The sequence below is a fragment of the Lynx rufus genome, unplaced genomic scaffold (assembly GCF_022079265.1).
Source record: "Lynx rufus isolate CCGP_SWC_20201006 ecotype Redwood Valley unplaced genomic scaffold, mLynRuf1.p SCAF_6, whole genome shotgun sequence".
In the NCBI taxonomy this organism is placed as follows: Eukaryota; Metazoa; Chordata; class Mammalia; order Carnivora; family Felidae; genus Lynx; species Lynx rufus.
In genome coordinates, this window is record NW_025814878.1 from 126270406 (window position 1) to 126414584 (window position 144179).

General features: G+C 37.8%; 1 protein-coding gene and 1 pseudogene across 12 annotated transcripts; both read right to left on the reverse strand.

The window, feature by feature from the left end:
* Positions 1 to 39474: 39474 nt before the first annotated feature.
* On the reverse strand, positions 39475 to 79344 carry SLC35B3 (solute carrier family 35 member B3). 12 transcript variants are annotated; one of them, XM_047101678.1, is made up of 14 exons: positions 79283 to 79306; positions 74995 to 75139; positions 74336 to 74452; positions 73196 to 73489; positions 70813 to 70934; positions 67303 to 67457; positions 65917 to 66024; positions 61317 to 61414; positions 59258 to 59350; positions 58738 to 58849; positions 55489 to 55558; positions 51253 to 51349; positions 48815 to 48854; positions 39475 to 39713 (listed from the first exon to the last, which is right to left on the reverse strand). In XM_047101678.1, the coding sequence occupies exons 4-14, from the start codon at positions 73394 to 73396 to the stop codon at positions 39643 to 39645; spliced, it is 1167 nt and encodes a 388-aa protein (XP_046957634.1). In that variant the 5' UTR covers positions 73397 to 73489; positions 74336 to 74452; positions 74995 to 75139; positions 79283 to 79306; the 3' UTR covers positions 39475 to 39642. The 12 variants fall into 12 exon arrangements, with proteins under 12 accessions (XP_046957634.1, XP_046957635.1, XP_046957639.1 ...); XM_047101679.1 differs by having other exon boundaries at positions 79262 to 79283; XM_047101683.1 differs by lacking the exon at positions 79283 to 79306 and adding an exon at positions 77362 to 79238 and having other exon boundaries at positions 39475 to 39710.
* On the reverse strand, positions 62275 to 65306 carry LOC124528216 (protein arginine N-methyltransferase 1-like; annotated as a pseudogene).
* Positions 79345 to 144179: the final 64835 nt, after the last annotated feature.

A 144179-nucleotide genomic window follows, 5' to 3' on the forward strand; every position in this document is an offset into this window, starting at 1 on the left:
GAGTGCTGCCCAGCACAGACAGCAGCCACGTGCTATAGAAATGCAGGGCTAATACCACAGATGGCATTTTCATTTCTGGTAAAATTCAGTCCTCTTATTCATGGCTTGCTTTCTGTTAGGTTTGATGACCTCTGAGAATGACAGGTCACAAGGTTAAAACAATTGTTCAACTTTTCTTTCTTTCTTTCTTTCTTTTAGATTTTTTAATGTTTATTTATTTTTGGGAGAGAGAGAGAGAGAGCAGGGGAGGAGCAGAGAGAGAGGAAGACTCAGAATTTAAATCAGGCTCCAGGCTCTGAGCTGTCAGCAAAAAACCCCACGTGGGGCTCGAACTCACGAACTGTGAGATCATGACCTGAGACAAAGTCTAACGCTTAGCTGACTGAGCCAACCAGACACCCCAATCATTCAGCTTTTCTTGCCGAAGATAGTAAACTTGGTAAATTTGGGAATAATCATATGCAGAAAAAGTGATGCATGCCAACGGCTTTGTTATTTGCTTACTTCTTTTCTTGGGGGGAAAAGTGTTTCTCGTTTATGTTTTTAATTACAAAAATAATATGTGTTAATTACAAGGTCAAACAATGCAGAGGCTTGTGAAGAAAAAATGTAGTTACCCACGCTTGTCCTCCAGAGCGATCCCCTAGGGCAGCCAACATTGACAATGTGCTTGCATACTTCCAGCCTGTCTCTTGACCGAGGCTCATTCGGTTTGCATTTGCAGCCTTTAAAGCTGCTCACAAACAGTTGATGACCAATCTTCAATTGCAGAGGAGAGAATTCAGCCCCTATGGTGGGTGTCAGCTATGGCGACAAGTCAGAGTGCAGCCTGGAGCCGGCTGCCTGTGTTCAAATCTCAGCTCTGCCACTTAACTGCAAAACTGGGAAAAATGAACCAGTTTTTCCTTGCCTCCAATGACTCATGTATAAATATTAAGAAGATGATTGAGAAGTTAACACCTTATAGGATGCATAGCAGTTAGTAACTTCTCAGTAATATAGTTATTATTATCTCTCTGATGAGCACTGCAGAAGGCAAAAGAATGAATTTTTTTTGATAACCGGGTATATACTGTGTCAAGGATAAGCACAGTTACAGAAAGACTGCGTTTGTTTAGCTTTAGTGTTATCCAGTGACAAAACGCTTCCCAATCTACTAATTATCCTATATGAGTATAGTTCCATATGAATTCCTTTTTGTTTTTCAGGAATGATAAGGAACATCAATAAGATTTTAGGCACATTTTAAAAAACAACTTTATTGAAGAATGATTACTTATTATAAAAGTCATCCATTTTAGGGGCGCCTGGGTGGCTCAGTTGGTTAAGCATCTGACTCCGGCTCAGGTCATGATCTCGCGGTTCCGTGCGTTCCAGGCCCACATAGGGATCTCTGCTATCAGCATGGAACCTGCTTAGGATCCTGTCTTCCTCTCTCTGCCCTTCCCCCACTCACAGGTGAGCACTCGCTCTCTCTCAAAACTAAACACTCAAAAACATTTTTTTTTGAAAGTCATCCAATTTGTGCAATTAAATGATTCTCAGGAAATTTGCAGAGTGGTACAACCATCATCACAACACAGTTTTAGAACATTTCCATCACCCTAAGTGATGCTCTTTGTGCTCTGTTAGGCTTAATCGCAGCTCCTATTCCCAGCCTCAGGTACCACCAGTCTACTTTCTTTCTCCGTGATTTGGCATTTTCTGGACATTTCATACAAGCGGAGTCATATAATATGTGGTCTTCTGTGCCTGGCTTCTTACAGTTAACTTGTTTCTGATCATATTGGAACATTATCAGTATTTTTGTTTTGTATTGATGAACCATATTCCATTATATAGAAATACACATTTTGCTTATCTACTCATCAATTGATGACTCTTTGGGTTGTATCCACTTTTTGTTTATTATGAATAACCCACTTTTTATCACTATGAACATTTGCATACAAGGTTTTTGGTGGACGTATGTTTCGGTGGAAATAGGAAATTCCTAGGAATGAAATTGTTGGTCATATGGTAAATTTATATTTAACTTTTTAAGAATGCTAAGCTGTTCTCCAAAGTGACTGCACCATTTTGCATTCCCACTAGCAATACATGAGGGTTCTATAGATATATATCTATGTCTATAGACATAGTTTTAAAAGTTTTAAAAGAGAAAGATCTAGCCATAAAAAAATACAAGTTAAAATGTTGAATTTCCATTCTCTGAAGTTTGTTACCTTTTACATCTCTCCTTTAGTGGAAAGAGAGAGGGACAGTCCTGTCCCTCAGAATGCCTTCCTGGGATTCTGACCTCCCACATTTTGCTCGTTGGTTGCCAGAGGGTTGTCTTACCTTACCTAACCCTGCTAATTCAGGGAAAGAAACCATATGCTCCTCCACTCTTAGCAACTCTAAGAGGCCATCCAAAGAGAAAAACAACATTTAACACATGAAAATTCACTCCTTGGGTATGGCAAGAGTTAATGCAGTTTGTAACAATTATTGACTACAAGATCTGCAAATGATTGCATAAAATTTCTAAAATATGCCTGCAAGCTTCTATTATTGATGTGGTGCCCCCAGGGGTGCACATATGGGTTTAAGTGTCTAAACTGTTTTATTAATTAAATTGCTATGATTTACCTCTCCCATGTTAGCATTTATAGTTTATGAAACAGCCCTGTAATTAGAAAATGATGCACTAGTGTTGCTTGTTTACTTTGTGGGTGAAATATTACATACATATATACTTGTATATATGTACACACACACACACACACACACACACAAATTGTGTTTTCTCCTGCCAACACTCACAGGCTACTTTATTTCTAGTCCAATTAATAGGCAACCTCCAGTGGTGCATTAAATTGCTTTTTAGGGGGAGAGGGAGATAGCTGGGAAGTTCATTGTTCCTGCTGAGGTGTGTGATGGCATCCATGAATGTTTGTTTATTTGTTTTCTCTCCAAAGACAGAAAATTGAAATAATAAGATTGTATTATGAAAAATCTATCTAGGGTGGCCCTGATATACATAGCAAATTCCAAAATTGCAGAATTATTTTAATTGCACAGTGTGTTATACTCTTTGCTTCCATCTTGAAGGTAGATATAGAAATATATAGTATGTGTAATAGTATGCATAATATATTACCTGTGACATATAAAGTTGTTGAAACACTTTTTGTTAAGCTTTATTTTATACATATTTATCATGCCATTTACAAACATTGGTGCCAAATCCAATGTTGTATATATTTTTATCAATTTTATCAAGTGTGGGTAATATCTGACTTTTAAAAATGTCAGATTATGACAAGTCTGGTTCAAGCACATCAAAGAATTACTGAATCTTAAATTGGAAGAACTTTGGGAGTTATATATTCACACTTTTCATCTTTCTGTAACATCTCTGGGTTCTATATGAATCAATCATTTAAATTTCAGATCTCTTAGATTGAGGTAATGTATAATTTTAAAAGTCCCTATCTCACAGAGATATTAAGAGTAAATGAAATAATAATCTTTAAGATATTTTAACATATAGGGGAAAAGGTTTTCTATGGATTCCAAATACTAATTTGGTTAATAATCTAACATTGAAGCGATGCATGAATTATGGTTGATCTGCTCTCACAGCTGAGTGTTGTGGTCTGATTACAGAGGGTTAGAACAAATTTGGGGGGCTCGACAGAGCAAAAGAGGAGGAGATAATACAGAACTGAGCATAAGGCTACGTGGAAAAGGTGCTGTATACAGTTTCATTCATCCACTTAACAAATATTTATCAAGAGCCTATGCTGTATTTTTGTAAAACAGTAGGCACAAAAGTGGATACACAAATTTTTATAAGACAGTCTCTGGCCAGAAGGAGCTCACAGCTAACTGAAGTGAAAGCTCTGTTCATAGGTAATTATGCTGAATGTGTGACGTGTCAGAGAGCTGGCACTCACAGAAAACGATTTTAGATTTCAGAATATAGAGGAACACCTTCTGGTTGGGGTGGTCAGAAAAGGCTTCTCAAAGAAGATGGTATTAGAGTTGAATCTTGACATATGGGGAGAATTTCAATTTTCAAGGGTAGGTAGTTCCAGCAGGGGTAACAGCGTGGGTAAAAGTTCAGAGGTTGGAAAATCTAAGATGTAAATGATCATGTACACGGGATAAAATAAAAGACCTTCAACTTCCCTTCAGTGCAGATCTGAACTACAGAGAACAGTCATTTGATTATAATTATCTTTTTTAAAAAATTTTTAATGTCTATTTATTTTTGAGAGAGAGAGAGAGCAACCGAATGTGAGTGGGGGAGGGGCAGAGAGAGGGAGACACAGAATTCAAAGTAGGCTCCAGACTCCAAGCTGTCTGCACAGAGCCTGATCCAGGGCTTGAACTCATGAGCTATGAGATTATGACCTGAGCCAAACTCAAACGCTTTAACCAATTGACCCACTGGGGCACCCCTCATTGTAATTTTTCTTTAAAAGTCTTTTGAGGTGGAGTCAGGTTCTAGTGGGAATAGGCTCAGTTCCTATATTGGCTTTTCTGATTGCATATTAAGAGAAAGTCATGGGTGATGTCATCAGCTTAGCCCTCATCTTGCAATCATGTGACGTGGCTAATTAAGGTGAAAGAGCATGCATGCTTCGTAGCAACCAGCCAGTGATGCTGACAATTGTGTGCCCAGTGAAGAAAAGAAGGACTGGTGGAAAGTGAAAAAGTGCAGTGAAGAAAAGAAGGACTGGTAGAAAGTGAAAAAGTGCAGTGTTTATAGTACATCATTTTTAAATGTGAAAAGAGCATTTAGTCCTTTAAAACTTATTTTAGTCAGTTAAAAATGCGAGATTCGTAACGATGAGTAATAATTAGCTTTGGTGAGAAAAGGTAGGAAATATGTGTATCTTTGTATTTGCTTATATATGCAAGAAGAAAAGTTGGGAAGGGGGGAAAAAACTAGTAATAGTAGTTACCAGTGCATGTGTGTGTGTTTGTGTGTGTGCACATGCGTGGGAGCGGAAACTTGCAAAAAGGACAGGATTTGGAATAGGAATGGGGACATGCACTGTACATGAATCACCCAGGGATGCTGTGAAAATTTAGGTTCTGATTTAGTCAGTCTGGATTAGAGCATGGGATTCTGCATTTCTGATGAGCTTCCATGCGTGATGTCCATGCTGCTGATCTGTGACCCACACTTGATTAGAAAGTGTGTACACGATCTGGAAAATCTACATATGACTTCACTATTGGACGATACCAAGGGATTAACATTTCTTTTGTTGGTCTGATGATGACATTATGGTTCTCTATAATCCTTAAAGATGTACAGTGAAGGTAAAAGACATGAGTCTGGGCTTTGCTTGAAGAAAACTCCAGAAACAACAAGAGGAGAAAATAGCAACAAAAAGGTAGATAAAGCAACTGTGGCAAAATCCTGATGATTATTCTGGCTTCTAGGGATATTGGGGGTCATTCTTCTGTTCGGTCTACTTTTTTTTTTTTTTTAATTTCAAAGAATCTGCTCCTGGTTTCATTGATCTCTTCTGTTGTTGTTGTTGTTGTTGTTTTAAAAATCTCTAATTTCTTTCTGCTCTAATCTTTATTATTTCCTTCCTTCTTCAGGCATTGGGTTTTGTTTTTTCTTTATCCCGCTCCTTAAGATGTAAGATTAGGTTGTTTATTTGAGAGTTTTTATTTTGTTTCTTCATGTAGGCCTGTATTGTATAGACCTCCTCTTAAGACAGGTTTTTCTGCATCCTGAAGCTTTTGGACTGTTGTGTTTTCATATCCATTTGCCTCCATGTGTTTTTTTATTGCCTCTTTGATTTCTTCATTGACCCGTTCTTTTCTTCATAGCGTGTTATTTAGCTTCAGTGTGTTGTCTCTACTTTCGTAGGTTTGAAATTATTCATAATAAAAAATGTTTATGTTGTCTACAATTTCTGTTCCTACCTCACGAAATAGCTTTTCCTCAGGTTCTCCCTGATCCCCATTCAGAAAATCCAGATTAAAACTCTTGGCTTCATCTTATTTGACTTTCAGAAAGCTTTTGACACGTCTGACCACTTCCACTTTCTCCAAATAGTTCTCTCTTGGTTTGCTGACACCACATCTCTCCGTATTTCTCTGTTGCCCAATCCTTCTCTGTGATCAATACCTCCACTTGCAGACTCTTGAAATTCAACATGTCCAAAATGGAACCACTGATCTTTCTCTCAACTTGGCTTTCACTCACAATTTCTACTTTCATAAATGATACTGCCATCCACTCAGATATTCATTCCAGAACTCGGGGTGTCATCATTTACACTCTTCTTCATCCCCCCTCAGCCTCTCAGTCACCAAGTTCTGTCACTTCTACTTCCAAAATACTTTAGAGAGCTATTTCTGTCAATCTTCACTGCCACCACTATCTTGTGCCACCTTGTACTAACACTGCCACCTTGTACTAACGACTGAGACAGTCCCTAAATCATTTCTGTAAGTTGTGTGGATCCACACCCCAAAGTTCATTCTCTACTTTGCAATCAGAATATTCTTAGAGAAACATAAAGATTAAATACTCTTCTGATTAAACTCCTCCAATGGCTCCTCTTCAACTCCGATGTCCAAAGTCCTTGCCATGGCCCAGGAGACCCTGTGTGACCTGCCTGCATCATCCTAAACCTCATTTGATACCATTTTCTCTTTGTTTGTTACATTCTTGCAACAATGGGCATCCTTCTACTATCATTCCAAACCCATCCACAATCTACCAAACCCATCATTGCTTTGGGTTTCAGTCTAAACAACCCTATATCAGAGAACCCTTATCTGACCCCCAAAAAAGGTGAAGTCTCCCTGTGGTGCACTTCCATTATTTGCTGAGATTTTCCTTCATAGCATTTAACACTAATGCAAGTAAATGATTATTTAGATTATTATTAGTTTATTGTCGATCTCCTGAATCGGAATGAAAGCTCCACGTCTTAACATATTGTGTACTGACTGACATGTACTAGTTAATTTATCATCTATTCTATAAAGACAGACACCTAGCAGATGCTCAGTAAATTATTATAGTATTGAATGTTGTTGATTTTCAAATTGAACACTGGAAATAGAATATGAATGTTAACATTAAATTCTCTTGATAATGTCTCCTAGGGAAACCAAAACCAAACAGAGTGGTGATGAGCTTATAGGTATTTGTTTTGCTAGTTGGTTACCTTCACCCCCACCCTTGGACTTAGTCCCTTCCTTTTAGAATTCATAGCATTCTTGTTGCCTCCACCACTGATGCTTCGTCAGAAATGAGCTGGAGGGGCACCTGAGTGGCTCAGTCAGTTGAGCATCCGTTTTCGTTTCAGGTCATGATCTCAGGGCTCATGAGTTCCAGCCCCACACCAGGCTCACTGCTGTGAGTGCAAGCCTGCTTCGGATCCTCTGTCCCCTTCTCTCTCTGCCCCTCCCCTGCTTGTGTGCTCTCTCTCAAAAATAAATAAAACATTAAAAAAAAAAAAGAAGTGAGCTGGAGGGTTTAGAAGTTTTTGTTTTATTTTGCCATCTTGAGTACAGGCTACTTATTACAAGCTGGATGTCAGATCTTCTAGCATGGAAATTAAAGTATGTCACAGATGTTTGAGAGTCATTTCCAATGAAATATTTTTTTTCTTTCCTATCACTGAACCTAGCCCATTTCAGAGTATGTTAGTTGCTCCTGACAATTTTCCCAGTTAGAGCAACTCCATCTTAGAAAAATGGAATTGCGTCACTGAGTGTTTAAGTAACAGTGACCAGCGTGTAGGTTTATTTCCAGTTTCATAGCCCTCAGCCCCAAGATGTCAGGTTAGTTACATGTCAGTTTCCCAATACTGGTTTTGCCAACTCCAAGCAAGATGAGAATTTATTCACTCAACTACCAAAATGGCTAAAGTGTGGAAAACCATATTTTTAGTAAGGTGGGTGAAGATGGATTGCTGAACAATGAAAGGCGCAACTCTCTCTAAGCATGGCAGCCATCACCCTGGACCAGTGCTCTGAAAGCATAGCTCCATAGGTGTGCTGGATGCAGGTGGACCCGCCAAGCAGGTTTGCCAGTGTCTGCCTCTTCAAACATGGCAGAAGTCTCCAAGTAACAAAGCCCTAGACCCTATAGGGTTTTCTGTACACCTTGTGGAGGACTGGCCTATGGCAGGAAGTTCAATAAATGCGTCCTATATTAAACGGCAGTTAGGCACTTTTTACTTCTCTGTCCTATTAAGGAAGTCATGCACTTGAGGGAAATAAACCCACATGATGTCTTTGGTGGTGGAACATAAAAAAAATATTTTCTTCCCTCCCGGTTCTATTTGTAGATGGTATGCTAGCAGGTTAGTTAATAAAACACAATTGCTTTTTCATCTCTGGGGCTAGGATTAATGTATGCCTCTTATTTCTGCAAGAGACACTGCAAGCTGGGTTCTTGGCCCTCGGTCCTTTGCATGGACATTAATCATGTGGCTGTACTCAATTAAAATTAGTAGGTCAGGACAGCAAGCGGGAAACTCGGGCAGTTGCTCTTTTTGTGGCACCTGAAAGGGCCTGTGCAGGTGCTGTGAATTCCCCTGCTACCCATGCCATGTGCCCAGGACTGCATGCAAGCACCAGCTGAGCACACCAGCCACGGACAACGGCGCAGAAATGTGCTTCTCGTTCCCGTTACCTAGTCAGGTGTGACGCCTGGATTGGATACAGGCAACCATCTGGTTTTCTCAAAATTAGTTTAGTTTGTGCACTTTCTTTTAACTGTTAAATGCTGGTAACTTGACCCATCACTGTGTCTGCTGATTTCCTCCAGTGCCCTTCCTAACCCCCCACGACATGGCTCCTGCCTCTCTACTTTGAAATTGCTCTGAAATCTCCCTATTGACTTCCTTACTTTTAAATGTGATGTCTCTTCTCTGTCTTTATTTTCACTGACCTGTCTCTGATGTTTGATTCTGTTGTTGGTCAGATTTCTTTGTGCACTCTTCTCTCTTGGTTTCCAGACCATCCTGTGAAACTGGTCATGCCTCTGCTTCAGCCCCTTGGTCTCACTTTCCTTTGCTGTCAGCTCTTCCTCTACCAGGTCATCCGCAGGTTCCTCTAAGATCTGTTCTATGAAGGAAGGCATCCTCTGTCTACACGAAGATGTACCTCTACTTGTTTGTGTTCTTCAGCCTCTCAGCCTTTCCTGCCCGCTGTCTAATCAAATCCTGCCCACTTGTCACATTATTCTGGAAATAGCTAATGTGCATTGTATCCCTTTAATATGCCAGGCATTGTGCTAGGCCTTTAGAAACATTAACCTTAATCCTCAAAACCAATCGGAAAAGGAGGTGTTACCTCAATTTTAAGGGGGAATAAGAAAAAGTTATCTTTTGATGATTCAGAGAGCTTTAGCAACTTTCCCCAAATCCCACAGCAACGGTGAGGCTGAGATACAAACTCAGGTTCATCTGTCAGTAAAGCCCACACTCTGTATCCAGAAGGATTGCAGCCCAGTGGCCAAGCTATGTCCTTTGATGGTCAGGCGGTCCCGGGTCTGAGAACTTGCTCAAATATTGAGCTGTTTAACACTTCCAATATTCAAGTGTTTTAGCTACAGAGTCAAGACAATGATAATAAATACCTCATGGGCTGTGAGTACGAAAGAGTATTGTATAATTCTGGCACACAGTTCTCAATCAGTTTATTGTGCTATTGTTCATGTTGTTATTATTTTCCATGTCCTTACTTCTAAGCCCAGTGCCCTACCCAAAGCCTAGCAAGTCACATTTATTCCATGATTATTCTCACCCTGATATCTCTCTTCCAAGACTTTTGTTGCACTTACTGTATGTACCACACCACTTAAACTTGATTATTGTCCTCTTATTTTATTCTCAAGTTCTCCAAGTTCTCTGTATATTTGGACTCCCCAGTGAATTGTTATATCATATTTCCTCTAAGAGTTATAAAGGTAGAACGTTATATTTGCAAGTTTCATTAGTAGCTCTACATGATTTCAAAGACATCCCTGTTGTCTGTCCAAAAGCCAGTATCTGCTGGTTTGGTCTCATCCCTACCATTCTTCCAGATGCATTAGTACAGTCATTTCAAATTACTTGCAATTTACTAATGCAGCTGATTTTCTCATATCTCCCTCCCTCCCTTCCTCTCTCTCAGTGGTGTATCAATAGTATGTATTAAGAACCTGCTATATGCCAAATATTATGCTAAGCACTGGGAATTCAACAATAAACAAAGCTCATGTAGCTCAGTCTAGTGGGGAATTGAGAAAGCTGTGAATCTATTACAAAACCATGTGTTGAGTGTTATGATAGAGAATGTGTATACCAAGGAAGCCTTAGGACATCTTCTAATTAGAACTGGGGAATCAAGGGTAGCTTCACAATGGAAGTGAGCTCCATGCTGAGACCAGAGGTGCCATGTAAGGTGGAATGGGGAGAATATAAATGTTCCAGGCAGAGAAAAGAATTTATGCAATGGCTTGTAAGAAAGGGAGAGCACATGGAGTCAAGAAATTGAACAAAATTAGGTTGGCTCACCAGGTCACAGCTGGAGGGGGAGGCATGAGCCTGGTCACCCAAGCCTTCTGCACCATGTGAAAGGGTGAGAACTTTACATAATACCATATGTAAATAGCATTTTTCCCCCTCTTCAATCTGAAAAATTACTTGGAGATGGGACTAATCAAGAATAGATTCAGGGAGATTTGTTATGAGCAGTTTCAATCACCTGGGTGAAAATGAGTGATGGCTTTAAGCATTTGGAAAATGTCTAGGGAGTAGAACTTACAGACATCCATGATAGATTTGATAGAAGAGGTATTTTGGAGGAGACAGAGGAGATAAGAATGACTCCTGATTTCTGGGTTGGGCAGCTGGGTGGATACTGGTTCAATGAGGAAGGGACATAGGAGGAGGGGAAACTGGTTGGTGGAAAGAAATCTATGTGTTCCATCTTGCTTAGGTTAATCTTGAGGTGCCTATGGAACATCCAGGTGGAGATGTCCAATGGGAAGTTCAATATTTAGGTAAGTCTCAGGAGGTAGACAGGGCCTAGATTTACAGACATTACAACGCAGCATGTGTGTGTATGTGTGTGTGTGTGTGTGTGTGTGTGTGTGTGTGTGATTTATTTCCTCTGATTTGCCCTCTCTTTCCCTGCCCATTATTTGAACTCTAGTTGTTAAGACTGAGATTAGGTTTTACTTCCTTGATTGAGAAATTTCTTTTCTCAGATTCCCCTTATCCTCACTCCAAAGTCATCGTGTATAAACCTACAGCACAACACTTACGAGGTTGCTTTGTGACTATTCACTTGTCCCTCACTGTGGATTCTGATCTACATGGAGGCAAGAGCTTTGTTTTGCTCATCTTCATACCAAACATAATGCCCAACAGATGTGTGTTTAATGAATGTTTTTGCATACACTGTAATTAGAAGCTTGCTATGGTCAAAATGATGAAATGGCCTCGTTTGACTCGGGTTCCTCTTATTTCCCACCAAGGAACCCGGTACCTTACTCACAAACCCAACTAGATTTTTCCCAATAAAGTACCTACTCCAAACTTTTCCCCTTTCATACCTATCAAACATACCACTCAATACCAAACAATGCTAAGACACAGCACTCAGGTGCTGTGAAGAAAACAGAAATGAATGAACACATTCTCTGCCTACAAGGAGACACCCAGTAGCAGAATGAAAGATATCTCTAGGTTCTGCAGGTAAAAACCTGCAGGTCACATCTCTTGGGTGCTGCTTCCCAGGACTATATTTGAGGCCTGTCCCCAAGCTTCCAGGATTACTCTCCAGACCTCAGCTTTTCAGATGGTCCCTGTCCCAGGCTGCTATAGATTTCTAGGAGAAAGACCTTGCTAAAACCTGAAAAACAGGATATTGGAAGTCTGTTACAGGAACCTACTAGAACTTCATATTTTACAAATGGCATTTTATTTTATTTATTTATTTTTTTATTTGAGAGAGAGAGAGAGAGAGAGAGAGAGAGAGAGAATAGGAGCAGGGGAGAGGGGCAGAGGCTCAGTGTGGAGCCTGACATGACAGCTTGATTCTACAACCCTGGGGTCATGACCTGAAATCAAGAGTCAAAATCACGAGTTGGATGGTCAACTGATTGAGCCACCCAGGCACCCCACAAATGGCATTTTAGAGATCTTTCCTGAGGTTGTCAAATGAACAATATCAATAGCCTCTACATAGATCTTAGCTGGTATAAAATGGATCAGTAGTTACAATTATGGCAAAAATATGTAATAAAGTAAAATGCATTGTACGATTTACTCTTTTTAAGATTTCATTTTTGGGTTACCTGGGTGGCTCAGTCACGTAAGCATCCAACTCTTGATCTTGTGGTTTCTGGGATCAAGCCCTGCGTCAGACTTTGTGCTGACGCAGCATTGCCTGGGATTCTTTCTGTCCTCTCTCTCTCTCTCCCCCTCCCCCACTCATGGCTCATGCTCTCCCTCTCTCTCTCTCTCAAAATAAGCTTTAAAAAAAGATTTTATTTTTAAGTAATCTCTACACCCAATGTGGGGCTCAAACTCACAACCCTGAGATCAAGAGTCTCACGCTCCACCAACTGAGACAGCCAGGGACCCCTCATTGTACTATTTCCTTTACAACAAGGTAGACCAACTTTGACAATGGCTTTCATTAAAAGGTCTTGCTGTTTGAAGGATCTTAAAGCATTTTTCTTGGTTTCCAGCTAAGACATGAATATTTCAGGTACACCTTATGAATGTGTGTGTGAGTCATAAGTAAACATGTGACCATCATGGGTTATTGTAATAGACTGTGTCTCTTTAGAATCTTTGTTCCTTAGTCTTATAGGAAGGGTGTCTCAGCAGGAAACCATCAAAACCCTAGAGGAGAAAACAGGAAAAGACCTCTCTGACCTCAGCCGTAGCAATTTCTTACTTGACACATCCCGAAAGGCAAGGGAATTAAAAGCAAAAATGAACTATTGGGACCTCATGAAGATAAAAAGCTTCTGCACAGCAAAGGAAACAATCAACAAAACTAAAAGGCAACCAACAGAATGGGAAAAGATATTTGCAAATGACATATCGGACAAAGGGCTAGTATCTAAAATCTATAAAGAGCTCACCAAACTCCACACCCGAAAAACAAATAACCCAGTGAAGAAATGGGCAGAAAACATGAATAGACACTTCTCTAAAGAAGACATCCAGATGGCCAACAGGCACATGAAAAGATGCTCAACGTCGCTCCTCATCAGGGAAATACAAATCAAAACCACACTCAGATATCACCTCACACCAGTCAGAGTGGCCAAAATGAACAAATCAGGAGACTATAGATGCTGGAGAGGATGTGGAGAAACGGGAACCCTCTTGCACTGTTGGTAGGAATGCAAACTGGTGCAGCCGCTCTGGAAAACAGTGTGGAGGTTCCTCAAAAAATTAAAAATAGACCTACCCTATGACCCAGCAATAGCACTGCTAGGAATTTACCCAAGGGATACAGGAGTCCTGATGCATAGGGGCACTTGTACCCCAATGTTTATAGCAGCACTCTCAACAATAGCCAAATTATGGAAAGAGCCTAAATGTCCATCAACTGATGAATGGATAAAGAAATTGTGGTTTATATACACAATGGAGTACTACGTGGCAATGAGAAAGAATGGAATCTGGCCCTTTGTAGCAACATGGATGGAAGTGGAGAGTGTGATGCTAAGTGAAATAAGCCATACAGAGAAAGGCAGATATCATATGTGTTCACTCTTATGTGGATCCTGAGAAACTTAACAGGAACCCATGGGGGAGGGGAAGGAAAAAAAAGAAAAAAAAAGAGGTTAGAGTGGGAGAGAACCAAAGCATAAGAGACTCTTGAAAACTGAGAACAAAGTGAAGGTTGATGGGGAGTGGGAGGGAGGCGAGGGTGGGTGATGGGTATTGAGGAGGGCACCTGTTGGGATGAGCACTGGATGTTGTATGGAAACCAATTTGACAGTAAATTTCATATTTTAAAAATATTATTCATAATTTAATAAATTGCCTAAGGTAAAAAAAAAAAAGGAAGGGTGTCTCAGGTTTCCTGTATGTGCTACAGACCCTAGGTCAGTAGGAGTAGAAACCCAGATACTGTGTCCCCAACCCTCCCAGGGAGAGTTAACAGGAGCCTGATACAGTGTGCCAAAGGGCTTCTTAGAGGTGACAGGATGGTTTGGAAAAGGAGGCAAGTTGCCTAAACAGACTGACGTCTCTGAAAAATGGACGTCAGGTCACCAGTCTTCAGCTGCTGATGTAAAAAGCCTCTAACAAGAATGCTTTCACTTTTGAAATTCAGAAAGGTAAATTTCCCAAGGACTGTAAAATGACTCTTGTCTCCTATATTTTTCTCTGAAAAATAAATGCCTTTTTGCATTATTTAAATAGCACATAATTAAGTACTAAGGGCTCTCTGTTATTTGTACCCTGAGCACAGCCAGTGAGCTATGTAGGCCTTGAGGGCCCAGGAGAGGCACTTCCAGGACAGGAGAGAGGAAGAGCACTCCGGAGAAAGAGACAGACAGAGACCGGGGGTGGGAGGAAGAGAAAGGAAGTGTTTAACATTCAGAATTTGTCCACAGCCGATAATTTATTGGAACTCATCTGTAACAAGGCCTGGCACTGATTTATAAGTTGATTTGAAAAATAAATAAAAGTGATAGAAACCTGCATTTGGTTTTAATGATAGACTGTTGCAGCGTGAAAAGTAAGGATATGAAACATTGCAAGGAAATTAGATAGTATGCCCTGAAGACAATTGCAGCTACCAGCCCATTAATTGTTAGATATTTATTATTAAAAATTTCTTTTCATGAGTGACTGCAGAATATTTGTGCTACTCAAGCTGTTGAGTTCTGACATGAATGGAGTGTGGAGAGCTCATTTGATTCTGTGTGTGTGTGTGTGTGTGTGTGCATGTGTGTAACTGGCAAGGCAACTGACCAAACTAGGTGATAGAGCTTTCCTAAAAAAACACAAACATAGAGGGGCTTCCTCGTAGGCCAACTCAGAACAGAGCAAGGAATGCTAGAACACTTGTCATTTCTGGAGCCACCATCATTGCCGTCTTCTTCATCATCATCGTCGTCGTCGTCGTCCTCATGGTCATCATTTCTACTACTATTATTTTTTACCCTCGTGTAAACACAAGCTAGACGTTTGACCTCTGAAAATACTACTCTAACATTACTGGCAATAGCACTCCAGAGGGACGCAAGCTATGAATGCCAAGAGCGATATTCTTATGTCACCAGTATTTAATTTATAATGTTTTATTTTGGTCTAGGAAGATGCAGAAAGATTGCTATTTGACCATACCACAGTTTAGATTAGTATACAAAATGGGGGCACCCAAAACAAGGTATCCCCCTTCCAAGGTTTAAAGGGCTTAAAACTGCTTTCTTAAAAAATAGAGAATATATTTGTTTTCTCAGAGAGGAAAAAAAAATAAAAGAGAGTGGGTCTTTAATTAACTGGAAATTACTCATCTTTACAGACTGACATTGTTAGTTCTCAAATGTTCATCATTCTCTTTTTAATTCATATTTAAAATTTTATATTTGTAATTCTCTTATTTGTCAGATATTAAAAAAATTTTTTTAATGCTCATTTATTTTTGAGAGAGAGAGAAAGAGAGAGGGAGAGAGAAAGCACAAGAGGCGGAGGGGCAGAGAGAGAGAGACAGAATACAAAGCAGACTCCAGGCTTTGAGCTGTCCGCACAGAGCTGACACAGGGCTTGAACCCATGAACTGTGAGATCATGACTTGAGCCAAAGTCAGAAGCTTAACCGACTGAGCCACCCAGATGTCCTGTTTGTCAGATCTTTTTAGGAAAAGGATATATGTGGATAGAGTTTCATTTATTTAAAATACGTAATCAACTGGTGATTCACTGGTTCAGATACATATTTTTTTTATATCAAAAGGCACGGTCTTATAGCCAGTCTTAATTCCTGATTCACTCTTAGGGCTATTTTCAGTTTTACTTTTTCTACTGTGCAGCAAGGAGGCACACAGAGAAATAATTTACAGTGGAGAAGGCTGGCATAGCAAAGATACAATTGTTTATGCAAATACTGTATTTAAAAAATAACTGTGATGGGTTGCAATGCAAGTCCATAAATTTAACTTGTCATCATTTAATGTCTAATAAAAATACAGTCTAAAATATACAGTAGAAGTGGTCCAAGTGCCATGATGGCCAGCTTTGCCATCCAGTGGTTTACAAACACTATTTCCTACTACTATTTCCTACTACTATTTCCTACTACTATTTCCTACTATTTCCTACTCCGTTTTGCTGATGGCTCTGATCATTAGTGCACTGAACTTGAGGATAAAGCACTGAAGGTCTGAGCAAACGCTTGGGCTTAGATTCTGGCTAGATGGTAATCTTCCTGAGGGTAGAGACTGGGAGTATTTCTATCTTTGTAGCTTCAGAGTCCAGCCTGGTGCCTCTCACTTTGAGAATAACTGGCCGATTAGCTGACTCAGCACAAAGGCTTCGCGTTGAAGAGTTGGTGAAAACCTGTCAACCAGTGTTTATTGCTTCCTGTCTTTCTTCCTTCCCCCAGTGAGGAGAACATTTCAGCTATCGATACACAGATGCTGCCTCTTTGGGTAAGAGCCAGGCTTGCAACCTGGAATAAAGGATTTATACTGTAAAGTGGCACACAAGGTCCCTTCCAGCTCTGGCATCTGGTCTACCTTTTCCAGTTCCCGGAGCTCCCAGGTGTCCACCCATCCCCGCCCTCTCTACAAGTCACCTTACCTGTCATTTCTTTGAGATTGTACGGATATCCTTAACTCCAGCCCTTTCCACTTCCGGCTTTGCTTACATTCTGTTTCCTTTCCTTTTGTCTCTCCTTCCTATCTCAAATCTGTTCTCCAAAATTAACTCTGTTTCTTCTTTGGTCTCTCTACTCCCCACACATAGTCATAATGGTCCTTTTCAACCATAAATCAGAGCACATCACTCCCTTTCCGTGACATACCATCACAGTCAGAAGGTCACAGTAAGGATATTTTATTTGGACACGAATGAAATGAAAACATTAGCCATGTGGATATATGAAGAAAACAAGTGCAAACACCCTAAGGAGAGCTTGTTTGCTGTGTCTAGGGGTGGTGGCGAGGGTGGAGACTAAGGTGTATAAGACATGGTCCAGAGGTAGCTGGGAGCTAGACCATCTGCCCAATGTCCTGGCCTGGTGAAACCCTTCCCTGTTCTCTGCTTTCCTCCGAGGTCTCTGCAAATGGAGGGTCTGACTAATTTTTCCCTCCAAAATTAGACTGATAGCTTATGCCTATTTTCCTAGAGCAAATACCAGTGGTACCCCCTTTCATTTTCAAAAGTGTCCAGGTTTGGACGATGCTACGGTAATCCCCTCTTATCTGTGGGGAACACCTACCAAGCCCCCAGTGGCTGCTGGAAACTTAATCTCCATTAAGAGACTAACAACGATAACTAATAAAGTAGAATGATTATCACAATATGCTGTACTAAAAGCCAGGTGAATGTGGTCTCTCTCCTCAAATATTTTATTGTACTGTCTGTTTCTTGTGAGGATGTGAGATAATAAAATTCCTCTCTCAGGAGATGAAGCAAGACCTTGACATATGCCTTGTAACAATAGTTTTAGCCTACTATTGACCTTGTGATGACACCTCAGAAGGAGGATCCTTTGCTTTCAGACTGCAGTTGCAGGGGCAGTGTGTGGGGTGAGGGTGGGGTAACTGAAACCACAGAAGTGAAACCCCATGAATAAGAGGGTACCGCTGTATGGGATTATCTGTCAAACCTTCCTATTCAAATGTCACCGGTTTACGGTGTCTTTTCTGATCCTCTTGAATGGCTGTGACCTCTTCAAAATCACATCATCTACCTTCTTTTCTCTTGTGCTTTCCTGGCTATAGTCACGGACAGTCTTCACTTCTTCCCTCTAAAGATTTTGAACATGAAAACTGCTTTACTAGATGCTACAAGAGTATGCAGGACGGTTCCTTGCACAGAAGTGAATACCCAACCCTATGTGCCGAATGGTAAATGATGGACTGGCCAACTTGAAGTTCAATAGAAGGATCCGCGACTGGCTTCAGGAGTTCGAGACCCATGAGTTTGGTTTCTTCATACAAGCTTTACAAAAATAGCAAATTTTTCTCCCAAATCATGTAGTGGAGAAATTATGTAAGAGTTTACAAACTACAAAGAACAAAAGTGTTCGTTTAGCTAGTTCATTTAGAACAGGGGTTTCTAAGATATGTTCTTGGAACACGAGTTGGGCCTGATGTTAGTGGAGCGTTTATCATAAAAAGAATTATGTGGTCAGTAAAGGAAATGCTGTGTTAGAGCTTAATGAAGCTTTTAGTATATTTTTTGGTTAATAGTGGGATTCTCAGAACTTTTAATAAACAAATGTGCATTGCAAATCTATAAAGAAGGACTATAGTATCTCACATTTTCCAAATTTAATTGATCATGAATGCGTCTCCTCAATTCTCCCACCCCCTTTTCTTATGGAGCCTAAAGAAAATAGTAATTTAGAAAGCAGTTTTACGGCTACTTATGAGGATATCTCGACTATATTCATTTCTCAGGTTAATTCTAACCTCAAATTGTGAATACACCTCAAAATCTTATGAGGCAATTTTCCCTGGAGTCAGTTTCTTTTTCTTTTTTTCTTTTTTAATTTTTTTAACATTTATTTATTTTTGAGAGGCAGAGAGTGAGCAGAGAGAGAGGGAGACACAGAATCTGAAGCAGGCTCCAGGCTCTGAGCTGTCAGCACAGAGCAGGACATGGGGTTTAAACTCACAAACTCCTAGGTCATGACCTGAGCTGAAGCCAGACACTTCATCGACTGAGCCACCCGAGTGCCCCATCCTGGAGTCAGTTTCTTAATTGAGATCTGATGAGCACATTTGGCAGTCCATTCATGCCTTCAGAGTACAAAGACTATAACACTGTTGGACTGAGCTCAGGCCCCCAATCTGGACAATTCAGGTTCCATCCTTTGCTTTTTATTACCATTTTTGCTCAGAACTTCATCAATTCATGCTGAGTCCTTTTGCCTTCAACCTCTCTTCCTCCTCTCTGTACGCACCCACCCTGCATAAGCTCCTTTATTCAGCCTCCCCAAAGCCTGTTCCATCAAACTCCACCCTGGGCAGTAGTCCTAAGTGGTTCTGTTTTTCCGGTGGAGTTATTTCCAGCGTGTTCACCTGGAAGTCCGCGTACTGTCTGAAGAGCACCATCGAGTAATGATAGATTTAATTCCAATAAACAGATTAAGAATAATATTTGCAGCAGGAAAACTTTCTACTGCATATAAAAATTACAGACTGAAGCACATCTCCCTTAAGAACATGCTGTCAGATTGAGCATGCTTGGCTATTTTCTGGAAATTTCTTGTTACTCGTATCTTCACTTCAGTGAAGCGTTAAACTTTTAAAGGAACATTTTTTTCTGATACCGATATAATTGGAAAACAGCACTTTGTAAGTTTAAGGCGTACAGACAGCACAAAGATTTGATTAACATATATTGTGAAATGATCACCACAATCAATTTATTAACATCCGCCATCTCATACAGATACGTCAATCAATCAATCGAGCCAGCAAGCATTTTTTTTTTCATGTGATAAGAACTCAGGATTTACCCTCTTTGCAACTTTGCTATACAACATACAACAACGTGTACCACTTTTGTCATATTGTACGTTATGTGTTCAGCACTTACTTATCTTATAACTGGAAATTTATACCTTTTGAACATCTTCCTCCAATACCCCCTCCCTCCAACCCCTGCCTCTGATATTCCGGTAACCACACGGCTGATCTCTTTTTCTGTGAGTCTGGTTTTCTCTTCTCTTTCTCTCCTTTTGGTTCCACCTGTAGGTGAAATCAGACACACAATATTTGTATTTCTCTGATTATTTCACTTAGCATAAATGCCTTCTGGGTCCATCCACATTGTCACAGATGGCAGGATTTCCTTCTTTTTTTGTGGTCGAGTAATATTCTGTTGCATATATACATACCACGTTTTCTTTACCCATTTATCCATCAATGGACAATTAGGTTATTTTCATGCCTTGGCTCTTCTAAATAATGCTGCTATGAATATGAGGCTCTTTACCATAGTGTTTTGTTTCCTTTGGATATATTCCTGGGTGAGGAATTGATGGATCACACGGTAGGTCTGTTTTTAACTTTTTTTTCTTTACAGCACCAATTTACAATCCCACTAACAGTGCACAAGTGTTTCCTTTCTCCACATTCTCATCAGAATTTGTTCTCTCTTGTGTTTTTGATGATGGGCATTCTAACAGGTGTGAGGGAGTATTTCACTGCGGTTTTGATTTGCATTGCCCTGAGGGTTAGTGATGTTGAACATCTTTTCATATAGATATTGGCCATTTGTATGTCTAAAGAAAATGGGAGAAAACTTTTAATTGAGAAAACCCCATCTAAGTCACTCATTTGTTTTTCTATGAGTTAGCAAATCATTGCTACTCCTTGGCTTTTGCTAGATGATACCAATTCTAACCCATGATCTGAGACAGCAGTTTTAATACCAAAGACTCAACACCACACTTGCAATCTGTTCCTGTCATATTCTTTTATTTTTAAAAAATATTTTTAAGGTTTATATTTGAATTCCAGTTAACATACAGTTATAATGTTAATTTCAGGTATACAATATAGTGATTCAACATTTTCATACAGCACCTCGTGCTCCCCACAAGTGCCCTCCTTAATCCCCATCACCTGTTTTACCCATCCCCTTACACACCTCCCCTCTGGTAATCATCAGTTTGTTCTCTAGAGTTAAGAGTCTGTTTCTTGGTTTGCCTCTCTCTCTCCCTTTTTCCCTTTGTTCGTTTGTTTTGTTTCTTAAATTCCACATATGAATGAAATCATACAGTTGTCTTTCTCTTACTGACTTATTTCCCTTGGCATAATACTCTCTAGCTCCATTCATGCCATTGCAAATGGCAAGATTTCATTCTTTTTTTATGCTTGAGTAATATTCCATTGTGTATATACACCATGTCTTCTTTATCCTTTCATCACTCAGTGGACACTTGGGCTCTTTCCACAATTTGGCTATTGTAGATAATGCTACTATAAACATCAGGGTGTATGCATCCCTATGAATTAGTATTTTTGTATTCTTTAGGTAAATACCTAGTAGTGAAATTGCTGGATCATAGGGTAGCTCTATTTTTAACTTTTTGAGGAATCTCCATACTACTGTTTTCCACAGTGGCTTCACCAGTTTGTACTGCCACCAATAATGCAGAGAATATTTTCTCCACATCCTTGCCAACACCTGTTGTCTCTTGTGTTGTTAATTTTAGCCATTCTGACAGGTGTGAGGTGATATCTCATTGTAGTTTTGATTTACATTTCCCTGATGATGAGTGATGTTGAGCATCTTTTCAAGTGTTTGTTAACCATTTGTATGTCTTCTTTGGAAAAATGTCCATGTCTTCTCATTTTTAAGTTGGATTATTTGTTTTTTTGGGTGTTGAGTTTTATAAGCTTTTTGTAGATTTGAGAAACTAACCCTTTATCCCATATGTCATTTGCAAATATCTTCTCCCATTCTCTATGTTGCCTTTTAGTCTTGTTGGTTGTTTCCTTTGCTGTGCAGAGTTTTTCATTTTGATTAAATCCCAATAGTTTATTTTTTATTTTTGCTTTTGTTTCCCTTGCCTCAGGAGACGTATCTAGAAAGAAGCTGCTATGGCCAATGTCAAAGACGATACTGTGTTCTCTTCTAGTATTTTGATGGTACCCTGTCTCACACTTAAATCTTTAATCCATTTTGAATTTGTTTTTGTGTATGTTGTAAGAAAGTGGTCCAGTTTCACTCTTTTGCATGTCACCGTTCAATTTTCCCAACACCATTTGTAAAAGAGACCGTCTTTGTCTTTTTTTTCAACTTTTTTTTTATTTTATTTTTGGGACAGAGAGAGACAGAGCATGAACGGGGGAGGGGCAGAGAGAGAGGGAGACACAGAATCAGAAACAGGCTCCAGGCCCTGAGCCATCAGCCCAGAGCCTGATGCGGGGCTCGAACTCACGGACCGCGAGATCGTGACCTGGCCGAAGTCGGACGCTTAACCGACTGCGCCACCCAGGCGCCCCGAGACCGTCTTTTTCTTACTGGATATTCTTTCCTGCCTTGTTGAAGATCAATTGACCATATAGTTGTGGATTCATTTCTTGGTTTTCTATTCTGTTCCATTGATCTATGTATCTGTTTCCATGCCAGTACCATACTGTTTTGATTACTACAGCTTTGAAATATAACTTGAAATCTGAAATTGTGATGTTTCCAGCTTTGCTTTTCTTTTTCAAAGTTGTTTTTGGCTATTTGGGGTCTTTTGTGGTTCCATACAAATTTTAGGATTGTCTGTTCTAGCTCTGAAAAATGCTGGTGGTCTTTTGATAGGGATTGCATTAAATGTGTAGATTGCTTTGGTACACACATTTAGTATAGACATTTTAACAATATTTATTCTTCCAGTCCATGAGCATGGAGTATCTTCCCATTTCATTGTGTCATCTTCAATTTCTTTTATCAGTGTTTTATAGTTTTCAGAATACAAGTCTTCTACCTCTTTGGTTAAGTTTATTCCTAGGTATCTTATTGTTTTTAGTGCAATTGTAAATGGGATTGATTCCCTAATTTCTCTTTCTGCTGCTTCATTATTGGTGTATAGAACTGCAACAGAATTCTGTATGTTGATTTTGTATCCTGCCAGCAGAAGGAAGGAAATGATAAAGATTAGATTAGAAATAAATGATATAGAAACTCCAAAATTTCAAACAAATAACAGAAAAGATCAATGAAAACAGGAGCTTATTCTTTGAAAAAATTAAGAAAATTGACAAACCTCTAGCCAGACTTATCACAAAGAAAAGAGAAAGGACCTAAATAAGTAAAATCACAAAAGAGAGAGGAAAAATAACAACCAACACCACAGAAATCAATTATAAGAGAATATTATAAAAAACTATATGCCAACAAGTTGGACAACCTGGAAGAAATGGATAAATTCCTAGAAACATATGAACTGCCATAGGTGAAGCAGGAAGAAACAGAAAACTTGAACAGACCAATAACCAGGAAAGAAATCAAATCAGTAACAAAAAAACTCCTAACAAACAAAAGCCCAGGGCCAGATGGCTTCATATAGGAATTCTACCAAACAGTTAAGGAAGAGTTAATACCTATTATTGTGAAACTATCGAAAAAATAGAAAAGGGAGGAAAACTTCTATATTCATTCTCCGAGGCCAGCATTATCCTGATACCAAAACCCAGTAAAGACGGCACTAAAACTACACGGCCAACATCCTTGATAAACATGGATGCAAAAATTCTCAATAAAATGCTAGCAAACGGAATGCAACCATACATTAAGAAAATCATTCAGGAGTGCCAAGGTGGCTCAGTTAGTTGAGTGTCTGACTTCGGCTCAGGTCATGATCTCGCTGATGTCACCCTGTCAATGCAGACACCACTTCAGATCCTCTGTCCCCCTTTCTCTGCCCCTCCCCTGCTGTGATCTCCAAAAAAATAAATAAATATTAAAAAAAATCATTCACCCCAGTCAGGTGGAGGTTATTCCTGAGTTGCAAGGGTGATTTAATATTCACAAGTCAATCAGTGTGATATGTCACATTAATAAAGGATAAGAATCAGGTGATCATTTCAGCAGAGGCAGAAAAATAGTTGACAAAGTACAACATCTATTCATGATAAAAACTCTCAACAAAGTAGGTTTAGAAGGAACATACCTCAACATAATAAAGGCCATCTGTGAAAAACCCACAGCTAACATCATCCTTAATGGGAAAAAACTGAGAGCTTTTCCCCTAAGGTCAAGAACACGACAGGGATGTCCACTCTCACCACTGTTATTCAACATAGTACTGGAAGTCTTAGCCTCAGCAATTAGAAAACAAAAAGAAATAAAAGGCACCCAAATCGGCAAGGAGGAAGTAAAACTTTCATGATTTGCAGACGATGTGATATTCTATATAGAAAATCCAAAAGATTCCACCAAACAACTGCTAGAGTTGATAAACAAATTCTGTCATGTTCTTTTGAGACATGACTTTCTGCCACTGTTTTCCTGTCCCCTGCACCCTAGCCCCTCAGAGTGTGGTAGTAGACCAGCAGCTCCAACACCGCATAAGAGTTTGTTAGAAATACTGATTCTCTTTGAAGATGATTCTCATCCCTCTTCAAACCTAATGATTAAGAATCTTCTCTTGAATGAGGTCACCCAACCACACAAAGTTTAAGGAGGGAGGTGAGGGGCCAGCCACTTAAATCTCAGTTTTCACATTTTTTTGTAAAGAATAATCTCTCTCTTAGGACTGCTGCAAAGAGGAAATAAAACAGTGTATTCTGCTGACTGTGAAGCATGTTGCTGATTTGAATTATATGATGGTGGTTTACTCACTGTCCCCATTCACCCAGGCCCTTTTCTGCCTCTCACCTGTCCCTGTCTCTGAAAAACCTTTCCTCACTTCCTTCCAAGTATCTATCTGAATTATGGGCTAAGTTGAATGCCCCCAAAATTCATGTGTTGAAGTCCTGACCTTCAGTATCTCAGAATATGACTATTTGGAGGCAGGGCCTTTAAAGAAGTGATTAGTTAAAATGAAGTCACTGGGATGGGCCCGAATCCAAGAGAGCTGGTGTTCTTATAGGAAGAAGGGCGCCTGGGTGGCTCAGTCGGTGAAGCATTGACTTTGGCTCAGGTCATGATCTCAGGGTTAGTGGGTCTGAGCCCTCGTCGGGCTCTGTGCTGACAGCTCGGAGCCTGGAGCCTGCTTTGAATTCTGTGTCTCCCTCTCTCTCAGCCACTCCCCTGCTTGTACTCTGTCTCTCTCAAAAATAAAAATAAAACATTAAAAATTAAAAAAAAAAAAAAGGAAAGAAGGAAGAGATCAGGACACAGACACACACAGAGGAAGAACCATGTGAGGTCACAGGGTGAAGACGGCCACCTACAGGCTAAAGAGAGTGGCCTCAGAAGAAACCAACCCCATCTGCCATCATTTTAACCTTAGACTTTCCAGACTCCAGAATTGGGAGGAAATAAATGTGTGTTATTTAAGCCACACAATCTGTGGTCTTTGTTAGAGCAGCCCAGAGGACTAATACTCTGTCTTTCTGGTTTCAGGAAGTTTCAGGTGCTCTCTCCTCCAGCCCCTATTCCCCACCCCAAGCCCCAATCTACACAACTACATTGGGTGGAGTTTTAATTAACTTGGCACACATACATGTCTGATATCTTCAATTATGTATTATGGTTCTGGAGACTGGGCAAACTCTATACACTGTCCATTGTCCAGACAAGTGCTCGTGAATAAGTTAATCAATATAAACTTGTTGATTGGTTGGTTGAAAGAAGAATCCCAGTCAAGTGTGCTAGCCAGCCAAAGAACAATTCTACCTCTAGAAAAGCAAAACAGATTTTGCCCCCGTTAAGCCTATATCAGTGCTAATCTCATGATTTAACATAAGTGTTTGTAAATTCAGTTTGGGAGGCAACCAAACTGTGGGAATAAGTGAATCTTAATGCCTTCTCTTTGAATAAAAAATTCTAATTCCTGGGGCACCTGGGTGGCTCAGTTGGTTGAGTGCCTGACTTTGGCTTAGGTCACGATCTCAAAGTCTGTGAGTTCAAGCCCCACATCGGGCTTGCTGCTGTCTGCGCAAAGCCGTCTTCAGATCCTCTGTCCCCCTCTCTCTGCCCCTCTCTGCTTGCAGTCTCTCAAAAATAAATAAACAGCTAAAAAAAAAAAGATTCTCTCTCCCTCTTTCTCTGCCTCTGTCCCTCTCACTTTTTTTCTCCCTCTAAAATAAAAGTAAAAACAAATAAATTAAAAAAAAAAAACTAACTCCTTATGTTACTTGACCTCCCAGCCCTACTCCACTCCCACAACAATGTGGGGTAAGCAAAGATGCTACTGCTCCTATCTGAAACGTAAAAAAAGCGGAGGTTCAGAAAGGTCAGGAGGTTTAGCCCGGAACTAGTTAATAGCCAGAATGGCACGTGGGAAGTTCCTGGCGCTTTGACAACAAACAGGTCCTATGATGAAGTCCTCAATGAAGGGTCTTCATAGAAGAAAAAAGAAAAGGATCTCATGCGCCCCCCCCCCCGCCCTGCGCCCCCCTACCCTTCCCCCATCAAAAACAAAAAAAGCACAAAAACCCAGAGCTTGCATGTGAATAAGCCAGAAACCGTATTTTTCGATTCTCTGCCACAACTTCTTAAATTTAAAACCAAAATTGAAAGCAATCTCCATAGAATTTCTCTGGAGAGAAATGACCTACTTCAGCTTATATTCCTCCCTGTATTTGCTCTGAGCCTTGGGAATTACCTTGTCCATGTATTTTCATTCAGAATGAATGCTCTAATATATTTCTTTAATCATCTGTTGCATCAGAGAATATTGTTTCATGCATATTAAAGACTTGAGCATGTAATAGACCAGTGTTCTGACTAATAAAAGCACTCAAAGCATGTCACTAGTCTTATTGCTTTTCTTGGCTTCAGGATAGATTGTTTTATTTGGCAAGTAATAATAATAATACAAATAATAATGATAATAGCACTTACACTAAACAAAAGGAATTATTTTATTTTAAAAGGGTGCCATGGCCTTGTACAGATCATTATTCTTTTGAAGGGGTTGGCCCTCTACCCTACTTCCAGAGTGTTTTATTTCCCATTCAGGCAAATCAGTCAATGAGTATGAGGAGACTTCTCTGGACCCAGTATCAAGCTGATCAGAAGTAATACAGACACAACCTTTGCCTAGAATGTCTTCTAGTAGGATTTGGGTCTGTAAGACTTTCACAAAACAATGAAAAGCGCAAACCACAAACAGAGAAGGGAAGATCTTCATAGAGGGATGAGGTTTAAGTAGGATTTTGGTAGAAGAGAAAGAAATATTGGGATGGGTGAACAAAAGGAAGGAGGGGATTCTGGCCAAGGAGAAGGATATGAACAAAGGCACAACGTTGGGTATTTATTTAATAAACACTCTCGGGGCGCCTGGGTGGCTCAGTCGGTTGAGTGTCCGACTTCAGCTCAGGTCATGATCTCACGGTTCGTGAGTTCAAGCCCCGCGTCGGGCTCTGTGCCTGGAGCCTGCTTTGTATTCTGTGTCTCCCTCTCTCTCTGCCCCTCCCCTGCTCATGCTCTGTCTCTCTCTGTCTCAAAAATAAATAAAAACATTAAAAAAATAAAAAGTAAATAAATTGAATAAACATTTACTCTCGAACTCACTTTTCTAGATGGGAGGGCCACAGAGATAAAAGCCATGGTTTTTGTTCTAGAGTGAAAAGTCCAACAGACCCTAGCAGGCTATTGTCTACAGAGTGATGGGTGCCACGGAAGAGCCAAGGGTGGTATGCTCATTGACCTCAGAGAAGGGCCACGTGACATGACTGGGGGAGAAACAGGAGTACAAAGAAACTTTTCCCAGAGTTGTTCATGCCTAATAGGAATCTCGAGCCAGGAAGGAATTAGCCAGCGGAAGGAGAGGAAGAACATCCTAGGCAGAGGGAATCATTTGGTGAGGGCAAGTGGGAAAGAGAGAAGAGGAAAGTTCGTCCTGTGTCAGTCTGGCTGGAGTGAGATGTGTGTGTGAGGGGTGAGGCTAGAGACACGGGCTGGGGCCAGGCTGAGAAGAACCCGAGAAATCCTACCAAAGAATTCTGATGTTACTCTGGAAGCAGCCGGCAGCAAATACCATATTCGTAAAAGAGCAAGAAGGAAGGAGGCCTGGTTGGAGCACAGGCTTCTGTGAAGTTGAAAGAGAGAGAGAGAGAGAGAGAGAGAGAGAGATTGAGAAAAGGGAGAGTGTGAAAAGGGAAGATAATAGAGAATTTTGCGTGTCTTTCACAGAAGTTTGGATTTGAGCTGGAACATAATCTGGTCACTGGAGGTTCATGTTCTCATTCTGGCATTTCTTTTTGTGAGACTCATTTGACATGAGCTTCATGCACATGAAAATATGCAGTCCAAATAAACCAGATTGTGTGAACCCGGGCAATCACAGTCATACTCTCTGAATTTGCTACCATCATTTAACAATGACAAGTAGAAAATTAATGTTATATCCTCAATATCTCAACTAATGCTGATCTCTCTCAAATAATATTTTGTCCCAATTCCTCATGCATTCAAATTCCTTACATAAAATAACAGTTGCTAAAGTGAATCTGAGCATCATAACTGGTACTCTTTTTGTTTTAGTATCTTAATCGTGATATATAGACTGAAAAATCTTTAGAAGTTGATTGACTAGCACCAAATCAGAACTGTAAAAAGTCAGTGGACATTGTCTTCTTTTCTTGACCTCAATCAAGCACATTTGAATGATTTTTAACTATAAGGTAATGGAAAATGGAAATGTACAGCAGGGACTAAGAGTGGGGGATTTCATTGTAATCCCTTAGCCTGGCTCTGAAAATAAATTCATAAAATCTTGCTATTCAGTTTACCAGCTTGTAAAATGCCCTTAACGTTTTCCCACACAAATGCCTCAGGGATGTATGACACAGCTAATGGCAACTTTCTGTACGACTTCAGGATTTATGACTGAAAATGGAATGTACTGTCATTTGGAGATTTATATCTTCCAGGAGTCAGTAAATAAGTATTGTCCGTATGGATCCTCCTACAACTTAGGAGTGGGGTCTGGATATGGTGAAAAATGAGACAGGTAGTATCTCTTTAACCTAACAGGCTCATGCAAGAGACAAAAAAAAAAAAAAAAAAAGCTTATTTTCAGGGAAACTTAAGAGATCAAGCTAAAATGAAAATTAATCTAAACTGCCTAAAATTTTTATACAATGGAAAAATAGGATTTTTTAAGCATGTAATTTGATTTCAGGAAAAGCAGATTATGGGTCACAATATTTGATTAAATCTACAAAGAAACTATTGAAAAAATAATACGAGTGGGGATCCAATGGAAAAGTGTTAGTAAATGGTACATCTGAAATAAATATAAAATTAAAAAATGCAAAACCTTCCCAAATTGTTCTGGGTCATGTAAAAAAAATCTGGCAAAAAATGTCACGGTAGAAAGAAGCACAAGCAAATATATTACCTTCCAATAAGGCTTAAAAGTGCTGACATTGGAAAATGAAAGTAAACCTTTAAAAATATATATTATAAGTTCTGGAGATATGCTCATGTTATTTTTTGTTATGCTATTTTTCCTTGCATAGTTGTTCAGAAAACATCTTACGATTCTCAACACAGCCTGCAGCTTGACTCATTGTATCAGTCTGCTCAGGCTGCCATAACAAAATACCACACAGTCTGGTGGCTTAATCAACAGACATCTATTTTCTCCAGTTCTGGAGGCCGAAGGCAGAGATCAAGTGCCATGGTTGCTTCCTGGCAAGGCCTCTCTTCTTGGCTTGCAGACGGCTGCCTTCTTTCTTGTACTCACATGGCTTTTCCTCTGTGCATGTGTGGAGAGAGGTCTCTGATGTTTCTTCCTCTTCTTACAGGGATACCAGTTTTACAGAATTAGGGCACCACCATTACGGCCTTATTTAACCTTAGTTGCTTGTGTTATAGGTCCTGTCCCCAAATAGTCACATTGGGGTTGAGGCTTCACCATAAGTGTTTTTTTATAGGGGGCAAAATTCAGCCCATAACACTCATCAGTATCAACTCTGAGAACAATTAAACCACAAATTAAGTCATTAAAACTCTAAGATAGTTTCTTCTACTCTCTTAGGTATTTATATATAAATATTTTTAGTTATCTAAGTCTTTATGCCAGGTATTATGTGGAAACTCTAGATGAATTTATAAGAATATCAGCAACACTGACATAATTCTTTGGAGATTAAAGGAGAATTCTAATAAAGCAGTGGATACAAAGTCTAGCTGGGGATGCTCAGATGGTGGAGGAGAGGTTTAATAAAGGAGAGGAATATAGCTAGATAGGTGTGGGAATCAGCAGTAGGGTGAGAGTGGAAGGAGCCCTATTCAGGCTTGTTTCTTCAGGGAGAATAACAGGCTTGGTTTTTAAAAGCTTACTGCTGTCATTTTTCTCTCACCAGAGCTTTTAAGTGGACAAACATGGCTTCACAGAAGGGAGCCCAGCTACCTCTACTCTTCCCCACCCAGTCGTGCCGATCCTTCAGAGTAAAACCTTAGACAATTGGGATAATCCTTGGAGTCAATTTCCTCTTCTTTAAAATGAAGTGTACATTGGGGCGATGGGTGGCTCAGTCGGTTGAGCGTCCGACTTCAGCTCAGGTCATGATCTCACGATTTGTGGGTTCGAGCCCCGTGTCAGGCTCTGTGCTGATGGCTCGGGGCCTGTAGCCTGCTTCAGATTCTGTGTCTCTCTCTCTGCTCCTCTCCCGCTCACACTCTGTCTCCTTCTCAAAAATGAATAAAGATTAAAAAAAAATTTAAATGAAGTGTACATAGCAGTAAAACCCTACTCTACTCCTAACATCTGGCTTGGACTTCCCTAAGACTTCCTTCTGGAGAATGCATATTCTGGTTCCAATGTTTCTAGAACACTTGCCATGTAACATATAGAAACCTTTCTTCTCTTTGTAGGTGTAAGTAGCTCCACAATGCCAAGCTTTATGCCTAACTTGATTGAATTCTGAGGTATAATCTGGAAATCACTGTAATCTGAGAAGTAGGGAGGAAGAGGGGAAAGAAACCATAGTATAAAATCCAAGTAAATGGCCTTATTTCCATGGCCTTGTTATGTAGTTAACTCATTTATTTAGAAGTAATTTCATTTTAATTACCCCAGTTCTGTTTTTGTAATGCTCATGTTTAAAAGGATAGATTAAATTTAAGCTTTATGTGTTGAGAATGGAATTTCTTTTTTTTTTTTTTTACAAACATTAGAGTTTTATTTGACAAATACTGTTCTTAGTTTATTAGATAATTCAAAATATCTATACTTGCATTGGATATATCATGTCATCACCACAGAACGACACGGTAGAAACACACACCGTATCACTATACGTTTTCATACTTTTTAAGAGTTTCCATATATGGCATCCATATATGGCAAGTGTTAATAAAATTATATGCCTTTCTAAATATTTTTCTCAGAATGTCATTTATCAGCACCTCTATCAGTCGATATTAAGAGGTGGTCACATAATATAATTTAGGTCAATCTCATAACTTCACCAGAGAGCTTCTTGGTTAGACACTGGTGTGACTTCGGGGTCATGTAGATATAAAGAGTGTGATCTCCTTTAGGAATATTCTTGACTAAGAGGAAATAGAGCTGCTCTGCAGGAACAAAACAAGACAGAGGCAAGAATGGTGATGTGAAGAGAAGGAACAGAAGAGCAACTGGATCCTGAAGGTTTTCTTTGTCCTTCTTCCAGTCCCTTTGGATGTAGTCCAGTTTGCAATCCCTGCTCTTGGGTTCTTCTTCTAAGAGAAACAGCAATGTCCTGGTGATAAACCTCTTGACAAGGCTAATTAAATATGACTTTGTAGCACTTGCACTCAATAATTCCTTCCTCACCACACTTGATTTTGGCAAACCACTCTAGAATTTACCAAATTTTTATTGCCTTTTCAGCCAGTGTCCTCTTACTTGTTTCCTCTTCCCACCAAATTGTATATAGTTTGCTCAAGCAGTTAACAATATTGTGCTAATCTGGCCAAGCATGGCCACAGACAGAAACTTAATGAGTTGAATGCCTCATTTACTGACTGAAATTTAACACACCAGTTAGTGATTTGGCACAATTTCCAACAAATACATGCCGTTGGTTAAAAAGGAGCAGCTAGTTTTCTGAAAAGACTTATCACTGCAAATTCATCACCAGAAATCCAACTAAAAATGTCTAGTGAATGGAAGTCAGTAGTGTTGGTATAGGAAATGAACTGTTAGTTATAACATTTGTTTATTGATTAATTTATATCCACAAACCCATAAGAGTAATTCCCAAACCTCATTGGGATCAGAATTGCCTCGGAAATCTTTTAAAGCATAAATTCCTAGGACTGTCCCAGAACTGTGGAATAAAAACCTGTGGGAGATGAAATCCGGGAATCTGTATATGTACAGTTTCATAGATGATTTTGACCCTCATCTAGCTTTGAGGACCACTGTCCTCAAAAAAAAAAAAAAATATATATATATATATAATGACCAGGGGAAAAATTATAACTGGAAATAAAATGCCACTAAATATATAAAAATCAATTGTATTTTTTTTTAGTTTTTAATTTACATCCAATTTAGTTAGCATATAGTGCAATAATGATTTAAGGAGTAGATTCCAGTGCTCATCCCAACAAGTGTCTTCCTTAATACCCCTTATCCATTTATCGCATCACCCCACCCACAACCCCTCCAGCAACCCTCAGTTTGTTCTCTATATTTAAGAGTCTCTCATGTTTTGTCCCTATCCCTTTTTTTATATTATTTTTGTTTCCCTTCCCTTATGTTCATATGTTTTGTATCTTAAATTCCACGTATGAGTGAAGTAATATGATATTTTTCTTTCTCTGATTAATTTTGCTTAGCATAATACCCTCAAGTTCCAACCATGTTGTTGCAAATGGCAAGACTTCATTCTTTTTGATTGCCAAGTAATACCCCATTATATGTATATATGCATAATATATATATACATTATATATATTATATACACATATACATTACACATATATATGCATTATATATTTTTCATATATATATATACATATATATATATATATATATATATATATCACATCTTATTTATCCATTCATCCATCGATGGACATTTGGACTCTTTCCATACTTTGGCTATTGTGGATAGTGCTTCTATAAACATTGGGGTGCATGTGCCCCTTCGGAACAGCACACCTGTGTCCCTTGGATAAATACCTAGTAGTGCAATTACTGGGTCATAGGGTAGGTAGTTCTATTTTTAACTTTTTGAGGAACCTCCATACTGTTTTCAGAGTGGCTGCACCAGTTTACATTCCCACCAGTAGTGCAAAAGAGATCCTCTTTCTCCACATCTTTGCCAACACCTGTCCTTGCTTGAGTTGTTAATTTTAGCCATTTTGACTGGTGTGAGGTGGTATCTCATTGTGGTTTTGATTTGTATTTCCCTGATGATGAGTGATGTTGAGCATTTTTTTCATGTGTCTGTTAGCCATCTGGACGTTTTCTTTGGAAAAGTGTTGATTCATGTCTTTTGCCTACTTCTTCACTGGATTATTTGATTTTGGGGTGTTGAGTTTGGTAAGTTCCTTATAAATTTGGATACTAACCCTTTAACTGATATGTCATTTGAAATATCTATTCCCATTTCATTGGTTTCCTTTTGGTTTTGCTGATTGTTTCCTTCACTGTGCAGAAGCTTTTTTATCTTAATGAATTGCTAATAGTTCATTTTTGCTTTTGTTTCCTTTGCCTCTGGAGACTTGCTGAATAAGCAGTTGCTGCGGCCGAGGTCAAAGAGGTTTTTTGCCTGCTTTCTCCTTGAGGATTTTGATGACTTCCTGTCTTACATTTAGGTCTTTCATCCATTTTGAGTTTATTTTTGTGTATGGTGTAAGAAAGCGGTCCATTTTTCTGCATATCACTGTCCAGTTTTCCCAACACCGTTTGCTGAAGAGACTGTCTTTCTTCCATTGGATATTCTTTCCTGCTTTGTCAAAGATGAGTTGGCCATATGTTTGTGGGTCCATTTCTGGGTTCTCAGTTCTGTTCCATTGTTCTAAGTGTCTGTTTTCGTGCCAGTACCATACTGTCTTGATGATTACAGCCTTGTAACACACCTTGAAGTCTGGGATTGTGATGCCTGCAGCTTTGCTTTTCTTTTTCACGATAGATTTGGCTATTCAGGGTCTTTTCTAGTTTCAAACAAATTTTAGGATTGTTGGTTCTAGATTTGTGAAGAATACTGGTGTTATTTTGATAGGGATTGCATTGAATATGTAGATTGCTTTGGGTAGTATTGACATTTTAACAATATTTGTTCTTCCAATCCGTAAGCATGGCATATTTTCCCTTTTTTTGTGTGTGTCTTCTTCAATTTCTTTCATAGGTTTTCTCTAGTTTTCAGTGTATAGATTTTTCACCTCTTTGGTTAGGTTTATTCGTAGGTATTTTATGGTTTTTGGTGCAATTGTAAATGGGATTGATTCCTTGATTTCTCTTGCCATTGCTTCATTATGGTGTATAGAAATGCAACCGATTTCTGTGTATTGATTTTATATCCTGCAACTCTGCTGAATTGATGGATCAGTTCTAGCAGTTTTTTGGTGGAATCTTTTGGGTTTTCCATGTAGAGTATCATGTCATCTGTGAAGAGGGAAAGTTTGACTTCCTTCTTGCCAATTTGGATGCCTTTTATTCCTTTGTGTTGTCTGATTGCTGAGGCTAAGACTTCCAATACTATGTTGAATAACAGTGGTGAGAGTGGACCTCCTTGTAGTGTTCCTGACCTTGGGGGGGAAGCTCTCAGGTTTTTCCCCATTGAGGATGATATTTGTGGTGAGTTTTTCATATACGGCTTTTATGATCTTGAGGTATGATCCTTCTATCCCTACTTTCTTGAGGGTTTTTATCAAGAAAGGAAGCTGTATTTTGTCAAATGCTTTCTCTGCATCCATTGAGAGGATTATGTGGTTCTTGTCCTTTCTTTTATTGATATGATGTATCACATTGATTGTTTTGCAGATATTGAACCAGCCCTGCATCCCAGGTATAAATCCCACTTGGTCGTGGGGAATAATTCTTTTAATGTATTGTTGGATCTGGTTGGCTAGTATCTTGTTGAGGTTTTTTGCATCCATGTTCATCAGAGAAATTGGTCTGTAGTTCTCCTTTTTAGTGGGGTCTTTGTCTAGTTTTGGAATCAAGGTAATTCTTGCTTTGTAGAATGAGTTTGGTATTTTTCCTTCTATTTCTATTTTTTGGAACAGCTTCAAAAGAATAGGTGTTAACTCTTCTTTAAATGTTTGGTAGAATTCCCCTGGAAAGCCATCCAGTCCTGGACTCTTGTTTTTTGGGAGATTTTTGATTACTAATTTGATTTCTTTACTGGTTATGGGTCTGTTCAATTTTTCTATTTCTTCTTGTTTCAGTTTTGGTACTTTATATGTTTCTATGAATTTGTCCATTTCTTCCAGATTGCCCATGAGCTGTGAGATCATGACCTGAGCTGAAGTTGGACGCTTAACCGACGGAGCCACCCAGGCACCCTAAAGACTTATTTTAAAGTTCAAATAAACAAGACAGTGCAATATTGGTGAAAAAAACCAGAACCAGACACAGAAATTGATGGAATAAAATATAGAGTCCATAATTAGACTCATGCATACAGATTTTGGAACAAAAGTGCAAATGCAGGTTAGTGGAAAAGGGAATGTCTTTCCAATAAATGGTGCTGGAACAATTGAATATCCAAATGCAAAACCACAAACTTTGATGCCATGCCTCATTTTATAAGCAAGCATTAACTCAAAAAGAATAACCTGACCTACATGTAAAACCTGAAACTATAAAACTTCTAGAAGAAAGTATACAAAGAAAATTTTTGTGACCTCAGATTAGGCAAAGATTTATTAGAAATGGTCAAATGCGTGATCTACAAAAGAAAATGGTGTTAAATTGAATATCATCAAAACTAAAAGCTTCTGCCCTTTGAAGAATATTGTTGAGAAAACGAGGACAAGCCACACACTGGGAGAAAATATTTCAAAATTTGTATCTGATAAAGAATGCGTATCCAGAATATTAAAGAAGTCCTAAAACTCAATAATAAAAAATGCAGCCAATAAAAAATGGGCAAAAGATTTGAACACTTTACTAAAGTAGATATATAAATGACAAGTAAGTGCGTGAAAAGAACCTTACTGAACCTTACTGAACCTTACTGAAAAGAACCTTACTGAAATATAACACCTTACCAAGTGTTGGCGAGGATTCAGAGAGGCTGTAACTGTCATATATTACTAATAAGAATACCACTGTGAAAAATAGTCTGCAAGCTTCTTGTAAAGTTAAGCATATACTTGCCATATAGTATAAATATCCTACTCCTAGGTATTTATTGATTCAAGAGAAATAAAACTTCTGTTTATGAAAAAACTTATACATAGATGTTTGTAGTGGCTTTATTCACATTCACCAAAATTGGAAATAACCCAGATGTCCATCAACAAGTAAAATGATACGGGCACCTGGGTGGCTCAGTCAGTAAAGCGTCCGATTTTGGTTCAGGTCATGATCTCATGGCTTGGAGTTCAAGTCCTGCATTGGGCTCTGTGCTGACAACTTAGAGCCTGGAGCCTGCTTCTGATTTTGTGTCCCTCTCTCGCTCTTCCCCTCCCTCGCTTATGCTCTCTCTCTCTCTCTCAGGAATAAATGAAACATTAAAAAAAAAAAGTGAAATGATAATCTGTGGCACATTCATACAATAAAATATTATTCAATGATGCAAAGGGACAGCTTGCATTGTCCACAATAGGGATGAATTTCAAATGCGTTAGGTTATGTAAAAAAGTCAGACTCAAAAGGTCGTACAGGCACCTTGATTCCATTTTAAGCGACATTCTGAAAAAGATTATAGAGACAGAAAACATGTCATTGGTTGCCAAGAGGTGGGGTGGGTGGGAGAAGATAGGTTGACTACAAGGAGAGGAGGGAATTTGGGGGGTGGGGGAGTTTTTTGGCTCTTCTAAAGTATATGCTACATTACTGTAATATTTGCCAGAATTCATAGAACTGTATATAAGAAAGGACAAATTTTCTTATAGGTAGATGATGCATCAGTAAATCTAAGAAAAAAAAAACAAACAAAATAAAAAGACAAGCAACATTCCAGCTGAGTGTATCAAGGGATATGTATTTTGTTTCAGTTCCATCATTTTTAGGAATCAAATTATCTTTCTCTTTACTCAAAATGACTAAGGTAATAAGTGGGCTTCCAGTCTTTTCTTGCTGTGGTAATTGGGAGGGGACGGGGTATTGTGTAGCTGTCTACTTGTTGCGGGGAGGGACTTTCAGCTCTACCATAATGTACTGTGCAGGCTTAGGATACAACAGTGAGATATTAATGCATTGGGAGAGACGGGGGAGACAAAGACCTTTGTTATGTTTCTACTATACATCAGATAACCTGCGGGGGTTTCTACTATATATCAGATAACCTGCGGGATGAAAAAAAAAATTCAACAGATCTACAGATGGTTTTGGAGAAACTTCATTAAAAAAATCTTTGGGTTGAATTAAATTGTTAAGTTGCACGCCCATGTTTGCACTTAAAACGGGCACGGTTGGGCATGGGTGGTTCAGTTGGTTAACCATCTGACTTCAGCTCAAGTCGTGATCTCATGCTTTGTGAGTTCCAGCCCCACACTGGGCTCTGTGTTGATAGTGTGGAGCCTGCCCGGGATTCTCTTTCTCTCCCTCTCTCTCTGCCCACTGCCCCCCCCCCCACTTTTTTGCTCTCTCTCTCACTCTCAAAATAAATAAATAAACTTAAAGAATGGGCACAATTAGGTAGTTCTCAGCTAGTGGGCCCCCCTGCATGGCATTTATCCCAGAGTCTTCAAGGAAGAGAGAAGGAGCCACTGTGACCTCAGGGGTCCCTGTGTGCCTTTAAACAGGAATTTTAATTTCTAAAAGAAAATATTAGATAATCTCTAGAACGCCATCAAATTTTTCAGTATTTGAAAGTACGCAACGAATACCAAAGGTTGAAGAATGTGAATTGAACTCTAAAAAAAGATACTCCAAGCATTAAGTTTCCAGAACTTGCTGCCCCCTCTGTTGGACCTCGAATAGGTGAAATGATTTGCCCAAGCTGATAAGTGACGGGAATCTTATTTAAACTCAGGTCTACCTACTTGAAGGCTGGTGCGCATCGATACTTCTTATTTTTTCTCTTCGAAGCCCAGTAAGGGTATAAGCCATGATGGAGGCATGATCTACCACGAGAAGAGAAGCCAGCAGTATTTCCTCTCTTGGTCACTAGTGCTGTTAAGTTGAATACAACACTTTTTAAATTAATTCGTACTTGGCATTCCATTATAATTAGATTGGTTTAACTGAGCTATGTTTTAATTTTTTAATAACTTTTAAACTTTTTTGACATCCAAGTTAGTTAACATATAGTGTCATAATGATTTCAGGAGTAGAACTTAGTGATTCATCACTTACATATAACAGCCCGTGTGCATCCCAACGGAGCTATATTTTTAATATTTCAGAGTTAGAAGACATGGAACAAAATTTTATTTTCTTTTGTGACTTTTCAAAATATTCTAGCAATGAGAAAACATCTTGAAGGAAAATACTTGGTAACATTCTTCACCAGAGAATAACATTTTTTTTTTTTCCTCTTGCTTACTGGTTCTCCCTTCCTTTCCAGTTCTTTGCAGAGCCCTGGGTGGGATCATCTCCCTCTGCTGTTCCATGAGATGTGGGTGTTTCTCAGAGTTCTGTCCCTGGGCAACTTTCCCTCTCACTGTATGTAACATCTCCTAGGTGATCTCACGCATTCAGTTTCCACTACCATCTGTAGACTGATGACTTCATCTTTGGCACAGACCATTCTGACTGGCATAAATCCCATTGCTTTCCTTTTGGACAAGGAGGCCCAGATGACCCACAGAAAACTAAATCTCACCATGCCCCGCAAGAAATCCAGTGCTTTCCCAACGCTGTGCTCTGAACCTCCCCTGTTCCTGCTAGACTCCCCATGTCACAGATGGCACATGGGAGCCGTCTCAAGTGTTTGGCTCCTCCCACCCAAGCTGCCACTGTCTTACTGTGCTGCCTGCTTTATATCTCTCAAAGTCATCCCCTCCTCTGTATATCCCTTCATGAGGTCTAATCTGCATTATTCTGATACATCACCTCCTATGTTGTTGCCCCACCCCCCACCAGGCACACTGCTAAGTCATGTTGCTTCCTGCTGTGAGGCCCACAATGGCTTCCCACTCCCAAAGGTCAACACCCAACTTCAAGCCTTCCCCATCTCCCTCTGCAGCTTAACCCTAATTGAAATCTGAGTTTCAGCTGCAGTGAACTACGTGCAGCTATCTGAGCATCCTTTGCTGTTTAACCAATTATTCGCTTACACTGCTTCTCCACCCAGCCTCTTAGTACTGGGCTGTTAGGTCTTTCTTTGCCTTCACTGTCCTTGTCATTATGGATCTGTTGAGCAAGTGTTTTATATATATATATATATATATATATATATATATATATATAAATAAATATATATAAATATATATATATATTTTAACATTTAAAATTGTTTTTTATTTTATGTTCTCCCCCACCACCAATTTTTCACAGTGAGCAAGCAAATCTTTTTTTAATTAGAACATCTAAACTTTATTAAAATACCTTAATGAAAAAAATACCTTAATGAATATGTAATGACATTCTCTTTATTTTTCTGATATGGTCCAGATGAATACAGGCATTGCAAAACTTCAAAACAGTTGTTATTCTTTTAAATCTATTCATATTTTCAAGTCTTTTAATTGTATGTGTAATTCACACCATCTTGAAGCAAGCTTGGGGAGCTGTGGATTTACTCCCAGATCTCCAGGAAGAGATTCGGCCATTTTTTGTCTACCTTGGTTGCTTCTTCATTCCCGTCTTCTTTCGTATGTTAAAAAATTAAATAATAGCTTTATTTTTCAGTATAGTTTTAGATTTACAGAATAAATGAGTGGGTAGTAAAAAGTATTCCATATACACACCCCACTCCTCCTTCCATGCCCCCATTCTCACCCCCAACTCCCCACACATAGTTTCCCTATTATTAACAACCTTCCACAGTGAGGTACATTTGTTACAATTAATGTTCCAATATTTATATACTCCTATGAACTAGAGTCCATTTAATTTGCATTGTCACTCTGTGATGTCCAGTTCTATGGGTTTTGACAGATGTGTAATGACATGTACTCAACATGACAGTTTCACACAGAATAGCTTCCTTTGTGCTTCCTCTCTTCATCCTTCCCTTCCCTCTCCTCCTCCTCAACCACTTATCTTTTTACTGCCACTGTAGTTGTCCTCCAATATTATCTTTTGAGCCATGGATTGCTCAAATTGCCTTTTCTTTTTAGGCAGACCTCTGTTTTCTTTCTTTTTCTTTCTTTCTTTCTTTCTTTCTTTCTTTCTTTCTTTCTTTTCTTTTTATGTTTATTGTTGTCAGAGAGAGAGAGACAGAGACAGAGCATGAGTGGGGGAGGGACAAAGAGAGAGGGAGACACAGAATCCGAAGCAGGCTCCAGGCTCCGAGCTGTCAGCATAGAGCCTGATGAGGGGCTTGAACTCACGGACTGCGAGATCATGACCTGAGCTGAAGTCAGACACTCAACCAAATGAGCCACCCAGCCACCCCAAGACCTCTGTTTTCTTAAAACAAAGAAAGAATAGCTTCGTGAAATGTAAATTATTTTGCACAAATAGTAAATACAGGTTGAATGTTTTTTAGTGAGCAGTAGAGGTTTTTCAAGGACCGACCAGGTTGCATTTTCTACTCCCATGAACCTATAGTGAATACATTGTTGATCAATGTATTCAAGCTATAGGAAGAAGAAAGACCCTTGGGAAGAAATGAGGGTCCAGATAGACCCAGAAATGCTCATGAGGGACACTGATTTCTCTTATCCATTACCATATTGCAAGCAGCTATGTATGACAGTTCAGTAACAGTTTATCAATTTCTAACATGTGGCAATGATAAAATAATCTGGTGCACAATCTAGGCAATTACCATCATATTTTTTTTAGTGCTTATTTATTTATTTGGAGAGAAAGAGTGAGCAAGCAGGATGGGGGGGAGGGGCAGAGAGAGAGAGAGAGGGAGATAGAGAATCCCAACCAGGCTGCACGCTTGGTGCAGATCCTGACACGGGGCTCAATTTCATGAACCAGGGATCGTGACCTGAGTCAAAATCAAACATTGGACAGTTAACCAACTGAGCCAACCAGGTGTCTAGTCATGGTCAGTATTATTCTATATTTTTCCATCAGAAAAATCTCAATTGTGAGAGTCCAAAGCTTAGCACTGTTTATTTTCAAATAGACACACTTAACCTATTCCTAGATGCCACTCTCATTTAAATTTGATAGTGCTAATACCAAAGAATGGAGTGCATACTTAACACTCTTTTTAAAGTGCGTTTTCTCATATTTATTTTGATACAAGTTAGCCTTACCAGATGTGTTATTAACATAGCAGTGTTTTAAGATATTGAAAATCTGCTTCTGAGTGCAATAGATTAGAGTGATCAGAAATGATCCCAGAGCGAAAATATAATGGCTTTCTTCTTCCTCTTTGCTTTAGTGGAATGTTTGAAAGCCTAACTCTATGAGCTGAAAGTATGATTTGCTATTCCAAAACGATTTTAGTCTCAGCAGAGATGGGAGTTTGCACGTGCATTTTCTATAACTGGGGTTGACTCACATTAGGGAAGAAATAAAGTATATGATTCATAATAAGAAATTGCTGCCTTTGAAATCACTTCCTACCACAATACTGGCCACTTCATTACAGTGGTAATTAGAAAGAAAAAAAACCCAGAAATGGCCATTTGAGGGGGAAATTAGTGCTTAATTTCCAAGACTGTTTTATTCTAATGAATGCAACACTGGCAGGATTTTATACTTAAATTGCAAACAGAAGAATGATAAGACTAGTGTTTTAGATCTATCTTCTAAATGGAAAACACTTAATGCGATATGTGATGAAAAAGTATCTTAATGACTGAATATATCCCTTCCAGTCAAATATACTGACTTTGAAGGGAGGTTTAAAAAATAAACACATATTTAAAGGTAGGCATGTGTGTGTAAGTTACATCCATGTAATCAGCTGCTGTCATTAAGGAACAACAACTCTTTCCAGGAGCACCTTTAGCTTGCTAAAGATACTCTGATAAGGAAGGAGAAGGCACTGTGAAAAGAAAATTTTATGTTTTATTAAAAATGTCTGATTCAGTCCAAAATGAAGGAATAGATCTTTTCACTGAAAGAGGAAAACGAGACTTAAGACATAGAAATAATCATGGTTGGTCTAAGATTCCACATTTAAAAAAAAATTTTTTTTTTTTTTTTACATTTTATTTATTTTTGAGAGAGAGAGAGAGACAGAGCACAATTGGAGGAGGAGAAGAGAGAGGGAGACACAGAATCTGAAGCAGGCTCCAGGCTCTGAACTGTCAGCACAGAGCCCAACGTGGGGCTCAAACCCATGAACCGTGAGATCATGACCTGAGCCAAAGTCAGTTGCTTAACCGACTGAGCCACCCAGGCACCCCTAAGATTCCCCATTTTTTAGAGAACTGTTGAGTCATCTTATATTCTAAAGAATATATTCTCTGTTCTCCCCCCCACCTTTCCTCTTTTAGAGAACTGTTTAATTGTGCAATATAATACTCGTACAGAAAACTGTACCAAAAAATATACAGCTCGATGCTTTATCTGAAATGGCACAGTAGTGAAATTACCACACAGGACAATAAAAAACTGCCAAGCACCTTATGAACCTCCTCCTGCCATTCCTCCTGCCTTCTGTACCCCCAAAATGTAGTAGTATTTTATTTTATTTTATTTTATTTTATTTTATTTTATTTTATTTTATTTTATTATTATGAAAGAGAGTATGGGATGGGAGAGAGGGGCAGAAAGAGAGAGAGAGAATCTCAAGCAGGCTCCATGCTCAGAGTGGATACAGGTCTTGATCCTACAACCTTGGGATCATGACCTGAGCCCAAATCAAGAGTCAAGTCAGACACTCAACCGACTGAGCCACCCAGGTGCCCCACAAAGTCCATATCACTTCTTTGCTTTCCTAGATAATTTTACCATCAAAACATGCATCCTTAAACATTCCAGTTTTGCTTTGTCTTTTTTTTTTTTTTTTTTGGAACTTTGTATAAATGGAATCAGACATTTCTCTTCTTTTGTACTATGTTTTTTCATCCAACATCATTAATATGAAATTTATTCTTATCGTCCATTTTCATTACATTTATATGTATATACCATGTTTTGTTTTTGTTTTTGTCTTGTTTCCCATTCTACTGTAGGTGGCTGCTGTATCTGAGTGGCTTTCAGTTTCTGCTTTTACAAATGATGTTGCTCAGAATATTCTTGTCTTTGGATACACATGTGCTTACATTTCTGTTGTATGTGCATTTGAGTAGAATTTCTGGGTCACTGGGGAAGCATACATTCAAATTTTGTAGATATACTGACAAGTTGCTTTCTGAAATGGTTGCATAAATTTATATTTCTACCAGCAGTGCACGAGAAGCCCTCTTTCTCCACATGGTTGTCTATATGCAGTAGTTGTGACTTCTTTAATTTTATCCTTCCTGGTAAATTTGTAGATTTTCAATTGAGGTTAAATTTATATTTCCCTGAGGTTGAGCACCTTTTCATATGTTGATGGCCACTTGGCTATGTTCTTTTGTAAAATGCCTGAAGTCTCTTCCCAGCTTTTGTGTGGTTACCCTTTTTCTTGTTCATTAAAGGGACTCTCTTCATATCCTATGTACAAGTTCTTTTTTGGTTATGTGTGTGGTCAATTCACTGTCCCACTCCACAGTTTATATTTTTATTTTCTTAGTGGTATCTTTTGATGAATAACAACCTTCTATTTTTAAAGTTTTATTCTGAATTAATTTCAGATTTAATGAAGAGTTATAGAGAGCTCCCATATGCACTTCATCCAGCTTCTTCCAGTATTAACATATTTATCAAACAAAACACTTATCAAACTCAGAAATTAACACTAATATGATACAATTGACTAAACTACAGAGTTTATTCAGATTTCATCAGTTTGTCCGCTGTTGTATTTTTTTCTGTTCAGGCATCCAATCCAGGATACCATGATGGCATCCTGTCTCCTGGGTTTCCTTCAGCCTGTGGTAATTTCTCAGTCTTTCATTGTTTCTCATGACCTTTATACTGACTGGTCAGTTATTTTGTAGAGGGAACCTCAAAAGTTACCCTGGAATTCTTCTGTTCCTTCCACCCCCTGTATTAATCACCTCCTACATATCTCTCATATTGGTTCCATTCTCTCCAGTACCAATTTCCAAGTACTTATTTATGTCCTCATAATTTCTTATATGGATGTTCTTAAATACTTCCTCTTCGAAAGTCTTTCTGAACACATATATATTCACATCATAGGAATTATTATCACATTATAGAAATGATTATACCATAACTCTATGCCTGCCTCTCTCCTGTAGGATAATTGAGTGAAGGAGCTATGGCATTTATATATATCCTAATATATATTCTGAGAGCCTTTCAAATTGCTCAGTACACATTTGTTGAATGGATGAAGCAATGTGACATTTGGGTCAATGGATCTCATCAAAAAACAAAAAAGAAAAGCTTACTATTTTCTCATCGCTTATCACAATTGCTGATAATTCATACTTCTCAGTGGAGGGGCCATGTGCGTCTATGGATTGTTATTTATTAACCTTTCGGAAAAGTCAGTTAGTTCAGATGGCACTATTAATTTGAGTCAATGTCACTTTAAAATAGAACATGAATAGAATATGACCGTCTCTGCTCTCCAGGAAAAGTCTGTGTTCATGCAGTTATAATGAAGCCTTCTGACATTATCGCCACCTCATTTGAATATTCATGTCTATTTGGAAGATAATCGTCAAATCATAATACTATTGAAGCTGTATGCTTAGAAAAGCTCAGATCATGTAATTTGAATTTTGAATATTATGATTTCAAATTATATACCACTTATTAACAAAACTATCGTAAGAAAGAAATCTCACTTCTGTGGTGAACGTGTTTTTAATCATCCCTTTTTCTTTTTTTTTTTTTTTTAAATTTTTTTTTTTTCAACGTTTATTTATTTTTGGGACAGAGAGAGACAGCATGAACGGGGGAGGGGCAGAGAGAGAGGGAGACACAGAATCGGAAACAGGCTCCAGGTTTGGAGCCATTAGCCCAGAGCCTGACGCGGGGCTCAAACTCACGCACCGCGAGATCGTGACCTGGCTGAAGTCGGACGCTTAACCGACTGCGCCACCCAGGCGCCCCAATCATCCCTTTTTCAAAGCACAGATAAAATACAGTAAAATCAAGCAATTTATGTTAACTCTCATCACATTACTGACACTAATTCAGGAGTATTGATTCCTAATTCTAGATTCTCCCCCTTTCTTATGGTGGTAACATTGTCTTGACCTAACCTAGAAGAGTCACACAAAATCATTAAGCATAACTTCTGATCTTGCTCTTACAGGCCATATTTTTGAAATTCCCATGGTGGATAACCTTTAATCTTTACGTTTAGTCCCTTCTGGATCTCTTACTGGGGGAGGCAAATAGACCTTGGAGTTCACAGCTTAGCAAGCCAGATCCCATTTCATTTTCCTCTGACCCTGGCACCTACACTTTCTATTTTTTCCCTTGTGATTAAGCTTCCGCCATGTGTTCTGTTCCAGTGATGTCTTCTCAACCTTGACCACACTTTAGCTCTGTGCTCAGCATTTCTGCTGAAACTCACATTCTGACTAGTCTTTTCTTCCTTCCTTCCTTCCTTCCTTCCTTCCTTCCTTCCTTCCTCTCTCTCCTTTCCTCTCTCTTTTCTTTTTCTTCCTTCCTTTCCTCTTTCTTCTTTTCTTCTTTCTTCGTTCTTTCTCCCTTTTTCTTTTTCTTTCTTTCTTTCTTTTTCTTTCTTTCTCTTTCTTTTTCTTTTCTTTTTTTTCTTTCTTTTTCTTTTCTTTTTTTTCTTTCTTTTCTCTTTTCTTTTCTTTTCTTTTCGGGGGTGGGGGAAAAAGAGAGCGAATCTCATGACCACAAGATCATGACCTGGGCTGAAATTAAGAGTTGGATGCTCAACCGACTGAGCCACCCAGGCTCCCTTGACTAGTCCTTTAATTCTATTCCCCACCTCCACTTGTCCCTAAAACTTCTCCTCTGGTTGGGTTCTATTACCTGCTGGTAGCCTACCCTAAGTGCCTACCTGTAAAATCTCACTGATGCATATGTGGATTTACCTGCTCAGGGACACAAGGCAGAAAATCCCTTCTTTCACCACTGTCTGGGTATCTCTCTTAAAACCTGGCTGAAGTGGCCAGTCTCCTGAGATGTGTTAATAGGTAATATACAAGCAGAATTGTCCATAAAATCCCTTCCTTGGGAAAAGTCTTGCTCAGTGTAAGTGGGACAGAGAAAGAAGGCAGCATTAAGTCCTTTGACGGACCACAGGAACAATGGAGAGGATGCCAATCTGAATGTGGTGTTGTGGTGGCTCGAAAGAGTGGAGGTTCAGGAATCGTGGGTTATCAGACAGGTATTAGGATACAGAGTGAAAGACACTGGGTGTGGTTTCATTTTGCCTCTTTACTACATGTGAACTTTAGCCACATTTGTCTTGCCAAGGCCCATTTCCATGTCTGCACAACAGAAATCATTTTTGCCTTTTCTGTTCCCAGAATTTTGTACAAGTGAGGATTACTTCGCTGTGCATTAAACAACAGCACAATTGGAGAATTTTATAAGGTATATGAATAAGTATCATCTCAAAATTAAAGCTTTAAGTGTAGTGAAGTTTTTCAATCTCAAGTAATTATGCAGATGTATTAAAATAATCTTCAGGCACCTGGGTGGCTCAGTCAGTTAAGCTTCTGATTCTTGATTTTGGCTCAAGTCAAAATCTTGCAGTTGGTGAGTTTGAGCCCTGTGTTGGGCTCTGCACTGACAGTGTGGGGCCTGCTTGGGATACTCTTTCTCCCTCTCTCTCTGCCACCCCGCCCCCCAAATAAATTAATTAATTAAAAAAAAATCTCATCTAATTAACTATAATATAAAATTTAAGTTTATTGTAATGACTGAATTCTATTTTATGTTTCCATTACTTAATTTTCCTTTCAAAAGATGTGAAATCTTTCAAATGGTTGAATATTATAAATCTTACTGCTTAAATTTGAATTTTTACCAATTTAAATGAACCAGTATTTGTAAAATACACTGAATCAAAATAGCAGCCAGCAAACTATTACTTATAGGGGTTGGAATGGCAAATCAGAGAATCATTACTGTGAATCACTGAGAGACAGAATTGAGAGAGCTTCCTTTTTAATTAATTTCAGCTCCTATCAAATGGTGAACTAGCACAGGCTGCTGGCTCTTCTAAAACCACCCCAGAGAAATTATTGAAGAGAGATAAAGGCAATAGGGAGACAGACATATGGATTCTAGAAAAACAGAAAAGTGAGATGTCCTGGGGAGGCCAAGACAGTCTTAAGCCTTGCAGCGTGGAGAAAGGAGTGCAATGTGCAGAGGGGACGGTGTATGGGGGAGGAGCACGGTGCCAGAGAGCACAGTGTGGGAGGGGCCTGGTGTGTGTGGGAGCCAGGTATGTGGGGGAATGTGTTATAGCAGGCAGCGAGAAGGCTGGGCCGAACAGCCAATGCCTATACAAAGGTGTATAATTAATAAAAGACCACCAACTTAAAAAACATCTATCATCAGAAACAGAATGATTAGGATAGAGAATCCAGGAAATTAAAATAACCATGGTAACTATAATAAGGGAAAATATTGTTAACATAAAGCAGAACCAAGAAATCATTAGAAGAATCCAAATGGACATATTAGGTATGAATATGTAATAACTGGGATATAAAAAAAATGACACTGCACTGAATGGGACAAATAGTAGGTTGAATGGATGAAGAACAAGCAGAAAGATCAGACTGAGAAACTCTCCTAGAAGCAGCAAGAAAGAATAAAGAGTTGGAAACCATGAAAGAACAGCTCAGGGATATGTGAGGCAAAAGTAGAATTGGCATCTCTTAGGAGTCCTTGAGGGAAAGAAAAGAAAACAAAAACAAAACCAAAAATAAAAACAAAACAAAAACAAAAAACTATCAGGTCTTCTTAGAAATTTTGTAAATAGATAAGCCCTGAGAATTACGGGAAAAAACAAAAACAAAAACAAAAACAAAACTACCCATGGCTCAGTTTTATGAGAATGGCTGACTGCCGAGAATTGAATGAATAATTAAATATATGTTTAGTAAGATTAAGTTTGAGAATTTGAGTAGCTGGGATCTTAAAGAATGAGTTCCTCCAGGCACCTGGCTGGCTCAGTTGGTTAAGTGCCTGACTTCGGCTCAGGTCCTGATCTCACAGCTCGTGAGTTCGAGCCCTACATTAGGTTCTCTGCTGTCTGTGCAGAGCCTACTTCAGATCTTCTGAAGATCTTTTTGCCCTTCTCTCTTCACCCTTCCCCCACTTGGTGCGCGCGCGCTCTCTCTCAAAAATAAATAAACCTTAAAGAAAAAAAAAATAAGGAGCTTCTTTATTCAGTGTTTGACTGTCAGCTAATGTAGGCACATTTGAACTAGTCCCGTTAACTGTGCACTAGCTCCATGAGCCAACCTGTGTCCCCACGGGCACCGCACTCCTCTGGTGCAAGCCTCTCCTGGATCCTGCAATAATCCCTAGTGGTTTAAAGATAGGCTTGAACTGGCTGTGGATGTGTTTGTAGGTATTTTACAGGAAATTACCCCCAGCCCCATACCATCCTATTAGATCAAACCTTTGTAAGGGCAGACATTTCAATCAACTTTTCATTTCATGAGAGGTACCCAAATACCAAAACAGTACTGAGATCAGCACATATATTGCAGATTAACATTATGTCAATTAATATGTAGTTAGAAACTAGAGAAAAGATAATCACCCACCTTTATGAGTCATCTCTGGGTATACACACACGTACAAATCCTACACAATTAAAAATAGGATATATATTAATGGACAATTTTTCGTAACGTATAAAAAAATGAATTCCCACATGTTCATTTTCTGTCGAGTCAGAAATATGCTTTTTAGTCCTTTCATTGTGACTGGTGTTAGGAGAAAACATGGAAGGTGACTGTAAGGAAATCTCTAATAATCAGACTCCAAAGTCTCATTTCTATCATTATCTATTGTGATAATTATCCACACTTTACCTATTTCACCTATTTAAATCTTATCAATTGTGTGAAACTGATGAAAATGGAAATGTTTTAGACATTTGGGGGTATCATAGCATTAAGATATTTAATAAAACACATTTTTGTGATTAAAGTCTCAGAAGAATCCCTTAAGTGTTAAGTCCTACTTCCTGAACCCCTTATAATACAGTTCATTCTGAAGCCGGAGTAAATCACTGAAGTGAACATTTTCTTCATAATGTCACTACAAAATAGCGTAAAAGGGATTCTAACTACATGCCATGAAATTAAAACAACAGACCATGACTGGTAGGAAATTATGGGTTTATCTTAGTTTCGTGAAGATTTAAAAAAAAAGCCACATTTATGGAGAAAGTAATGAATATTAAATCTTTCATACACCTACACTGATTAAAGAACTCTTTTCACTTACGCTAGCAACTCTGCAACATGGTAAGATTTTTGTTCAGTTTGAACAAAGAGACTTAGAGATGTTACGTAGTGTGAGGTAGGTCCCACAGAATGGGAAGTTTGAAAAGCAAATGGAAGGGAATGAGGTGGAAGCTATTCAAATAGCTTAAGATGTCTGGACCCCAAGAGCAGGACACAGATCTGGTATTCTAAGGCTTTGATACTCAAGTGTGGTCCAAAGACCAGAGCATCAGCATCTTGTTAGAGCAAAGTCTCAGCCCCAAGACAACCCTATTAAATTAAAATCTTTTAAAAGAAGATCCTCTGGTGACTTACGTGCACATATAACTTTTAGAAGCACTACCACCTTGGGGCGTTATTTTGAAAACTTAAGGCTAACAAGCTACTCTGTGACAGGAAGTTTATGTATTTTCACGTAGCAATCACAGCAAATCTTCTCTATAGAATAGGTTCTCCTTAAGAGTTAGGGTTTATTTATTTTTCTCATCCTCAGCATCTAGTATAATGCTTGGCTCATATCTGGCCAGTGAGAATGGAAGAGGAAAGTATGTTAAAGTAAAAATAAGAGTAGTCAAGTCAGTGATGGTACACAATCTGTTAAAAAGGTTAAGATGGTTGGCCCCATGGGCAAGAACGAGGACATTCAATAGGGACACGTAAAAAGCAGAGTAAGTAAAAACAGGAGAAAATGTTTTTGTTCAAACACACAATGGGAAAAAAAAGGTCATGTGCTTAATTAGGAAGAAAGCATACAAAGGTTTTGAGCATTCTGGGCATAACTTGGTAATTGGAAAACTGTAGTTTAAAGGACAAACGTGATATTGGAATGCAAAAATATTTTCATTATGTTAAGCCCTATTATTTGTTGGCCCCAAATATTGGTCAAATTTTACTAGAACTCTATGCTCTTTGATCAAGGAGGAATCTAGAATGTAAAGTGGGCTGAAGATGAAAATCACTTGAGAAAACTCAAGAGGCTTTGAGAATAGTGTAGAGAATGCTAATAGTTATTTACAAGCATTTGTTCAGCAATAAAGCCCACAATGGAATTGTAACAACCCAGATTAGGTCATTTCACAGGCAGTCTCCACAAGACTTCCCTCAGCTGCAAGCCCTGGGATCCTAAGGCCACTCGTACTTGTTACCCACTGGGTACAAATTCGGCAGTTCCCACTATCCCCTCAGGTTCGAGAATGTGCCAGAACAACTCGCAGAACTCAAGCAAGTGCTATACTTCCTATGTTTGTTTTGTTACAAACTTACAAATCAGGACCAGACCAAAGAAGAAATCCTTGGGGCAAGGTCTGCGGAGCGTGACAGACACTAAGCTTCCAAGTCCTCTGGCACATCCTCCTGTCACCCTCCTGGTACATCCACGTGCATCTCCAATCTGAGAAACTCTCCCAAGCTTTCAGGTATAGTGTTTATTGATCCTCACCGCATGGCCATGATTGACTGAATCACTGGCTATACAACTGAACTGACGTCCCAAATCCTCTGCCATCCTTGGAGGTCGGGCTGGTATGATGTGGCTCAAAACCCCAACTCCATAGACAGTTACATGGTTAGTCATTCTAACATGGTCAGCCCCTACTCTGGAACTATTTAGGGACCTACCATGAATATCAAAGACATGCCCATCACTTGGGAAATCCCAAAGATTGGAAACTCCCTACCAGGAACCAAGGAAAGGCCAGCCAAATTCATCATATAAGTTGGCCTTACTAAGGATTCTGGCTAGGCTGGCTTACCTGTACGTAAGATTGAATAGAGTGATCCACATGAGTTGGCCAGATTCTTCTGCTATTATTTTGTTGCTGCACTATTATGCTAAAAAGAGGGACATTGCTGGAAGAATTCAGAACATATATTATCCAATATAGTTTTTGGCCTCATGGTATTCTTTGAGGACTAGTCTTGGATAACACAGATATTTAGTGAGTGCTAACTATGTGATAGGCACCTAATGTGAATATAGCTGAAGAAACAATCTATATTTACATACTGCTTAAAACAAATATATCTATCTGCACTGAACTAACGTTCCAATCAAATCATCTTTGCCTATTCATTAAAGTATGTCTCACAAATTCTTTACTAAAAAATATTCTATCATTGGGGCGCCTGGGTGGCTCAGTCGGTTAAGCATCCAACTCTTGATCTCAGCTCAGGTCATGATCTCATGGCTTGTGAGTTTGAGCCCCGCATCAGGCTCCGTGCTGAGTGTGCTTGAGAATCTCTCTCTCTCCCTCTCTCTCTGCCCCTCCCCCACTCGTGCTCATGCTCTCCTTCAAACATAAATAAACTTAAAAAAAATATTTCATCATTACGTTACTTGTTACCTAAATGCTCATAGTGGGGTTCAGAAAATATGCCTTGGGGTATGATGGAAAGGGACTTGAAATCCAATTAACTGTGAGCTAGTGAGTACTTACCCTGGTCCTCAACCTCTGTATTTGCAAAACATGAACATAAACCATCACATCTACTTAGAGAGGCAACATGGCTAAGAGCCTTACTCTGGGACTTGGCTGCTTGACAGACAGCTCTGGTTCTTTCTAGCTCTGGTTCTTTCTAGGTGAGAAATGTCACCTAATCTCTCTGGTCACAGCTTCCTCATCTGTAAAATGAGGATAATACTTGCCCTCATAGAGCTGTTGTGAGGATTAAATAAACTGTTGAGTATTTCACTTAAAATAGTGCCTGGCACCTAATAAGCACTTAAATTTTAGTGATTTTAGTAATTGTTATTTTTAATTCCTTTATTAATTATATTACTTATACGTGGGTTGTTGGGATCACATAACATTTACGAATGCTATTAGAAAACCTGACACAAAGTATACATTCAAATATTGATTTCCTTTACTATAGAAAAGTATTCTGTATTTCAAACTATTCACTAAGGGTACTCTAGGGACACAAATAAGTGAGATGAAGTTTGCTTCCATCTGATAGCAGGTAAAAAAAGGAAATGGGAGTAAAAGGGTTAGGCTGGCAAACCAATTTTTAAACAGTGCTCAGCTGTTTAAAATTGGGGGGTGGGGTGAGGAATTCTTAACAGGCAAAGACAAAAAAAAAATAGAAAAGCGTGTACATAAAAGGATGCCTTGAAAAGTTAAAATTATAATCTTTTATCAAGAACTCGAGAAAACTGATTTTTTTTAATGGCACAAATTTCCTTACCGTCTTAAGAGTTTAAGAAGGCATAATGAAATATAAATTAAGATTCCTTTCATTTTAAAATATGAAAACTTAAAAAATGATTACCATTTGGGGAAAAATACCCTCAGAGTATTTTAACATGTAACTGATTTTCAGTCAGAATTCCTTATGGCTAGACCCTTAAATTATCACGGGCTCTGTTACACCCACATATGCACATAACAGGTTAAAATTACCATCAGAATACAATGGAATTTTCAGAACAAGATTAATATTCCAAGTATATTATACTCACAAAATATAAGTGATATCACCAATAACACAGAAACTAAGCTGTTTTAACTAGCATTACTTATGCTGAAAATGAAGATTAATTGGATTTTTTTAATACAGTGGAAGCAATTCCAAAACTCAACTGCTACAAAATAAGGCCAAAATCTTTACGAGTTTATACTCAAAACTGTGCAAACAAGATACTGTACAAATTTGGTAAAATCTACTTGTGTTTCTTATGTTTACCCTATTTAATCTTTAAGCTGCCAAACTAAATTTGTTTTATGAGAAAAACTATGATGGTTTTATTATTTTATTGTAATTTAAGGCATGCATTATTTTCCCTTCAATTAAAAAATCCAAATCATTAAATCTTTTAGCACTTCTTTGATGAATAGTAGCTATTTTTTCTGCGACACATACTTACAGGTTGCAGGATGACTCCTTTTATTATGCTGTCTATATTTCACAGAAAACTTAAAGCATGTTTCCTCTAATACTCCTACTAAATTATCGGAGAAAAGCCTAAGTTTTAAAGTTTCTGTAAAGACTTACTCCAACCTTCACTTCCCTCTTCGTAACAAAATTCTAATAACACATTTATTTAAAAAAATCACAGAATAATTTTTATTTATAATGAAGTTATTCTTTCTAGACTTTAAATCATCAGTTCACTCTTATAACAGAGAATCATTTAAATAACACCACCAAAATGGAATGAAAACAAAACAATCTATTAATTGATATTATTATATCAATTTCTTTGATATGTCATAATGATATCCAATTAGTTTTGCAACATGGTCCATTTCCAGTGCAATTCTCAACAGGTTGCTAAGAAATGTCAGTCCTTCGCACTGACATTTGATTCTAAGGCGTGCCAGATGTGGCTCTCTTGATTGCTTCAGAAGTCAAACGGTTAAACAAGTATCCTGAAGAAAAGGCTGACTTCGTAGGTGACCCATCCACAAATGGGTAGCATGCCTTCAGATCCTTTGGTTTTTATAATAATCCCTTTGGAAAGTTAATTACTTGATGATTACTCCCTTAGAGTTCTGTTTTAAACAGGATGAATCACTCACTATACGGTTTGTGCCAACGTCCTTGACTTTCTCATTTCCACTATTTTGTTTATCAGATCATATAGTGCTGGTAGTCTTAGTTTATCCATATTTTTGCTGTAAACATTGAGAAATATACCAAGGACAACTAACAAACCAGACCAGACATACCTAAGAAAAGAAGGAAGGAAAAAATATTAATATCAAGGTAACGATTTATTGTTAACCACAGAACTTGGTGATGAGTTAACAATAATTTTTCAATAAAATAAACATTTTGTTATTGGAGGGCCACCATGACACTAAAATAAAAAAAGCCAGTATTTTTAGACCAGATTAGATAGAATTCCTATTATTTATGTTAAGTATAGGTACAGAGAAGATATTTTACAAAATATTAAATATAGTTCATTTGAATTTTGAGGATAATAGCAAATTCAAGTCCATGTCCTAACCAATAGTCTTAAGAGTCTAAACACTGAATGTGTAAATCTGCCAGTGGCCATCTTGGGAATTCAACAATCTACCCAGTTATCCCAGTTGGGTGGGACATACAGAGGTAAAAAGGGGCACATCCTGAGAAAGTAGGGGAATTACATGGGTTGCTATAATGTATACCTAGCACATGCACAAAGAGAAACTGATTACAGAAAACAAATACACCAACTGAAATTTATCTGTGGTTAACTTTAAGCTTATACATTGATAATTTCTAGGTTTGAATCTTCTCAATTACTAAGCAGCATAAATTGAAAGGATACTAATTTTAAATGTATACCAGACAGTAAAGAAAACAGTAAATGCTTTATAAGAAGCCATAAACTAAATAAACTTACAGAATAGATCTCTACCTCAAATCTTTGTTCTAAGGGGAACAAATTGTTCTAAGGGGAACAATAAACTTAACAACTTTATTTATTTTTTTGTTTTAATGTTTATTTTTGAGAGACAGAGAGGGACAGCGTGAGCAGCGGAGGGGCAGAGAGAGAGGGAGACAGAATCCGAAGCAGGCTCCAGGTTTTGAGCTGTCAGCACAGAGCCCGAGGCAGGGCTCGAACCCACGAACCATGAGATCATGACCTGAACCAAAGTTGGGCACTTAACTGACTAAGTCACCCAGGCGCCCCTAAACTTAGTAACTTTAAAAACCACATATATATATATATAACATATATAATTTATGTATTACATACATATAATTTATACTTTTGTACTAGGGCAAGGCAGAATCCCTTCATCTCAAGACATCACTCACGTTCACTTATACTGGAAACAGGGTCATGCTAGCACTGGAACCCTAGTTAGGCAGTTTAAGTGTACAACATGATTTCTTCAAAATAATTACATGCATTTCTGAAGTAGCAGAAGACACGTCAATAAAGTATGGCTCCAGATAAAACTGATTCTTTATAAAGAAATTAAGGAAATATGAAATGTGAAACCAGGTACCTGCAAGTAGAAAAACTTGTTGAATTACAAACTACTTACTGAAATGTGAATGGTTTGGAGAAGAACATAAATGAAAGTACGATAGTCATTGCTTTTCTTCCGGTTGTCACTGTAGGGAGAAAAAAAGGTTGCCTTAGAATGTGCCTACTAATATCTATCTTTTAGAATATTTTGGAAATCATTTCAACAAATATTAACTAAGCCTGCTATGTGCCGAGGTCTACATGACACGCTAAGAAAACAACAGAAACCAAAAAACAAACAGAAAGTTGCTGCTGGGGTTATGGAGTTAACAGTCTGGTAGAGGGTAGAGACATTAAATCATACAGTTAAATGTTAAAGTACAACTGTAATGAGTACTTGATAAAGGCCACGACACTAGTGGGGCATGTCAATCCCTTAGAGATGCTTAGTCTGGCAGGAAAGAAAGGCTTTCACGAGGAAGGTATGATTAGGTAGAACAGGTATTATTCTTTAAAAGTAGTAAGCTAAATTCCTAGGAGTGCTATCTGCTTTCACTCATATGTGGAACTTGAGAAGCTTAACAGAAGACCATGGGGAAAGGGAAGGAGAAAAAAATAGTTACAGAGAGGGAGGGAGGCAAACCATAAAAGACTCTTAAATGCAGAGAACACACTGAGGTTTGATGGGGGGTGGGATAGAGAGGAAGATGGGTGATGGGCATTGAGGAGGGCACCTGTTGGGATGAGCACTGGGCGTTGTATGTAAGCGGTGAACCATGGGAATCCACCCCCAAAACCAAGAGCACACTGAACACACTGTTATGTTAGCCACTTTGACAATAAATTATATTAAAAATAAATAAACAATGAAAGTAGTAAGCTAAAGGATAAAGTAAGCTAATATCCTAATACTACTGGTCATGGCTGGGTAAGACCATGAATAATCTTGACATGGCTGTATTAACCTTTACCGGTCTTTCAAGTATTATTTTAAGTCTGCTGTTAGGCATGAAGCCCTCCTCCCTGTCCCAGCCAGGTAGAGGTAGGACTCGGCAAATATCTCCATGGTAGCCCTGTTCCCCGCCTTGCATTATTACTTGCTATCCTCTCTCTGGACTGTGTGTCTTACTTAGTTCCTTGTCTTACTCATCCTTGTATCCCCAGACTACAGTCCCTGGCACTCAATGTCCAATGCATGAATAAATGAACTCCAAATGAAGAAAGTTTTGGAAATGTGTCAGAGCCTGACTCCCCAGATCTATTTTTCCTTCTGTGTTATTTTTTATGCTCTATTTTTACCTGGGCATACCTTCCTTTCCTACAGTCAGGTGTGGTCATGTGATTAGGTTTTGGCCGGTGAAAAGTGAGAAGTGCTGTTTCTAGGGGTGTGTGATTTCTAGGAAGATTTTCTGAAGACAAAGGTGTGTCCTTCATCTTCTCTCCACCCCACTGCCTGAAATGAGGATGAGGACAAGCTGGCAGAGAAGACAGGAGTCCGGCTTCCTGATGAACGTGGAGCCACCACAGCAGTTCAGGAGGCAGGATCACATATGGGTTAAGAGCATAGGTCAGGAGCCAGACTGCCTCCGTTGGAATACTGATTCTGCAACTTACTAGCTGGTTGACCACTGGGCAAGCCACTTAACCTCTCTGTGCCTCTGTTTACCCCTTGTAGAATGGAACAATAACAGTGCCTACTTTATTAGAGGACTATTGCGAGATGAAAATGAATAATGTATGTGAAATGGCTCTGGGTACATAATGAAGGTTATATACATGCTGGCTATTATTATTGCCACCGCATTTCTTTTACACGGAAGAGAAATAAACCTGTCTGCACCTTTAAGACAAGGACTGCATCTCATATTTTTTCATACCAACTACAGGGTTTAGATAATACGTATCAATTGATATCAACCCCCTTTTGAAGAGTTATCATCTTTAAGCGAAACTGGAACCCGAGCTAAGTATATGAATTTGTAATCTTTCTTGGTAGTATGAGATAACTTGACAGATTATACATATGGCCTCACCTATAACTAAATGCCCTCTGTTTACCATCAGCAATACAAACTTCAGCAGGGGAGTCATATGTGAGCAAATAAAGAGAAAGTTTAGGATTTAAATCCATTTGCTTAATTTATTCTGTAGTATTAAACTAAGTATTCCCTTAAAAGTATGAAATGTTAAAATCAGCTATAAATGGCTAATGTGTGTGTGCATTATGATGCAAACCTTACAAATCTCTGATAGAAATGTTCAAGTCCAACCCAGTCTCTTTCCAAGAGAGAAATGAAGGCCAGAGAAGAGGAAAGAATTACTCTCCAGGCCACATGCCATTAAGCATCTGAGCTGGGACGACGTTCTACCTTCTCTGACATCCCAAACCAGCCACACTGCATCCAATCCTGGGCTCCTTTCAGCGCTCTCTCCATATGGGAGATGCTGAGTGCATTTGTCATCTGGACCATTCACTTGGCAAATGGTACGAGGTTAGCACATGGAATCATCTATCTTTTTCACTGGGCCTCACCTGTAGCCTCTCATCTATTTTCCTGACTCCTCCAAAGCATAACAAATATAACTTCCATTCCTCTAAAGTGCCAAGCAAAGTTCCTGCACAAAGCAGGTGCATAATAATTATTAGTGACAAGAGAAGCTAATCTGGCTAATGCCCCAGAAAGGGTACGAATGAAGGTCCAAAGTTTTGTTTGAAATATAGCTGCCATATTTTCCGTGCATCAAAACTAGAATTTTTGTTATAAATTAAAAGTGTATATAAAAGCAGCATTTTTCTCTGAAGGTATTTGGCCTATCACACTTTAAAAAAATTTTTTTTAATGTTTATTTTATTTTTGAAAGAGAGAGAGAAAGAGAGAGAGAGAGAGAGAGAGAGAGAGGCAGAGAGGGAGACATAGAATCTGAAGCAAGCTCCAGGCTCTGTGCTGACAGCTCAGAGCCTGATGTGGGGCTTGAACTCACAAATTGCGAGATCATGACCTGAGCTGAAGTTGGACACTTAACTGACTGAGCCACCCAGACGCCCCATAGCCCATCACACTTTTTAATAAAAAATTCTTTTAATGCATTTAAAAGTTACTATTTAGATATATATACATATTTGATTTTAAAATTAAACCTTCAAATAAATAAAATATTATGAGGAAACATCATTTTCTTTAGAATTTTAAAGAAATACCATAAGCCAAAAAATAAATTGATGAAATACAACAATTTTCTTTTTAACGCAGAGTAGACACTGCCCGTATCTTTTGAAAATGAGAGTCAGAGAAAATTTAAATGTAAGCAAGTATATCATTCATACCTGTTACAGCAAGAAGTGCTCCGAAAATTTTAATCAAAGCCAGAACAAAGGAGATTCCAAAATACCCAGTGAGGGAAAAAAGGAAAGCATAACCGTAGGTCTGAATTGGATTCTGCAACATATAAAAAAAGCCTGTTAGGAAAATGCAAAACAAACCCTGAGGTATTACAAATGAAATAAAACTACAGATTTTAATCAACCTCCTGAGTAGTAATAAGCCATTCAACAATGCAGTCAAGCAAAGATTCTTATTTAGTTCCGATTTAATGGAAAAACAATGATGAAATTAAAAATCCCAACTTTTACACATTATGCATCACTTAAAAATTAACTTATAGGGTAGAGCAAGGATAAAATAAATTTAAATATAAATCATTTCATTTCTGAAATAATTTCTGATCTGCATATATTATATTAAAGGAGTTATCAAATTACATAAAAATAATCTTTTTGAACAAGAAATACAGAGGAAACTATTTAATGGGAGATGTTTATTTTTAAAAATATGATTAGTGTTTACCTTTGAACAAAATGTTACTGCAGGGCCTAATCCACTAGTGCATGTCAATCCCAGTAAAATGTACACAAAACCGATGGAATACGAATACAAAACCTATAGTAGATAAAAATATAGTGGAAAAAAATGCTATCAAACCAAAGGCAGAAAATGAAGGATTTTTAATACATGGCTTAATTAATTAAATGTGAAGAACAAACCATTTTTTAAGTAACATCATTATTTCAATACGGCCTAACTTTGTCGAGACGATGACGGATCCTGTTTCGAAGTTTACAGCTTTTTTTACATATAAGGTAACACAGCAGTACTGATCCTTTCATATATATGGTCACATAATATTCATTTTTTTGCCTGGCTTAATTACTGAACTCAAACCATATTTTATTGTTGGGGTTCTAAAAACACATATAAATAAAACAAAATAACTTTAAAGCTACTTATTAAACATGAAAACACCCAAACGTTAAATTTGCAAAGAAATTAAAATATAAGGAAAATAAGCAGTATCTGGCATATCTATTGCTTCGTTTCCCAGTTTTCCTACCAATCTTTCTATCCCGGTTTAGTATACTCTCAGAACAGTCAGCAGCAGCATCGTCATCAAATTTACAGACCTGTGATGCTGCAGGTACCGTGTTAACAATGCTCTCTATGAATAATTCCACTTACGCCTCAACCTGCAGATGAGGAAATTAAAACTTAGAGACAGTAAGTCATTTTCCCCAAATAAGAGAGCTCGCCAAGTTGGGATATAAACTGAGGTGATCTTAGCCCAGAGCCTAAGCTCTTAACCATTGTACTTCTAACTATTTACACTTCCTTAATTCTCTGATCTTGACCTTACCCAGGAAGAGTGGTGACGATCATCAAGAAAACTTCTGACCCAGATTAAAGACTCCTTTAAGATGCTCACTCTGCTGACAAAGTAACAGGAAAGACCATTCCTATATACTCTTAATGTAGTATGTTCTGTCTAGCAAGAGGTTGGTTAGAAAATTAATGTAAACATACATATGGTAACTTTCCTATACATAAATACCAACCAGGTAGAAGGTATAGGGAAAGAAAGAGCATTATTAGCAGTAACAACAGCAAAAAGATGAAACCCCTAACAATAGCTTCAATAAGAAATATGGATTTATATGAAAAAAAAATTAAAATCTAAGGGACGTTGGAAAAAAAAACACTTGAATAAAAGGAAAGTCATACCTTATTCTTGGACTGAAAGAATCAAGTGTATAGATGTCATTCTCCCTAAATTAAGTTATAATTCAGTGCTATACCAATCACAATAGCAATGCGATTTCTAGTTTATTTGGGGATATGGACACCCAAGAATAACCATGGTAGTAATATTCTGAAAAAGAAAAGGAACATTGCTGGCTAGTCTTAGCAGATGGTACATGTATGACAAAGCTGCTGTCATCACATGGTTTGGGTGCAGAAAGAAATCCAAAAGAATATAATTCTGAATCCTACATTACACTATGATATGATAAAGAAGGCACTTAGGCTGAAAAGTGGATCTTTCAATAAATGAAATTGGGGCAAGTGGATAGCCATATGGAAGAAAAATCTTTTAAAGTGTTGGCTAGATCGAAGCTTTAATTAAAAAGGAAATCATAAAATGGATAGGCAACCTGGGTAAAATTCTTAAATCTTAAGAGATGGGAAAGCCCTTTTCAATCATAATATGTTTCCAGAAGCCATGAAGGAAAGGATCAACCATATAAAAATCACAAGCTTCTAAATGGAAGATAATACCAAATACAAAGAGAGGAGAAAAGTGATGTAACAAAGGATTTTTTAATATGTAAAAAACTCTAGAAATAGGGAAAATATTCATCAAATATTATTCAATAAGCTCCATAGTGGTAATGGTATTTTTACTTTTTCATTTCCTGTAATGTTTGCATGGATTACTTTTGTGAAAATAATGATGACAAACCAGTTGGAAAATGCCGTGCCAGTCTCCAACACCAGAAGTGGTTCGCAAAATGAAGCACGTCACCATTTCTGAGCCTGTCCACCGTGGAGAAAAAAACACCAGCGCACTTACCATTTCTGAGTTGGAAGCATTGTGCAGTTTCATGGCTTTCTCTTGAACGTTCCCAATGACGGCGTCCGCACACAGTGCCAGGGAAATAAGGATCACACCTTCAAGAAAGTGCAGAAAAATACAACCTCCTTATTTAAACATGGGAATGACACTCAAGATTTACCAGAGATTTAACTTGGCTGAAAAACCAAAGCAGATCTTAAATCACATTTGCTCAGTAAAAATGGATTATTTTCATCCACAACCAGCTATAATTGGGCGCATAGATGATAACGTCAAAAAAAAAAAAAGGTAATGGACACTAATAAACTACATTAAAGTTGTCACCTTACTGTGTTTCATTATTATATAAAATAATAGTTCTGTTTAGGTTAAATGTTTGAAAGGAATACTCTATTAAACACATACAGAAGAAATTCTTAGGAGCTCTATCAGGACTGGTAGTTAGTTAATTGAAAAAATCAGATGAGGATGGAAATCATAAAAGAAATTACCTACATTATTAAAACATTTAAAACACATAAACATACACATAGTTGCCAAGGTCTTTTCTTTGAATATGTGTCCTAACGAAAACCATACTCATAACACACACCGTTAATGATTTCCCAGTTGTTTTCGTTAAAAAGCATACAGGAAAACACAGGAACTTCGGACACAGTCGGGGGGCAGAATCCCTTCACGCTTTTATGATATCCTGCTATTTTTACAGTTGTTTCCTCCACACCTAATTCAACAATGATTCTGTTGACTAGTCAACCATATTGTTTCAATTAACAGAAACAATTCTCTTCAAACTCATTTTTAAACAATTTAAAAAAAAATATTTACTTTTGAGAGAGCGCAAGTTGGGGAGGAGCAGAGAGAGGGGGACAGAGGATCTGAAATGGGCTTTGCACCAACAGCAGTGAGCCTGATGTGGGGCTCGAACTCGTGAACCGTGAGATCATGACCTAGGCTGAAGTCGGACGCTCAACGATTGAGCCACCCAGGTGTCCTTCATTTCTGCACAATGCAAGCAATATTATTACCTAGTTGTAACAGTACAACTGGCATGTACAAATCTGAAAATCAACACACCAATGCGAATAGGCACATCTACCTAAGAAGCAGGTGGTTGGTTACCTGAAGTGTTCAGGACACCGGTCACCAGCCATGTGCTTTACAGAAAGAACAAAAAGCAGCCTTGGGTATGTCTGCGAGTCTGCTGGGACCTATGGGAGTCTCCCCCTTTTCATTTTTTTAAACAATGCAGAAGCAATTACACGGAGCAGAAAAATATATGTGCATGTGTGTGCACTTGAGAATTTTCAAGTTTTCATACTTATTCTTCAGTTTGCCTTTTCATCATCTAACTTTGTGGTATTTATTACCTAATCATACATTTTTATTCACCAAACTTGATCCTGAATGCTCTTTTACTTATTTCAAATATGAAACCTGTCCTTGAAACAAAGACGGGCTATTGTTGAAGACTTGAATACAACATCCTCGCTCCCGGCAGGCTATTCAAAGACATTCTAAAAATGTTTTGAACAAAGGCAACACAGCATGAAAATGCTTGAACTACATTCTAAGGGGAATATTTAAAGGCAGACATTTATCTGCATAAGTAAATTCAGATATATTCACTTTACACATTCAAAGTTTTATTTATGTCTATCTTAAATAACTACCTAAAGAGTTAATCTAATCTCCTTTAGATAATATATTATTACAGATCAGAGACCATGATAAGTGCTCATCAGTTATTCTTAATGATGAAGTATGACCAGGTTCTAATTTTCTTACAAAATATTTCCATGGGAGTTGGAAAAGGTCAGCGGTCATGTCACCTTGAGAGGTTGTGGGACCACCGACACCACTGACACCACTTCAGCCCATCTTTATTGTCACTTTCACCCTCAGCACGCGCATGCGCTTTCATTCATACCCACTGTTCCATCACCTCAGTCAATCCTCCCACCACCTCTGTGTGAGGCAAGCTATCATCATGACCTCTGTTTTAAGGGGAGAGTACAAAGGGGTCTGGCACTTTAGCCAGGGTTATAATTTTAAGTGATCTGAACAGAATTTGAAGCCGTGATTCTGACTGCAAATTGTGCCTTCTCTAAAACTGCTTTTTCAATAAGTAAAAGAGTCAATTACCTCAGTTTCCATACATAATTTTCCTTTGAGAGTTGCTGACACGAAGCGTTCTTGAAAAATCTACACCATGTCAGACACATCTGTAACTATAAGCTTCTCTCTCAGAGGAAAACTCAGTGAAGTAATGATCACCTGTACTCTGAGCAAAGTTGAAACAGATGTTGTAAGAGGTTCCATCAGAATCTTTTGGTTGTTGAAGGGTTACTCCAAGAGGCTGTGCTGGTTACATTTAAATCCATTAACTTAGCCTGGTTAACCAGGTTAGTAAATAAAGAAGGCTGACTAACAGCCATGAAGAAAAATTTTGATTCTTAGGAATAGCAAAGCTGATGTAAATCATTTTCTTCATTACGTAGTACCTTTTTCTCATGAATAAATTTTTTCCCTTTCTTCAGAGTTCCTATGAACACGTAAGTATTTTATTTTATTTTTACTCTCCTCCCCCCCGTTGAGGATCTACTGGCAATAAATGCAACCATATAAAAGCATAAATTATGAAAAACATAGCCATGATGTGCCCCGCCCCTCAGCCCAGGCCCTAAAAAAAGCCCTTCTGAGGGAGGGAAGAGAAGAACTGCCTAAGAACACTGTTGCCCCTGGGCCTGTGGGAGAAGCCAGGTGCTGCTTCAGCATATCTGGTAGTCAGTAGAGCAGGACAGCTCACACAGCTGGCCCTTGAAGTCCAGGTCAATGGTGAAGTCCAGATCTCGATTATTATTGGCCCTGGGCTGAATGTCAATGGTGCCAAAGATCTCTCCGCCTGTTTTCACTGTCAGGTGGTCCTCCATGTAGAACACTGTCTGCTCCCAGTGCGTGTGCAGGGACTCAGGGCTGGTGGAGAAGCCTGTCCTCTTGGGGCAGCAAGTAAACTTGATGTTGAAGTAGGCCACCAGGGCGTGCTTCACTTGCAGGCAGAAGGGGGAGGTGAAGATTAGGTCTTCCACCTTGACAGTGTAGATGTCCACCTCTTTCATGAGGCGGGCATTGGTGACCAGCTGCTTGGGGTCCACCACATCCACCAGGGGCTCTCTGATGGCCATGTCTTTGACACAAGATATGTCAAAGCCATATATGTTCTCCCACCAGTGGATCTTCATAGTCTTAGTACAGCCAGTCTTCAATGGTTGTCACACACAGCATGGCTCAGTCTGGGAAGATGAGGCCATTAGGTGTCAGCCACTTGTCTGGAACACCGTATTGAGCATCGACTTGTAGAAGGGGCGGCAGTCCATCTACTCACTGATGATGATGTCTACCTTCTTCACTGGAACCTCTACTTTCTCCACCTTCCCCTTGGTGATGGTCACCACACGGTCTAAACTGTTGGTTTTGACAATCTGCACCACATAATCAGAGATACTGGAGCACTGGATCCCAATGACCAATGACCTTGCGGGCTCCAGCCTTGGCAGCAAACATACAGAGGATCCCTTGGCCAGAGCCCACGTCCAGTACCATGTTGTCCACAAAGAGGTGTCGGCTATGAAACATGGAGTTTTGGTACATGAGGGTGAGTGCCTCATCTTTCAGCATCTCTTTCGAAATGCCAAAGTGAGCACTGGAATCAAAGTAGTGATCTTTGCATGTCAGCACTGGGCTTCCTGCTGCTTTCTGCCTGGCCCCAGGTGACCTCCATGATGCAGTCCGTGGCCTTGGCTGCTGCCACCTTTACCTGCACCTACTCCTCCTCCGGCCACCAAGACCTGCCCTGAACACGTAAGTATTTTAAATACTACTTTTGTCAGGCTAGGAGATGGGATGATACTAAGCTTATGAATAAAACTCAACAGTATAAGAATGACAATACTGTGTATATAATAATATAATAATTTCTCTTCAAGGTTGTTAGAACAAAAACAATATTATAACACATTTTTTATTCTTATTTAGTTCTAAATATAGAGAATACCTATTTTGCCTGTGAAAAATCTAAATTTTATTTGCAAAATTCCACGGGACACACAAGGAGGAAACTGTTCATGGTGGAAACTTCAAGCACTGTAAGGTTATAGACATATTTAGAGTATACAGTTCTATGTTAACATATAGCATAACTTTTCCTCTTTAGCTAAAATAATGACAAGTAAATGTGCAATTTAAATTTTTTTTTAAAAAAAGAATAAAAAGTTACTACTGTGATTCTCCTATAACTAATGTGTATACTTCCGATTCAGCCCATAAGAAACTCATCTATCATGTACTGGATCATAGAAGGTTTTGACTGGCCGCACAGCCTTTTGTCATGTCAAGATACCAGAGCACTGAAAAGAACTGTTACATTTGCAGGTTGTAATATTTTTACTACATCTTATACAGAAAGTGCGAAAGCTTTATGTCAGATACAAAAATCATAGATGTCACACTATCGTTTAAAATTCTCATGAAATTATAAAAGTTCTTACTCTAAACCCAAATGCCTGTAAAATCTGAGCAGCACAAACAATTTCCTTACCGGTCAGGTTGAAATTTGGTGCAACCGTGCTGTCAGCTAGGGTGAACCATATCAGGCCAAGGCTCATACATATGGCAGCAGACACATCTGCAATGTTGTAACGCTTCCCTGTGTAAAATAAATGTAAGCCAACCTCATTATGCACACGCCCACTTGACACAGTTTTAGATCTATGTGTCTAACCAAGTATAGCAGGATCTGCTTTTTATATCCAAAGTCAAAAACATACGAAGAATGCTTAGATCAGTGCCTTAGACAGTCACAGAAGGGCTTCGGAAAATTAAATTACCAATGAGCAGCAACATGTCCTTAGGAGTTAGATATGAGATCCTACCTTATCTGTTATGGTGAGTAAATATGAACATTTAAAGTGCATGGACATGAGTGCCTTTTTTACTTCGTGTATATTAGAAGATTCTGAATTTTCTTACAGCCCATACGTTTACAAAGTAACCAGAGCAATTTTTCAGGCTGCATAATTGTTTAAGTTTGCAACTACCATAATCAGAATTGGTGCGAATGAACCTATTTTAGTAGATCCACATCTAAATAATAAAATCATGTAGTGTAACTTTTTGGTAAGGATTGTTAAGGACGTATTACACATGCATGTGGTTTTTAATAGGGAAGGGTATCAGTACTTTTTCCTGCATCAACAGTTACCCTGAAATTATACATGAAGTAGTTGACATCCATACTTTCATTTCAAAGGGCTTTTGTGGGAAGGCCTCTAATGTAAAAAATGAAGTCAGGCTGTGTAAGAACTTTAGTGAAATAGAAACCCTTGATTGTCAAAACATGAATATTCTGCATGACTGTTACAGAAACAACAAAAATGTGTTCCACTTGCTATCATTGCTTCCTCTTTCGCTCCTATTTCCACATAGCCTGTAACTTAGTTGGGGCTCTAGGAAGTCAGTGAGCCAGCAGAGTTGGCAAAAAAGCAGTTCTGCTCAGGTTAACCTTTACTTCAGTGTGAGAACTGTCCGTGTGTATGATGGAGGTAGACAGAGGAGCCCTGCAGAGCAGAAGAATGAAAGAGTTGAAAAGAGGAGTTTTCTAGGTATTTCTGAGCTACGTCTTCAATAGATGAATGCAGTATTTCTGGAAATGTGATGGATTCCCGACTAAAAGAAAAAGTAATTTAAAAAAGTGCTATTTTTATTTTTCCCCAATCCAAATTACTGACGGCAAAGACTAGGGGATATTGCAGAAGTATCAGTGTTTTTATAATACCTTATTTTGATACAGTGTCACTCAGAATTGTTCTGGTATTTCGAATGTTCATTAAAAAATATTAATTGGAGTTTCAGGTTTTTCCTAATGCTAGATGCCATAACAGATCCTATTAGTTTCAAACAGTATGAAAACATATCATTACTATACCTTGAATAAAAACTCCTCCTAGCATAACAGGAATCAATTTGCAGCACTTGAAGATGACTTGGGTGGGATAATTCAGGTAGCCCAAGGAAGTATTTGATAACCCCATAGTACCCACAGTTAGAAAAGCTATTATCATGTAGGTTTTTCCTGGTATTCTGTAAAAGACAATTTTTAAAATCTTCATTTTGGGACCCAATTCACACTATTATAAGATAATGTGTTTACAATGTGTAAATGTCTAATTTCTGATGAATATTTCTACAAATACTGGTGAAGTATCACTATTTTAAAGGTTATCACGCTGTATTCATACAGAAGAATGTTGGTAAAAGCAACAATTTACCCTTATTTAATTGATCACAAGTGAGAACTTTCAGCTGTGTGAAACACGGTGTACCACAGAGTTCTACAGATTCTTCTGGATGGTCTGAAACGTTGGTAAGAAGTTTTTTAACAGCAGTTCTACCTACGTATAAAAACCATCTTGACTAAATTTGGAAAAAAAGAGTTTTAAAAAATATTGACCTCCATAATGGTAAAAGGAACCTTAACTAATTTTCAACTTCTAAATTGTTGTTTCCTAATGTTCCCATCTAGCATTAGGAAAAATACGTCTAGCCCTTCTGCTAAAATAACCTGAGCAGAGTACCTGCAGAAAAAGTACATGGCAGTTTAAAATGCTGAACGTGATTTTTATTACCACAATGTCATATGGGTGAACTCTAATTCTGTATTCCATAAAATGTTACAATTAGCTTCAAGATGAGGTATCTGATTCCCCTCCTCACGATCCCAAATCACTACCTGGGGTCCTATCTGAATTTCCTAAAGGGGATTTTTAATATGACATCTTCAGAATTTTGCACTATTATTGTGCACTTTGACTGGCTATTTAGTGGTCTAAAATAACCCTGTACACTGGTGTGACTAACACGTGAAGTACTATGCACATAATTAGATTATGCTGCATACTTAGATGTAGCTTCCATTTTGGGATTAAATCAAGGCAACAAAATTCCTCCATAGTTTTTATTTGGCTAGATATAAGGCAAAATAATTTACTGGAAAATTCAATTAAAATGTATCCTTCCCGTTTACATTTCAATTTTCAGGCCTTTCCTACTCAACCGCTAATAGAGTAGTCAACATTTAAAGTCCGTGTGGAAATAACGTGGCATGCCCATATGCATCAGTGGAGAACACAAACACTGATTTACATGCTGTCTGTGGGGTCTAATCCTCAGTGAGGCATCATCAGGGAAGGACAGCACTACTCTTCCAGGTAATGACAGAAGTCAAAGTGGTCAAATTTCCTCAGAGATAAATTGCAAATAGTGGCCAGAAAATTAAAAAAAACCTCAAGTCAGAAAAATCATAAGGAATGTTGATTAAAAAGTAGCGTAACACAGGTTGAAAGAAAACCAGCCTGAAACTCAGGAGACCTATATTCAGAAGGTTGCAACTCTGAGAGCAACTTGCCATAGAGACTCATGAAGGCCCCAGCCTCCTCCAGGGGTGTTCGCTCACTGGTGAAACCAGGAGGTTATTAGATTCATCATCCTGCCTCTGGGGTGCTCACTGGGTCTGTTTTATTTAGTATCTCAATTTCTTACTTCTTTAGACATGGTGGGGAAATTGTGACTTTAAATAGCCCCTTCAAAACCAATTTGACAGATCTTCCTTAAAAACTCAAATAAAGTAACAACAAAGTTACAAGGTAATCTTGGGTGAAAAATAACAAGTAGCAGGTTCAGGGTATTGCAACTTACAATATGCTTTACCACACATTAGGGAGTGGTCCTCAAAGGTCAGAGAACTTAAGAAACTCCCTTGAGGTCTTAGGACAGCTAATTAGAGGCCATGCCAAGACTCAAATACATGTTTTCTGACTCCATATCCTTTTCTCTTTCAAGTACAAGGTATTCATATAAACATAGGAAGAAAGGGGGAAAAAAAAAAAAAAACTAAGCAAAGAATCTGGCTAACTCAAGATTTAGAGAACAGTGGCATTTAAATAAATTCAGAAATATGTGACTGAGCATATTTTCATCGTAACATACCTTTAAAGACTTTTTCTAAAAATGTTTTTAATGTGCCATGGAAATGAAAAGGTTTCAACTCATAATTATCTTCATCTGTAAATTCTTTTCCTACACTCCTTCATTTATGTTTAAATCAAACAGAAATGATTTTATCTTTAAACATGTTACAGTCATGTGGTTTAAAGGCAGGGATAAACATGGCCGGAGGCACACTCCCCATCTCATTTGGGTAGATGACAGAGAGGCGTATCTTGGTATCACTTTCCATTTAAGAAAGACAGCGTTAGATTCTTTTACTTTGAAAACAGACGTCCAGCAGTTTGCAGTTGGTAATGAATCATCAGGTTTTCCTACATATTAGTCTTGACAGATATATTTAATTACTTTTTATTCTATCACCTGTGACTGAGAATGGCAGTTTTAGAGCATGAAAATAATACAAATGCTATCCTCAGATTCAAACATTTTACTATGAATGCTCTAAAAATTTATTGGCAGTAAAGAGGTTGAGAACTATGAATTAGGACTATGAAGAAATACCAGTGGTACAGACTTAAATATTTAAAATTTTATAGTTATCTTCTTAGAAATATCAAAAATATATTTGTAAGAAAAATAGCAGCTGTGAAAATATCCTATTTTTACTGAAAGATTGAACATTTGTATCAATGAAGATCGAATGTCAGTATTATAGCTCCTTTACTGCATTTAAACTGCCCGATATATACATGAAATGTTCACATATTAAAGTCTGATATGACAGGATAACCACACTTACAGAAGTTACATTCAATTTCCTAACCTCCTCTTGTATATAATCAGGTTTTTATTGCACATTGTTCAGTATACCATTAAAAATATTTTGAGATATTTCTCAAATCTAGATGGTCAATTTAAAATACACTGTTAAACAAGCTCCTGTGGTTTTGATGAAAACACACGTTATGAAATTTCTCTGATGTCTAAACATGCAGTCTCAGGTCCTGGACATTACAAATACAACAATATTAAGCAGAGCATATCCCACCAAACATTAACTGTACATTTCAAAGACCACTATAAAAGTGGCATTGATAGTTCATTTCATCACTTTGATCTTAGTAGCACTGTAAGTCTTTCAGTAATCACACCCACTTCAGTGAAATTTATAAAAACACTTATGTACACTTGATACTTTCTCCCGTTTCAAGAAGATACATTTACTGTAAGTTGAGCCTAAACTACATTTTTCTGATAACATTACACTGTAAGAGAGACCACTTTTTTTCAGGGTATAAAGGAAATATATTTAGTATTTTTTAGTAAGTTGATTATACTGATAAAAATTCTTGGGTATTAGATATGTTTTATTAATAGGAAATATGTATATTGCATGTATAATATACTCCATATTCCCAAAACACAAAACAAAAAATTTAACTACTACTAATGAATTTAACTGTCAAAAAAATAAAAACAAACTACATACCTTCTCCTTTTGTCCTGAATAAGCTGAAGTTCTATTAGGCCAAATATGGAGTAAAATGCAAACTGTACTAAAGTTAGGTACCAGCCAAAGGACTTAAAACCCTCCATTGAAAATATTAATTCCTGTCAAGAGATACATGAATACTGTTAAGTTCTTGGGCAAACCAATTTCTTCACAATAAATTCCTATAAACACAACATTAAAAATTTTTTTTTTACATTTATTTATTTTTGAGAGACAGAGAGACACAGCACAAGTGGGGAGGGGCAGAGAGAGAAGGAGACAGAATCCTAAACAGGCTCCAGGCTCTGAGCTGTCAGCACAGAGCCCGACACGGGGCTCGAACTCAGAAACCGTGAGATCATGACCTGAGCCGCAGTTGGACGCTCAACCAACTGAGCCACCCAGGTGCCCCTATAAACACAACATTTTAAAAGAAACCAAGCCTCACCACCACCACCACCAAAAAAACAAACAAAACAAAACAAAAAAACCCACCAAAAATCAAAACACCATCCAAATCACAAGGCACCTCAAAGGTAAAATTAGAGAAGTCCAGGAGGCCTTTCCAAAGAACTGAGTGAGAAAAACAAAGGGAGGAAGGCTGGCTATAAAGCAACATTATCCTATGCTTTGCTCTTTAAAAAAAAAAAAAAAAAAAAAAGATTGCCAAAATTAAAAATTGCCCCCAAACATTGAGAAAGGTCCCTGGGTCAAGAACTCCTTTATGATACAATAAATATATTTCATTAGAAGTTTATTATCTCAGACCTGTTTTTTCTATAGGAATTTAATCAGTTCAAACCAATGTTATTTTTTGGAATATCTGGGCCACGGATTTTATGAAATTTCTCCTTGTAAATGGTTACTTATCTAAACACAATGTTGTGTCATGAAGTAACACTTATATTAATTGTTAATAAGCCATTATTAACAAGTCATTAAGAGGTATTCCAATAGTTATTTGGCTTAATCCAATAAATCACCCTCCCTCATAAACTCTGAACTAGATACTGTGTAATTCCCCAAATTTACTTCATGTTCAAGTACGTCTGCAAGGTATTCAGGAATTTTCTGGCACATGAACTAAAAAACATGAAAATAGCTTTATTAAGTATGCTAGCATTCAGATATATTATACATACATATATATATATATATATATGTATATATATATATATATATATAAATAACTTCATTACAAAACCCCACCATTTTCTCTAAACTATTTTAAAGCTTTTCTTTTTTTCATTTATTTTTGAGAGTCAGAGAGCAAGAGAGAGAGAGCACGAGCCAGGGAGGGTCAGAGAGAGAGAGGGAGAGAGAGAATCCCAAGCAGAATCTGCACTATCAGTGAAGAGCCTGACACGGGGCTCAATCTCATAAGCTGTGAGATCACGACCTGAGCAGAGATCAAGAATCGGACACTTAACCAACTGAGCCACGCAGGCGCCCCTAAACTATTTCAATATGCTAGCAACATCAGTTGTCACAAAGTGAAAGTGATGTTTATCTAATTTTAAAAGAAGTTTTGCATAGATTATTAAGTCTCTGCTCATTAATCAAACAGAAAAAGATTAATATAAATTTGTACAGCAAACTTCTAATTCATTTTCCTTTCTAATGACTAACTCTGCTCCCAGACTATTTGGTAACAATGGTATTTTGAAGAAGAAATGAAATATTTCTTAACAAGAAATTGCAACCTTTCTTTGATAAAATTTACTATTTTTCATTGTTCTTCATTGTGATATCTGAATGTTTGTATCATCTTCTAGTGGGGAAATTAGTTATTATAAATACTAAGATTTTTAATTCATGTTTTTATTTCACGCTAATACTCCTCATAGCATTTTTACAAGGTAAGGAATAATCAGTTCTACCATCTTCTTTATTTATACTTCCTTTTATATTTCATCTATATATGATAATCGAAAAGAATACAATAATTTTTAAATCACTCTAATGAGCTCCAAGAATCAACCATGGGCTAGAATATGACTTTTGTGTTATTATTCAATTTTATTGGAGAATTATGTTCCAAAGTATCAGCGAATACTTGAATCACTCTTTACAAACACATGGGTGCATATTACCCCCATTTTGTTAACCACAATAAATAGTTCAAATTGTGTTCATAATTTTAATTTTTTAAGATGGTCTCTGTTCCTCTCCCATCTGAAATGTTCAACTGTGAAATTCTGATCCCTGAAAAAAGGAGCACACTAACTTTTAGAAAGTCTTTTTCCATATTTAAAAAACTCAAAAATGTGAATAAACTGGTATCCTATGGAGAAAACTACCTTTGGTAAGACTATTAGTAATGCTCTTATTGACCTCAACTGTTATAAATAATTAGCATCTTGTAAATAAATATTTTTACCTGTAAATATCCATAAATTAGGTAAAATACAAAAACTCCAGCAACACATATGAAAAACTGAGTAAGTTTGTTAAATCTGCTGAGATTTATGCCAAGCACTACAACGTCATCTATTGACTTGATGTGTGGTGACATTGTCTGTGTTTTGGGAGGGACAGTTATAGAAATATATTTCCTGGAACTGTTGAACTTGAGATCCATTGTTCTTGTTTTGCTGCATTCAGTGCTTCCAAATTTATCTTTGTTGGTTTCCTCTCCTTTGTTCAGTGTTTCTTTTGCTTGCTGAGCCAAGTCCTAAAGAAGGAAATTAGCAATTAAAGCAAAACCTTTGGATAAGATACTATGCTCCAAGTAATAGTTCACATCACACTTTAAAAATTATACAGGCGAATCTCATTTTCTCTAGATATTAATATAGTAATTCCTCTATTCAAACTTCTAAGCAACCAAAAACAATGTCTACTCTCCAATTTATGTTTGCCTGGTAAAGACCAATATCGCTAAACATAATGCCATTCTCATTCCCACAGCAAACGTCAAAAGCTAACTTAGTGTTTATTTTTTATCTTTGTGTTTACTTATCAAAGAAGTAAATATGCTTTTACTGTTTTTATATGTATTAAGGATATAATTCTTAAAGCCCATGACAGTCTATGAGTAACATCTTCAACATTAAAGTTGATCTTTAATTGCACAAAAAAAACTGATGCTCCCTTAAATACTAATACAATTTAAAATATACTTGCTAAGGATGTTTTAAAATAAACAACTATAAGTTACTTTTAAAAAAGCTAGATTTGTCAGAGACTATAGAAAGGATGATATGCTTTAGCAACAGCATTTCTTAGGTTAAAAGATGTTTCCTTCCTTTGGAAATCATTTTAATTTAAAAAGTCTTTGGGGAGTTGTTCAATGGATTTCAAGTTTCAGTTATACAAGATGAGTAAGTTCTAGAGACTCATTATAGGACATAGTGCCTATAGTTAACAACATGGTGGTGTGCACTTAAAAACTTCTTAAGAGGGTAGATACCATGTTATACATTTTTAACCACACACACACACACACACACACACACACACACACACACACACAGGCAGACACATGGAAACTTGTAGAGATGACAGATATATGTATTACCTTGATTATTAGGTGATGGTATCATAGGTATATGCATATGTCCCAACTCATCAAATTGTGTTATGTTAAACATGTGTAGTTTTTTTTTTTTTGTATAAAAATTATACCTCAATACAGCTGTTTAAAAAAAAAAAGAAATAAAGAAGTCTTTGGGATTATAAAAAGCTGGAAAACATCATTTTTTGTTAGTCTGTGGAAAAAAGTCATGAGGACTCTGTAGATGACTGTCAGTTTCTCTTTGGATTTATATAAACTGAAAAATAAATTCCAAGTACAGGGTGAGGAGAGAGCAGAGTTAGGACAACTAAACACATTTGTGATGAAAAATTATCCTAGAAAAGACTGTCTTTCACAACCCCAATGGGGACTAAAATTCAGACTAGTTGAGTAAAGAGGATGGATAAGGATAATTTTGACAAAACTGTCTTCATGGCTTAAAATGGCAAGACTTAGTCACTCTGTGATCACTTCTCCTTTGCTGATCACAGAGATTAAGCAGGCCATCTTTAGTAATTTAAATATGGATCCAGGTTCTGAATACACCTTGTAACTAACCATACTCAGGCATCAAAGAACATTTGTTTTACAGTGCACCCACCAAATTTCTAAAGAGAAAAAGCATAATTTTAAAAAGTTTTACTGTATTTCTTTTCCTTTACCTGTTTCTTCTTTATATATTGTTCTTCCTTTCTTCCTTCCCACACTATGTTTCAATCACTGCCATCTCTGAGTTAAGACTTTTTAAGACATCTTGCAGGACACCCTTGAGATCTGACTTTCTTTATAAATCATGCTTCAAATGATCTTGAATGTAGAAGAAACAAAAACCTGAGTAACTACTTTCCACATGTGTAGGCATGGATACAGAGTACCATTCAAATAAATCTGATCCCCCTTAAGCTTCTCCTCCCTCCACATCTTTCAATCAAGCCCCAAACTGCCCACAATGGACTACTATTTCATTCCAGAAATAGACCATGGACTTTCAAACACCTCTACCTTATGTTAATGATGTTCTTTCAGCCTGATGTCTTCTTTCTCTAGGTCAGGGTTTGAAATAAGCTTTAGCGTTCCTTCCTTTGTGATACCCTCTCTAATTCCCCAGCTGGGAGAGAACAGAACTGAAAAGGCAAGACTCAAATCTTACTTATCTCTCCGTTCTTGGGATCCGGCATACTCTGCACCCTAATAAAGGAACCAAATAAATTGGCCCTTCGTCTGGAAGTCCTGAAACCCCAGCTTGCAATCACCCTGTCTACCTGAGTATGATTTTTCAAATGTACTGTGGTGGTGGCAAACTTTGTGAGCAAAACTAAAAGTCTTATGGAAAACAGGTTGAGTAGGATGTGCAAATATTGATTATATATTTACACGAGAGAATAAATAAAACTTCTAGAAGACCTCTTTCCTGCTTTTGTTAGTATCAAAAATTTCTCCCCAACCATATTCTGCTGAGATGTTTGTAATTTAGCAAAATGCCTGGCATATTGCAGTGACTCAAAAAAATTATAGCTACCCTTATGAGAAAGCAGTACAGCATGGTGCTTTCCCTATGCTTTGGATTTTGACAGATCTGAGTGCACGACCCAGCTTTGCTAACTGATTAGCTGAAGAACCTTAAGCAAATTCTTTTAACCTTTTTGAACTTCAGGTTGTACATCTTTAAAAGGGGGGGGGGTGATAAAAAATGTGCCTATCATAGAATTTTTGTTAGTACTAAATGAAATACATGTAAAAACATCTGGCATATAGTAAGACCACCAATGTTAACTATTACCCAACTTTTTTTTTTTAATTTTTTTTTTTTAATGTTTATTTATTTTTGGGACAAAGAGAGACAGCATGAACGGGGGAGGGGCAGAGAGAGAGGGAGACACAGAATCGGAAGCAGGCTCCAGGCTCTGAGCCGTAAGCCCAGAGCCCCGATGCGGGGCTCGAACTCACGAATCGCGAGATTGTGACCTGAGCTGAAGACGGACGCTTAACCGACTGAACCACCCAGGCGCCCCAACTATTACCCAACTTTTTAGAACTACTGCTAGTGCGATATGGTCGGCTGCTGGGAGACTCACTCCTCTGATGTGCAGTTGGAAATATGAATCTGGACTTCCAACCCGGACTTCTCTTCTGAAATCCAGATCTCTATTTCCAAATGCATCTTTGAAAGCATTTCTACTCATGAGTTCCACTGGCACCTCATTTCAAAAATGTTCAAAGCTGGGAGTGCCTGGGTGGCTAAGTCAGTTAAGCCTCCGACTCTTGATTTTGGCTCAGATCATGATCTCAGGGGTTCATGAGTTCGAGCCTCGCACTGGACTCCATGCTCTCAGTGTGTAGCCTGGTTGCAATTCTCTCTCTCTGCCCCTCCCCCATGCTCTCTCTCTCTCTCTCAAAATAGATAAACTTAAATAAATAAATAAAAGTCCAAAGTTGAACTATGTTCACCTCCAAACAAACCTGCCCTTCCTATATTCCCAATCTCACTTATGGTATCCGAGCAGAAAATCTGTAAATTATCTTAGATTCTTTCCCTTTCCTCAAATTTACATTTGCCAAGGTTCCTGTTGACTCTACATCTGTAAATGTATTTAAAATCTGTTTCTGAACCTACCATTAGCAGCTGTTTTCTCTTGCCTAGATTACTAGGCATCACTAGATTACTGTTTATAATATCTTCTTCCCTCTCTGATCCCTCTTTCACACTGCTCAACATGAATACCCACTATGCTATACCCCTGATTAAGGCCCTATACATTACAAGCTGGGTGATTCTCTGGACTCTCATAGCATTTTATAAAATTTTTTACAAATACCTAAATCATAACAGCATAACTTTTTGCTTTTATGGTTGCTTCTCTTAGAAGCTTCTGAAATCTTTAGGGGAAGAGAAGATATCATCTTCATTATGTTTCAACACATAACAAAAGTGTAAAATATGAAATGAAGGAGTCTATTGCACTCTAGTAAGCACCAATTTAATCAACAGAATTCTGCTCCTTTCCAACAATTTGCCACTTTCAACACACCTATTGGCAATCTTAGGAGCCGCAGATCTGTGCCAGACATGTAGAGTTAAATCCCTTCAGCACTGTCACTTCTTGGACATCTGTGCCAAAATATTGACATCTCCACTGAAATTTCCCACAAAGCATCTGAAATGAACATGGAAATAAATTCATTTCTTTTGCTTACTTGAGGTACCAGTTCCAGAAAACCTGCCTTGCAAGCTTTGCATTTAGAATGCAGTTTTATTAATCAGAACATCACTGGTCAGATCACATGACTGATGAAGGAAGACACTGTAAACTCTGATACCCAATAACTGTGATCCTAATGTGTGAAACCTTCCGTTTCAGACATTAATGATGGATATCAATCAATATCCACAGAACCTAGGCCAATGTCCTTTCGATGCAGGAAAAATAAAATCCAGCATAGAATTAAACCTGTTTTCAAATTAAATGATCAACATTTTGCTCTGCTTTAGACATTCACAGTAAGCCTTAAACTAAGAACAAAAAAAACCCCACAGGTGTGAATCACTGCCTGGGGCCTCTCCTGTTCTTAAAGTCAACACATATATCTAACTTTAGTTACTTGTTGGTACAAAGCAACTGCTAAAATGGGAAAAGACAGCATTTTCAGTATATACTAACATCTAAAAATTATAAATAACTGGTAATAACATTGGTGTGCAATGACCCACTTAAGTTAAAAATCTTTCAGTTCATTTCTTAATCTAGTTCTTTTCCAGTCTTTAGAAGAAAAGTCTCCCACTACTAAAGGGTAGAATATGAGGAAATTACATTACAGTGTAAATAACCTGAACATACTTTACTCTGTATTTTGTCATACTCGTTGTTACAAATAAAATAATCTTGCCATTGTATCTACATTAACTGGCCTCGATTAATTGTTCACCTATGGGTTATGGTTATAAAACAACAAAAAAAGGGGGGCTCATTTCTTTGTACACACTTCACTACACGAAGATCAAACAGGGTACTCATTTTTGACAGTTACTCTATTTTTTTCCAAGGGATAAATCTAAGCTTTGGATTTAATATAAAGAAATTAAGTACAAATAACACTCATCCAAATTATTTTCAAATGCTGCCCTATCTCTCTCTTCCAAGGCCCAAACTATCTCAATTCACTTAGGAAAACGTGAATCCAAAAATCTACCCTCGACATCGACATGTGAGACCCTACCTTAGAAGAAATGCATATGCCCGACACTAAAAAAACCCACTGTCAGCACACCAAAGCATTCCACCTCCTTTCAGTATTTCTTTAAAAGAAAAATAAAAAGGCGGGGGAGAAAACTAAGCTGCAAAGACTGGAGAATCTGCATAACTTTTAGTGGAAGATTATGACATAAATTTAATAACCTGGCAAGAACGATCACCTTGCACCGCAAAGCAGATGGACAGCAGAAGACCCTAAGTACTTTATCTAACGCAGAACCCGGAAGTAGCTCTTCACTCAAAAGCAGCCTTGGGAACCCAGGCGACTGCCAGTTCTCCAGAGGCCCCTCACTAGTCTAAAAGGCCCTCCTGGAAGTGGCCTCACGCCTGAGTCCACAGACCGGGGCCTGAGGGGGTTCTAGCCTGCCGCAGGGCGCAAAGGGGACAAGGAGGGACACATACTCCTCCCTAGAAACCGTGCCAGGTTTCCGTTCTTTAAAAAAGGAAGTCATCCCCGCCCTCCGTCCTGCCCTCAATCCCCTCGCCGCACGCTCGTTATAGATGAGGAAGATAAGCTGTGTCCAGGTTCTCTGGGGAGGGGAGGGTCTGGGTCCCGAACACGGCGAAAAGCCGGGGGTACACGTCCACTCCAGAGCCGTTAAGCCACCTGAAAAGGTGACCCCAGCCCGGGTGGCGCCTGCCAGACGGAGCGGTCTCCCCCTCCCCAGGTCGCCATCACCTCCTTCTCCTCTCCGCCTACCCCTGCACTTTCCACAGCGGCCGCCGCCTCCTCGCAAGGTGTTCGCCTGGCCTGCGCCCGCGCGCCACTTCCGCCTACGTGTCCCCGCGCGCGTGCGCAGCTGTGCGGCCCCGCCCCCTCGCCGGCCTGGGGTCTCTCGCCGTGAGGGCGCGGTTACCTTTCGCGCATGCTCTATCTTCTCAGGAACCTGGGTAGAGCGCAGCCAAGGTGGGCACCGCGATGCCGGGAGTGCGTTCCTGCGCCCACTAAAATTTGCTTAGGAGCGGGGAGCGCCGAACGGGTAGAGTGTTCTTATCCTTTGATCGGTCCTCGCTTGTTGCTGGTCTCTGAGCCTCTGCAGCCTCCGGGTTGCTTCGGCCTCGTACTCCCGGGTCCCTCCCCCCGTGGGCCACCACGCTGGGGGCCACTTCCACTGCCATGGCCCTTTGCTGATATTTGGGAAGGAAGACTAGTGGAGAATGTTGAACCCGGAATTAGAAACACTGGGGTTCCCTCTTCCCTCTTGATCCAGATGAGATGGCATAGTCACTCTACCTGTCTCTATTATGTTCTTGCCTGACTTGCACCTGCTTTCTGGTGACAGCGGACTGAAGTCGCACTTGGGTTGCTTCTGACGTTATAATTCACCTTGTAGCTACAGCAACCCCAGGCCTTCCAACGTGACACGAAAGTTGACAGCATTGTTAACACAATGTCACTTACTGCTCAGAATGTACATACATCCCGTAGCTCTGCCAGCCATCAACACTAAACATTTATCCTGCATTTAGGGTTACATCTACGGTCGCTGAGATGTAATGACATGAACCCCAAGATGGGATAGCTGCGATAGCTTTAGGTAACACTAAGATGGCCCGGAAGGCAAAGATTACTGTAAAGAAGCCAGAACATTTTTTGAGTGCATGATTTGGATACCCATAGAGAGATGGATTGGATTAATGTATATGTTAACATCAAGTCAGTTTCGCACAGCTTTGACAATTTCACAGGCATTATACAGAAAGGGCAACATTTGTATTTTGTATTGGGTGTGAGGGTTTATATCAAAGACTGGCAGATATCTCCTAGTATAAGCGAGGTGAGTGTGGCTAGGCATTTTTATTTAATCCTTACCAACCTGGTACAAGGTCAGTGTTATCAGCATTTTATAAATGTTGAAATTAGGACTTAGAGAATTTTAATTTCCCACTGAGACAGTAAATGACAAAGCCATTAACGATGCCATACTGTTACCTGAATAATGTGGACTTAAAGGCATTTGAACAACAGTTCTTTATTGAGCACCTATTAAATGGGCATATGCAGAGTTTGCATACATAATTCATAAATTACAAGTATGGGTTCCTTGCCCTCAAGGAGTTGTGGGCACAAAAGAAAAGGTAAATGTCAGCATAGAACAACTTATTGTACAAGAGACATCATAAGTTACCCTCTACTTCTGCCTGGACAATTACCATAGCCTTTCTGACAGGACTTTCTACTTCCCCTTTATTTCTCTACTTCCAGTTTCCATTCAGCAGCTTGCTGTTTGCGCCTCCCCCATGTATTATGAGAGCAGAGATTTTGTCTCAGTCACAGCTGTATTGCCATCATCTAGAACAGAGTGCTTGGTACAGTCTGCACTCAGTAAATAGTTGCTGAGTGAATTACCAAGATGCAATGCCAAATGAGGGTTAGGACAGGAGTATGGAAATCCAGAAAAAGTAAAGTATTGGCTGGCATGGCTTATGAAAGCTTCTTCTAAAGGGCAGAACCTAGATGATGAGGATTCCAATGGCTTTGAAATGGGGGAAAGGGGAGGGAAGGCAGTCCGAGCAGAATCAACCAAAATAAACAGAGACATTAAACAGGCAGTAATCGGATTTACAGTAATGCTAATATGCTGATCTCCACGAGCAAAACTAAGACAGGAAAGCAGCTAATAGCTGGTGTGTGAAAATTCAGCCTTGCCTCGCCGAGGGCTCATGTATCATTTCCCTCTTTACTAGCAAATTCCATCCTTCCTAGATTGTATCCGTTAGCTATTATCAATTCCAGACGGACTGGCAAATACATTTAGAGCATACTTGGAATTTGTTTTAAGCTATGAAAAAGAAAATACTGAAAATGACATGGAATTTAATGTCTAGACATCCTCAAAACCCAAACCAGACCAACCCAAACCAAACCAGAAAAACAACCCAGGGAATTGGGAATCAAGAGGTCTGCATCCAGGAGGCTATGGAAGCTGGTGGAGGACTCATAGCTGTTTTTCTTGGACAAGCTGGGGTTTGCACATTATCTACCTGGATGACTGTTCAGGGAATCACTAAACACATTTAAAGGAAGAACAGCAATCACTTAACAGAAAGCAGAAAAGAGGAGAAAAGGTGAAATGTAGCAGTTGTCAAAAAAAAAAAAAGGGGGGGGATCTGGGGACAGACATGTACAGAGGGAGGGTCATGTGAAGACAGCCAGAGAGAGGAGAGGAGCCTCAGAAGACACCAATCCTACTAGTACCTTGATCCCGAACTTCTAGCCTCCAGAACTCTGAGGAAATAAATTTCTGTGGCTTAAGCCACCCATTCTCTGGTATTTTGTTATGACAGCCCTAGCAAAGAAATACAGCCAGTGCAATATTTTTACATGTCAGATGTGAGGTGAATGACAGACTGAGTAGTACGTTACTGAGTCGGTTTTTAACAAGTACTGACTCCATTACATCACTGTGATGCCCTAGTGATGACCACCGTGGGAAACTGAAGATGTGCAGCAATGAACTGACTGTCGACTCCTAAGAAATTCATAGTCCCATTGTGTCAAAAGCCTGTGGTGTCTTGACTCATGTTCTGAGCATCACCTCCAATTTTGGACTTGGTTGTGGGGTCGGTTTCATGCAAACTTGTCACTTTTCCCTGATGGCTTCCTTTCTCTATCATTCTTTGCAGTCTGCCCGGAGTCTCCTCTAAAAGTTTGCTAACTCCCATGACAACAACTCACTCCTGGGTTGGCCTTCAACCAACGGGTGACAGTACCCAATGGGTAAAGCCTCCTGCTCTTACCCTTTAGTGAGGCAGTTCTGGAGGGCCATTCTGTGTGCTTCTCAAGAGGTCCTGGGGAAACTGTATCCTGGTTGCCCAGAGCAGCAACTTTCAAACTGCGTTCTTAGACCATTTCCTATACCTTCCTTTCATTCCTGCACTGCTTCTCACTGGGATCATCTTCCAGATGGCCTGGGCACACACATGCAGCTGTCTTAGGTTATACTTTTTAGGGAAACCAAGCTAAGAAAGTTAGTGTAGGAAGAAAGTCTCAAATGCAGCCCCTCAGGTGACTCACTAGTCAGATGGCAACACTGATCCGTCCGGGTGTGCTGGGGTATCACCATCACTAAGGCTCTTCTTAGATGTGGTGGACAGAAGGTGAAGATAAAACACTGGTCTGCATGGTAGCTCTAGCATTTGAGTGGGAAGAGATAAGGACACTTAGAAGATGGCAGAATTCGCTGGCTTTTTTTTTTTTTTTTTTTTTTTTTTTTTTTAACTTTCATGGTCAGCCAGCTCTCAGCTCAAGGCTCACTGGGAGATGTATCAGCATTTAAGGAGACCCTCATCTCTTGCAGCCACAGGACAGGGTGCTAAAATCACGTTCAAGATTTAATTTTAAGGGTGGCAGAGCTGCTTGGTAATCCAATGTGTATCTTTGACGGGTCTCTAATGTTAGGGTCAGGGGAGGAGAAGGATCCTGAGACTAAGAAGGGGAAAGTTACGTGGGTGATCTTGGGAACCTTAAACCTGGAAACTCCCTTAATCCCTCTGGGCTAGTAGAAGCAACCCTTAGCCCCCCCCCCCCCCAACACACACACCCTTGTTTAGGGAGAATCACTCCCACCCCCACCTGAAGACCATGAAAAGACCTCATCAGAGACAGGTGCTTGACAGGGTCATGCTTATCCTCAAGATCTGCTCCAATCTCTCCTCATTGCCTCCAGACTAAAAATTAGGGTGGGCTCTTATTATAGCCTTAGTGGGGAAGTGCAGTCCCTTCTTTGGCAGGAGATGGTTTTGTCACCCAAAGAATCACTAGATCTAGCCGATAAGAACCGGCAGCAATCCAGAGGACACAGGCTAGAATCTGGGAGTGGTTATTGCAGGTATTGGACTTTGTGGGGTAGTGGAAGGGGACAAAATATCAGGCTGGATAAGGGAGGATTTAATGACATATTAGTAGTCTCCATGATTCAATTTAATAGCTGGGCAAGGTCACCTAGAGGCAGTCCCCATGCCCTGCTGAGATGGTTCACTGAAGCTTAAATGCAGTGGAAGCCCCCAGTAAATGAAACAGGGTTGGCAGAATGGTCTTGACAGAATATTGAGGAAGGAATCAGGGAGGTGGTATTTTTGGAGTGAAATTTTTTTAATTTTTTTTTTATTAAAAAAAATTTTTTTTTCAACGTTTATTTATTTTTTTGGGACAGAGAGAGACAGAGCATGAACGGGGGAGGGGCAGAGAGAGAGGGAGACACAGAATCGGAAACAGGCTCCAGGCTCTGAGCCATCAGCCCAGAGCCTGACGCGGGGCTCGAACTCACGGACCGCGAGATCGTGACCTGGCTGAAGTCGGACGCCCAACCGACTGCGCCACCCAGGCACCCCTGGAGTGAATTTTTAATGGGAGGGCAAAGAACCCGACATGTGACTATATTGCCTGGGAAGGCTAGGTGGGCACTGCCTTCAATAAAGCAATAATGAATATCCTTTGAGAAGTTTAGGGTCCTCTATAAGCCCAGGCTGAAGTAGGAGATGCTTCCATGGAACAAGGATCCCGAATAATCAGTGGAGGATGACAGGGGTGAGAGGATTCCAGAAGAGCAAAAGCCCTGTGGTAGCATTTAGCCAACAGAAGGTGGATGCAATTACTAAAACTGGTAGCAAAACCAGAGTGGCATCGGGTTGCCTTGGTCTGCAGGTTCACCGTCAAAGTCTTTCTAACGGTGAGGCAGATGTGTATTTAAGCATATTGTTCACCTTGAGTAGCCATAAAAACAAACAGAAGAAGTAGTGAGCAAAAGGCTGACATTAACTGCCTTAATACGAGTAACCTCACATTCAGACCCATCAAGTGAGGGGGAAGCCAGGTCCCTTGAGGAAGAACCCTGCAATGCCACTACAAATTACCTACAACAAATGTTCCCAACACATTCCCCAAGGGACCAAAAGCCATTTGCCCAAGGAGAAGCACACTGTGGAAAGTGAATTACACAGGGACTAAATCTGCGTCACGGTGTGTCCACTGCGTCTATGGATTCCCCCAGGTATAATTGGTACTGACATGCTTAGCAACTGATAGATCCCTCTCTGACCTGTCGTAAGAGTTCTTATGCTAGGAAGGGCCAAGGTAAAACTCCTGAAATCATTTCACCTCCCTGGACCAGAATAAAAAACCGGAAGCTTATTGCCCCCGAGAGGGATTGTAGAGATTGCATCAGTAAACACTTAAAAAATGTAGAGATGATGATCTCTGTCATAACCCATTCAATTCATCTTTTTGGTATTTGAAAAAATTAGTAGTAGCATGGTGTATTTTGGTAGATTTTGGAAACTTAACCAAGCGATAGCTCCAATAACAGCTGCTCTTGTGCCAGATGTGATATTTTTATTAAAATAGCTAAAACCGCCTTTCATACTTGTTATATGGTTATTGAGCTGGCAAATGTCCCATCCATAAAGCAGAACAAAAGCACTTCACTCCTTTGTGAAAAAGACTTAAGTACATATTCACTGTCTTTTTCCAGGGATAGGATAACTTTTCTGCTTTCCGTCAATGTGGAGTCCTGCAGGAACCTTGACTGTCACGACATCCTCTATATCATTGACATCATGCTCATTGGACAGAGATAACAGGAGGCAAGTGCTGGATATTCTAGGAAGATATTCTATGGAGAGTGCCACAGAGTGAGAGATAAAGCCTATGAGGATTTAGAATCTGCCTGACTTGGGGGCATCTAATGATTTAGGAGCTGGTGGCATCCTCTCTTAGTTTGGTTTCACCTGAAATAAGACCTGAGACAAGAACTTGTGTGCAGGTAATTTCTTTGGAAAGCCATCTCAGGAAGCAGAGGGTAAACAAGAAGGAAAGGAAGAGGGAGAATGAAGAGAGTCAGTACTGGGGTTCATATAGAGGTGGTTGCTCCAGACAACAGCGCTCAGTTCTCTCAGGAATGCAAAGTGTTAAGGACCGGAGTTTGGATTTCAGAACATACATGAGCCCTGTCTAAAAGACACCTGTAGTTTCAAGGGAGACCCTGGGGCAGAAAGCAGAGAGACTCATAGAGTCTGCTTGAGCTGAAACATTGCAAGTGAAAAGTGGATCTGAGCTCCCACAAACATGTTCAACAAAGCTGTGGCTTAAGTCAGAGATTTGCTGATGGAATGTCATGTCATGGGGCACAGAAGCACTGGCTACATCCTTTCCAGTGAAGGAAAATGTATGCACTTTGCAGTCCCTATTGAAGAGAGAGAGAGAGAAAGAGAGAGGGAGAGAGAGAGAGAAATTGCACCGATGACTCCTTGATTTGGGAGGCCACATATACCACATTTAGGAATGCTGCTTCAATCCATTCATTAGATGACTCAAAAAGCCTTCAGCTCTGAATGTGGCCCAGATCTGCTCTGTAGCGGATCCAGGCAGTACTGAAGTATAAACTTTTCTGCACTTAACCTGTGTGACCCAGTAGATTCATTGGGGCTGGAGGCATCTATTGTAGATAACAATGTTAACTGGAACCTCTGGAAAACAATAGAAGATCCAAGGTATAGACTACAGAAAACTGCTTGATTTTGATAAGCTCCTGCAATACTCCTGGGGGCTGGTAGAGACTGGGTTTTAACTGTGGGATATCAAGTGGCTATGAAAGCACTGGTGCCCATCATGAGCTAGCTGTTGTCAAATTCAGACCCACTGAGTCATAAGGTTAGGCAAGTAGAACAGCAATCTGCTGTAAGAGGAAAATGGTACATTAAGGATCAGGCCTGAGGAGGTCCAGAGGGCAAAGTAAGTTAGATATCACCTACCTCTATTGCCCCAGTGCCTCTCAGTCAGCTCACATCTATGGCCTTAGGACAGGCTTCTGAAGATGAAGTAATGAAAGAGACAACAATAGCAACAGCAACAACACAGACCTTATACATGCATTGGTTGGCTAAATAGCTTGGTTTGAGCTGAAAATGTATCATTGTTTTTCTGCAGCCCTACTCAGGGATGGCCCTAAGAAGACATTTGAGTGAAATGCCCCCATTGGACGGAGCTGTGAGCACTTGATTGTCTACTCAGTATGGAGGGAGAAATGGCCGCTCCCTCCTAATTAGTGTCTATTTCTGGTCAGGGGTGAAGATGGTACAAAATCAGCAGATTAGAGACAAGGAGCTTTGGACGAGGCATGTGGATAGATCTAAGGGTGTCTGCACAAAGTTCATGAACTTTTATATATTATTTTTATGCCCCATTTAGAATCTTTATCACAGAGGAGGCACTCAGCAAGCAAGTCCAATGTGTGTTAGTTAGCCTTTGTCCTCAGCTGATTCAGTGCTTGCCTGATACTCTCATGAACAGAGGAGCCATGATGTTAAGGATAGGGTGCATGTCTGGCTCCACAGCAAAAGCTCCTGCTTACCAAAGCTTGTATAGCTCTTGGAATGTCCAGTGTGTCAGCAGCAAAGATTGATAGTAAATCCTGAAAGGAGAGCAGCCAGCCACTTGATTGATTACAGAAAAGCCCGTCTTTCCGGGAGAGTGGAGGGATTTATCCTTTAAGAATTGACACCTTCCTTGTTATGGATTGGTCCTGTTCCCAATGCCTCTGCCAGCACTACAATCTGATGGACTTACAAGATACCTGATTTTCTGACACATTGCCTTTGAGTAAGGGACCGACTTTATGGCAAAGAGGTGTCACAATGGGTACACGACCATGGGTTCTATGGGTCCTACTGTATATTGCATCCCCTGGAGGCAGCTGGCCTAATAGGACATTGGCATGGTCCATCATATCTCCCACTCAGGAATCCTGATCGAATTGGAAGGCCATCGTCCCGGATACTTACATGCACAAAACAAAAACAGCTGATAGATATGATCTTGTGCCCCCAAAGAGCTCGAATATATGAGTCTGGGAACCAAGAAGTGGAAATAATATTGGCCTTTCTCACACTGCCTCCCTGACTTAACTGCAGAATTTCTGCTTCCTAGTCTTCTACTAGAGGTTCTAATCTCCACAGAAGAACTCTCCTACCAGAGACCATAATAGGAGCCACTGAAACTGAAGTTATAACTACAGCTTGATTAGTTGGGTACCTCATACTAGTGGGACGAACAGGTGGAGAAGAGACCTGGATTCTTCTCAGACCTGTTCATTACAAATGCTACTCTATTTAGTGAGGACAAGGAGAATCTGTGTCTACAAAGCTATGGGATTCATTGAGGTGTTTCTTGGTGTTTCCATGCCCAGTCAAATTGGTGAAGGCAACTACAGCAATAATAGCCTCATGAGGGCAAAGCAACTAAAGGCTCAAATGTCTCAGTCACCCCACTAGGTAAGCAGTCAGCTGTGGTGCTGGCCAAGGGTGAAATATATCTAGAATGAAAGTTGGAAGAGGAAGAAGATGGCTGTCAACTATGGCCTCAGCATAAGTTGCTGCAGCGGGTTCTCTCGCTGATTCTACTAAGCCTTGGGAATTAGATATTCTGTAGAGATGCATATGTCTTCTCAATCTCACCGGATCACTTATTGCTGCCAGTGTCTGGCCTCAAGCTTATGTTGTGTTTTTTGCTTTCTGTTTTTCTGATGCGGCAGAGGCCTGACAGAGCAATGACCCTCCATTGGGGGATGGACACCTATGGATAGATACTCCTGCATTCTATCCCTCAGGACAATTTTGGGAGGTGTTTTGCTTCTCAGATTCTCAAATGTCCTGGGGAATCATCTTGCATAGTGTTAAGACTTAAGTTCTAGAATCAGACTAAATTTATATCCTTTTACTAGTACTTGCTTGTTGGGTATCTTTGGGCAAATTACTTAAATCTTCTAAATTCCAGTCTTCCAGTGTGTAAAATGATAATAGTACTCATCTGGTTAGTTGTAGTGTTAAGTGAAAAAGGATGAAATGTTGCCAAATGGTTAGCACAATGGGTATCACCTGGCAAGCCCTCAGTAAATGTTAGCTTTATTATTATTATTATTAACTTTCTTATTTAGAGAGAGAGAGAGTGAATGGGGGAGAAGGGCAGTGGGAGAGAGAGAGAGAATCCCAAGCAGACTCCATGCTCAATATGGAGCTCGATGCTTGATCCCATGACCCTGAGATCATGACCTGAGCCAAAATCAAGAGTTGGACGCTCAACTGATTGAGCCACCTAGGTGTCCCTATTATCATTTTTATTAAAAGCACTTTTATCGTAGGGGCGCCTGGGTGGCTCAGTTGGTTAGGCGACTGACTTCAGCTCAGATCATGATCTCACAGCTCGTGAGTTCAAGCCCTGCGTCGGGCTCTGTGCTGACAGCTTGGAGCCTGGAGCCTGCTTCCAATTCTGTGTCTCCCTCTCTCTGCACCTCCCCTGCTCATGCTCTGTCTCTCTCTGTCTCTCAAAAAATAAATAAATGTTAAAAAAATATTAAAAAAACACTTTTATTGTTAATTATTATATGCATATATTAAATATATCAATTATTAATTATTAATATTAATATATCATTGTTACTGGTGAGTCCTGTTCTCTGGACTTGGTTCCTGAATTTGGCCAAGAAAGAATTCAGAGCCAAACTTGCAAGCAAGCAATCCTTTAATAGTGGACAGAGTGAAAGTGCACTCTCAAAGTGGGCGATTGGGCAGGCCCAGGGTTGTCTTATTTTTTATACTTGTATGGGTTATGGGTACAAATTAGGGCAGTCTCTGACTGAGGTTGCCTCCAGTCATCTAAGAGATCTCTCCTACTAGTTGGGAGGGTGAGATTTTGAACCCTTCATGGTCCTTGTTGGAATTGTCACAGCAGTCATCCCCTGCAGGGAGGGTCAAAACCTCATTGCAAATGTATTACAATGAAGTTATTGGTTACTTTAGGGCAGCGATTATAGGGAAGAGCTCATGTGAGCTCCCCCAGGTTTTCCCTGACTTCAGTGAGGAGGTAGTTGGTGATTTCTGTCTTTTTCAGGTCAGAGAATCCAGTTCTCTGCACATACCTAGCTAGCTGCCTGCACTATATCATCATTTCTGTATTATTATTATCAGTTGCCTCTTTTCTATCTCTGCCATAAAGAGAAGCTTTGATAGCGTTTTCAAGCTAGGCCACTCATTGGTAGATATGTGGCTTCCAGTGCACTGAACAGAAAAACTACTTGATTCAATTTTTACCAAACATTCATTTAGTAAATAGTGATTGAGCCCTTATTGTACATGCTGCTGGGCATTGTGGACATGTCCGTGAGGAAGACAGATGTGGATTCTTGCTCTCACAAAGCTCATAGTCTTGTGCTGGAGATAGTTACTTGCACAAGTAATTACAGTGTGATTAGTATTAATGATAAGAAAATTAGCTATAGGGTGTGATGGGTACTGTAGGCTATGTTAATAAGGCTCTGGTTATGCATTCAATTCCCCTGGAGGATGGCTGACTTCCAGGACTACAAGGTTTGCTCTGCTCTTTCCCAAATGCACAGAGGTTCGCAGAGCTGGGCCACTTGTGGACATTGGCCCCCATACCCTTTCTTTCTCAGCATTAATAATTTGTGTGGTGCAAAATTGTACATGAAGAATTCGCACGTGTAGTGGAATGGAGAAATATTTTACTTGTTCAGCCCCTAGTTTGCGAATCCTTTTTGGACAAAGTTTTGTTTTTTCTTTTTGTAATAAGTAATTTGATAAGCCCCTTACAAGATTATTCCTAAAATGCTTTCTATGGTGGGTCGGTCTGTTTTTTGTTTTTGTTTAAAGTAGGCGTCACACCCAGTGTGGGGGGCCAATGTGGGGCTTCCGCTCACAACCCTGAGATCAAGAACTGAGCCATCAAGAGTCAGAAGGGGCTCAAACCAACTAGGCTACCCTGACATCCCTAGAGGGTTGGTCTTTTTAATATTCAGTTTCTTTTACTTCTTAGAGCAGTGCCACTAGAAATACAACGTACACTACATATGCATTTTATTTATTTATTTATTATTTTTTTTAATGTTTATGTATTTTTGAGAGAGAGAGAGACAGAGTGTGAGCGGGGGAGGGGCAGAGAGAGAGGGAGACACAGAATCCGAAGCAGGCTCCAAGCTCTGAGCTGTCAACAGAGCCCAATGCAGGGCTTGAACTTACTGACCATGAGATCATGACCTGACCCGAAGTTGGACACTTAATGGACTGAGCCACCCGGGCACCCCTACATATGCAATTTTAAATTTCCTGCTAGTTACACTAAAAAGGTGAAATGGAAAAAGTGAAATTAATTTTAATAATTTTTCATTTAACCCAATATAGACAAGAGAGTGTCATTTCAACATGTAATCAATATTGTTGAACAAAATTCAACTCAGCAGAAATTCAAATTTGAATTTGAATTTTCAAATTTGAAGATCTAATTGGCTTTATTAAGCCATTCATGAATTGTGCAGCATCCCATGCAGCACCTGGAAGGGAACTCCTGGAGGAGTTGTACAAAATGGAAGGTTTTTATAGGAAGAAGGGTCAGGCCAGGAATTATTAGCAAAACAAAAGAAAGGATCTTTTCAGAGAAGGTCACCTTCCCTTAGGGGGAGGTGGAGGGGGTCTGATTAGGTGGACATTATATTTTCTACATAAAGTCTTGAAAACTGAGTGTCAATTTTATACTTCCAGCACATCTCAGTTCAGACTAGCTGCATTTCAGGTAGCACATGACTGTTGGCTACTGTATTAGAGTAGTTTTAGAGCATTTTAATTAATTCTGATGGTATATTTGGAGGGGAAACGGAGTTTAAAGTGGTAGAGAAAATTCAGGAGCTGAAGGGAGGAAGGAGAGAGAAGAGAGGATGATCTGGCTAAGAAGGGGCTGTGGGAACAACATAGATACTTCATTGGAAGGAATTAGTTACAAATGAAGTATCTAGGGGTGCCTGGGTGGCTCAGTCGGTTAAGCGTCCGACTTCGGCTCAGGTCATGATCTCACAGTTGGTGGGTTCGAGCCCTGTATCCGGCTCTGTGCTGACAGCTCGGAGCCTGGAGCCTTCTTCGGATTCTGCGTCTCCCTCTCTCTCTGCTCCTCCCCCACTCATGCTCTGTTTCTCTCTGTCTCAAAAATAAATAAACATAAAAAAAATTTTTAAATAAAAAAACAAATGAAGTATGTAATTTGTAATTCCACACACCAAAGATAGGTGTTATTCTTGTGCAGTTTTGTTTTTATTGCATCTATGTTTTCTGGACACAGATCGTGACCATTCAACAACTAGAGGTACGTTATTTTCAAACAAGGTAAACTTAAATTCCTGGCTTAAAGCGATTGCTTTCTATTTTCAAATGAATTCAGTAGAAATGGTCCTCATGAGATATAAAGAACTTTGAATTTTGGATATGTGCAACCGTACATTGTGCAACTCAGGAGCCTCCTATGTTGCTGTTTTAGGAGACAGTATTCCAGCAGGGTTAAAACAGTTGCTACTTGGCAAAATCTAGTGCCGGACAAATTAGTCTTGTACCCATATCAAGGGGAGAACTATTAAAAGGAAATATTTATCAACAATTTTTCCCTAGATGCTTTATGGAAATGATGTTTTGATTCACTGATACAATTAAATAAGTAAAAGTTTATAGTTCGTATCAAAGCCTTGATTTGTCTATAAATTCTATTATGGTTTGTTATTTTAGATTTTTTTTCTACTGACTTCTGTAATAAATAAGTTGAAAGATTTTATTATTCTAGCCTGATTTGTGGAAGTCACGCTAATATTTGGCTAATTGTAATTGTGGTTTGAGGCAATTTGTTACCTTTCATACTTAGAAATAAGTAAAAATCTTAAATCGGCATGCAAAATGCATTCCGAAGGTCTGCCAAGAAACTAATAGTATAATATACAGATATATTTAATATTATAATATATGAAATAATACCCATGTATAATAGACATAAAAAGTACTTTCTAAATACACTGTATTTTTGCAGTTCAAAGAAACAATCATAGAGCTAGGGGGAACTTTTTCTGTTCTATGCTATTTCTGTTTATGACTAGTATTAATTGGACCAATTCATGACAGAGAGATACGTTTTTACTTACTTTTATTTTCTCTGTACTCCGGAGAAGAAGTTTCTACAGTTAAATAAATATAATTAAATGAAGTCTGGAGACGTATGTGACATGACTATTTTCCTTAGTATATTAAGATATTGTACATAAGATTTAAAGAAATAATTACTTCTTTTGGATTAAAAGCTTAAATGAAATTTCATAATCAATGACCAGAAAAGCAATCCAAAAAATGATAAATTTATAACCTTAGAAAAATATTAGTCCCTTTTTTATGTCACGTGTGTTAATAATGACTGAGTCCCCTTATTTTCATTTTGTATTGAAAACATCATGGTCTACATAGGTATCTGCTTAAGATATTCATACGCTCTCTTGTTATTCTTTTTTTTTAAAATTTTTAGTGTTTATTTTTGAGTGAGACAGAGTGTGAGTGGGGGAGGGGCAGAGAGAGAGGGAGACACAGAATCCAAAGCAGGCTCCAGGCTTGGAGCTGTCAGCACAGAGACCGACGTGGGGCTTGAACTCACGAACCTCAAGATCATTACCTGAGTCAAAGTTGGATGCTTAACCAACTGAGACACTCAGGCTCCCCGCAATTAATTTTCATCACAACTAACTTATGTGTGATTCGGTGGCTTTGAGTTTGATTTCATCACAATAATTTTTCATGAACTAAATTTTCATTTCATATGTATTCTATGTATATATTTCTGTTTGTCTGCTTACACTGTGTATGATTATTTTAATGTGATTTAGGTCTTAGCAATATAAATTCTTTTAGAAATAAAACGGCCAGCTTTCATTCATTTAGACTTATAGTATTATCTGCAATTGAATGAATATGAAAAGAGAAATTTACTTAGACAGCTTCTTGTGACCACAGTCTATTGGATCCACCAAATAAAAAAGCCTGGGGACCAACACAGCTTGGAGAAAAATTGTAGCATTTTGGCTTATTGTACTTTAGCATGCTGTGATGTAGAATATGGTGTTCTTCCTTACTGTTGTTCTGATGTTTGTCTTAAGTTTCCGAAAGATGATGGAATAAAATCAGGCTCATGAGATGACAGAAGAAGTTTCATCCGCATGTGTGACAGCGTAAAAGGCTGAGGAACTGAGGAATGAACCTTGTTAGCGCCATGATGTGCTTAAACATTACACACAAGCCCCATTTCCAAGGGTACGCTGCTGAATAGAACCTCTGTGATGAATACCTGATTCTAGGAAGATGCACAGACATCACTTTAACAAATAATACTTCAATGTTCTTAAAAGCCATTCTTCCCCCCCCCCAAGGTTTTATTTAAATTCTAATTAGTTAAGATATGTGGTAACATTGGTTTGGGGAGTAGAAATTAGTGATTTGTCTCTTGTATACAACACCCAGTGCTCATCCCAACAAGTGCCCCTCTTAATGCCCATCACCCGTCTAGTCACCCACCTCCCTCCATCAACCCTCAGTTTGTTCTCTGTAGTTAAGAGTCTCTTAGGGGCGCCTGGGTGGCGCAGTCGGTTAAGCGTCCGACTTCAGCCAGGTCACGATCTCGGGGTCCGTGAGTTCGAGCCCCGCGTCAGGCTCTGGGCTGATGGCTCAGAGCCTGGAGCCTGTTTCCGATTCTGTGTCTCCCTCCCTCTCTGCCCCTCCCCCGTTCATGCTCTGTCTCTCTCTGTCCCAAAAATAAATAAACATTGAAAAAAAAAAAAAAAGAGTCTCTTACGATTTGCCTCCTTCACTCTCTCTTTTTTTCCTTCCTCTATAGTCATCTGTTTTGTTTCTCGAATTCCACATAGAAGAGAAATCATATGGTATTTGTCTTTAAAGGCCATTCTTGATGGGAGCTTTGAGAATACCAACAGCTGTGTACAAGCTTCACCTTCTCATTACCATGGGTGGCAATATTCACTGACCCTCATCCATTATTATTACTAATGCCTCCGACACATGAATACAGTGTCATTATTATACTTCACCTCTTGTCAAACGTAACAGAGGTTTTCACTGCTTTGCACACATTTGACGAGAACTGGCTATTTGGACATTCCAAGTAGCCAACTCAGTTTTATATTGAATTAACTCCATTAAACCAGATAATCCCTCTGAAACACATTCCATTAAATAAGAGACACAGCAATAATGAAAAGATTCGTCCTTGTTTCCAATCTACACGTCCTGCTGGGATAAGAGTTTTGTAGCAACACTGCCTGACAGCTGGTTAGTTAATAAGCTTTCAGCACCAAAGTGATTATAAATAAGCTGAATTGGACTTGTGGTTTGAAATAACACTTAATGCTAGCTATGCGTATCTGTTAACTTCTATGTGAAACTGCATGTGCACACATAATATATATCACACAATGCACGTGTGTAAGTCATAAACGCTTTTGGCAAAAGGTTTGAGTTGTTCAAAAGATCTTTTTTAATTCCGTGAAGCAGGTAATTGTTAGCAAGACACAGCTTGAAAACATGGCTTACATTAAATCTCACTCCTGTGTGTGTATGCTATAGCTGTAAGTATTGATGATCTTTGGTCATCCTGTTAGGGACAGTGTGGAAAATGAATACTATTGGAAATACAGAGATAATTTTTTTTAAAAAGTGACTTATTTATTTATTTCGAGAGAGAGAGATAGAGAAAGAGAGGGAGAGAGGGAGGGTTCCAAACAGGCTCTGCACTGTCAGGCAGAGCCTGACGTGGGGCTCAAATTCATGAAACCATGAGATTATGACCTGAGTTGAAATCGAGTCAGATGCTTAACCAGCAGAGCCACCCAGGCTCCCCTCCAGAGATTTGAATTTGATTGAAGGCTCTGCCATTCCCATGCTCTGTTAACAGCGAGAAGTAGATCCTCTAAAGATCTCTCACCCTTCCTCTCTTTGCCAAGTAGATGAACATTTCCCTGTCTTGGGCCACTGCAATTCTTATGAATCGCATCTGTTGGTTTCTAGTAGAGCAGAAATCATAGTGTTTTGTAGTGTTTGTGCTTGTCTCTCTCTCTTTCTCTCTCTCTGTCTCTCTCTCTTCCTCCCGCCCCCCATTCCTTACTGAGTTGTGAGCTTTTAGAAGGCAGTGACCATAGCGTGTATTATTTAACGTGTATTTTTCGTCTCTGCCTATTACAGTGCTTGCCTTATAGTGGCATTCAATGAATATGTGCTAAATTAACAGATTTGTATATGAGGAAGTTTGGATGGAGTATGTTTAATGACTCTTAACGCTTCTGTGTATAACTTGATATGTAGCTGGCATGGTTCTTTATACGATTGGTCTGTAATACATGTAGTTGAGTGAATGCTTCCCAAACCTATTATCGAATTATTTCAGATTACAAACTCCTGGATTGGCTGGGTTGGCTATGGACATCTGAAGTGCATTATTCATCGGTTTGTGACTTACTAAGAGCAATTGGAATATTTTATAGTCATTCAGTCACATTCTGAACCTCAACAATGGAAGAAATTATTTTATAGCTGGTTTATGAGACAGTACAATCTGAAGATTATTTTGCCATGTCTTTAAACATGTATATCTCATTGTTAATCTCATTAAATTATTGAACACATTAGTTACTGACGTTGCTGAAATGGGCAGCAATGCCATAGTTTTAAATTTTCTTGAAACCTCCAACCAGGACATACCTGCACAATGTAATTCTGGGTGCTTGAAATATACAAAGACACGAAAATGTAAAGGTAATGATATTTAATATAGAAATGTGATTTTGAGTATCAAGCAAGAGGATTACTTTACTCCTACGTTTCCATGTATATGTAGGGAATCTTGGAAAAGAGTCAGCAATTTGGGGATTGAACTCAACTCTGGGATTATTTCATTTTCCCCTGTGGTTCATTACTAGGCAAGGCTTCAGACTATTTGTCAGAGAAAATGCCCCAGGCATGTTTTATTCCGACATTCATGGGATTCTTAAAATGTTTTTTAATGTTTATTTATTTTTGAAAGAGAGACAGAACGTGAGCAGGGGAGGGGCAGAGAGAGAGGGAGGCACAGAATCCGAAGCAGGCTCCATCCAGGCTGTCAGCACAGATCCCGATGTGGGGCTCGAACTCCCGAATCGTGAGATCATGAAGCAGAAGCATCTGAACAGAAGTTGGGTGCTTAACCAACTGAGCCACCCAGGCGCTGCTTTGGGATTCTTTTTTTAAATATTTCTTTACTTATTGCCTTCTTTAAGTTTTAATGTTATTTATGTCTGTATATATATCCATAGAGTTAACGTTTCAAAAGTTGCAAAAGCATATGTAGTGAAAAGTTGATCACACGCCATGGGTCTCGTTCACTTAGTTCCCCCTCCTAAGGCAACCAATGCCACCAGTATCTTAATATGCTTCCAGCTATATTATACAGAAGAAGTATACACACATGCATAATTTTTCCTTTATGAAACTTAAGGTGGTAGTATCATATATATTTTATGCACCTGGCTTTTTTCATCCGTGATATCTTAGAGGTTCCCTAGGTGCAACCAAAATGGGGGCACAGGATATATAAAACATATAACTTGTTTTTTTTTCTATTTGTGTATATTTATTTTTTTATATCTGTGGTTCTTACACTTATGTTTTATTCATGCATATTTACATTACCTGTAATTTTAGGTCTATCCAGTCATCATGTACTTAATCATGACATGTTCCGTATGACCAAGTGTTCTTTTATTAATTAATTTATTATTTTTTTACTGTTTATTTTTTAGAGAGAGAGAGAGACAGAGTGTGAATGGGGGAGGGGCAGAGAGAGAGAAAGACACAGAATCCGACGCAGGCTCCAGGCTCTGAGTTGTCAGCACAGAGCCCGACGTGGGGCTCAAACCCAGGAACTGTGAGATCACGACCTGAGCTGAAGTTGGATGCTTAACCGACTGAGCCACCCAGGCCCCTCACCAACTTTTCCTTTCAAACTGATTGTGGGAGGAAGAAGGGAGGGGACAAGCGTCTGAGGGCATTTTGGAAGCTTAAACTTTGGGCTTCAACAAAAATTTTGATGAAGAAGAGAGGGACTATGATGTGGACGAAGGTGTAGAAACTGTGACATAAAGCAGACTCATTGAAATAAATGGGCATTCAGTTATCGTCCTCAGATCATTAAAAGTCTGTTACAGAAAAAGGAATTAGGCTTATGTGGCTCTGGAAGGCAGTCCTAGAACTAAGAGATAGAATGCATCATTTCTCATTCCAAAATGAAATGGGTTGTCTCATGCAATGCACAACAGGGACTGGAATGGCCTTTTTCTGGGATGATTTTATACAAGGGATCACTGTATTATACATGGGAGTTCCCAGCCCTGACATGCTGCCTTCCAGAGCAGTGCTCCTGAGAGTGCCAAGCCCTTGGGGCTGCTCCATGGCTAAGACTGCTCCTTTTGGGTCACACATGTCCCTGTAGAAGGAGCCATACCGACAGATCAACAATGCCAACAGCAGCTCACAATTGTGGGCAGAGGTAATGGTTACAGATTTCTTACATACTAACAGATAAGTGTAATAGAAAAAGGACGGGAATGTCCTTTGTGTTAAAAACGATAGAAAAATGTAAGAAACATTTCAGACCCAAACAGGACCATTTCTGTGCTGAAAGGGACAGTCCATGTGGACATAATTTTCCCCATTAAAAGCACTTGGCTGTGTATGCCAATCTTAGTGCCCATACAGTGAGTAGGAAAACAGGGCAGACTAGTTTCCTGATCTAGTTTTAGGTAACAAAATCCTGTAATTCTCAGTTTGCAGCAAGCTTCTTGAGAGCAGAGTTGATGTCTAATACATCTGGAAATTCTGTAGCATCCTATCACAGTGGTGCTCAAATAAATATTTGTTGAATACATCAATAAATCACAAGCTCAGTCAAAGCCAATTTCTTCACCATCCTCTATGAATGTTTACAATGTTTACTATCAGTAGGAGTGCACTCCTAATAGTGTTTCTCCTTTTTAAAATTTTTAAAATTTTATTAAAATTTTTTAAAATTTATTTTGAGAAAGAGAGAGAGAGAGAGAGAGAGGGGGAGAGCAGGGGAGGGGCAGAGAAAAACAGAGAGAGAAAGAATCCCAAGTAGGCTTAGAGCTGTTAGCGCAGAGCCCAATGTGGGGCTCGAACTCACAAACTGTGAGATCATGACCTGAGCATCAACCAACAGTCAGTTGCTTAACCAACTGAGCTGCCCAGGTGCCCCCCCTTGAAGTTTTTTAATGTTTATTCATTTTTGAGAGACAGATTGCAAGCGGTGGGGGGTGGAGCAGAGAGAAGAGGACACACAGAATCCGAAGCAGGCTCCAGGCTCTGAGCTGTCAGCACAGATCTGATGTAGGGCTTGAACCCACAAACTGTGAGATCATGACCTGAACCGAAGTCAGATACTCAACTGACTGAACCACCCAGGCGCCTCTCTCCTTCTAAATTTTCATTTGTTTTGCTTCACCGGCTGACACTGTGTCCTCTTTATCAATTTTCCTCCAAGTTCTACAATTTTTCACATTTGGGGTCTGCTTTTGTATACCTCATTGTCTCTGTCTGTTCCCTTCTCTGTCTTTAGATACCTTAATACTTAATGCCATAGAATTTACACTAAATTATTACAATCTTTTGTTATTCAATATATACAATATATAATTATAATAATATATAATATAATTATATAATATTTTATATAATAATATTTATATTATTTATATAATATTATTATAATATATAATATATAATATATAATATATAATATATATTCTATATATAGTGTATAATATGTGTGCTATACATTATATACTTTGTATTTTTTGCATACATACAATGAGTTCCTATCTACCTCTCCCACAGTTTCCCTTATTATTAACCTCCTGTATAGAGTGATATATTTATTACTGTTGATGAGGCAATATTGATACATTATTTAAGTAATGTCCATAGTTTGCATTAGGATTTGCTCTTGGTGTCCATGGACTTGGGACACATGTATAACAACACATCATGTATCCACAATTACAGTATCATACAGAATAGTGTCATTGCCCGAACAATTCCCTGTGTGCCACTTAATCATTCTTCCTTACCTCCCTCACAAAACTTTGGCTTTTTCCAGAATGTCATATAGTTAGAATCATACTAGTATGTGGCCTTTTCAGATTGGCTTCTTTCACTGAGTAACATGTTTAATTTAAGTTTCCTCCATGTCTTTTCATGGATTGATAGCTCATTTCTTTTTATTGCTGAATAATATTCTAGTGTAGGGATCTACTGCATTATTCACCCATTGAGAGCCTAAACTAAAGAATATTGTTTTCCTTTATACAACGTTTAAAGGTTAATTAAATATAGGAAGAAAAACTATAGCTAGTGTATTTATTACTTCCAGAAACAAAAGGCATTAGAAAATATAGTGAACCATTTAGTTAAAATGTCTAGCTCTGGGGTGCCTGGGTGGCTCAAATCAGTTGAGTGTCGGACTTTGGCTCAGGTTATGATCTTATGGTTTGTGAGTTCGACCGCCATATTGGCTGGCTGCTGAGAATGTGGACCTTGCTTCGGATCTTCTGTCCCTCCTCTCTCTGCCCTTCCCTTGCTCATCCTCTCTCTCTCTCTCTCTGAAAAATAAATAACCATTAAAAAAATAAAATCTCTAGCTCTGAGATCAATATCAAATCAATATGTGACAATATTTAGATTTGAAAATAAACATGCATTTTGATAGAGATTACATTAAATGTGTAGATCGTCTTGGGTAATACAGACATTTTTAACAACACTTGTTCTTCCAGTCCACGATCATAGAATGTGTTTCCATGGCTTGTATCATCTTCAATTTGTTTCATCAGTGTTTTATAGTTTTCAGATACAAGTCTTTCACCTTTTTGTTCGGTTTGTTGCTCGTTATCTTACAGTTATTGATGCAACTGTAAATGGGGTTGATTCCTTGATTTCTCTTTCTGCTGCTTCATTATTGGTGTATAAAAATGCAACAGATTTCTGTATGTTGATTTTGTATCCTGTGACTTTGCTGAATTTGTGTATTCTAAAAATTTTTTGTGGTGTCTTTATATAGAGAATATCATGTTGCCTGCAAATAGTGAAAGTTATCCTTCTTTCTTGCCAATTTGGATGCCTTTTATTATTTTGTTGTTGTCTGATTGCTGTGGCTAGGACTTCCAGTACTATGTTAAATAACAGTGGTGAGAGTAGACATCCCTGTCTTGTTCCTGACCATAGGGGGAAAGCTCTCAGTTTTCCCCGTTGAGGATACTGGCTGTGGGTCTTTTATAGATGGCCTTTATTATGTTGACGTATGTTCCCTCTAACCATACTTTGTTGAGGGTTTTTATCATGAATGGATATTGTACTTTGTCAGATATTTTTCTGCATCAATTGAAAAGATCATATGGTTCTTATCCTTTTTTTATTCATGTGGTTTATCACATTGATTATTATGTGAATATTGAACTACACTTGCACTCAGAAATAAATCCTACTTGATTGTGGTGAATGATGCTTTTAATGTACTTTTAGATTCAGTTTGGTAATATTTTATTGAGAATTCTTCATCTATGTTCATCAGGGATATTGGCCTATAGTTCTCTTTTTTAGTGGAGTCTTTATCTGGTTTTGGTATCAGGGTATGCTGGCTTCATAGAATGAATTTGGAAGTTTTCCTCTCTTTTCTATTTTTTGGAATAGTTTGAGAAGAATAGGTATTAACTGTTCTCTATATGTTTGGTAGAATTCACCTGTGAAGCCATCAGGCCCTGGACTTGCGTTTTTTGGGAGATTTTTGATTATTGATTCAATTTCTTTGTTGGTTATTGGACTGTTCAAGTTTTCTATTTCTTCCTGTTTCAGTTTTGATAGTTTATATGTTTCTAGGAATTTATCTGTTTCTTCTAGGTCGTTCAATTTGTTGGCATGTAGTTTTTCATAGCAGTCTCTTATAATTGTTTGTATTTCTGTGGCGTTGGTTATTATGTCTCCTCTCTCACCTGTAATTTTATTTATTTGGGTATGTTCTCTTTTCTTTTTTATAAGTCTGGCTAGGGGTTTATAAATTTTATTGATTTTTTCAAAGAACCAGTTTTTGGTTTCCATTGACCTGTTCTATTTTTTCTTTTGTTAGCTTCTCTATCATTTATTTATGCTCTAGTCTTCATCATTTCCTTCCTCCTGCTGGCAGGATACAAAATCAATGTATAGATATCTTTTGCATCTTTAATTTTTTTTTCAACGTTTATTTATTTTTGCGACAGAGAGAGACAGAGCATGAATGGGGGAGGGGCAGAGAGAGAGGGAGACACAGAATCGGAAACAGGCTCCAGGCTCTGAGCCATCAGCCCAGAGCCCGACGCGGGGCTCGAACTCACGGACCGCGAGATCGTGACCTGGCTGAAGTCGGACGCTTAACCGACTGCGCCACCCAGGCGCCCCTCTTTTGCATCTTTATATACCAAAAATAAGCAGTAGAAATAGCAATCAAGGAATCAATCTCATTTATAATTGCACCAAAAACAACGAGATACTTAGGAATAAACCTAATCAAAGAGGTGAAACAAGCTGTATTCTGAAAACTGTAAAACACTGACAAAAGAAACTGAAGAAGACACAAAGACACATTCCATGCCTACAGATTGGAGCAACAAATATTGTTAAAATGTCTATGCTACCCAAAGCCATCTACACATTTAATGCAATCCTATCAAAATACCACCAGCATTTTTCACAGAGCCAGAACAAACAATCCTAAAATTTGTATGGAAACACAAAAGATCCTAAATAGCCAAAGCAATGTTTAAAAAGAAAAGTGACGCTGCAAGTATCAGAATTCCGGATTTCAAGTTATATTACAAATGGTAATGGCACAAAAATAGACACATAGATCAAGGGAACAGAATAGAAAATCCATAAATGAACCCACAACTATATGGTCAATTAATCTTCAACAAGGCAGGAAAGAATATCCAATGGAAAAAAGACAGTCTCTTCAACAAATGGTGTTGGGAAAACTGGACAGCAACATTCAAAAGAATGAAACTGGACCCTTTCTTACACCATACATAATATAAATTCAAAATGGATTAAAGACCTAAATGTGAGACAGGAAACCATTAAAACCCCAGAGAAGAACATAGGCAGTAACCTCTTTGACACAGGCCATAGCAACTTCTTTATAGATACGTCTCCTGAGGCAAGGGAAACAAAATAAAAAATAAACTATTGGGACTTCATCAAAATAGAATGCTTCTGCACAGTAAAGGAAACAATCAACAAATCTAAAACACAACCTATGGAATGGGAGAAGATATTTGCAAATAACATATCTGATAAAGGGTTAGTATCCAAAATATTATGAGCTTATAAAACTCAACACCCAAAAAACAGACAATTAAAACAAACAATTAAAAAATGGACAGAGTACATGAATAGACATTTTTCCAAGGAAGACATACAGATAGCTAACAGACACATGAAAAGATGTTCGGCATCACTCATCATCAGGGAAATACAAATCAAAAATACAATAAGATGTCGCCTTGCACCTGTTAGAATGGCTAACATCAACAGCACAAGAGACAACAGGTGTTGGCACAGATGTGGAGAAAGGGCAACACTCTTGTGCCGTTGGTGGAAATGCAAACTGGTACAGCTACTATGGACGATAGTATGAAGGTTCCTCAAAAAGTTAAAAATAGAGCTAATCTTTGATCCTCCACTAGAACTAGTAGATATTTACCCAAAGAAGGCAAAAATACTATTTCAAAGGGATACATGCACCCTGATCTTTATAGCAGCAGTATCGGTGATAGCCAAATTGTGGAAGGAGCCTAAGTGTCCATCAACTGACGAATGGATAAAGTAGAGGTGGTTTCTATATACAATGGAATATGACTCGGCCATGAAAAAGAATGGAATCTTGCCATTTGCAATGATGTGGATGGAGCTAGAGAGTATTCTGCTAAGTGGAATAAGTCACTCATATGTGGAATCTAAGAAACAAAACAAACAATCATAGCGGGGAAAAGAGAGAGGATAACCAAGAAACAGACTCTTAACTCTAGAGAACAAACCAGTGGTTACCAGAGGGGAGGTGGGTAGGGGGATGTGTTTAATAGGTTATGGGGATTAAGAGTATTCTTGTTGTGATGAGCACTGGGAGTTGTATATGTGTTGAACCAGTAAACTTTACACATGAAACTAATATTACCGTGTATGTTAACTAGCTAGAATTTAAATAAACACTTGAAAGAAGGAAAATAAGCATTCTCTTTTTCTTATTATAAAACCAAACATTAAAGATTTCATTTTCCATAATCAAGATCTCCAAAAGTATGAGAGTATAGATAGAAAGTTTTTTCTATGGTTTTTTATTTTATTATTCCTTCTTACAAAAAATGTTTGCTAGACAGCGTTTTTTTGTTTTTGTTTTGTTTTGTTTTGTTTTAGAGAGAGAGAGAGATTGAGAGTGGGGGAGAGGGGCAGAAGGAGAGAGATAGAGACAGTGAGAGAGAGAGAGAGAGAAAGAGAGAGAGAGAGAGAGAGAGAGGGAGAATCTCAAGTAGGCTCCACACTCAGCACAGAGCCTGACACGGGACTCAATCCCATGACTCTGGGATCACGACCTGAGCCAAAATCAAGAGTTGGACCCTCAACCAACTGAGCCACCCAGGTGCCCCACATGACAGTTTTTAATATATATTTTGTTAAGTTCTATATTACAGAGTTTTAAAATGTATCATGAGAGCTTATTGTCACCTGGTCTGGTTGGTGTCTGATATCTGAATTTCTTCTCTATCATTGAAGGCAAGTGGTCTTAGAGCATATGTTTGAACATTTGGAGTGATAGATTAGTTTCTTATAAGTACATGGGTTTCACTTTTTGGGGAACTCTAGTTATTGGAAAGGCCTTCCTTTTATTGAACTAAACTCTGTTTTCCCATAATTTCTGCCCATTTGTTCTAATTATAGCCCATGAATCATAAAGAATAAATCTAATCTTTTCCCCATTGATAGTCCTCTGAATATTCAAAATGTAGCTATAATGTCTCTCTCCATATTAAACTTCCTAAGCACCTTGTCACCTTGGACATCTTCCTGTGAATGGTTGTACTAATGCCACTCTTTAAAAATATTTTCTGGATGCATACCCAGGTTTTTCTTATTCATGTATTCATTCATTCACTCACCATTTTTGAGTACCTACTACCTGTCAGATGATACTGTGTTAGACACTGAGGTGTATAATGGTAAACCAGACAAAGGTATCCCTTCCATCAAGGAAATATACTTTCCAGTGAGTGAATACAGACCAACCAAAAGAAAAAAAAAGTAAATGCAATCAAATAAAACAATTATAAATTGTGGAAAGTATTATGAAGGCTAAGACTGGATCTAATGTGATGGGGAAGCCATGTGAGAAAGAGATGGCCAGCCTAAAGGGCCTGAAAAGAGGAAATTCAAGGGAGGAGCAATCATGTTCACATGTGTAAGAGCTCTGAGGTAGAAAGGAATCTAGGAAATCCTAGGAGTTGAAAGAAAATCACTGGGAATAGAATTCAGTGAGAAAATGTTCATGTGATTGTTTTAAAATATGTCCACATATCTTTTCCTTTCCTAAAATGGAGCCTAATTTCCTCCCTTAAATCTGGGCTAAACGTAGAGATTCTCGTCTAATGAATAGAATGTGGCAGAAGTGATACCATGTGACTTCTGAGGCATAGTCATAAAAAAAAAAAAAGAGAAAAGAATGGTTTCCACTTGGCTGGTTTTCTCGCTCTTGGATTGATCATTCTGAAAGGAGTTGGCTACCATATTGTGTCTCAGCGACCTGTGGAGAATTCCCTCTGGGAAGGAACTGAGGCCCCCACCAACAGCCAGCACCAAGTTGTGAATGTGATGCTTTTTAATGAACTGTTTTGGAATTAGATTCATCTGCCCCTGCCAAGCCTTCAGTTGACTTGCAGCCCTAGTCAACATCACATCCGTCTACAACCTCATGGGTGATCCCAAGCCAGGACGACCCAACTATGCCAGTTCTGACTTCATGACCCATAGTAATTGTGAGACATACACACTTATTGTTGTTTTGAACCCTTAAATTTTGAGGTGATTTGTTATGCAGCTAACTGATAGAGAAGGAATGTGTTGGTCAGATCGCTTTTGGCTTCAAATAACGTAAGATCCAACTAAGACCGTCTTAAATCATGAGGATTGTGTTGTAGTACATAAGAAGATGCCCAGATGTAGAGCGGCTCCAGGATTGGTCAATTCTGAGACAATCCAGTACCCAGGTGCTTGCCACTTTCTGCTCTGTCCTCCTTGTCGTGTCAGTGATGTCTCCTCATAGAACCACAAAGCTGTAGCTGTGGTGTCAGCCATCACCTGGATGAGAGATGTCTTTCATTTCCTCCTGTGTGTCATTTTTTAGATATGGAAAATCTTTCTTTCACACTTGGTGGCCAGAACTGGATAAAATATTGCCCTTAAGCCAACATCTGGCAAATGAGATGGAGAAAGCAGGGGCTTTAGAAGATATCTAGATTTCTGGCTTAAGCAACTAGATGGAACGTGGTCTCTTTCTTTCTTTCTTGCTTGCTTGCTTGCTTGCTTTTTGTGGTAGTGTGAGGGAATCTGAAAACCTCAATATCTCAGAACTGGGTACAAGAAAGCCCAGGAGTGCAGGAGGTAGGAGAGAGGGCTGACAGTGGTGTCCTAGAAGACACAAAGGCAGAAGGAAGGAATGGTTAACTATGTCCTGTTTGCCAAAAGGTCAAAGAAAAGCAAGACATGAAGGTGACCTTTGGATTTAGCACTGCAGTGTCTGTGGACTGGAATAGAACTCTCTGTTGGAGAATGCATAGGACATGAGTAAGTAGAGACAGCATGCAAATACAACTCCTTAGAGAAGATTTGCCATGAAGGAGCAAAGGTAAGCGCTAAGGGGATGTGGGATCCAGGAGACAGAGGATAAAGTCAGAAGACTAGAGCACATCTAGATATCTAGATGCTAATAGGAATTTTCCTTTATAGAAAAAGAGAATGATTGATATATAGAAGGAATGAAGACCAGCTGAAGGTGTAAAATCCCTGAGAACAACACACACACACACACACACACACACACACACACACACACACACACACTCATATGTAATTTAAAGCTTAATTAATTATTATAGTACAAATAGGATATTCATTGTCTGGGGAGAGTCATTTAAGTAGTATGCTGGATCTAGTGACTGGTTTTTGGTGAGGCAATTTTGCAAAGTGGCTAAGAATCCAGACACCTAGAGACAAATTGTTGGGGTTCAAATCAGCTGTGTGGCCTTCAGGAATTTCCTTATCCTCTCGGTGCTCTGCCTCCCTAATTTATAAATGGGGATAGTAATAAAAGTACCCACCTCGCAGGATGGTCTTCAAGGTGACCTGAGTTAATATATGTAAGGCGTTCAGAGCAGTGCCTGCTCTATGTGCCGGGCATCTACTTCCTGATATTTGCTGGGTTTGGTTCTACTAAGCAACCTAGGATAAAGGTGCCATCTTTAGGAGGGAAAATGATTGATTTAAATTATATCATTGTTTCTATATGCCTTTTGGGTTTTCTGTAGAACTTGATAAAAAGTGTCATATACTGAGAATCAATCTCAAGTGAGAAGGTGAAATTTACATTTTGAAAGATAGTTACGCAAACGTTAATAAAAACACACCTGGTTGGTACTTGATATTTATTATTTTCTGCTTGTCGGAACTCTTGCCTTGAAATCTAAAAATCTGAAAAACATGGTAGCTAGACGTTCATCAGAAAGCATCCAAAGAATATTTGGAGGAGGCAGCCAAGGTGCCAAATGAAACAATATAGTATGAAATAGAAGGCGTATATCCAGATCTTGTACTCCGTGCCCAGCACTTTCTTCCTCTCTTGCTTCAGTGAATGTTAATTCCCACCCAGGACTGTCTACGTGTTTGCAGGAGTCTGCAAAGATAGAACATTTATAGGAATTAATGCTCTGTGGGTATACACGACGTAGACCCTGAAGAACTCAAAAAGCATGAATAAATGTATTCCAATTACAGGCTAATGCAGGTAATGGGTTTAGAGTACTTAGAGGTCTGGATCCGTTCTCTGACAGCCTGCAGACATTAGGAGCCCCTCATGACTCGCCTGCAATGCAGGCATTATGGAGTGATTTTTACTTTACTGCCTTTTCCATCAGATCATCCCCTTTCTTTCACACACAAGGTTAATTCACTTCTTGATCACATTATTTCCTCGCTGCTCTTTGACAATATAAAAATTCTGAGTGGACAGCTCAATCCCTCTTCCATCTCAGATTTGATTGTTATGGTATTGCCTGGCGTCCCTCAGAGGCCTCCAGCAGCCTTTGCTGCACTTTATGACACTTAAATGGCTCGGTTACAATTTCTCCATCTATTCACGAAATGCTGTTAATAACTCATTTCCAAAGAGGCCCTTCTTTATGTCTTGGCATTAAAGGAATTTTTATTAGGTGCCAGGATAGGTGACACACAGCCCCAGTAACCAAAGAGTTAATTAATCTGTTGAAATTTATTGCCTTTTATACTGCACTCAGTGTGACAGTCCCTAAGAGAAACAGATACTATATTTACAACCCGGGTTGAAATATTCAGTAATATAGTCTGCATACTGACCTACTCCATCAGTGTATGCCTTCTGCTGGAACATCCATTAATCACAGAAGATGAATTTGTGTAATCTATCTTCTTTCTTATTCTGAGATTCCAATAAATATTGAAATAATAATTTATTGATTACCTTGCAATATAAATGTGTAGTAAAGTCACCCAAGACATTTGCATGGTAATGCATTTTGGAAGTTCTTGGCATTCTGTGGGAATGAAAGGAGAAAAAAAAACTGTCAGGAGTGACATGAATACTCTTGGGGGCAAAACACCAAACTTAATTTCATATTGTGTGTAGGGAAATCATAAGGTAGCTTTTGAACTACCAAAAATCATAACCACAGCCGTGATAATTGCATTCTCCAAAGTAAACAACACGAACATTCACTATCACATTTGCACCTTGCCTTCTTTGTGTGTTTTCCCCAGAATATTTCAGATCACAGATAATTTCTTTGTGCCACCTTTCACTTGTAAAGCCACTTCTTTCCTGACCTTAATTCAGGCAAAGATGAAAATGATATAGGAATATTGGGTGCTATCTTCCATTTAATTTCAGTAAAATCTTCTGGGACCATTTTATTAATTCTTCAGGCTGAAGTATGTATTTCCTAGGACTGCAGTGTGGATAGTGCTTTGGGCTCTCGTCCTAAATCTAAACTCAATTCTACAATTTTCATGAGTTGTTGCTGTTACTTATGGGCCATTAGTTTTGACATAATTCTAGGATCATGATCATTTTTGTGTCTAATCTGATTTGGTCTGGAAACATTGGAAAAGTGCGTGTGGGTGGTACAGAACATTGAGATGCCTTTGCGGATGAGGCATAATTATTGCTAAAAACTCAAAAACTCTAAATGTCTTTGTATCTGGATATATTGTAAGTGTACTTATGCCGTATTGGGTAAACATGAGCTGAACGACCAGCATTTCTGTTCTGCACATGCACCACCAGCAGCATTAGACCTTAGGGTTTGTTATAGGGGCCATTCTTCTAGTTGAATTCAATCATGTATAGTTAATGTAACCCATTTCTGGTCTCCATAATAATTTATCTCAGTTTTGGGCAACTCTTTATGATCAGGATAACTCTGCGGAGTGGATGAAATTCTAATGTGTGAGGTTTGTTTTCTAGTGCTTTACTGATAAGGTTAACCAGATGGTGAAATGTAATAGCTTGGAAGATCCAGTTTTGATATACGCTCAATCATTTTTGGAATGATAATGAAAAAGCAAAAAGAAACAGAGCTTTTTAGAATCTCTTCTTGGTCATGAAATTGAAAATATCCTTTTTTGGAGGATAAAGAAGTATCTCATCATAATTTGCCTGACATTTAAACCTCTTGGCTATATATTTCTAAAAGAAGACAAAGTATTTTGAAAATTTTGCTACAAATTTTTATATATGGTATATTTATATCACATTTTTAGATGAAAAATTATGAAACCCTTTATGTCACCTGAAACACTGTTTCTGATGTCCATTTTAAAATAAAATATTTTCCTTAGTATTTTCAATAATAATGCCGATTAAGAGATATATATCTTTTATGCCTATTTTGCTAAAACTTTAAATCGGTGACTATCAACGTATTATAAAATTAAGCAGCTCTGAACTGTATTCTGCTATGACACCTGCTAATTTAGTACAGATACTATTCTTTGAAAATGGACATATGGGTTTTCAGTAGGTTTGATTTCTGCTGATTTGAATTATTTTAATTATGGATTGTATATATTTAAGTATCTTGCGAAGGAGTTATGTTATGCATTAGACTATTTCTTTGGTGATTAGGTTTCTTATGAGATGGCATATTACTACATAATTACTATACTTCCCTCTCCTCCCGCCCCCTTTTTTGGTCCTTTTTACTTGTCAGTATTAATAGTTGCTCTTTGTTCTGCTCATATAAAGTTACATTCTGATTTAAGTTCTCCCTGGTGTTTAGCTAATTGGACTATTCATTTAAAGTATACTATGTTTTATTACCTTATCTTCCGTGGTATTTTACATTTTGGATTGACTGATTCTAATTCCTGTTTCACAGTAGTATAATTTCACAGTAGCATAACCTTGGGAATCCATTAAATTTGGCCTTTAAAACACTGCTTTGTTTTCTCCACACAGTCCTGAAAAGCTGTGGCATTTTCCAGCACCCACGTTGACTCTTTCCCTTTTTATAGCAATGCTACTTTCCCTTCACTTCTTAATTCAAACCAGCGCAACACAATGCATATTTATTAAGCATCTATCTCATGGCAAGTTCTGTGTTAGGTACTGAATGTATGATGTTGAATAGGCATAATTGCTACTTTCAAGCTCTTCAAACTCAAAGGCTGTTGATTGAGAGAGAAAAGTAACAAATAATGGTTTTGAAAACCATGTCCCTCCCCTCATCAAATTAACTTCTTAATTTCAGGAACGTGATGTTAAATGATTTTGGAAGCAAGCTAAAGTAGCTTTCATCCAAAGGAGACACTTGGAATGGATTATTTTACTCAATCTTAACAAGACAAGGAGTTGAGTACTATCGCTGTATCATCTCCATTTTACTGATTGGTGAGGTGAGCTGTAGAGGGGCAAGGTGACCTGTCCTGACCTTGGATTCTAGTGTACCTGAGGAGGGATTGGAATGTAGCCATCTGACCCCAGTGATGGGGCACTTAACCACTCACTCTCCCTGTCCTACAGAATGAGATGTAATTTATGCCAAGAAAAAAAAATTAACATTCTTTTTTGTGTATGTATTTTCCCATCTCTAATTAATGAACCCTATTTTCAGAAATTTCCCATGCCCCTCTATCAGGTCACAAATTTCCACATACATGTTTCTAGGTTCTTTTTTATTCCTAGGTTATCTGTACTAATCCTTCGGTTTGTCTATTCCAATCCTATTCCTAAAATTGATAATTTTAGAAAAGTTTTAATGTCTGATTGTGAGTCTCTTTTTTTTTTTAAATTCAAAATGTGTTTTTTGTTCTTGGCTTCTTATTTTTTTGTTAAGGTTTTTATTGTTAAATATTATGCATACAAAAGAATACATAAAAATTGATGTCCAGTGTAAAGAATAATAATGAGAGTCATTATGAATCTTTTATCCAGTTCAAGAAGTAAAATATTGCTTTGGTATTCTTTTTGTTATAATCCTCCTAGATTTCATTTTCTGCACATTCTCCCTTCCTTTAAATGGTAACAGAACCAAGGTTTCGTATTCATCTTTCCCTTGTCTTTCTTTATAGTTGTCCTATCTTTGTGAATAATATATTATTTTGTCTTACTTGTTTATGACATTTATCTAATGAAAGAAATTGGATGTTATTTTCTCTAACTTGCTCTCTTTGTTCAGTGTCATGTTCTTGAGATTTATCTGTTAATGTAAGTACCTATAGTTAATTTATTTTGACTACTGTCTAATATTCAGTTATATGATAGAACAAGTTATTTTTCCATTCTGTTGACTGATATTACACCATTTCAGGTTTTGTGACTATGAGCAATGCTGCTATGACCATGTTTGTATACATATCCTGTATGTATGTGCAAGACTTTCTCCCGAGTATTTACTAACTAGTGGCATTGCTGAATCATAGGGTGGGGACGTGTTTAAATGACCAGGAAATGTCCAACTGTTTTCCAAAGTGGTTGTACCTATTTATGTGCCAGTCAGCAGTATGTGGGAGATGTTGCGGCTCTACATTTTGCCATCACTGTATTGTCTGAACTCAAAAATTGCTTTTCTGTCCATGGGTATAAAGCAATATTGCATTATGCCTAAGTTTTATTTCTCTGATTCCTAATGAACACTTTTTTGGTCGATCTATCTATCTATCTATCTATCTACCTACCCATCATCTATCTATCTACCTATCATCTATCTATCATCTGTTGCTATTTTTTTCCCTTCTGTAAAGTGCCTGTCCAAATCTTTTTTTCTTAGGTTGTTTGCGTTTTTCACCTTGATTTCACAAGAGTTTTTGAATTATTCTCTATATAACTTCTTTTGAGTTTTATGTGTTACAAATATGTTCTCCTAGCTTGGCACTTATGTTTATTCTATGATAAGTTTTCGTCATCAGACATCTTTGATTTTTAATAGAGTTCAATTTATCATTATTTTTCTTTGTAAATTGTATGTTTTATGTCTTGCTTATGAAATAGTTCCATAAGTCATAAAGATACTTTCTTATGTTATCTTTTAAAAGTTTTATGCTTTTGTCTTTCACATTGATTTTTCAATCAACCAGTAGCTAATTTGCTTGTGTGTGTGTGTGTGTGAGAGAGAGAGAGAGAGAGCGCGCGCGAGAGAGAGATGAGTGATATAGGAAACCTGATAACAGTTTTCAATAGGGGTAATTAAAATGCCCGGAACCTTTATGAATAGCCCATCCTTTTCCCACTGATATCAAGCTCTAAATTTTTTATAAATCAGTATAGCCCATTTTGCCTGGATTTGTTTCTAGACTTTCTGTTTAGTTCCATGAGTCTATTTATCTAGTTATACTACAGGATCTTAATTATATAACTTTTTAATAAGTCTTCAAATCCATTAGTTTAAGAGTCTTCCCAAATGTGGTGGCTATTTGGGTGCTTTTGCTCTTCCAGATAATGCTCTTTCAAGTAAATTGTAAAATCAACTTCAACAGTAACAAATCCAGTTAGGATTTGTATTGAATTCTATATAAATTATTTGTGGGTGAATATACACCTTCATGATATTGAGTTTCTTCAAGAATATGAAATATTTATCTACTTAGAAATATTGAATGCCTTCCAAAACAACTTCATAATTTTTTCCTAAAAACATTTTTATATTTAATTGAATTTATTTCTAAGTATTATTTAATTTTAATTTTAATTTTTAATTGAAGTGTAATTAACATACAATGTTATATTAATTTCAGGTGTCCAACATATTGATTTGACAATTCTATACATTGCTCAATGCTCACCATCTGTGTAGCGTGGTCAGTTATTATGATATTATTGACTATATTCCCTATGTCTAAGTACAAGTTATTTTTGTTTCTATTGTGCATGTTTTTTTAAATTACAGTTTTGATTGTTGCTGAAGTGAATATTCGCAAGTAAATTTTTTGTATTGATGTTTTATCCACTAAAATTATTTATGCTACCGTTGATATAAAAAAATTACCTGTAGATACTTCTGAGTTTTCTTTAAGAGAAAAAAACAATAATATGTAACTTATGATAAGTTTTGTTTCTGTTTTAACCAGTTCTTTTGTCTTCTTCTTTTTTTCTTCCCATCTTACTACACTGGCTAAAACAGCCATTAAGCATTAAAAATGAATGGGAACAGCAAGTATTTTTTGATTGTTTTTACCATTTTAGTAATTATATACATGATTTGTTTTCTATGTTTACTTCATCTAGCAAGTTTATAAAGTTCCTTTCTGTTCACGGTTGACTTAGAGTTTTTCTTTCTTTTCCTTAGTTTAGTAGTCACAGATAGATGTTGAATTTTATCATTTTTTTTCTGCGTATACTAAGAAAATGTATAAGGTTTAGCTCCTTTGGTCCATTAATGTGATGAATTGCAATAATCAATTTTTTGATATGCAACTTATCTTGTATTCTTGGGGTAAACGCAACTTGGTCGTTGTTATGGGTTAAATTGTGTCCCCTCTAAAGATGGTGAGCCCCTAATCCCTGGTACCCATAAATATGACCTTTGGAAGTAAGGTCTTTGTGGATGTAATCAAGTTAAGATGACGTCATTACAGTGGACCCTAATCCAGTCTGACTGTTTTCTTTCTAAGAGAGAAGAACACCGTACCAAGACACAGAGACACAGGGAGAAGACAGCCACATGAAGCCGGAAGCAGAAATTGAAGTTATGCTGCCACATGTCAAGGCACCACCAGAAGCTGGGAGAGGCAAAGAAGCACCCTCCTTTAATGACATGGCAGGAAGCATGGCCTGCTGGTACTGGTCTCAGACTTCTAGCCTTCAGCCCTATGAGAGAATAAGTTTCTGTTGTTTTAAACTTCCCAGCTTGTGGTACTTTGTTATGGCAGCCCTAAAAGTGGAAACAAGTCTTCTTGTTGAGTTTGATTTCCTGATATTTACTTTATAAGTTCAGCATCAATATACATGAGTGAGGTTGCTGACTATGTTCATAGTTTGTGGTGTTTGTGTTATTGTCATAGAGCCTATGTAGTCTCATCAAATAAATTGAGATAATTCGCTCTTCTTATTTTCTGAGAGAGGGATCTTAGATATGCCCTTTCCTTTACTGTTTGGTGGAGATCAATGTAAAGCGATCCAGGCCTAGTATTTTATTTGTGTGAAGTGTTTTAGTTATGAATTAATTTCTCTAATGATAATAGAACTATTAATATATTTTTCTTCTTGTGTTGATTTGGTAAGTTACACTTTTGAAGAATCTATCCATTTCATCTAGTTTTATTTTATCTCATTTTCACATTTACTGGCATAAAATTCTTTATAATATTATTTTCTGTTCAATCTATGCAGTTCTCAAGGCATATCTCCTGTTTTATTCTTAATACAGTTTAAAGAATCTACCTTTTATCATAATAACTCTTGCCAATGATTTGTTAATTTTTTTCAAAGAACCAGCCTTTGGCACTTTATCTTCTCTATAGTATATTTGTTTTCTATATCATTAATTACACATTTTCTATACTCCCTCGGCTTAATCTGTCCTCTTTTACATATTGTAATACTTAATGCTACAAATTTCCCACTAATTACTGCTTTAGTAACCATATCCCATAAGTTTTTATTTGCAGTATGTTACTGATCTTAAGCATTTTCCAAATCCACTGTGAATTTTCCTTTGAAATACGTTTCTTAAGAGTATTTTTAATTTCCAAATATGTGTCGTTTCCTTAGTTTTTGTACCAAATATCAATATGTATGATACAAACTCTTTAAAATTATTGGAAACTCTTTTTGTGGCTTAACACATGGTTCATAGTGTTCCACAGCATAGACATTTCACACATGGCCTGTAAAGAATGTAACTTCTCCAAATCTAGAGTACAGTTTCATATAACCATTAGGTTAAGATCATTAATTGTACAGTCATATCTTCTATACCTTTATTGACATTTTATATTTTATAATTACCTTAAAATCTCTCATCATGATGGTGGAGTTGACAATTTTAACTTTATGTATTTGGAGGCTATATTATTAGGAATTGTATAGGTTTGTTCTTGTTATATTTTCCTGGTGAACTGAACCACTTACCAATATTTAACAACCTTTTTATCCTGGTAATGCATTTGACTTCATAGTGTAACTTGCTTAGTGCTAACATAGTTATGTCAGCCTTTTTTTAACTAGTATTTGCTTGTTATATCTCTTTTCCATTACTAGACTTTCAGGTTTTCTGTGTCCTTATGTTTTAAGTGTGTCTTTTTAAAGCAGTGTATAATATTTTGAATTTTAATCTTATTTGGCGCACTTTATCGTTGACCTGGATGGTATAGTCCATTTACTTTTATTGTACTTTTAACATATTTGGATTGCGTTTAAATCATGTTTTGCTTTCCATTATATCTTGCCATTTCTTTTGCTGTTTCTCCACTTCCTTGCCTTCTTTTGGTTTACTTTCATTTATTTTCATTCATTTATTCATTTTGTTCATTTTTTTTCTCTTCAACATGTTTGGAAAGTCTATGTCTATTTTTTAACCTAGCTATTTTAACATGCATTCTTAACAAAGCTTAAGAAAATTAATAATTATTCCCTACCCCTGAACCATATGAACATCTTAGAATACATTAATTTTGATCAGGCTCATGAAATTATATTCAATTGTTGACAAGTATTTTAGGTCCAGCTAAATTATAAGTTGTTTTTATGTCTTCATTTTATCAATTGTTAAAATATTTTTTTCACATATTTTCTAATATTTTTGCTTATCAATAATTCTTGCAGAGTAGAGTTTCTGGGATCATTTCCCTTCTGTTCATAAATTCATAAAATTTTCCTTTATTGAAAGTCTTCTAGTAATAGTCTCTTTACCATTTTATTTCACAATTTTTTCCAGATGTCTCTGAATTTTATTTTATTTTTAAAATTTTTTTTAACGTTTATTTATTTTTGAAACAGAGAGAGACAGAGCATGAACAGGGGAGGGTCAGAGAGAGGGAGACACAGAATCTGAAACAGGTTCCAGGCTCTGAGCTGTCAGCACAGAGCCCAACGCGGGGCTCGAACTCACGGACCGCGAAATTATGACCTGAGCCGAAGTCGGCCACTTAACCGACTGAGCCACCCAGGTGCCCCTTTTTTTTATTTTTTAAATTGAAGTATAATTGACACACAATATTATATTAGTTTCAGGTACACAACATAATAATGTGGTATTTGTATACTGATAAACTCTTTATTTCTCCTTCATTTTGAAAGATAGCTTACTTAACTGGGTACAGAACTGTATGTTGACAGTAAAGGGTAATATGCTCACAATGAATGAAAATGTAGTAAACTTCAGGGCTTCTGGGTGGCTTAGTCAGTTAAGCATCCAACTCTTGATTTCAGCTCAAGTCATGATCTCACTGTGAGTTCAAGTCTTATATCGGGCTCTGCACTGACAGTATGGAGCTTGCTGGGGATTCTCTCTCTCCTCTATTTCTGACCCTCCTCCCCACAATGCTTGTACATGCTCTTTAAATAAATAAATAAATAAATAAATAAGAAAGAAAGTGTAGTAAACTTCAAGAGAGTAATACAGACTATGAAAAAGGACTAAATGCAACATCTGGAACAGAAAAATACATTCCTCAAATTAAGAAATAATCCCTTAAGTGTCCTGATAACATATATGAGTTAAAACATGAGTCAGTTTACTTGAAAACTGATTAATGCAAATTATTTAATTTGCAGAGAGACAAAAAAAAATAATAAACAAGACTGTGTAAGTCTGCTATAGCCATCTTAAAACAATAGATGGACCCACCACCCCAAATGTGGTCCAAATACAAAGACTGATGAAACCACACACACAAACACCAAAATGGGATGAAAAAGTTTATTATTTATACAACAAGGCTGTTTCAAAGAGCTGGGCAGGCCTCTCAAGGTGATCTGATTTGAGTCTCCTGTTGGTGCCTAAGGAAGTTTTCTTACCAGTTTATCCATTTGTAGAATACAAGGGAAAAAAAAGAAGGGCTTGGTTTAAAAAGCTGTCAGCAATTAAACATAAAAGTGGAGCCAAACTCTTGTTACAGAGACAATATCAAAATGTTTAAAATATATGTTATTAGAGTTCAGGAAGCAGAGAAGGAAGAGGGGTGGGAGAAGAAATGTTGGAAGATATCATATCACAGCTCAAAATGTTCAGATTTGCAGAAGGATTTAAGTATACAAATTCAAGAAACTCACGAACTCCAGCAAGATAAGTACAGACAACCACCTTTAGTCAAACTGCTAAAAACCAAAAGTAAAAAGAAAACCTTGAAAGCTACTAAATAGAAATTACACGTGTCTCTCATAGGGCAAATTCCTAGGAGCAGGTGAACTAGTCATATGGCATATCAGCCAGGGTTCAGTCAGAAGAAGAAACCACATAGTAATTTAAGCTGTGGAAGTATAAAGAATTATTGAGCTCTAATGGGAGAGTAACTATATAGATGTAAAGGGAACTCTAAAGGGTACTCTAGGACTGAGGGTGAACACACACAGAATGATAAAGTTGAAAGACGGGAGCCTTCACCAAAGTTGGAGTTAGACTTCATTCGGCAAGGTGTTATTGTGGCCTACTGGACGGTGAAGGCGTTCACTGGGCTGTTGTGGTCAGAACTGGTCCATAGTTGACAATCATTTAGGAGATAATGCTCTGGGGTATACGTGAGCTGAATACGTGGAGCAGGTGCACGGAGGCAGTAGAGTTGCAGTTGTGAGCAAGAGGTCTTCAGAACATCGTGTCCACATCAAGAAGGCCATACCCAGGCAGCAGTTTGGTCCAAGTTGTTGCTAAGGGGTTGAAAGTTCTGAGCATGCTCCTGGGGCATACACCACTGGATACCCCCCAGGATAGTTGCTGCTGATGTGTTGTTTAGCAAGAACAAGAGAAAATAAAAAAAGCAGACCAGAACAAAGAAGAGAACCCCTTTGTTCCAGCAATGTCTCTCTTGTGCCTTCTACTGACTGAGGATGAATTTGAAATTAAGACAGTACATTCATAATTAGCATGTCTAGCAAGTGATGTTTACATTTATAAGAAATTGTCTTACCATTTTCCAAAATAATTGGACAATTTTTCATTCCTATAATGGTATGAATGAGAGTTCCAGATGATCAATGTTCTTATCAATGCTTGGTATTGTCAGAGTTAAAATTTTAACCATTCTAATGTGTGTGTAATGGTATTAAATTGTTTTTATTTGCATTTCTCTAATGATTAACAGCATTTTTATGTGTTTATTTACCATCCATATATTCACTTTTGTGAAGTGTCAGTTCAAATTTATTGCCTAAAGTTTGAAATGCATTGTTTAGCTTTTTATTATTGAATTGTAATTGTTTTTTTTAATATTCTGGATATGAACCTTCTATATATAATGGTTTATATAATATTTTCTCTCAGTGTGTGGCTTGTCTTTTAATTTGTTATCTTTAGAAGAGCAGATGAGTTTAACTTTGATAAAGTCCAATGTATCAGTTTTGTAGGTTTATGCTTTTCTGTCTTTCATTCTAAGAAATCTTTGCTAAATTTGCCAAGATTCCTCCCCATGTTTTTGTCTAGACTTTCTGTAATTTTAACTTTCATATTAGGTTATATGATACAATATGAGTTCTCTTCTGAGAGGTAATGGTTGATATTTGTTTATATATTTATGTATATGGCTTCTAATCATTCCAGGGTCTCACATTGAAAAAACTTTTCTCTTTCCACTGATTTGCCTTGGTGCCTTTATTGAAAATCAATTGACCATATATATTTAAAATTATTAGCTAAAGTTGTGTAGATTTTGCCTATATATTCAACAGGGATATTGGTCTGTACCTTTCTTCTGTGTTGTTACCTGGAGTTTCCAGACTTCAAGGTTTGAGGGTACACTCCTTTATACTTCCAAGTCTTCCCAAGGTTTCCAACACCAACTGCAAATTCAAGGGGGTTCCCTAAATCAACTTCAGGTTTGATAATTACTAGAACTCCTATAACTCATTGTAAGCTATTATATTCACAGTTGTGGTTTTATAAAGGAAATGGGTACATTAAATAAGCCAAAGAAAGAGATGGAAGGGCAAAGTCTGGGAGAATTCCAAACATGAAGTTTCTATTGCCCTTGGGATATATTACCCTCCTGACATCAGGGTTTGATAATTCGCACAAAGTACCGATAAACAGGGAAGCTTATTTAAGCTTCTATATTTTTATTATGTATCTGTATCTTTATAATTAAAGTGTCTTTCTTCTAAATATCATATAAATAGAGTTTGGTTTTAGCAATCTAATCTCATAATCTGTGTCCTTTATGATGAATATTTAGACCACTTATATTTATGTGATCATTATTGGTTAGGTTTAAATTTACCTTCTTTCTGTTTTCTATTTGATCTCTTTTTTGCTCTCTTTGCCCTGTTTCTTGCCTTATTTTGAATTAGTAGATTATTTTTTTATGATTCAATTTTCAGTTAACAGTATATATTTTAACTTACCCCAGTATACCTTTAAATGTATTATATCACTTCACATTGTCTAAGAATCTTACAACAGTATACTACGATTTATACTCTAGTCCTTTGAAATATTGTTATACATGTTATTTCTACATAGTATAAATCTCACAATTCATTTTTAGGTTTCCCATTAAAGTACCAATTATCTTTTAACTAGATTAATCAATAAAGGAAATACCTTCTATATTTACTACATATTTACCATTTCTTCTGTCTATTCCTTTGTTGAGATCCAAATTCAGTTTATTTTTGCCTGAAGAAATTAACATTTTTTTTGTAGCGCAGTACTGATGCTGCTGATTTCACTCATCTGCTGTTAGTCTGAAAAATTATTCCTTTCATTTTTATTTTTGAAAATTATATTGGATGTGCATAGATTTCTTAGCTGACAGTTTTTCTCTTTATACTTTAAAGTTGTCTCTTCATTGTCTTTTGACTTACATAGTTTCTGACAAGAAGTCTATTCTCATTCTTTCAATACTTCCTCTTATGTAATGCATCCTTTTTCTCTAACTGGTTTTAGTATTTTTTTCTTTATCACTGTTTTTTTAGAAATTTGATTATGATGCACTTTGGCATACTCTTTATCACATTTCTTCTGCTTGAGTTTCATGAAATTCTTGAACATGTTGGCTTTTAGTTTTAATAACATTTGGAAAATTTTCATTCCCTGTTTCTCAAAAATATCATCTGCTCCCTTGTGTTTTATGAGATTCTATTTTTACATATGTAGTGCTGCTAGATCTGCTCCGTGGATCACTGATGCTATATTAATTTAATTCTTTTTTCCTCTACGTTTTACTTTGGGTAGTTTCTATTGCTATATATCCAAGTTCAATAATGTTTTCTTCTCCAGTGTATAGTCTGCTGTTAATTCCATCCTAAGGGATTTTCCACTTGAGATATTGTATTACTCATCTCAAGAGAGTCTACTTGTGTCTTTCTTAAAATTCTTCATTTCCCTCTTCATCATGTTGTGGATACCTATATCTTCTTGTACACATTGAGTACATAGACTAATTCTATGCTATTCTATCATGTCAACTGTGTCATATTTAATTGGTTTTATTTTCTTCTGTTTATGTGTCATTTTCCTACTTCTTTACATGCATAACTAAAAATTAAAATAAATTGATTTTAATAGAATCTAATTTTTAAAACATCATGAGACTCAAAAAAAGGATGAGGCATGTTCTAACTCTGAGAAGGTAGGAATCATTAACCTAGACCAAAATTGATGTTAAAATATTAGATTCATATTAGAATGCCTCATTTGTATCTATATTTTTCTCTCATATGTTCTACTCACATCATTTTAAACAAGAAAAAGGAATGTAAATAATTTTACCTAAATAATTCTGTCCTAAATATGGTCTCTACATATTATGAGGAAATAGTACGGGACAGTGACGAAATTTTTGTGTCCTCAATCAGAAACTCTACAGCAACTTGACCTTATTACAGTCAAGTGAAAACGCAGCATTTGTTGAGGGAAGGTGTGGAAGTGAGGTTTTTCGCTGTAGAGTTTAGTTGGAACAGATTGGTGTTTGCATAAAAGTATTCTTGCTAAGGTCTCACTTTCCTGATCCTTTGGCTAGAGAAAAAAAGCAGAATTTTCTTGGAGCTTTGTTGTTTTTTATTTGCGTCTGTTGGCATTTCTGGTTTGCCGGATCCTCCAGCAGCCAGTCTGGATATGTTAAGCCAAATGAAAACCTAGGGAAGTCATTGATGCGTTGTTCCTTGGACCTCAACTTGGTCTGCCTTCTCTCTCGACATTTCAAATCTTCTTATGTTTGTTTTATGTGCAATGTTCAGGATTTTTTAACTGGAGGAATAGGGAGGAGTTTCTCTTCTATCTTATCACAGAAGCAGAAAGCATGCCTGATAATTGTTGATTAGATATTGGGTGAAATGAATTTTGTGTCAGTTGGTGTTGATTTTTTAAATCTTTCATTCAATGCTACTGGGATTTGTTTTAGGGTGAAATGAAGTCATGTGAAAGAGTTTTATTATTTCTAGGTTTACTTTTAAGCTTTGTTGTGTTTGGTCCAGAGAAGTCTTTGGTCTGACGCTAATTTGACCTCACTCCTAAAACAATATGCTCTTTAGGACTCTGCTGAATGCTCTGTGCTTTGGGTGCTTGGTTTGGCAGCACCTATACTGAATGCTCTGTGTATTGGGATGTCTTTCCACATTGGCTACTGAAAAAATGAGCCATTCCAAGCTTTCTTTGAGCTTAAAGGGATTGTTCTTCCTACTTTTGTTTTTTTTTTAATGTTTATTTATTTTTTGAAAGACAGAGCACGAATGGGCTTGGAGATGAAGGAGAGGGAGACACAGAATCCGAAGCAAGCTCTAAGCTGTCAGCGTGGAGCCGGATACAGGTTTCGAATCCACAAACCGTGAGATCATGACCCCAGCCGAAGTTGGGCGCTTAACCTAAGACTGAACCACCCAGGTATCCCGTTCTTCCTACTTCTTACAGGTGGAATATTTCCTGGTCTTGCATAGCATCCTTACACTTATCTGTATCAGTTCTTAGCCAAAATCTTTAGGGGTTCCTTCTGCAGACCTCCAGAGGAGTTCTTTCTCTTTCCTTCCTTGACATTTGGCCTCAAATCCTAGCCCTCTATCTCCCTAAACTCTGCACACTGTCTCCTCAACTAAGCTAGGTCATGGCGTGCTGTTTGGGCTTCTACCCACTGTGTGTGTGCTTGGAAATTCTCTCCAGACCGCTGGAAAACTTGTTAGATTTACCTCCTTTGTTTCCTTGTCATCCAACGTTTAAAAACTGTGTCACACATGTTTTCTGGTTATTTAGTTTTTAAGGGGGAGGGTAAATCCTTCCCTTATTAATCCATTCTGGTTGGAAATGGAAGTCTTCCTTGCTTGCTACACCATCACTTCTTCCCTTCTAGTTTAAATTTTCTTCAATTAATTTCTTTTTTCAGTTACCTTTCAATTACTAGTAGCTTTATTTTTATGTATCTATCTAATCTATCTATCATCATCTATCATCTTTGCTTTTTTGTTTGTGTTTTGGCCAGAGTGACATATTCTAAGTGTTTAATTTTTTGAAAATATTTATCTGTCTACCACTCCTGAAGGATATTTTAGGTGAGTGTAAATTCTAGCTTTTCAATTATTTTGCCTAAGCACTTTACATCATTTTATGCCATGATATATTTTTTAAAAGTTTATTTATTTGAGAGAGAAACTGAGCAAGCTAGAGAGGGGGAGAAAGAGAGAGCATCGTAAGCAGGCTCCAAACTGCCAGCGAAGAGGCCAACACGGGGCTTAAACTCACGAACTGAGATCATGATCTGAGCTGAAATCAAGAGTCCGAAGCTTAAACAACTGAGCCCCCCAGGCACCCAATTCCATCATATGTTATCATTAATTGTTGCTAATGAGATGTCTTCTGTCTGCCTAGTGATTTTCTTTATATATTAGTAATTTGTATTTAGTTGCTGTAAGAAATTTTTCTTTTTTTAAATGTGTTTTTCCCCTCACTATCACATATTTAGGTGTAATTAGATTATATTTATTTTGTTTAGTACTTAGCATTTTCTATAATCTAAGAGACTCTTACTTTTCTTTAATATTGTAAAATCTTTAGCCATATTTTAAAATATTGCCTCCCCTTTTTCTTTCTTGTTTTGTTGGTTATTCTATTGGACACATCCTTATCTCTCAACCTTATTTTTTTTCTCTCTCATTTTCTATATTTTTGTTGTTGTTTTGTTAATCTGACTTGCATTTCAGGTTATTATTTCAGATCAATTATTCAGTTCACCAATTGTCTCTTTGGCTACTCATTTTGATTTATAAAAGTTCTGTTTATTTCTTTTCTCAACTGTCCTCTTCCTTTTTGTAATTCTTGGTCTTTGTATTATGGTTCTATCACTTCTTTTATATACTTATTCACTTAAGAAGAATAAGCTTATTTTATAATAATTATCACATCCTAGGAAATATAGCTTGTTTATACATTCTTTTTCTTCTTCTGATTTATTATATTTGATTATGAGATCATTTCAGCAAGAATTGTTTGTTGTATGGAATCTAGTATACCTGGAGTTGTCAAAGTGTTCCCACAGAATTGATTTTCAGTGTGAGTTCTGCAGCATGCAGTTTAGGGAGGCCACCAGTTATCTGTTTAGTTTAACTTTAATTGTGTTCACTTCAACTATCACTTCTTGCGGTAAGAAAGATAATTCTTGTAACTCTTGTAATTCTTTCTTCCCCAGACTACTCCCAGTTTTATAATTTGTTGTGGGTTGAGAAATCAGATAATAGAGCATGTGGGAGGTCTATTTAAATTGCAATTGCTTTTGAAAAATACTTTGACCATCAGGGGACCATTCTTTATCTATTTATAAGTCAGGATGTTCCACAGAACTGAAGTTACCTGAAATCTGAATCTTAGTTCATTTTAATGTTAATGACCTTTTAAATAATGGGAGTTTTGTGTTATAGAACACCAGAGAGATACACCTCTTTTATTTTGTAGATGTGGAACTCAAGACCCAAAATGTTGGTTTTATGTTATAGACTGTCACAGCTGGATTTAGCTCCCAAATTTGGTGTTCAGGGTGTTACTGGTCTGATCTTAGTCACTATTTACCAACAGTCTTAGAATACTCTTGCCAGTCGTTTAACTTTTTCCTGACTCACCTATCTTTGTAGATAATTTCTGCTAGTTGATAAAATAGTTATAAAAACTATCACTTATAAGTTATTTTTTTTCAAATTATAAAATGAGAATCAGCTCTTTTTTCCAGGACCAATCAAGATAGTGCAGGAACAACAACAACAACAAAAACCAGATAATTACTATTTACCTCTGCATTTTCTGGCTAGGGTTCAGGCCGTGCTATGTGTTGGGGCTCTAATATTTCTCAAAATAATAAACATAGAGTTTCTAGTCTGAGAAATTTTGGAGATTTTTTTTAATTTTCAAAAATAAAATAATGTAACACAAAAGCTTACTTTCTATCCTTCTACACCTGTCAAGCTTCTACCCGACCTCCATTACTAGGAAGAAATAGTACTTATACTGTAGTTTCATCTCCAACACCCAAGGCAGAGTTGACACAACATTCTTCCATTCTATTATGAAATTGAAGATGCTGCCTTATACCAAGCAAAGGAGCTGGAATGAATTAACAGACTCCAAAATGCTGGTTGAATAAGTGGATGATTAACAAAAACCATACAATGAAAGAGCCAAAAAATTTTCATGTGTGTAAAAATGTTGAAAAAATTTTGTGGCCATGTTATTTATTTTTGTATACTATAATTTCAGAAAGGAAAAAAAGACTGTTACAACAAAGATGTTGAATTTTCATCTCTAACTTAATCCATAATTATAAGTTTATCATCATAAACAAAAATGAAAAATGTAAGAAAAATGACAATACTGATACATGAATACAGAAATTAGGTCCATAATTCTTGACATAAATCTTGACATTAGCAGATTGGCAGTTAAAACATGTTAGTAATTTTTGAAAGCTAAATTAAAAATAAAATCTAAACTAGGTTAAAGATATGTTAAAGTATGTAGAAAATGAATTATTAGGAAATTAGAAAATGAATTAGTTCATGTGTATTGTAGTCCATTAACTATTGAATTTATATGTGTGATTTATACACAAAAAGGAAAGATTTCAAATATCTTTTCTCTAAGCTGTGGGTCTACTCTATGAACTGCTATTCATTTCTATCTATGCTATTTGATACTATAATCCAACTCAAATTTTCCATGTAGTTATTAAAAATGACTCTGCTTTCTCTCTTTTGACCTTGTATAGTATTTGAACAATGCTTTACATTTTCTTTTTCGATTTACTTACCAAAAGAGTTCAATTGCGTTAAATGTTACATTATTATATTGGACTCAATGAAAAACTGGGAAAGAGTCCAAAATGTGGAAGCCCAAGTGGAAAAAAGACTTTTATTTAAAAGTTAGAAGGACTTATATTGTTTCCTTAGATCAGTGACTAACTTCAATGCAAGACAAATTACTTAATGTCTCATCAATAAAATGAGAATAATTATTTCTTATACTTTAATTTTGTAGTGAAAATGACATGGAACTAAGGAAGTAGAAGTATGTCACGATAAAGATTTTTACTGAGGAAGAATCAGGAATTGAATAACATTTGATGAGAATAGGTTGAGAATAAAAGACAGGATGATGAAACAGAAAGGCCAATGTAAAATGAACGTTTGAAAGACAGTGGCCCAGATGCAACAGAAGTAACAATGAGAAACATAATAAGTAACTTTATTTAGCTGAAGAAAAGCATATGTGTATATTTGCCGTGCTATAGGCAAAATAAATGTAAAGGAGACTCGTCCACAGACTGGAGTAAAATGTTACATCACTTTGTTTAAGAAAAAAAAAAAACTCAGGTAAAAAAAGAATGATAAAGTGGTAGCTAGCATTAATCACATATAATGGACTTGGTCTAAGTGCTTTGGAAACTTAATTTATTTTTCCTTAAAACATCTCTGTGCCATAGATACTGTTATTGCCGTCACTTTACAGATGGGGGAAATGAGGTTTGGAGAAAATAGGAACTAAATTTTCACAGTAATTAAGTGACAGGGTCAAGGACATGAACCAAATCCTTAGTCTTGGGTCTTACACACTCTGCTCTAAAGAGCCTTGGAATATTTAAACTAAACTCAGAAAGATCATCTTCAAAAATACTAACAAACAAACTCCAGTAGCCTATGAAAAGGATTATATACCATGGCAAAGTGGAATTTATTCCAAGAATGCAAAGTTGGTGCAATATATGAACATCAATTAATGTAGTACACCAATTTCATGATTATCTCAATAAACGCAGAAAAAATATTCGACAAAATCCAACATTCTTTCATGATTAAAAAAAAAAAACATTCAAAAGCCTAGGAATAGAATGGAACTTGCACAACCTGATAAAGAGCATCTATGAAAAAAAACAAAAACAAAAACAAAAACAAAAACCCATAGCTAACATAATACTCACTGATGAAAGACTGAAAAACTTTCCCCCTGAGGTCAGGAACAAGACAAGGATGTCCACTCTCACTACCTCTATTCAACATTGTACTGGAAATTCTAGTCAGAGGTACATGGCAAAAAAAGAAATAAAGTTACCCAGATTGGAAAGGAAGAAGTAAAATTATTTCCATTTCCAGATGACATGACCTAACATACAGAAAGCCATAAAAATCCATGAGAAACTACTAGGCATACTAAATGTGTTTGGAAAGTTGCAGGATATATTATCATTATACAAAATTCATTTGTAATTTTATATCCTAGCCATGGATTATCCATAAATTAAGAAAACAATCCCATTTGTAATGGCACCAAAAAGACAAAGGTACTCAGCAATAAATGTAGTCAAGGAAGTACAAGCCTTATACTTTGAAACCTGTAAAGCATTGGAAGACATTCAAGATACTTTAACAATTGCTGAAAGACATGAAATAAATGGAAACACAGCCTTTGTTCATGGATCGGAAGACTTAATATTGTTCAGATGGCAGCATACCCTGAATTCATCTGCAGAATTATCAGTATCGAAATTTTAACTGCTTTTTTTCTTCTTAAAACAAAGAAAGAAAGAAAGAAAGAAAGAAAGCAAGCAAGCAAGCAACAGATAGGCTGATCCTAACATTCATGTGGAATTGCAAGAGGCAATGGATAGCCAAATAAATGAATGAATGAATGAATGAATGAATGAATAAATAAATAAAATTGAGAAAGAAGAACAAAGCTGGAGGATTCAATTTACTGATTTCAAAACCGATTACAAAGTGAGGATAATGAAGACAATATGATACGGGCATAAGAATAAACAAAAATAGTTCAATGGAATAGTGTTTAGAGTCCAGAAATAAACCCTCACATGTGGCCAGCTGATTTTCAACAAGGGTGCCAAGAGTATTCAACTTGGAAAGCACAGTCTTTACAAAAAATGGTTCTGTGACAAGTGGGTCTCCACATATGTGTTTTGTATGCCTATCTCCCACCATATACAAAAATCGACTCTGAATGGATCAATGACCTAAATACAAAAGCTAAAATTATAATGTTTTTAAAAGAAAACTTACATGCATATCTTCTTGATCTTAAACTGGGCAATAGTTTCTTAGATAAGACATCAAAACACAGTCAAAGGATAAATAAATCAGCCAGACTTCATCAAAATCAAAAACTTACACATCAAAGGACACTACCAAGGAAGGGCAGAATGAGATAAAATATTTGAAAATCATGTATCTGATAAGGATTTAGTATACAAATATACAAATAACTCTTAGAACAACAATAAAAGCTAATAATCCAATTAAACAATGGACAAAGGTTTTGAATCTCTTCAAAGAAGATGTACAGATGATCATTAAGGACTTGAAAAGATGCTTAATTTCATTTGGCAAATGTAAATCAAGACCACAGTGAACCATCCCTCCACACCCACTAGAATGACTGTAAGAACATACAAATAAATAAATATACAGAAATTGACACATGTGAATGAGAAAGTGAAAGGCATTCATACCTTGCTGGTTGCAGTGTAAAATGGTGCAGACATTTTGGAAAATAGTCTGGCCATTCTTTAACTTTAAACAAGAGATACCACATGACCCAGCAAATTCTATTCCTAGGTGTATATCCAAGAAATGTGAAAGTACATGATTACACAAAAACTTATACATGAATATTCATAGCAGCATTATTTATAAGAGTCAAACAGTGGAAATGCCACAAATGTTCATCAAATGATGAATGGATAAACAAAATGTATTAATGCCATAAAATGGATTATTCAGTCATAAAAAGACATGAAGCACTGATACGTGCTACAGCATGGATAAACCTTGTAAGCATTATGCTTAGTGAAAGAAGCCACAGTAAAAGAAATTAAAAAAAGGGGGGGTCACCCAGGTGACTCTGTCGGTTGAGCATCTGACTTTGGTTCAGGTCATGATCTCGCAGTTGGTGGGATTGAGCTGTGCATCAGGCTCTGTGCTGACAGCTCGGAGCCTGGAGTCTGCTTCAGATTCTGTGTCTCCCTCTCTCTCTCTCTGCCTCTCCCCCATCAAGTTCTGTCTCTCTCTCAAAAATAAACATTAAAAAAAAGAAAGAAAGAAAAGAAAGAAGCCAGGCACAAGGGCCACCTATTGCATGATTTTATTTATATGAAATGTTCAGAAAAAACAAATTCATAGAGACAGGAGATATTATGATTTCCAGGGGATGAGGAGAAGGAGGAAGAAGGGAAAGATGGGTACAGCGTTTATCTTCGGGACAATGAAAAGGCTTTGGGATTAGATAGTAGTGAGGGTTGTACAACCTTGTGACTACACTAAAAACTACTGACTTATTACTTGAAATGGTGCAATTTTGTGGTATGTTAATTATATCTTAATAAAAAATGAATATTTTAAGACAATCAGCTCAGACCAATCTGACTCAAGTTCTTCTGCCATGGTATAAAAAGTTAGGAGAAAACGTACCCAATGCTGAGGCAGAAAGGCCCACACATATTTTCAAATGGCAAGGTAATTTATGACTTTGAAGATGTATTCTTGCCAAGTGCAGTGGGTGAAAATTCATCAGGAGAGTGATCATGATGTGAACACACACCATATCTCGGAGCAATTTTGGATAATGTAAGATTGTAAAAAAACCCAAAAATGTAATCTAGCGTAAGGTGTTAAACCCTGCTCCTAAAAGATCGATGAAAAATTCAACAGTGATACAGGCATATCTCATTTTGTCGTGCTTCCATTTATTTTACTTCACAGAGATTGGGTATTTATTTATTTATTTATTTAATTTTTTAAAAATTAGTTTTCTTTATTTTTGAGAGGCAGAGCGCATGTAGGAGAGCGACAGAGAGAGAGGGAGACACAGAATTGGAAGCAGGATCCAGGCCCGGAGCTGTCAGCACAGAGCCTGACGCGGCCCGAACTCACGAACCGTGAGATCAAGACCTGAGCTGAAGTTGGTTGCTCAACGCACTGAGCCATCCAGACGCCCTGAGACTGGGTTTTTAAAAAACAAATTAAAAGCTTGTAGCCTGCGCGCATTGACAATTCTATCTGTCTTTGTGCCACGTTAGGTCTCTGTGCCACATTTTGGTAATTCTTGCAGCATTTCCAACCTTTTCATTATTATTATATCTGTTACGGTGATCTGGTGAGCAATTATTATGCACTGAAAGCTCAGATGATGGTTAGCGTTTTGTAAAAATAAAGTATTTTTAAAATAAGTTATGTATTTTTTTTTTTTTTAGGCAACGCTATTTGCACACTTAGTAGACTTCTGTAGAGTGTAAACATTTATATGCACTGGGAAACCAAAAAGTTCACTTGACTTGCTTTATTGAGATATTCACTTTATTGTGATGGTCTGGAACCAAAGGTGCAGTATCTCTGAAGTATGCCTATAACGTAATGAAAACCCGGACTTAAAATCTGACATGATATTTATAAAGACTGAAACTGGTGGTGGGAAGATTTCTCAAATAAGAAGACTTAAATAGGTTTCTGTATCACTTGTCATTCTGACAATTAGATAAATAGAAATTAAGATATTCTGAACAATCACTAATTGAATTAAAAATAAGAAAAACACCTTTGGAAAGAAGTGGACCAAAAAGAAGACAAACGCTGTCTGTGTAGAAAAGAAAAAAGCAAACAAATAGCAGAAGATGCTTAAAAACAGAAAACACAGAACAAGAGGACCAAAGTAAGAAGAAACATAATATTTATAAGAACAAAAATGAATGCATTAAAAACAAAGGACTCAAATCGAATCAGGCAAATGAAAAGAAATGAACAAAAAAGAAATCAGGGCTGCTTGAAATATTAAAATGAGCATTATGCTTAGTGAAAGAAGCCGGGAGCAAGGACCACCTATTGTATGATTTTATTTGTATGAAATGTTCAGAATAAACAAACTCATAGGGACAGAAGATATATTATGATTTCTAGGGGATGGGGAGACCGGGAAATGGGGAGTGATTCCTAAGGGGTACAGAGCTTATTTGTGGGACAATGAAAAGGCCCATTAAAATCAGACAAAGGCTAAAATAATCACACAGAATAAAGAGAACCCCTTTATATTGCGAAAGCGCATAATACACAACGATAACTATAACATTAATCTTTATGTGCTGAATAATCTATTCTCAAAACATACAAAGTAAAATTATCAAAATGCAAGGAAGAAATGATGGAAACATTTTAGTCAGAGATTTTGACTGTCTTTCCCACTTTATGTGATCAAGTAAATACATAGAGGATCAAGGGAATACTATTGGTAAGGTTAATTTAATAGATATGTGTGGAACTTTGTAACTGACAAAAGGAAATGGGCCTCTCTCTACATCATTTGGGCTTTCATAAAAATTGATAATTTGTGAGGCCCGAAAGAAATATCTTAATAAATTCCCCAAAGAATAAACATTTTTTTTCATAATCTAGTTAAAACGAAAATTAGTAACCAAGATTTAATTCCAACGAAAACTACAACTTGATCATCAAAAAAATCAGCTTTACTTGGTTTCTCCTAATCATTATTAAATCAAAAAGAAAAAAAAAGAGAATTGAATATATCATTGGATATATATGATATCCAAAACATACTTTAGAACAAAATGGGGCTCCTGGGTGTCTCAGTCGATTAAGCTTCTGACTTTGGCTCAGGTCATGATCTCATGGTCCATGAGTTTGGGCCCCATGTTGGGCTCTGTGCTGACAGCTCAGAGTCTGGAGCCTGCTTCAGATTCTATGTCTCAGTCTCTCTTTTCCCCTCTCCCACTCACACTCTGTCTCTTTCTCAAAAATGAATAAACATTAAAAAAAATTAAAAGCAAAGAAGAAAGTGTATTGCCCTTACTAGCTTCATTATAAAATATCCTTAAAATTGAGTAAATAAATTTGAAACCATATAAAAATACAAAAATAACTTAAAGGAATAGCAGGGATTAAAAATGTGGGAGCAAAAATTAATGAATTATAAAATAGAAACAGAGTTGAACTGATAAAAATATTCCAAAAGCTATTTTCTGAAAATGTCCAATTAATAGATGAACCTCTAGCAAGACTGATAGGGATACCAAAAGACGGAAATCTCTGTTGTTGTAAATCTAATGATAACATGATTACAGTATATTAATATCAACAACTTCACCCACTCATTGAACACTTATATGGACCAGATAGTGTGCTGACAGCTTTATATACAGAATTGTTGAGTTTGGGATTTGAAGTTACATTTGCTGCCTTTAAATTTTATCACTGTGAGCTATTAGCTATCTGTTCCTTCTGTCATAAAGTTAGGAGAATATTAACATCTACTTCATAGGACAGTTGTGGAGATTTTACATGATAAACATATAAAGTGCAGATATGGGGGCAATAGGTGGCATTTTGTATACACTTTATAAAAGTCAGTTCTGAGCTACCAGTAGAGAGTACATCTTTTAGAACTGTATTTGATGCAAATAATCATGTCTTCTATAGAATAAGTAAGAATTATATTTTCCCCATGCAACAAGAGCCCTAGAAAGAAGAAGTCCAGAGCTGTAAAGTCAGCTCACAAATACATCAAACACGAGAACTGAGTGGCCTACCACATGCATGAAAAAGAAGGAAATTCTAACATTTGTGACAACATGGATTGACCTTGAGAGCATTATGCTAAGTGAACTGAGACAGAGAAAGACAAATACCGCATGATCTCACTTATAAAAAAAGAGACCAAGTTTATGGCTACCAGAGGCAGGAGGTGGGGCATGGGGTAATTGGATGAAGGTGGTCATAAGGTACAAACTTCCCTTTATAAGATAAATAAGCACTGGGGATGTCATGTACAACAGAAAATTATAGTTAACACTGCTGTATGATACATTAAAAGTTACTAAGAGAGTAGATCCTAAAAGTTCTCATCACGAGGAAAAAATACGTTTTTCTCTTGCTTTTTACCTTTTTGTATGTATAGGAGATGATGGATGTTAACCAAACTTACTGTGATGGTTCTTTTCCTATATATGTGAGTAAAGTCATTATGCTGTATGCCCTAAATTTACACAGTGCTGTATGTCAATCATGTCTTAATAGAACTGAAAGGAACAAAGCACTGGGACTTCTTATAACTTCCTATTTTGCTATTCTTTCTCTGTGGCTATCACCCTCATGGTCACAAGTTTGTGGGTGCACATCTGGGCATTGTATCGGCAGTCCAGGCAGGAAGGAGGGAGAAAGTTAAAAGCTTTATCTTTATGAGGTTGTATGTTTTGATTTGGAAAGGGAGCACTCTCCATTGGCTTTTCATTGACCAGAAATGCGTGGCAAGGCTAATCCTAATCGCAAAGGAGACTGGGAGATTAAGCATTTTTAGCTGAGCACAATGCTACGCCTAACAAAATATAATAAAGGAGAGGAAGCAATGGATATTGATAGGTAACCAGCGGTATATCTTATGGAGAGGTGTAAAAGCTTTAATGTGTACTAATACAATATTTTAATAAATTGGGTGATTGTCAAGGAAATAAATACAAATGTAAATATATAATTTCTTGATTCAAGGAAAAAAGAGGGAACTTTTGAATGATTAATAAGATTTTAAGATTTTTTAAATTTAAACAAGTACATTAAAAAAGACATCAAGCCGAGGTGATTGCATAAGCAACCTGTTTTTTAATTCCTTAAGGACACATTAAATCCATTAGTTTTTAAAATGTTCCTAAGGATATAAAAAAATAGAAAACATCTCTGTTTGTGTTACAAAGATGGCAAAATCTTGTTACCTGACAAAAATTACTCAAAGAAAAAAATACGTAGGCCAAATTTATTTATGCATAGAGATAAAAACGCAATAAAAATATAACAGTTAACAATAATATGTTGCGACTGAGGATTTATTCCTGGAATTCATGGGTGGTTAAATATTTGGTAGTCTGTTTATATAATTCATCCCATCAATAGGTAAAACGTGAATAGCTATTGATTCACAAAAACTCCTAATAAATTATATAGATTCTTCCTTAATATTATAAGGTATGTCCCAAACCAGTAATAGTCATCATTATCGTTAACGGCATTTCTATTACAGTCAGAACAAGAAAATGATGCTTATATTTACAAATATTCTTTTATCTTTTTTCTTTTTATATAGTTTATTGAGATATAATAGACATAGTACTATATGAGCTTAAGATGTATAGCATAATGATTTGACTTACACATATTATGAAATGATTCCCCCAATAAGTTTAATTAATACTCATCATATAGATAGAAAAAGAAAGAAAAATATATAAAAAGATTTTTTTCCTAATAACAAGAATTTTTAGGTTCTACTCTCTTAAAAACTTTCAAATATACCATACAGCAGTATTAACTACAGTCATCAGATTGTACATTACATCCCTAGTATTTATGTATATTATAATTAGGAGTTTGTATCTTTTGACCACTTTTATTTAGTTTTTCCTCCTTCCATTCCCACCTCTGTGTTCTATTTTATTTTATTTTATTTATTTTTTCTTTCAAAATTTTTTAAATTTTTTTTAATTTATTTTTAGTTTCAAGTTTTTATTTAGATTCTGGTTAGTTAACATGTAGTGTACAATCTTCTGAGTATTTTATTTATTTATTTTTTCTGTGAATTGCACAAACATGTTTATGAAAACTGTATAAAATAATGAAAGCAAAATAATTTCAGTTATAAGCACAGTATAAATTAATGTATTAATTTTTCAAATGTATCTGAATATAATTGCCATTCATTTTTTCATTAATATCTATTTTTTTTTACTTCAACCTCAGATAGACTTTTAAAAAATGATATTGGCATAAAGACAGAATGGTTGAATTAATATTATCATTTGTATGAAATGTTGGTCTTAATGGAGTAAGTAAAAAATTATGCAGCACGTGCCTTTACAAGTCTATATCATCTGGTTATGAGATAAAGTACAATTTTGCCAATTTGGAATCTCATTTTGAAATCTCAATATGCTTCCTTCTTTGACTTAGTTATTTGCAGTAAAAGATGTGGATTGAGTTTTCATTTCTGGTCTTGTATTTCTTGGTGAGGTCATACTCACTAATTTTTATAGAAAATTAGTTACCCAAAATAACAAAACTACTGAAGCTCCCTGGAAGAAGATTTTCCAAGATGAGCACAGCCCCTTCATTACTGGGTTTGGTGGTACCCGGTAGAGCAATCTGTGTTCCTTCTCATCCTTATTCCTTCTTCTATTGCTGGTCCCTTGTTTTACATTGTTTTTATTCTTTCTTTATTTTTTTAATTTTATTTTTAATTTTTTAAAATTTACATCCAAATTAGTTAGCATATAGTGAAGCAATGATTTCAGGAGTAGATTCCTTAAAGCCCCTACCCATTTAGCCCCTCCCCCCTCCCACAACCCCTCCAGCAACCCTCAGTTTGTTCTCCATATTTATGTGTCTCTTCTGTTTTGTCCCCCTCCTTGTTTTTATATTATTTTTGTTTCCCTTCCCTTATGTTCATCTGTTTTGTATCTTAAAGTCCTCATATGAGTGAAGTCATATGATTTTTGTCTTTCTCTAACTAATTTTGCTTAGCATAATACCCTCCAGTTCCATCCACATAGTTGCAAATGGCAACATTTCATTCTTTTTGATTGCTGAGTAATACTCCATTGTATACATATACCACATCTTCTTTTTTTTTATATGAAATTTATTGTCAAATTGGTTTCCATACAACACCCAGTGCTCATCCCAAAAGGTGCCCTCCTCAATACCCATCACCCACCCTCTCCTCCTCCCACCCCCCATCAACCCTCAGTTTGTTCTCAGTTTTTAACAGTCTCTTATGCTTTGTCTCTCTCCCACTCTAACCTCTTTTTTTTTTCCCTTCCCCTCCCCCATGGGTTCCTGTTAAGTTTCTCAGGATCCACATAAGAGTGAAAACATATGGTATCTGTCTTTTTCTGTATGGCTTATTTCACTTAGCATCACACTCTCCAGTTCCATCCACGTTGCTACAAAAGGCCATATTTCATTTTTTCTCATTGCCACGTAGTATTCCATTGTGTATATAAACCACAATTTCTTTATCCATTCATCAGTTGATGGACATTTAGGCTCTTTCCATAATTTGGCTATTGTTGACAGTGCTGCTATGAACATTGGGGTACAACGCCCCTATGCATCAGTACTCCTCTATCCCTTGGATAAATTCCTAGCAGTGCTATTGCTGGGTCATAGGGTAGGTCTATTTTTAATTTTCTGAGGAACCTCCACACTGCTTTCCAGAGCGGCTGCACCAGTTTGCATTCCCACCAACAGTGCAAGAGGGTTCCCGTTTCTCCACATCCTCTCCAGCATCTGTAGTCTCCTGATTTGTTCATTTTGGCCACTCTGACTGGCGTGAGGTGATACCTGAGTGTGGTTTTGATTTGTATTTCCCTGATAAGGAGTGATGCTGAACATCTTTTCATGTGCCTGTTGGCCATTCGGATGTCTTCTTTAGAGAAGTGTCTATTCATGTTTTCTGCCCATTTCTTCACTGGGTTATTTGTTTTTCGGGTGTGGAGTTTGGTGAGCTCTTTATAGATTTTGGATACTAGCCCTTTGTCCGATATGTCATTTGCAAATATCTTTTCCCATTCCGTTGGTTGCCTTTTAGTTTTGTTGGTTGTTTCCTGTGCTGTGCAGAAGCTTTTTATCTTCATAAGGTCCCAGTAATTCACTTTTGCTTTTAATTCCCTTGCCTTTGGGGATATGTCGAGTAAGAGATTGCTACGGCTGAGGTCAGAGAGGTCTTTTCCTGCTTTCTCCTCTAAGGTTCTGATGGTTTCCTGTCTCACATTCAGGTCCTTTATCCATTTTGGGTTTATTTTTGTGAATGGTGTGAGAAAGTGGTCTAGTTTCAACCTTCTGCATGTTGCTGTCCAGTTCTCCCAGCACCATTTGTTAAAGAGACTGTCTTTTTTCCATTGGATGTTCTTTCCTGCTTTGTCAAAGATGAGTTGGCCATACGTTTGTGGGTCTAGTTCTGGGGTTTCTATTCTATTCCATTGGTCTATGTGTCTGTTTTTGTGCCAATACCATGCTGTCTTGATGATTACAGCTTTGTAGTAGAGGCTAAAGTCTGGGATTGTGATGCCTCCTGCTTTGGTCTTCTTCTTCAAAATTCCTTTGGCTATTCGGGGCCTTTTTTGGTTCCATATGAATTTTAGGATTGCTTGTTCTAATTTCGAGAAGAATGCTGGTGCAATTTTGATTGGGATTGCATTGAATGTGTAGATAGCTTTGGGTAGTATTGACATTTTGACAATATTTATTCTTCCAATCCATGAGCAGGGAATGTCTTTCCATTTCTTTAAATCTTCTTCAATTACCTTCATAAGTTTTCTATAGTTTTCAGCATACAGATCCTTTACATCTTTGGTTAGATTTATTCCTAGGTATTTTATGCTTCTTGGTGCAATTGTGAATGGGATCAGTTTCTTTATTTGTCTTTCTGTTGCTTCGTTGTTAGTGTATAAGAATGCAACTGATTTCTGTACATTGATTTTGTATCCTGCAACTTTGCTGAATTCATGTATCAGTTCTAGCAGACTTTTGGTGGAGTCTATCGGATTTTCCATGTATAATATCATGTCATCTGCAAAAAGTGAAAGCTTGACTTCATCTTTGCCAATTTTGATGCCTTTGATTTCCTTTTGTTGTCTGATTGCTGATGCTAGAACTTCCAGCACTATGTTAAACAACAACGGTGAGAGTGGGCATCCCTGTCGTGTTCCTGATCTCAGGGAAAAAGCTCTCAGTTTTTCCCCGTTGAGGATGATGTTAGCTGTGGGCTTTTCATAAATGGCTTTTATGATCTTTAAGTATGTTCCTTCTATCCCGACTTTCTCAAGGGTTTTTATTAAGAAAGGGTGCTGGGGGCGCCTGGGTGGCGCAGTTGGTTAAGCGTCCGACTTCAGCCAGGTCACGATCTCGCGGTCCGTGAGTTCGAGCCCCGCGTCAGGCTCTGGGCTGATGGCTCGGAGCCTGGAGCCTGTTTCCGATTCTGTGTCTCCCTCTCTCTCTGCCCCTCCCCCGTTCATGCTCTGTCTCTCTCTGTCCCAAAAATAAATAAAAAACGTTGAAAAAAAAAATTTAAAAAAAAAAAAAAAAGAAAGGGTGCTGGATTTTGTCAAAGGCCTTTTCTGCATCGATTGACAGGATCATATGGTTCTTCTCTTTTTTTTTGTTAATGTAATGTATCACGTTGATTGATTTGCGAATGTTGAATCAGCCCTGCATCCCAGGAATGAATCCCACTTGATCATGGTGAATAATTCTTTTTATATGCTGTTGAATTCGATTTGCTAGTATCTTATTGAGAATTTTGGCATCCATATTCATCAGGGATATTGGCCTGTAGTTCTCTTTTTTTACTGGGTCTCTGTCTGGTTTAGGAATCAAAGTAATACTGGCTTCATAGAATGAGTCTGGAAATTTTCCTTCCCTTTCTATTTCTTGGAATAGCTTGAGAAGGATAGGTATTATCTCTACTTTAAACGTCTGGTAGAACTCCCCTGGGAAGCCATCTGGTCCTGGACTCTTATTTGTTGGGAGATTTTTGATAACCAATTCAATTTCTTCGCTGGTTATGGGTCTGTTCAAGCTTTCTATTTCCTCCTGATTGAGTTTTGGAAGAGTGTGGGTGTTCAGGAATTTGTCCATTTCTTCCAGGTTGTCCAATTTGTTGGCATATAATTTTTCATAGTATTCCCTGATAATTGTTTGTATCTCTGAGGGATTGGTTGTAATAATTCCATTTTCATTCATGATTTTATCTATTTGGGTCATCTCCCTTTTCTTTTTGAGAAGCCTGGCTAGCGGTTTGTCAATTTTGTTTATTTTTTCAAAAAACCAACTCTTGGTTTCATTGATCTGCTCTACAGTTTTTTTAGATTCTATATTGTTTATTTCTGCTCTGATCTTTATTATTTCTCTTCTTCTGCTGGGTTTAGGCTGCCTTTGCTGTTCTGCTTCTATTTCCTTTAGGTGTGCTGTTAGATTTTGTATTTGGGATTTTTCTTGTTTCTTGAGACAGGCCTGGATTGCAATGTATTTTCCTCTCAGGACTGCCTTCGCTGCATCCCAAAGCGTTTGGATTGTTGTATTTTCATTTTCGTTTGTTTCCATATATTTTTTAATTTCTTCTCTAATTGCCTGGTTGACCCACTCATTCGTTAGTAGGGTGTTCTTTAACCTCCATGCTTTTGGAGGTTTTCCAGACTTTTTTCTGTGGTTGATTTCAAGCTTCATAGCATTGTGGTCTGAAAGTATGCATGGTATAATTTCAATTCTTGTACACTTATGAAGGACTGTTTTGTGACCCAGTATATGATCTATCTTGGAGAATGTTCCATGTGCACTCGAGAAGAACATATATTCTGTTGCTTTGGGATGCAGAGTTCTAAATAGATCTGTCAAATCCATCTGATCCAATGTCTCATTCAGGGCCCTTGTTTCTTTATTGACCGTGTGTCTAGATGATCTATCCATTTCTGTCAGTGGGGTGTTAAAGTCCCCTGCAGTTACCACATTCTTATCAATAAGGTTGCTTCTGTTTATGAGTAATTGTTTTATATATTTGGGGGCTCCGGTATTCGGCGCATAGACATTTATAATTGTTAGCTCTTCCTGATGGATAGACCCTGTAACTATTATATAATGTCCTTCTTCATCTCTTGTTACAGCCTTTAATTTAAAGTCTAGTTTGTCTGATATAAGTATGGCTACTCCAGCTTTCTTTTGGCTTCCAGTAGCATGATAAATAGTTCTCCATCCCCTCACTCTGAATCTAAAGGTGTCCTCAGGTCTAAAATGAGTCTCTTGTAGACAGAAAATAGATGGGTCTTGTTTTTTTATCCATTCTGATACCCTATGTCTTTTGGTTGGCGCATTTAATTCATTTACATTCAGTGTTATTTTAGAAAGATACGGGTTTAGAGTCATTGTGATGTCTGTATGGTTTCTGCTTGTGGTGATGTCTCTGGTACTTTGTCTCACAGGGTCCCCCTTAGGATCTCTTGTAGGGCTGGTTTAGTGGTGACAAATTCCTTCAGTTTTTGTTTGTTTGGGAAGACCTTTATCTCTCCTTCTATTCTAAATGACAGACTTGCTGGATAAAGGATTCTCGGCTGCATATTTTTTCTGTCTAGCACACTGAAAATCTCGTGCCAATTCTTTCTGGCCTGCCAAGTTTCAAAAGAGAGATCAGTCACGAGTCTTATAGGTCTCCCTTTATATGTGAGGGCACGTTTACCCCTTGCTGCTTTCAGAATTTTCTCTTTATCCTTGTATTTTGCCAGTTTCACTATGATATGTCGTGCAGAAGATCGATTCAAGTTACGTCTGAAGGGAGTTCTCTGTGCCTCTTGGATTTCACTGCCTTTTTCCTTCCCCAGTTCAGGGAAGTTCTCAGCTATTATTTCTTCAAGTACCCCTTCAGCACCTTTCCCTCTCTCTTCCTCCTCTGGGATACCAATTATGCGTATATTATTTCTTTTTAGTGTATCACTTAGTTCTCTAATTTTCCCCTCATACTCCTGGATTTTTTTATCTCTCTTTTTCTCAGCTTCCTCTTTTTCCATGACTTTATCTTCTAGTTCACCTATTCTCTCCTCTGCCTCTTCAATCTGAGCCGATACCACATCTTCTTTATCTGTTCATCCATCGATGGACATTTGGGCTCTTTCCATACTTTGGCTATTGTTGATAGTGCTGCTATAAACATGGGGGTGCATGTGTCCGTTTGAAACAGCACACCTGTATCCCTTGGATAAATGCCGAGTAGTGCATTTGCTGGGTCGTAGGGTAGTTCTATCTTTAGTTTTTTGAGGAAACTCCATACTGTTTTCCAGAGTGGTTGCACCATCTTGCATTCCCACAAATATTCTTTTATCTTAAAAAGAAAGAAACATGATGATCAAAAGAAAGGAGAGAAAGTTATCATTGACCAATGATATGCATTGCTATCTGAAAATTTCTATAAGCTATTACACCGGTATAATATATTCGTTATGTGGAAATGTGTAAACACTAATTAGAAATCATTAGTTTGAAAACATGATAAAAAATCTTAATTCAATACCAAACATAAACTGGGTGTTAGCCAGCAAATATATATAGAAACTGTATGGGAAACATTTTAAACTTCACTGAAAGAGTTAAAAGGAGAGTCTTCGATGTGGAAATATACCATGTTGTTCATAGGAAAGACCTATTATTGCAAAGACTATACTTTTTCCAAATTAGCTTATAAATATCCTGTATTTTCATCAAAATTAAAAAATATTAATGTTTATTTTTGAGACAGAGACAAAGAGAGACACAGTGCCAATGGGGGAGGGGCAGAGAGAGAGGGAGACACGGAATCCAAAGCAGGCTCCAGGCTCTGAGCTGTCAGCACAGAGACCAACACAGGGCCCGAACCCACAACTGCGATCCGTGAAATCATGACCTGAGCCGGTTGGACGCCCAACCAACTGAGCCACCCAGACACCTCTATTTTAATCAAATTTTAATGAGATTTTTTTTCCCCCAGACTTGGCAATACTATTTTTAAAGTCACAGGAAGAACCAACAAGCAAGGTTAGCAAAGCTAATTGTGATTTAGGGTTGTTAAGGCAATCATTGGCTTACTAGAAATCAAGCATTCTAGGGTTCTAATAGTTTAAACAGTAAGATTGTGCAGGGATAGACAAGACATGTAAAATAGGAAAGAAATGCATAGACAAATCTAAACATGGCAAATAATATACCTTGTGAACGAAATGGATTTTTTGGTCACTGAAGAAAATATATTTCTTCAAAATGGTGCTGGAAGAAGCCATAAGGAAAATACAATTTTCCAATTCTATTTAATACCTTACCCCAAAATAAAATTCAGGTGCATTTAAAACTTAACGTGAAAAAAGAAAACGTAAAATGACTAAAAGCAAATCTGTAGAAGTTTGTCCAATTTTGAATTTGAAATTGTCTTGCTTTTGCTCTGGAAAAACGAACTCAGTGGATTTCCAATAAGGATGTTACGCCTTATATCTGTAGGGATGTGGGGGTATTGTCACAGTGACAGAAGGGGTTACTGCTGACATTTAGTTAGTGGGTTCCAGGGATGTTAAAATCCTGCAGCGTATGGGCCATTCCCTCACAGTAAGCTCCAGTTCTTTCCCCAAATGCCAAAAGCATCCCCACTGAGAAACACGTATTGTTGGGGAACATTATTAATCATGAAGAGGTCCAGTAAGTTAGTACTTGTATCCAGCTTCTCTCCCTTTTTACAGCAAAATGCCTAGAAATGAATAGACATTTGAATAATGGTTTTTCAATTTCCTTTTTCTGTATACCAGTCTTACAAAGTGTTTCATCTGGGCAACTTGCTTTTAATTTGTTTTTAATGTTTATTTATTTTTGAGAGAGAGAGAGAGACAGAGTGCAAGCAGGGGAGGGACAGAGAGAAAGAGGGAGACACAGAATCTGCCTTCTCCTCACACATATGTGTGTGTGTGTGTGTGTGTGTGTGTATGTATATATACATATACATATGTGTGTATATTTATATGTATATATGTGTCTATATATGCCACCTCTTTATCCATTCATCAGTCAAAGGACATTTGGGCTCTTTCCATAATTTGGTTATTGTTGATAATGGGGAGCATGTGTCCCTTTGAATCAGTATTTTTAGAATGATGGCATTTTTAAACTTTAATGTGCATGTAGATTACTTAGGGAATTTTGTTAAAGTGAAGATTGGGATGTAGTAGATCTGGAGTAGTCTACACTTCCTTTTTTCTTTTTTAAGTTTTTGTTTAAATTCCAGTTAGTCAACATGCAGTGTAATATTGGTTTCAGGTGTACAATTTAGTGATTCAACACGTCCATACAACACCTGATGCTCATCACAACATCTGTGCTCCTTAATCCCCACCACCTATTTAATCCATCCACTCAGCCACCTCCTCCTTAGTAGCCGTCAGTTTGTTCTCTATAGTTGAGTCTGTTTTTTGGTTTGCCTCTCTCTCTTTTTTTTCATTACACTCATTTTTTTGTTGTTTCTTAAATTCCACATATGAGTGAAATCGTACAGTATTTGTCTTTCTCTGACAGACTTATTTTGCTTAGCATAGTACTCTCTAGTTACATCCATTTCATTGCAAATGGAAAGATCTCATTCTTTTTTATGGCTGAGTAATATTTCATTGTGTGTGTGTGTGTGGATATATATATATATATATATATATATATATATATATATATGGCACTTCTTCTTTATCCATTCATCATTAATTGATGGATGCTCACACTCTTTCCATAATCGTAGTGCAATTGCTGGATCTTAGGGTAGTTCTATTTTTAACTTTTTGAGAAACCCCATACTGTTCTCCAGAGTTTCCACAAGTTTGCATCCCCACCAACAGTGCAAGAGGGTTCCCCTTTCTCCACATCCTTGCCAAAACCTATTGTTTTGTGTTGTTGATTTTAGCCTTTCTGGAAGGTGTGGGGTGATATCTCACTGTAAGTTTTGATTTGTATTCCCCTGATGATGTGTGACGTTGTGCATCTTTTTATGAGTCTAATGGCCAGATATGTAATTTGCATACATCTTCTCCTATTCTGTAGGTTGCCTTTTTAGTTTTGTTGATTGTTTCCTTTGCTGTGCAGAAAAGCTTTCTATTTCGATGAAGTCCTAATAGTTTATTTTTGCTTCTGTTTCCCTTGCCTCTGGAGACATATTCAGAAAGAAGTTGCTACAGCCAATGTCAGAGATTACTACCTATTTCTCCTCTAGGATTTTAATGGATTCCTGTCTCACATTTAGGTCTTTAATCCACTTTGAATTTATTTTTGGGTATGGTATAAGAAAGCGGTCCAGTTTCATTCTTTTTCATGTTGCTGCCCAGTTTTCCCTGAATTTCTAATAGATTATTAATGTTGCTGGTCCACGAACCATATTTTGAGTCTAATAAGAACCCTTTAAAGTTGTTTCCTTTCCTATCCTGCAGATTTTGAACGTGTCAGCCCCAGTTATTGTGTTGGTCAGTTCCTTAAAGTAAATCTCTCTCTCTCTCTCTTTGTATTTATATATATATGTATATATATGTATATACAATTGGTTCTGTTTCTCTGGAGAACCCTGAGTAATAAACCAACCCACTCTCCATGCTATTTTGTTCCTCAACTGCATGGCTAGAAGCAAAGTTCTCCAAAGGTGATGGAGCTACATGATGGAATGAGTTTGGATCCCTCAGTCACCATTAAAGGC

Coding starts and splice junctions, on each gene's coding strand:
- SLC35B3 (XM_047101689.1), bottom strand. CDS start 73,396: ATGGATCTCAAGTTCAACAGTTCCAGGAAATATATTTCTATAACTGTC. Junction 70,935..73,195: donor TAATTTATGGATATTTACAG/GTAAAAATATTT, acceptor ATCTCTTGACAG/GAATTAATATTTTCAATGGA. Junction 67,458..70,812: donor ATTCAGGACAAAAGGAGAAG/GTATGTAGTTTG, acceptor TGTCTTTTACAG/AATACCAGGAAAAACCTACA.